Below are 144,179 nucleotides of genomic sequence, written 5' to 3'. Positions count from 1 at the left end.
TACAGTTAAGTTGAGAGAAAAAAATTAGTTTGGAAAACTTATAATAAGTAGCTGAAATCTAGGCCATACTTATCGATTCATTAATACCTTGGCCTGTAGAAAATCTAAGTCATATATAAATAATGTTCGAAGAATCAATTGAAAAATTAAAGAAAATATTAATCAAGTAAAACATACTAAATAGAGTTGTAAGAATTAGATGCATCCAATTGGTTAAAAATGGAAAGAAAATTACACCCATTACTATATACAACATTTCAGATTATAGTTTTAAAACAGAATGTAGAACGCAGTGAAAATTGCCAAATAAATAATTCATTAAGATTTGGAATCTCTTCTCTCTGAGCTGAATTGCTCCTCAAAGTCACTTAAAGTTCTGTCATTTAACCTTTAACTCAAATATGACTGGTGAACGAATGTCACTTTGTGCTAAATCTAATATCTGTGTCCATACACAGTAGAAAATCATATGGGAAAGCAATATCTGTTTTCTAAGGACTTCAGTTAAATAATATGCTTGAAAGTTCCCTTCGTTTTCATGTTTCATAGGATACGATCTATATATAAGCAAATTCAGGTCCGCTCTAAGTCGTGATTGATTTCAAATTAATACTATCATATGGCTTATGTGGTTAATTATCATAATTATTACCTTAATCCATGGTTAAAATTGAATTTAAGTGCGTATCTGGCTGAATATAGCATTGCCAAGTGTATTTTATTAAATTTCTAACAAATCATACCACAAGTGGAAAAACTGGCATGTTAGAAGACTCTACCTTCATCTAAAAATCCGTATATGAATGACTAAGTCACCAGTGATGTGTCTACATGTTCACATAAAATCAGGAATTAGGTTATAATGTGTGAGAGTACTTGAAAATGGTCATAAATAACTCAGTGAAGGCCTAAATATTATCATTACTAGCCTCTTGGCTCATTTGATGATCCTAAATACTCAAAACAACACTGTATTGATGGCATTGGGATCGTATCCTAACCTACTTTGTGTATCTGGGAATAATAACAGCAATTGAAAGCAGTACGTTTCAATATATATCTTAGAATGCATAATTTGCACGTACTATCATATCACAGAAGACTACTATGACCAACCTCTCAAATAAAAATAAATATCACCATCACAACTTAACATCCGCTTATATTATTACTTCATTCACCATTTACCATTCCAAATATCACGTAATATCCATATCAATGCATTACAAGCACCCACCTCATTAAATACGATGCATATGTGCCATACCCTTCACATATAAAAACATTATTCTTACCGTCATAGTGTCAAAGAAAAGTATAACATAATACAAAGCTGTGCTACTATATTTCGTCGCAAACATTCCCTAAATACGATCTCTTAACTTACTATTCCGATAAAGCCATCAGACATGTATATTGACACTCATATTACACTTTAACTCTTCACTGATAATGATTTAACATATCTATTACGTTCTCTCACACCACATTGATAATGTTGCGAACGGCGTTCACTGGTATATTACGCCTACATATGGGATTGACAGTAACATCAGATGAATACCTACATCCATGAAATAACACTTCGATATATTATACGCACGCACAATGTCACAAAACATATCAACACATAGCCAAAAATAAAGGTTTCTACTTACGAAAGACGACTCATAGGGGACTTAACTTTGCTTATTGGACCCTGTTTGCCATCTCGCTGTTGGTCATCGGGAATGGTCGGCCTCGCTCCATGGTTCTGCTTTAGATAATCGGGTCCATCTCGTCTTCTCAGCTGATTTTCAATCCTCCTGGGTCATCAACCTCATAAAGCGCCACCATAGTCGGAGTAGTCTTTGCCTTGGCCTTTTACATCATCACAGTGGTCTCTGGCACGTTTGGAACAGAATAATACAATGCATTAGTTAGTGTTGTCATCTTGCAATTAATCTTCGTTTTGTATTGCCTATGATATCAGAATAAACGTGCTCTGGGACGATTAGTCTCAATATAGTAGTTCTAATTGTGCTGTTATTGGTAAAATCTCTCTCGCTTGCCGAGCGAATGTGATTTCTCCGTGCTTATTAGAAATGCACTTGACAGCTGGTTGGACTCTGCTGTCTACGATATGCAGTATCAGACAAATATAAAACTTCTAAGTCCAGCCGTGACGTATTTGTTGTACCAGACTTGCTAACTCCCTTTGCTGGTCTTTAAATTTCGCGCCGTTATTCAATCCCTAAAGTTGACGTTGAGCGGGCTGCAGCGGATTTTATCCTCCTTCAATATGTGATCTTAAAATCTGATAAGCTGGCTTCTTTCTTTGCTCGACTCCGTCTCGCTTGCCGTAGTGCTGAATTGTGAAGAATATTCTAATGGAAGTCGCTTTTTTCTTAATAATTGGTTTAAATAATCCGCTTCTGTCATTCTTTTTTCACAGCCTTCTAAGTATGGTTCTTTCGGTGACTACCGGTTGAAAGGATTATCATTTCGGTTCGTACCGATGTTAGTTGCTTTCACATTGACCTTTTAATGGCTTGAACTCCATTTTTGTTCCTACTGATGCAAATATAGAACGGTGAAATGGCACATCGCTATGTGTGCAAATGAATGAAAATATTTGTAAAATTCTGAATGCTGGTTATGTATTCATGCCTATCAAGTTGTTGTAAACCGGCTACATTATAAAGGTAGACTGCCAAAAAATCCATAGGAATTGCTGGAACTAGACAAGTGGTGAGACAGGGGTAACGCAACATTCCATTTTCAACATAAACCACTGATTTTATTTTACACAAATCCCGTGCACTCGCCTGTAAGCAAAGCCTTCATTGTTACACACTTCAAAGACTCTATTCCTCTGCCGAATTTCCCTACATCATAGTAGGTACTTTGGTACGATTGTGTCATATATGTAGACCTGTCCCGGTTACACGGACAGATGCCTTGATTGAAGCCTACCCTGTGTGAAGGTACGTATTCAGTACGCAGTTCCGTCCTAGCAATGGCCGGAGCAAGTCGACAGGTTAAACTGAGCTCCGAGTGAAGTAAAACAGCCAAGTGTCAGAGTATCGTACCATTTAGTGACGTTTCAACCGCACCATGTAATTTTATTGTATGTTTGCCTGTTTTGAAGACGTCACGTTCCTAGCGATCTCTTGTATCAATTGTGAACTGTTACTCTTACACATAATATGTTGTTACTACTACGTAAACTTTCCCCTGTTCCGGTAGATGGCATCACATGCGTCTGCATATGTCAAAGCATTTCTTTTCTGCCCGTCTTTTCGGGTTATCTTTCTGGTTGATTGGGTGGAGGGTTTTCGATATGAGAATATGGATGCGATGGATTTCCAAGTCGCTTTTGTGGCGTATTAAATATATTTTAACAGATTCAAGGTATCTTTTTAATATTACCGGCCGTTCGAGAATGTTAATTGCCATACATGTGAGGTATTTATTTTTCTTTAATCATCTATTGGTCTGATAATTGCTTCATTCTATGCTCGCCCTGGTTGGATTAGAAAGGCTTCTATCATTACATGTGTCTCTAAATTATTTGTTCGTTAACTTTGCTTTTACAAGCTTCTTTCGGTCTTTTTCATTAGCGACCGGCTATGTTTATTTTGAAAACCGAAAGTGACACGGATTCATGTGTGTGTGTGTGTGTATGGGATTGTTTCCTGTGTGCTGTCCGAGACTTTAAACTCGTATCACTTCTTTAACACGCCGCTTGAGCTCATGTTGTATTATCGCTTGTTCTGTATATTTCCTTCCCTCCACTTTTGCATGATATGAATACAAGCTAACAACGCGATTGGCTGCTTTCTGTATGTTTTGGATGCAAACACTCCGTCTCCCTAAGATTCACTACTTTCTGGTCAGTATTGTCTCTTTGAGATGGCGAGCGGTTGTTTATTTAGTTATGTGCTGTGTCGATGACGTTCTTTTGCTGTGTGTCCCTTTTTTAACCTCAATGGTCTCTGTGTGGGTGATGGTGGTTATGACCCTTGGACCCGTGATGCCTTTTGTGTGTAATTTACTTATTTATTACTCGTTTCGCATTGCCGTCATTGGTTTTCTTGACGTATTCTAGTTTACTATGATTTTTTTTCTTGACGGGAAGCCTTTCTATGATATCTCTGCTTATTTGGCGTGCAACCTTGGTAATCCTTTTCCCTTTAATCGTTGTCTTAATTTTATTACCTTCCCTCTTCTATTTTCTGAAGCTTGTTTCTTGTATTCTGGGGGAAATGTTTTCTTTACGTGTGATTGTTGTGGGCGTTTTGTTTTCTCATTTCGACTACAAGGGAGAATGTTATGATAGAGTCCTAGTTCTCCTTTAACGCAAGGTTGCTTGGACCTGATATGCGTAAAAGAAATACTTTGAACCCAACTGAATTTACGTTCCTCATTTAATTTAGGTACATACCACTCCATTATACCTGAGTTTTCATCACGTCTTATATCAAGATAAGAGAGTGAGAGAAGGTGTGATAATCAGTGAATCCTATGTATTTTGATTATGAGCCACGCACAATTTATATAAACTATTAGATTATTCGGCCGGCCCAGTGGTGTAGGGGTAGCGTGCCTGCCTCTTATCCGGAGGCCCCGGATTCGATTCCAGGCCAGGTCAGGGATTTTTACCTGGACCTGAAGGCTGGTTCGAGGTCCAGTCTGCCTACGTGATTAGAACTGAGGAGCTATCTGACGGTGAGATAGCGGGCCCGGTCTAGAAAGCCAAGAATAACGGCCGAGAGGATTCGTCGTGTTGACCACACGACACCTCGTAATCTGCAGGCCTTCGGGCTGAGCAGCGGTCACTTGGTAGGCCAAGGCTCTCAAGGGCTGTAGTGCCATGGGGTTTGGTTTTATTAAATTATTTACCTCCTTGTTTTTCCTATGCAGCCGTTTGATCTTTCTCTCCTTAATACATTTATGTTTTTGTCCTTATTCCTGTTATACTTTATTTTTTCGTGTCTTTTACATGTGTGTCAAGTCCGGGTCCACTTCCTGGTAGTCTTTGCCACTTTTTACCAATTCCACTGTATTGGGTCTTCGTTGTGTTCTTGGTAGTAGTTCGCGTTTCAACACTTAAAGTACTTAACTAGTGAAAGTGCGCACAGTATCCGCAAGAAACACAATGCATCAAATCAGTAAGAATACTTCAAAGTAGTTACTTATTGTAAATTGTTTTCGCTGTTTCAATTTCTCGTAGTAGCGACAGTTACGCTCTTTCCGTTTCATTTCATTTATTCCTACATCATTCACTTTTCTGGTTTCCATTCTTCCTTTTGCACGTTTTTGCCGAGCATTACTCAAATCTGTCTTTTGCATGATTACATGTGTTATTCCATACAACTGATCACGATGTATTCGCAATGAGAGCTAACCTCCAACTGAGCGCACGAGTCAACACAGCGCCATCTTATAACAGAGTATGCGTGTGACGTCACATATTTTTTCCGTACATTGAATGACTACTTCACGAAGACTATGTTTCAGGTTGTCGGTTTTGTTTTCCATCCGGTAGTCTCCCATATTTCTGTCAATTGATACATGCATATGATATGCCTTCCAACTACGACATGACGCTCATGTTACACCATATTTCAAAACATTGGGATGGCTACACATAAATGAACGAAGGAATTTTCACCTAATGACACTTGTTTACCAAGTGCTCTCGACGAACACTCCTACTTAACTCTCTTCTAATTTTCGTTTCCTTTCCTCATTCCATGAAATTAATACCCGTTCTCGTTCCCTACTTGAAATTCCACTAAGTCGAATGAATTCCTACTGTACCGGGCGGTACACCTCCACTCCGCTAATTTAAAATGTGCTCCTGTGGAAACTCCTCTGCTGGAGGAAGTCTGAACTTTATTTACCCTATTAATTTTCTAGTTTCTCAGAAGATGTCACCACCGGGAAATTTTTGAGTTTGTGAACTGTGTCATTTTCGACGTACTTTTGTTTTACTTGAAGTAAGAAGTGTGAACTTTCTCTTCTAGAGGACACCACTGAAAAACTACAATAGTGCACCCTAGTGGGAAGAAAAAATAACTGTTCTTTGGAGAAAATTTTATTTCAAAAGTTTGTTCTTTGTTAAATTTCTTTCTGTTATTGTTTAAGTTGGCTGTATACCCCTCTCTTTCCCCTTGTTTTGCATTTGACCAATCCCGAATTTCTGGTATTAATTTCTGACCAATCATAGGTATCTTCCCCCAACTTGAATATGTTTCTATACCCTAGCCAATAAAAAGTTTGTGGGAGGGTGTTTTCTTTCCCCTAACACCTAGAACCTTCCGCGAGAGGATATAAACTGCTGATTTTTGGGTCTCCGGGCCACTTCTGTTCCATCTTTCAGTGTATTAAGTACATAGCAGGAGGCGGGAAGCGCCTCTTTCTCCGGCAGCGGTCAACAATAAGGTAATGGCCGATTAATAAATTCTTTCTTTGCTAGCTCAGCAGTTTAACTCTCGGGGCGGGTGCGAAGCGTTCCTCCATGTAACCTTTTCCTAAAATGTAACGATCTTTTCTTCTATTCTATTTTAAGCTGCATATTGGGATAGAGAGTGCTAACCCTCTCGAGCTCCCACTCACATTGTCTTGAGGTGAACTTATTTTCTTAACCTATTCTTCGATAATGTAAATCAAATTGCTCTTTTCTAAAGTCACCTCGGTAGTATGGGATTAGCCCTTGTATTAACGGCCTAGCGCCAAGTATGTCTTAATCTAGTGTATTAGGAGTGCAAGTTCGCCTCCTCTCAAATTGTTATTTTAGAGGTCATTCAATTAACATTCTTTTCGTTTAATAGACCTCAGTAGATTGGGTATTTTACCCCTGTTTATGTCCGTTGAGGACAGCTTGAAGGTGAAGTTTGGTGTGGCCTGGGAGAGGCTTAAATTTGAGAGCGAGTGGCTCTTTTGAAAATTGTATGTTGTATGCCTCGAGGAGGCTTTTCAGTGTAATTTGGAGCAAGGGCTCCTAGGTATGAATGGGGTTTTCTGCCCCTCTGTTAAAACTTGTGTTTGGGGTAAAACTGAGCTGATTGCCCAAGCATTGTGAACTCGGGGCGCGAAGCCCAAATTCTGTAAATATTGTAACTACCTTATTTGACTTCCTATTGTGTAACTGCCATGCTTGTTACTTATTTATTTTGAAAAGAAAATATAACCGTATTAAATTTTAAATTTACCTTACAGGCACTATAATTTCGTAGCTTGAGATCCATTCACACCCGCACCTTCTTTCACCTCTACCTACCACGGAAACCTCCGTAACAAGTGGTAGCAGAGCGTGGTTGAATGGGTCTCAATTTAGCCCCTTTTGACGGCTAAACATTGTTTGTTCCGAACTCTAACTATTTTCCCAGTTGCTGGAATTTTTTGAGTTTTTCAAAATTGTTCTGTCACCATGCCCGGCCCTCGCGATGTTCTCCATCTTAACTATTTGCGCAAGGAGGAGTTGATCTATGAATTAACTATCAGAAATATGCAATCTGGAGGCACGGTTGCAGTAGACACTAACAAGCTTAGAGAGTCCCTTGATTTGCCCATTTCCATCCCCAATTTGGGAGAGAAAGAAATTGATGACTCTCTTTCCACGATCGTCGAGAATATTACTGGGCTAGCTTCTGTAGTTAGTTTTTTTGATGAAAATGATCCGTCTCCTAATCAAATTAAGCGTGTGCAAGGCAGGCTATATCATTTTTCGAATAGGGTTAACGATCTGTTGTCTATAAAACTGAATGACGTTCAGAGGAAGGAAGCTAGTACGCTCCTGGAAAATATTTCCGAATTATCTAGTAAGGTCACTCAATTGTTAACTGGGGAAGTTCCTCCCAAATCTGATCAACCCACCATAGTGAATGCAGGTAGTGAGGAAGCGCCTCCCAAGGGAGAATTTAATAGGATAACCGTTGCTGCTCAAACTATCCCTGCCCCATTGGACAACGAATCTGAACGTCGTGCATCATTGAGTAACATCCGTTCTGAATTAACTTCCTTGCCATTGAAACCTTTACCTACTATGTCACCCGGGTTTAGCAGCTTGCCTCATCCTTTGGCAATGTTGCTCAGAGGTATTTCTAAATTTTCTGTTAATACCACCAGTGATGTAATTTCATTTTTAAGATTTCTAGTTGAATTTCAGGATCATGCCCTTGTGTTTTCTCTTTCTCCATGTCAAATTTTGCAAATTATCTATCCGTATGCTATTGGTATTCTCTCAGATAAAATCGTAAGAGCCATTGCCGAGCAATCATCTATAGAGGATTTCCATGCCCATTTGCTAGCTAATTTCATCCCAGCTAGGGCCAGGTCCTCCCTTATTCAGAAGTACTATTATCGTGTACAGCGCTTGGATGAAAACTTGGCTGATTTCATACAGGACATTAAGTTTTATACTAGGGTGTTTGCCCTTCATTTTCCTGAAGATCAGATTGTACAGGCTATTGTAGAGGGAATTTCACCTCCCTATAGGTCATATTTGTGTTTCGCGGCGTGCCCGCAAAGTTTCTCTGAACTTGAAGCATTGGCCGTCTCAGCGGAAGGAGTTAGATACGCCGATTCCTTGCGTGTCGCGAAAGAACCCCCGCCTTCTTTTAGTAACACTCGGCCTCCACCTCGCCGACCAGTCAATCCCCGTAAATGTTACGCTTGCGGGTCGCCTGACCATCTGCGCAACAAGTGTCCACTGATCAAGTCAAGTGGGACAAGGAATGGAGCCGGGTCATCACAAGGCTGTTTTAAGTGTGGGGCCTTCTCACATATCGCCAAGAATTGCCCAAACTCAAATAGCACCCCCTCCTGCTCAACTTCTGGTGCAAATTCCACCTATGCCAATAATAAAAAGTGACTAGTGCCTTCGGCTGAGTCGTATAATCCACCTTCCCGAGACTCAGCCCCGGGTAAACAGGTTGTAACTTCAGGGAACGAGCAATTTTCAAATTCATCTTTTGAAGGTCCCAAAGAGTGTCTTAGGATTGCGGCGGATACCCCCGCACCTGTTCCTTTTCTTAAGATTGAGTTAAATAACGAGCCTATAACAGCTCTCTTAGATTCAGGCAGTGTTTGTTCGATTATTTCGGCTGAATGGTATTCTAAATTGAAAACGGTTTGTAAACTTCCTGACTATGTCTCTTCTCCTGTTCAATACGTATCGGCTAATTCATCCCCATTAGAAATTCTAGGTTCCTTACTGGTCAAAATTCGTATTTTTAAGTTTACATGGAAAGTTAAATTGTTTGTGGCCAAGCAATTGTCTTGCCCCATTATATTATGAGCTGACTTTATTTCTCACACTGGTCTTGTGCTCGATCTCCAGTCTAGGTCGTGCACATTCAAATTTGCTTCTAATTGTAAAATCCCACTATTAAAGTGTACTTCTGTGTCATGTTCGTCTATTTCGCCTACCCAGGATGAGATGTTGTTAGACCTTAGACATCTACCTGAGGAGCAGGCTGATAGTATTCGCAAACTGTGTCAGTCGTTTCCCGAGGTGTTCTCTGATACTCTTGGTGTTACTGACCTTATTGAATACAAAATTGAGGTCACGGATTCGATTCCTGTCCTTTTTCCACCTTATAGGCAATCTCCACCTAAAATGAAGGCTCTGAAAGAAATTATCGATCAGATGTTGAAGGATGGTATTATTAGGCCCTCTAAGTCGGCGTATTCATCGCCTATTTTTCTAGTCCCGAAACCCCAAGGAGGCTTCAGGCCTGTCATTGATTAGAGGGCTCTCAATCGGAAGGTGGTGTTGCAATCTGTGCCCCTTCCTGACCTTCATTCTTGTTTTTCATGGTTTCGTAAGGCCAAGTTCTTCACCATCTTGGACTTGAATCAGGCCTATAATCAAATTCCCCTTGCCGAAGAGTCTAAACATCTTACAGCGTTTGCCACGGACTGGAATTTATATGAATACAACCGCGTACCTTTCGGGCTCCCCACGGGGGCAGCTGTGCTCACTAGGCTACTAGATAGGGTCTTCTCCGACATCAAATTCGAGTACTTATATCACTACTTAGATGATGTCGTCGTATTTTCAGAGACTTTTGAAGAACATCTAGATCATCTGCGAGAAGTTCTCGATCGCCTTCGTAAGGCTGGGTTAACTGTTAAGTTGTCCAAGGTTGCCTTTGCTAAGCCCTCTATGTCATTCCTAGGGCATATTGTGTCACCCGATGGTGTAGCAGTCGATCATTCTAGAACACAGGCCATCCGTGATTTTAAACCTCCCAAGGACATTAAAGGTATCGCCAGGTTCATTAGTATGGTGAATTTCTTCAGGAAGTTTATTCCTAACTTCGCTAATAGAGCGGCGCCCTTAAACCTTCTTCGTAGGAAAGGCATCAAATTCGAGTGGGGACCTTCTCAACAAGCCGCTTTTGAAGACCTTAAATTAGCTCTCTGTAATGCCCCTGTACTTGCTGTGCCTGATTTCTCGAAGAAATTCATCGTCCAAACCGACGCGTCGTCGTCGGCGGTAGCTGCAGTCCTTCTCCAAGAGACTGAACTAGGGAGGCGCCCCATCGCCTATGCATCTAGGACTCTCTCGGCTCAAGAAGCAAAGTACTCCATATATGAGCTTGAAGGTTTGGCAGTCTTATTCGCCTTAGAAAAGTTCCGTCTCTATCTGGAACACGTCAAATTCGACCTGGAGACAGATAATCAAGCCTTAAGCTGGGTCTTAGGTAGGCCGCGTCGTACTGGTCGTATAGCCCGCTGGGCCATCCGTATTTCTGCCTTCCAGTTTGATGTTAGACATATCAGAGGTATCGAAAATGTTGTTGCTGATGGACTCAGCCGTATGTTTTCTAACGACGTCGAGACCCACGAACCGGTCGACAGTTCATCACCTTCCGAGTCCATACTATCTGAGGTTAATGCCATCCTAACAGATGCTCCCATGCTCTTTAGGGATATCGAGAAATACCAACATGAAGATCCGACGCTGGCTCCGATAATGGAAACCCTTTCTTCTGGGGAACATGTTGTCCCTTATGTTCTGAGGAATGGTGTTCTATGTTGCCCTTCGAGGCATGATAAGATGATGAAAGTTGTTGTTCCAGCGGTTCTTGTACCTATGATCTTCAAGTATTATCATGAGACCCCATTAGGAGGGCATCTTGGTATCTTTAAAACTCCTGAAAAGATTCGTGAAATGTTCATTTGGAAAGGTATGGACGGTGAAATCCGTGAATTAGTAAAGGCTTGTAAATCCTGTTTGCTTAGTAAACCGACCATGTCCACCAAGGTAGGCCTCTTGTCTTCTCAGCAAGCGTCGCGCCCCATGGAACGCCTGTATATTGATTATGTAGGACCATTCCCCCAGTCAAAGGGTAATGCCAACAAGTTCATCCTTGTGTGTGTAGATGGTTTTACAAAATTTTCTTGGTTATTTCCGACTAAGCTGGCTACCGCTCAGTCTACCATTACTTGCTTAAATTCTATTTTTGCTTCTTTTGGTCCGTGCCAATATATTGTATCTGATAATGCTAAGGCTTTTACATCTAACTTATTTCGTAAATTCTGTTTTGACTTATCCATCTCTCATGTAACTACTTCTGCTTATTACCCTCAACCATCTCTGGCTGAACGGGTTAATCGTAATCTCAGGTCCGCACTTATTGCCTATCATCATGAAGATCATTCCAGGTGGGACACGTCCCTGCATTGGTTAGCTTTTGCTTTGAATTCGGCGGTTCATGAATCTCATAAGTTCACTCCAGCTTCCTTGATGTTCAAGTTTGTTCCCAACACGCCGCTCTCTAACCTTTGGTCTCTGAGTGACATTCTACCCGAGACAATAGATCCGGATAATATTAAAGATCTTTGGAAGAAGGCTAAAGCCAATCTTAAGGCATCTCATGAAAAGGTTAGGGAAAAGTATGATCGTGGACGGAGACCCACCCCTTTGAAGGTAGGTGACCAGGTTATGGTCAAGAATTTTGTTCCCGTGGGCAAGCTTGCCCCCAGATTTCATGGGCCATGCATCATTCTCGATTTTCTTACTCCGGTTACATTGTTAGTAAGCAATCCAGCCACCGAGAGGATATTTAGGTTTCACCTGTCCCAGGTGAAACCGGTGTAAATTTTGTGTCAACTTGCTTCATATAATTTGATAGGAATATGATGGTTATATATTTTTTTTTGAGTTCCACTCTTAAGGCATTCTGCTCCTTCTATTTTATTTTATATGTAAGCATTTCTTGTAAACCTCCACCGATTGTTAAACTGCCATCCTGTCCTTGTCACGGCCATTACCACGCTCCCGTCTCCTGCTCCACTACACACAGTGGCTGGCTTAGATGAAATGCCATGGATATCTGCACGCCGCTGGCCCCTCAATCTCTCTACATGCCTGTGCCCTCAAAAGAAACATGATGGTCCAACACAATTCTGCCGCCTAGCTTTAATGTTTCAGTGCCCCCGCAGCCGCGCGGCGCTGTGCCGCGGCTGGGTTCGAGGAAGGGCCCCCTCGGCCCCAGCGAGGACGACATGTGCACGGCGAGCCGGAGCTCTCCTCCCGGCCAAGGCTGATGTGCGGCGCACGACCGGCTACTTGCCCGCAGCCTGTATATGTTCACCGCGGGCGCGGCGTGTTTCAACACCTCTGCTCCCCTCATAGTGCGGGCGAGCGGTATCTCAGGGTACTTGAGGGGTCCGAGCGGCTTCCTTTGGACGCAAGCTGTAACGGCCGGTCTGGCCATCCAACTTAGCCTACATCAACTACATAGACATTCCTGTTCAACCTTAATACCGTTTCATGGGAATTCAACAGCAATATTTGGTGGACATTGCAAAATTTTTCTCCACTTTTAAGTATTAAAAGTTTATCCTCAGAATTCACTACTACAAACAGAAAGACTTTACTTCACTTGCAACAACAAAATTTTGAAACTGAAACAAACCAAATTAAGAAAATCTCATAAATGCTTCTGCAATCTATCTTCATATTCACATCATAACTTGGAACTTGTTTCAAACTGACTTCATGTGAAATCCCTGGAGGAACTTTTGGGGGGGGAGGTCTGTACCGGGCGGTACACCTCCACTCCGCTAATTTAAAATGTGCGCCTGTGGAAACTCCTCTGCTGGAGGAAGTCTGAACTTTATTTACCCTATTAATTTTCTAGTTTCTCAGAAGATGTCACCACCGGGAAATTTTTGAGTTTGTGAACTGTGTCATTTTCGACGTACTTTTGTTTTACTTGAAGTAAGAAGTGTGAACTTTCTCTTCTAGAGGACACCACTGAAAAACTACAATAGTGCACCCTAGTGGGAAGAAAAATAACTGTTCTTTGGAGAAAATTTTATTTCAAAAGTTTGTTCTTTGTTAAATTTCTTTCTGTTATTGTTTAAGTTGGCTGTATACCCCTCTCTTTCCCCTTGTTTTGCATTTGACCAATCCCGAATTTCTGGTATTAATTTCTGACCAATCATAGGTATCTTCCCCCAACTTGAATATGTTTCTATACCCTAGCCAATAAAAAGTTTGTGGGAGGGTGTTTTCTTTCCCCTAACACCTAGAACCTTCCGCGAGAGGATATAAACTGCTGATTTTTGGGTCTCCGGGCCACTTCTGTTCCATCTTTCAGTGTATTAAGTACATAGCAGGAGGCGGGAAGCGCCTCTTTCTCCGGCAGCGGTCAACAATAAGGTAATGGCCGATTAATAAATTCTTTCTTTGCTAGCTCAGCAGTTTAACTCTCGGGGCGGGTGCGAAGCGTTCCTCCATGTAACCTTTTCCTAAAATGTAACGATCTTTTCTTCTATTCTATTTTAAGCTGCATATTGGGATAAAGAGTGCTAACCCTCTCGAGCTCCCACTCACATTGTCTTGAGGTGAACTTATTTTCTTAACCTATTCTTCGATAATGTAAATCAAATTGCTCTTTTCTAAAGTCACCTCGGTAGTATGGGATTAGCCCTTGTATTAACGGCCTAGCGCCAAGTATGTCTTAATCTAGTGTATTAGGAGTGCAAGTTCGCCTCCTCTCAAATTGTTATTTTAGAGGTCATTTAATTAACATTCTTTTCGTTTAATAGACCTCAGTAGATTGGGTATTTTACCCCTGTTTATGTCCGTTGAGGACAGCTTGAAGGTGAAGTTTGGTGTGGCCTGGGAGAGGCTTAAATTTGAGAGCGAGTGGCTCTTTTGAAAATTGTATGTTGTATGCCTCGAGGAGGCTTTTCAGTGTAATTTGGAGCAAGGGCTCCTAGGTATGAATGGGGTTTTCTGCCCCTCTGTTAAAACTTGTGTTTGGGGTAAAACTGAGCTGATTGCCCAAGCATTGTGAACTCGGGGCGCGAAGCCCAAATTCTGTAAATATTGTAACTACCTTATTTGACTTCCTATTGTGTACCTGCCATGCTTGTTACTTATTTATTTTGAAAAGAAAATATAACCGTATTAAATTTTAAATTTACCTTACAGGCACTATAATTTCGTAGCTTGAGATCCATTCACACCCGCACCTTCTTTCACCTCTACCTACCGCTAAAACTCGGTAACACCTACAATCATTCCTTCTTAGTTACCGCATGGAGACTCTGGAATACACTCCCAATAGACATTCGGCACCTTAATTCCTCTCATAAATTCAAATCTGCCCGCAGAAAGGTTTTTTCTGGGAACATAAAATTGAGTTGTGTGTCATTGTGTGTATGTTGTGTGAATGGGTTTTCTTCATTTATTATTTTTATTATTATTATTATTATTATTATTATTATTATTATTATTATTATTATTATTATTATTGTCACATTAATTTCTATACTGATATGTAGACCTAACTTAGTGTTAGATCTGTCCGTAGTATTATTTCTTTTTAGAATTTCTTTTATGTTTACATTTTTAAATTTTGTTTATAGTGGTTAAGTGTAAGACAGGGCCGTGAGCCCTAAATTCGCCACAAATGTAAGTTAGGAATAAATAAATAAATAAATAAATAAATAAATAAATAAATAAATAAATAAATAAATAAATAAATAAATAAATAAATAAATAAATAAATAAATAAATAAATAAATAAACTCAATCGTAAATTAAATTCTGTTCGCATTATATGCGTTCTATCCTGACACTAAAAGCGTCTTAAAATTTTTCCATGTTCTCGATGTCGAAGAACGTCATTCTACGTTAAAACCACCTGCCTATCTCCCAAACACTCTGTACTGTATAGCAGAATAATAAAATTACAGTAACAGCCTATTGTTGAAAATAGCTTGACGCAAAATGTTTCTAACCTGCAAGCAAAACGGAAGGAGCCATTCCATCCCAGAGGAATTACTACACTAAATCGTATTACATGCTTTCCTCCGAGAATGTACACGTTGCGTTATTATAGTTCTCCACCTCCCGTAGAAGGACTATACGCAAAAACTGGAATAATTAATCATTACAAGTAACTAATCACATGTTTTAATCCGTATTGAAATCTGTTAATTACAATAACAAAGCTTTATTATAATCCACTAAATGTATTGAATAGGTGGATTATAATAAATCTTTGTTATTGTAAAGAATTGATCATATAAATACAGGCTAAAACTAAGTACCTCAAGCGATATTCACAAGTACCGATCATGAGCCAAAAAGAGCGAAGCAGTGTAGAAACAGTGTTTAGCAGATTTAGAGACAGCACATCAAATTTGGTGCCGATACCTCCAGGATATTACGAGTTCAACGCTGCACGAGAGAACAGAATAGGATCTTCACATCACGGTCACAGATGGTGAGCGACATAAATCTCCACATATACACGCATCTCTGAGGAGAAGAAAGGATCACCAATGCCAAACTAGCTACAACTTCAAACGCAACAGATAAGACGAAACAGAATTACACTATACGTAGTGTTAACGGTAGATTGGTCATTTTCTTCTGAATATTTAATGCATGAGAATATCGAAGAAATTACGATATTACGCTTAACAAGAAATATAACCCCACCTACGTCAAAATATTCGTAATGGCTTCCATACCAGAGAGAACTATGCATGTAGCACTCGAGAAGAACACTAGCGCCCTCTGTTGAACAAAGAATGTAACTAAGCTTTGATCTTGAACTTTTAATACGACATTTTCTCTGGCAACCATTCACTGACACAATAGTGTATGACGCTGAGCCGTGCAATCATTTCACATGTTTATTTTTTGCCAGAATATCTCAAGGAGTAGTAGTTCTCAGGGCAACGAAGAATTAATTTACCAATAGGAGACATCATGAAAGGCAGTACCGTATAGCGAATCAGCTCACGAAATTGAAATGTAGACGAGCGACTCTATGTTCGAACACTACGCGTTGTATGAACCAGATTCATTCGTTCAATCAATCCACGGACATAGATGAAACATAACATATCCACTAGCATCTAAAGGAAACGTTAGCGTCTTTAAATGCGTTAAATGACAGTATCCTAGATTTACTCGATGTTGCGGAGTACGAAGACGACGTGGCAGCCTGTGAAGAATATCTGGACAACTCCAAACGAGCGATTAGAAAGGCCACGGGCCTTATACAACAGAAAAGCGCGAGGAATGAGATCGACTCTACCACCACGTATCCGAGTGTCCTTGATCGACCCACGACTACAGCGGAAATAAAACTTCCTACCATTAAACTGCGGTCATTCTCAGGGAACGTAGAAGAATGGCCCTGATTCTGGGAGCAGTTCGAGACTTCCATTGACAAAAATTCGTCGGTGTCCGTCGTAAACAAACACGTGTTTCTCCGTGGTTACTTGGTCGGAGAACTGAGCCACACCCTCCCTAACTAAAGGACACACATAGTGAATCACGACCATCGTAGGGAAACAAAATTGCCGTGGATCCCCGATCAGGAAGGGCGAAAGACATAGCTCTGAGCTGAAAACGTTATTCTCCTTAAACAATTAAAGCTAACAACTAACACTATTACGAGTAAAAATCCGTATAAATGATAGATGAGAATTTATTGTAATGTAACGTAAATCAAAAGGATTAATTAGATGAAATAACCAGTAATAATAACAAGGTAATACATACATATTCGGCGTCAGCCCAAAATATAATCGTACCAAGGTCTCGTGACCTCATCTTTTCTTACGTGCATAGGGCACAGTTACTCTTGAGGTGATAGCATTTATTCCACCACTGACCTCGCTACTAAAAACTGCGAGCTGAATATCATTAACTCAATCTTTGTTCAATCTTTCCTTCGGCGAGGAATAGAAACGCAATTTCAAGCGTGGGAGTCATTTTCAAAATCCACTCTTTTTTTAACAATACCCCTCTCATATCGATTCCCACACACCAAGGAGCAGATAAAATAATAAAGTGATTAAATCAGAAAACTGCCGGACCAAGGAAATAATCCACGAGGGGCAAAGACAATGCTCCATGGAGCAATGAACGCAAAGCAAAACAATAACAGAAAACATGGACCTGCACACGGCCATGAAAGAAATAAACCAACATGGCGAGCTCCAGGTCGTAAACAACTAGGATGCACACCATACAAAATAAAGACTTCGCACCCAGGAGAAAAGAGGCGCGATAGGGAACAAATAGGCATAAATTCAACAGACCGATACGTCATATTGGCACTCAGCTCCTTCATCTACACAATCATTCAATCACGCGATCCTTTTGCCCCCAAAGGCAAATAATTCCGGCAGATTGGTGCGAGTAAATAAAATCAAGGCAACTCGTGGAGTGCAGTTCAACATTTCTTCAATAATGTCTCGCGTCAGTAGTAGATATATAGCCCACCTAGGGCAAATGACAGTAGGACGTTTGTGACCCCACGGTCAAGCGTAGATCCATCACCTACATACTGCGTACGGCTAGAATAGACCTGGCCGACACACACACCATACCCCCAAATAATGGCAAAATGTTTCATCGAGAAATTCATTTAAAATAATCAGAGACCAGATTTTGACGCACCACAATCACCTACACAACTCACACACATGCCATTCGCGCTTCGAGTACCGAGATGGACTTCTGTCGGCCATAATAAAAAGAAAGATAATACATCAAATAAATTTAAAACGTTACATTACCGTCAATATCATTCATCGAAGCATGCAAATGATGCAGCAGTTTTGCATAGTTTTAAACTTATAAAACCACCATAAGAAAAGCAAAAACGCCGCTCCTGTGTGTGTGTAACACATCTCTTCTTTTTCCAACATAAACAGCCCAACATTACTTCTAGGAGAAGATATTCAAAAGGTCTCGCCGAGAAAAGATCCTTCACGCTCGCGACAGAGGGAGCTGCGCTCTGTTGACAGAAGGTTGAAATACAATAACTATAGGAACAGCCAGATATCTACTCTTGGAGACATCGGTATAATCACATTAGAAACCATGCTAAATTAGCATGTTTCAGAACCAAGGCGTCTTGTAGACGGCATATCTATAAGGGCAGCCACGTATGAGCAAACTAAAAAATATATGAAAGCACTATATGGTGATAAGAACAAGATTATCCAGTCTCATCTCGATCACTTGGAAAATCTCGAAGTTTCAATTTCGGAGACCCCTGAAGTATTACGCACGACCTACATTGAATGCCATCGCCAGATACAAGCATTGAGAACACTAGGTGAAGATACCGACACATATGGTTGAATTTTAGCACCCAAACCATTACGAGCCTTTCAAGAGGACATCTGTCGCCGTTGGCTCGTCCACGCTAAAAGACTAGGCATATAAGAAGGTGACATTACCAGACTAATGGCGTTCCTTAATGAAGAAGTGGAAGAAGCTCTTAAAACGCTCAAAGGTTACGGGGTGACTTCCCATTAACGACGTCTTCAATATCCACAGCAGCCACTATTCACGTAAACACAAAACCAAACGAACTAAACAGGAATCAGACGCCGCGACCATACCCTTTCTGCGTGTACTGCGAAAACCGAGGTCAATGGGGTCAGGATTGTCAGAAGATGAAGGATCCCCAAGTGAGAGTCGAGAGACTGAAAGGCACAAACTGGTGCTTTATTTGCCTACGGCGTGGGCACAACAAGTCACAGTGTTTTAAGAAGGATAAGGCATTCTACAACAAATGTCGAGGGTCACACCATGTATCCAATTGTACCAAGGGCAGCAGTCAACACACTTCCGTGTGCAGGATAGGGGTCATCACGTCCGATTTCACACACCTGTGCAAAACGACCCGTGTATGGATCAAGGGGCTGACAGTGCGAAACAATCTAACTCGTTGCATCCTGGACGCAGAGAGTCAATCCGGCTTCATCCACAATTCTATGATGGATTCGCTGGAGCTGAATGTTACTGATCGCAAGGCACTCGAGATATGCACGTTTGAATCACCATCCACTATGTATGATATTAGACTGGAGGTTTATTTCGACATTATGGGCTACTCAACCAGAGCTGAAGTCTCGATTACCGCCTTTGAAAGTCACCGCTCTTACACTTTTCAACCAACTGCACCTCAAGACAAAACCGCGCTAACATAGCTAAGGAAAATGAAGTTGGCTGATCCGAGTGACGACCCTGACAAAGATATTCCGATCGAGGTGCTCATCAGTGCGGATTCATACTGAAAGGTAGTAGAAATGAAAGAACCTATCAGAGTGTCACTATCACTGGTTCTTCTTGCTACTATCTTCGGATACATCCTCAGCAGAAGTAGATCTGGCACTACGATCAACAAAATAATGGTCCATCATGTGTCACTCGCAACCGATCAGATAACTGATGAAAGTATGTGACGGTTCTGGGAATTGGAAACCATTGGAATTGAGGAAAACCAGCTGCGAAAATTATCCATTAAAGAAAACTTCATTTTGCAAGAGTTTCGAGACTCCTTCCGCATCGAACATGGTCGAAGGTCTGGATCATTACCTCGAAAGGGGGAAATTCCCTTTGCTGACAATCACACCACCTCTGAAAAACGATTCTTCCTGTTAGAGACTAAACTGTAGAGAAACAAGGACTTGAAACACATCTGTTACAACCACATATGTGACTACATAAGACAAGAGCACGTGGAAGTTGCACCCGAGGATGTCACTCCTAATAATGTTTACTATATGCCACACCACATTGTAAAGAAACAAAAGGGAGACATCACACAATACAGAACTGTCTTCGACGCGTCGTCACATGAAGTAGACCTGCCTTCACTGAACTATACACTGGAAATAGGTCCTAACTTGCTCGCCGAAATATTGGGAACCCTGCTACGTTTCAGGAGCCACCCGAAAGCTATCGCGTGTGATGGTCACCAAGCCTTTCCAGTTAGCGTTAGACGAAAACGACAAAGATCTCACGCATTCCTGTGGTATAGCACCGGGAACACAGGAGAAGATGAGTACAATTTCACTGACGAGGTCATAGCCTACCGTTTCAAAAGTTTGCCATTTTGACTTACTTCGAGCCCAATTCTTCTGTCCGCCACCCTTAGGGAACTGGCAACACTGCTTCAAGATAATTATCCATTTACTTCGGGACTTCTCGATAAATCAACATTTATGGACGACTTTACAACAAGACGACATCCCTGCGATGAAGTTATATCACGAACTCTCCGACCTTTTGATGGAGATCAAACTCCCACTCCGTAAGAGGGCTACCAGTTCATTTACCTTGAAGGAAGCCTGGCGCAACGAGGGGGTGGAAACGAGATCCGTAATGAGTGTGCTGGGTATCGATTGGGATACCTCTGAAGACATAATTTAGACCGACAAGGGGTAAATAGTAAGAGACCTGGTGGACAAACCAGGGACGAAGAGGAATATTCTACGTGCCACTGCCAAATTCTATGACCCTTTTGGACTCTTCGCACCTGTGCGGATCGTGTCAAAACTGATATTCCTAGACACGTGGCTCAGGGGCCTTTCTTGGGAGGAAGTTCTTCCATGAGATCTTGTACGTAACTGGTATTTGTGGACTTCCAAACTTCAGCATCTATCAACCATATCCGTTCCCAGGTGGGTGGGAATTACAGGACAAGGGCATGGACAAGAGCTGCTCGTCTTCTGAGATGCTTCGGAGAGAACATACGGCGCTGTGGTCTACACGATGTCAACGCCTAACGACTCTCCTGTCACAAAACTCGCCTGCATCAAAAATTGACTTGCGCCCGTGAAAAGATTACCAAGACTAGAGCTGCTAGCCGCACTTGCTGGTAAACGCCTGCTTCACTACTTCTGCCAAGTGACTGGCTGTGAAATCAAGAAGGCTCAGCTGTGGAGCGATTCTCCTGTTGCAGTTGGTTGGATTCGCAACGAACCGAATAAATGGAAGACGTTTGTCTGCAACCGGGTGACAGAAATTCATAATCACGGAAACCCCAGTCAATGGAGACGCTGTCCTGGAGATCAAAAGCCTGTAGATCACCACACTTGAGGAGTATACGCAGGTCAGCTAGCCTTCTTATAAACATGGTGACATGGTCATTGCTGACTCAGCAGAGGCAGAGGCGCATGGCCACGTGAACCAACGCCCACCTGTACGCAGTTGCCAGAAGCCAGGAGGACGCAAGAAGTTCTCACGATCACTATAGCGGAACCCCTACTGGATATCTCAAGGTACAGCTCATACCCGAAATTGCTACACGTCACAGCTTCGGTACTTCGTATCGTCAATATGTTGAGCAAGAAGGCAAAATACCCCATTGCGCTAACGGCTGAAGAGCTACGTGCGTCACGCACATACTTTATCAAAAGGGTTCAAGGGGAACGGCTCACTGTTGAGCTAGCTGCATTGCGAAATGGTGAACGATTTCCAGGCACTTCACAGATTGCTAGATTTAACCCATTTCTACATGAAGGTATCATCCGACTTGGTGGCAGATTACATCTCAAATTTGTCTCAAACTGAGAAACACTGAATAATTCTGGACGGCCGTCATCTGTTCATCGAGTTAATCATTCAAAAAACCCGCATCAAACTTCACCATTTACGAGTACGTATATTACTGGCAGATTTACGTGAAGAATTCAGGATTCCGCGAGCTCGACAAGTAACCAAGAAGATTCTGCACTCTTGTCTACCGTGCAAATTAGCGCACAACAGGAGACCAGAGGTGATTGAGGCGCCATTACCAGCAGATCGCGTACAGTTGTCACAACCCGTCTCTGTGATTGGTATCGACTTCGCTGGACCCCTGTATGTTAGATGTGGCAGTAATGTTAACAAATTGTAGATCATTCCTTTCAATTGCGCCACCACCCGTGCTATCCATCTCGTGCTACCTCTCACAACACAAGATATACCAAGCAAGAGTGTTGGCACGTCTTCAGAAAAGATACTAAATTAACATAAAATCAGAAATACATACCATAATCCAGAGAAAAGAACGTCGCCGATTGTGGAAGCACTGAACACAAGAGGTCTTGTGAATCAACTTAAATGAAGCTTAATTAATTAAACTTGGCTGAAATAATAATTCGTCAATAATTTTGAGAAGCAAACTTTAATTATCCAAATAATGAATAACTTCCGACCTTTTTAGATTAATTAAAAGAATAAAGAATATTGAACTTCTGCCGTCAACCACTTAAAAGAAAACGAAAAGACCACAGAAAAATAAATAATCGTAGGTTGAAGGTTAATTTAGATTAAATTAAATCGTTACAATCAGAAAATCTTAAGATTTCTGAGGAATTGAACAGTGAAGAACCTTCTAATGAAGTATCTCGGTTAAATAAATTGCCCCGCAAACAGTCATAAACCGCAGAAATCACCCAATTTCAATTATCGAAGCAATAATAATTCAAGAACATGCAATTAAAGTCAGAAGTAGAACAAACTACTCCAATATCACCCAAGGAGAGGTAACTCAGCTCAAATAAATAAATCAATCACAGCAGTAACACATCTGCGTGCAGTCAAGATCATTCCCCAAAATCAGATGACAGTCAGACCATTAATAATAATAATAATAATCAACTGACCTTCAAATGTCAGTTTCAACATTGCAAGGCAAAATGTCACGTGTGCATTCTATGACATCGAAGAAAAACAGATGACGACCACCGAAATCAAATGAGAACTTGAAAACCGAGTAACTCATTAGATAAGCCTTCCCTGAAAACACCTTTCTTTCTTATACTTGGCCAAGATCTCTTGATAATGTTTCAAATAATTAATATAATTATTATGACATTAAGGAAATGAAATTCAAGCGGCATAACTTATTCAGAGACTACTTACATGATAGGTTAGTTGAGAGCTCTTCAACGTAAATATACCTTTACAGATATGAAAATTAGAAATAACTGAATTAAAGGAAAAATGAATATCATCCATACATTAGATTTGAAACCCCGAGGGTATGAAAATAAGGTAGATTGGCTAAGACCCGATTCTCAATTCTTAAATTTTAAACAACCACGAAAGGTTCAAAATCAACTGTGGACCTTTTTATATATCCTTGCATTTAAAGGTGTCCACGTCCCATAGCGTGATTACACCACTCACCTTTTCGTAGCTTAACAGTACAGAAACGGTTAAGATTAACTTACAAGTCGGACGATAGCATAAATCAAAATTAATATCAAAAATAACTCAAATTCTTCAGGCCCAACGCCCAGATTGGGAAAACGTCACCCAGGATCTAGTCCCACGATCATTCTTCTTTCTTCTTACAATTTTATACAAGAAAACGCTCCAGAAGCAAGCGTCTTATTTCAATTCAGCCACAAGAATACCAAAATCCAAACAACTGCTGCTCAGATTTAATTGTCGACCTCATACTTCACTTGTCACGACCAGATAGCAGCACCGCTTAGTGAGCTCTCCACTCAAGTTCTGAGTTGACCGCTAGATGTCTCACCATTAGCCATTAAGGAAGATCATTCCTTCCAATATTTGTTTTCGTAGAGATGCAGACAAGCTCACGGCGCATAAATATAATGCAGAGTACTTGCACCCCACGGAGTAATAATTGTAATTCCATTACACTACCTACAGACATGTCCACAGATAGATTCTTGAGTGCTATGCAGAGATTTTTCAGCAGACGGGGTGTGCCGCACACCATATATTCTGACAACGCTCAGACCTTCCCCACCGCTCATAACGAGCTCATAGAACTCAATGAGACTGTGACAGACACCAAGGTGCACCACCACTGTGCTCACAATGGTATTCGTTGGAAGTTTATCGCACCGAGGGTAACTTGGTGGGGAGGATTTTGAGAGAGAAAGGTTGGCTCTGTAACAAGGTGTCTAAGAAAGGTAGTCGGCCGTTCTCAGCTGAACGAAGAAAGTCTCAATACAATATTGACAAGTGTTGAAACCACCCTCAATAGCAGGCCAATCACCCACGCCACAGACACCGGAGATCTCCTGACAGCATCCCAGTGTTTTGTTGGAAGAAGACTAACGTCCATCCCGGAAGGGAGAGAACCGAGTACGAGGAAAAGTCTCATAAAGGAATACGGATTGTAATGAAGATATTGGGACTTTTCACGACGCTGAAAAAAGGAGTATCTGCTTCAACTGAGAAGTCACCATGAGGTCAAAAATCAAAGACCAATACACATTTTCCCAAGATCGGAGACATCGTCCTTCTTCAAGAATACGTCAGACCCCGCCACGTGTCGAAGAGAGCGAGTATAGAAGAGATGCGCCCAGGGAGAGACAGACGTGCAAGAACGGTCGTTCTGCGACAGCCTGACAACACGCTCATTACTCGGCCAGTGCAGCTGGTCATCCCTTTGGAGATAGACCAGATGGGGAGGATGTCGCGGATTGACATTGGTTACGTCAACTATGACATATCTATGTATTCCTTGTATCTGTATATAGTTACCTTTCTTACTATATTAGGAGTGTGTGTGTTGATAATAATAACATGTAATATTGTGAACTCGACGATGAAGTCCTCTTATAATTCAGTAGTCTCACGATTTATATAACAGGAGAGGTGCTGGTAAACAAATTCTAATTGGTAGATTACGTGTTAAAAACTGGTTTCATTTCCAAACCTCTTCGCAATGCTCAAATGGAGTGAAGTTTATGACGTTGTACGTTGTGATTAGTTCCTCGGATGGAGATGTTAAGCCTTGATGTTATTCGGCTGGAGTTGGCTACGTGCCAACACCTGATTCCACCCTCTCCCTACATCACTAACATCATAATCACACATCCATACACGCAGGTTGTCAATGGGCGTCGAATAGAAAGTTCTCCACCAGGAGGAGTCAAATATGACCTCACACACTCCCGGCACTGAAGCCATACCGTAAATAAATTCATTGAGCAGAATGACTCCAGAGCCTGACTACAGCCTGTCGAGTGACAGCCGAGTGCCAACGTCACTGTCGTCTCACTGAGGTGGCAGAGGTTCGAGTCCAGACTAGTTCCAGAGTGACCTTTGAAGTGAATCTGCAGGTCACCTTGGTTACGATTCTACATAAAATTGGAGGTTCATGGGTATATCCCAATATCAGTATTCACGTAAAACTCTCGCTTGCTGGCATCCTTTTAGCTTCAGTCTACTTTCTAGATTGTCTGGCGTTAAATACTGTAGAATCCACGAACAAAACAAACATTCGTCAGCTCTGACAGGTGTGCCAACCTGTTCAAGAATTATACCAGCATGATAGTAATTCTCTCAAGGATACCTCTGTAACCAAAGTCCATCTGATAACGAATACAGAATTGGATTCTCACAGATATTTTAACTTCAACTCAACATGATTGTCTGAGTCATCCTTATCGATTGTAAGAGATTCTGTACCAAGGTCCATATTGACGATAACCGGACGGAAAACAATTATTGAATGAGTGGTTGCTTTAAGATAAGGTATTTTACAAATGATTTGGAATTTGCCTACAAATCCAGATAAAAATGATACCTCCAGTTGGTCTTTACAATCAACCAAGCACAGTGCAAAGATGTCTGGCGTGATATCGCCTTTAAATCCGTTTGCCAGTAGGTGCGTGATTTAGGATAATGTAGAGTAATCGTATTACTGTTTTAACTATTGAAATTAACTCCCATAAAATATACGGTTCAGGAAAGGCAGGTTAACTTTACACGCGATAAATAATTTAGTGCAAGACAACGGAGAAACTCTGAGACATTAAAGAGGCAGATAAAATCTCACATTTATAGGCTACAAAAAAAAGCTTTCGGCCTGCTTAATCCTCATACTCCTATTGATGAACTTCGACAAATGTTAGGAGAAGGAAGTTATCTAATAAATATACTGGAAAACAGGTTATTATAATCATTGTAAGAGACAATCTTCACTGCCTACTGTAGCATCAAGATGAGGGGTTTTTGCACAGGGTGACACGATAAGTCCGCTCAGATTACTGATTAATACAGACGTCTTGGAAATACTAAATGGATTGAAGGAAAAATCTCTGTACATGCCTGTGCAGATGAAAGGACGCTTGGTTTTTCCAATTTAGAAGACTTGATGAAATGTTGGATCTATTGGTACACTGAGAAAAATAATCCAGCTAAACATGGACAAAACGGTTCACATGATATCCAAAAGGGGTCGCAAAGTGTCCTATACAGATGTCCTATGAACAATACCACATAACATTTATTAATGTTTTCAACTAACTTGGAGTAACCTTGCAGACTTCCGGAAGCTCCTCCACGAAACATATAATAAAGAAGCAGTATCAATGAGTGACATGAAAATGCTACGAAAACTATCAATTGAGACGGCTATGAGGATCTTCTGCAAAATAAGTTCCTTATGGGATACAACTCATTTTTTCTTATCTCACCAAGAACAGCCGAAAATAAATTGAAAAACAATGGCAACTTTTCAGAAGAAAATTTTGTGTTTGTCGCGCTTCACCCCGCTAAGTTATGAATTAGCCAGGGAATCCTTTAATATAGAGAATAAGACAACAGATGCACCTACTGCAACCTTTGGTGGCATCGTAGTCCTAATTCTTATCAAGTTCCACGTTGGACCTATAATAATATAGGTATGACCATCGCGCTGTACTTCCTCTCACTTCACCTCATGTTGTAGTACTAATTTAATATGTTGTTGCCCGCGCTATATTTCCTCTTAAATGCTACAAATTAACTATACGAAATCGGGGATGGATATACAGATCAAGCGCGGTGGTTGCATGTCAATATTTAGTCAGTATCTCAGGGTAAAAACATCTATATATATTCAAAAATACTATCTACCTTGGCAAGTTCCGTTGAAGAGGGTGTATTTGTTCAATAAGTTACTCATTTTCTCCGGAATCCTATCGTAGAATCAATATGAGCTTCTAAATATCATGACTCCGAAATACCAGTCTATATATTATCTTATAACTAATCTTCCTATCTCTACCTTGGAAAATAAACGTTTAAATAATCTTAAAACTAATTTATTAGCATGCCAATACTATAAATAATAAAATAATATCAATCTCTGGTAATAGAGGAAAATAAACTCAAATATTACACATTATCATTCTTGACAAAACAAATTCTTGAATTAACACAATTAAAATTGGGTCGGTATCATTAATTCATTCGGGTATTAATTATTATTTTGCAGTGTGACCACATTTCATGATTTTATTTCATCATGGGGATAATTAGGATTTATTCTTTATTAAAGGAGGGAGTGGTCTTTCTTTCCTTTAGGTCTATTTGCAGCTTTCTTTGGGATTGGTTTGGAAATGCGTATTGACTTGTTTATGGCATGAGATAAGCAACTCCTTTCCAGCTATGGCTTCAAAATGCCATCTTAAGTAACTAAAAGAAATTAATCCTAACCATATTAATATAAATTCCAACATCCTTATATATTTAAAATATGTGCCAAAATAAAATAAAATTATCTTCATTTACGAGTGCCATATCCATGTTCATCAATCGTCATAACCTGCCAAAATCGTACAGATCAATTAAATATTATGTTCATTTCCAATTAAAATGATTCCTTCTACTGCCTACTAATTTTTACCATTTTCAGGTTAAAGCGTGCTCCAATACTGTATATCCACTATGTGAGACAAATATATTACTAGGCGACTATATCTCTTTCCCATATGCACTTCAAACACATGTTCATTACGATCAACCTGTCTCCATATTTCATTTAAGTTCGAGCAAATCGACCATCTAACCTCACTGCTATCCTTAATATTCAGGTATCTAAGCCTTAATTCCATTGCTTGCCTCATTTTCAATCACAACATAACCGTAGCTAAGCATAAATTCGCACCTATTTCATTCAATCATTTATTTACACAATACCTATTCAACATTTCAAAACTCCAACAACATATTATCATTCACGTTTCTAATTACTGCGATTCCTCCGCATACAATCAATATCTTTACTCAACTTCTTCATAATGACTATTACGTAGCAGTAAAACACTTCTTTTACCTCAATATCTATTCGTAACACCGCAAGCTGCTACTATTTATTCCAGTTCTTCGTAAATATGAACGATATTGGCCTAGTTAGTCGATCTGGTCATTGGGTAGCCTAGGTTTATTATTATTATACACTTCACTTTCATATCTTAGCCTCGCCTAGTTTGATATACGACGTTCTCTTAAGCATATAAGTAGTGATGGGACTATCGAATGAAAACTACCGAATTATTCGATAGTTGTCAACTACCGTTACAACCGATTGTTTCCGTTTGCATTCGGTTTTTCATTCGGATCGCAAATTCCAATTGTTTCCGCTAGTTAGCGCTGAAATCGCCACCTCTTTCGTCATGGAGTGGTCCGTCATTTATTATAAAAATGGCTGCGGTAGTTTTCAACATAAAAGTGTACGCGCCAATTCACTCCGCTTCTGTGTATTTCAAGACGAAAATCAACCAAATCTCTAATTAAAATAAAATGCAATTACCAGTATATAGGCCTACTTATATGATGGTTTATGAGTAAATTAATGAGCACTTACTTCAAGCAACACTGATAGCGCAACGGGTAAATCAACGAGCTGCAAACAGTCGGGATTCAGGTTCGAATCTTCCTCTTGGCGACTGTTTTTAACATAGGAGTATTGTTTTATCAAGGAGAATTATTACCGTTTTATACTTCGTTAGTGAGTTATGCAGCCGTTTAAAGGAATTATTTATTCCGTACAACTGGTAACCAGTTCATCCCTCATTATGACCGGCGCGCATGCGTCATTAGCAATCTTTCGGTGCTAAACAAGTCATCCAACACGGCTTTATGCCAACTTTCAAGGTATCGAATCGTAATCTATTTACCCTCCAGGGTCGGTTTTTCCCTCGGACTCAGCGAACGAACCCACCTCTACCGCTTCAAGGGCAGTGTCCTGGAGCTTCAGACTCTGGGTCGGGGGATACAACTGGGGAGGATGACCAATACCTCGCCCAGGCTACCTCACCTGCTATGCTAACAGGGGCTTTGTGGTAGGATGGGAAGATTGGAAGGGATTAGACAAGGAAGTGGGAAGGAAGCGGCCGTGGCCTTAACTTGGGTACCATCCCGGCATTTTCCTGGAGGAGAAGTGGTAAACCACGGAAAACCACTTCGAGGATGGCTGAGGTGGGAATCGAACCCACCTCTACTCAGTTGACCTCCCGAGGCTGAGTGGACCCCGTTCCAGCCCACGTACCACTTTTCAAATTTCGTGGCAGAGCCGGGAATCGAACCCGGGCCTCCGGGAGTGGCAGCTAATCACACTAACCAGTACATCACAGAGGCGGACAACTTTCAAAGTACAAGCTCAAATTTATCATTCCATAGGCAGTCTATTGCCAAATGCTCATCAAGATCCTGAATTTTTGCAGATTTACTTTGTTGGTGAAGATGAAAGAGAAGCACTAATCTGACTCAAAGTTATATAATGATAAATGCAATTTTAATATTGTGCACTTTATCAATATATAATCATGTTATAGTTTATATAAATACTTCCCATATAAGAACCATGAACCTCTAATGATTGAACATTAACCTTACATGAATGGAATTATTTTAAAATTATTACATCCACTATATTTGTTCCTAGTAAAATATGTTGTCTTTTCATTTAGTTTAGTTTGCTGTATTCATATTACTTTAATATGTGGTGTCGTTACAATAAGGACATAACCTTCGTCTGAAATTACCTAGCATTTGGTATGAACAGACGATCGTAAATTCATTAACTTGTGGTTAGGGCACAAAAATGCATTTTATATAAAATGAAGCATAATGACCACAATTACTTTAATCGGGACATTTTATCTTATTTTATAGAACAACGTATTTCAGTTTCCAATTACTTCACTCGAACATTGTGTAACGTTAGTTACTAGTCGTAGTGTCTATATTTCCGCTTATATTAACAAAACAAACATCTATACAAATCGGTAGTATAATACAACAATCCACATTTCGGTAGTTACTAGCAAATGACTTATTACTAGTTACTAGTACTACCGCAGTATAAAACGTATAGGCTATTACTACCGATTTCAAACCGAATGAAAACTATCGAATGTTTTCATTCGATAGTCAAGCCTCACAATCGGTAGTCTACCGATAGTTTAAAACATTCGATATTCCCATCACTACATATAAGTTCAAAAACATCATTATTCACTTCCCGATACTGCTCACATTAACCTCAGATCAACTTATGAGCACGGCAGTATATTACTACACATAAATAATACGTATCTGTGGTTATTTTCTCCGGCATGTGCCTTAGAATTCACATATTGGCACAAACAGGTTATATTTTTGGCACTTCAACATTCCTACAATTATACTACACTAAATGAAATACTTTTATAGTTAAATTTCTTAAAAATGCTACTTATCTCAAGCCATTTTATGTCCGATGTTGGTTTCTTCTTCCTCCACACGGCATCTCGGAACGTCTAGCTTTGTGCTGGATTACGTCATGCTGGATCTCTCTAAGTCGCCGGGCTTGAGCTTACGATGATCTGGTCAGCCTTCCTCCATCGCTTTACGGTAGCTCCATTTCGTGTCCAATTTCCATGCTACGAAAAGACATTGTTAATTTCACAGAATACATCTTAATTTTCCGTATATAAAGCTCTTCCAAGGACTTTGACTAATTGTATTTATATTTCTTATTCTCTATAGATAATGCTCAGAGTTTATTATATTTTTTATTAATTGGTTCTTTCTTGGTGAAATATATTGCCTGAATAATGTTCTTTGAATCTTATAGATGGATTATTCGTATTATGTGAGGAAATCTGGCCGCTTATTAAGTTAGTATAGGCCTTATTTACGAATGCCGTATTCCGACACCTCTTCTTCAGCACAGTACTTGAAATGTATTATACGTGCTTCCCTGCCGTTTTTGCGTATTTTTCAGTGTTTGTTACTGGATTCTTCCTTCGTACGGATTCTATTATGGTTGTATTGATTATGATAGCTGTTCTTCTGGTTAAGTAATCACAATTTACAGTTCGTTTCTGGTGTAATCTTTTCGCCAAAGTAGATAATAATAGAACGTTTTTTCAATTTTTTTACGTACAATGGTTCATTTCTCATAGAGTCTCCTTTCCTTCTCGCCAGGCAATGCCTCCTAATTGCGATCAACTTGTCATAAAAAGTTATTCCGTGCATTCTCAATGCTTGAAGCTGATCTGCGCCATTTTACTTCCGATCTATCTTCATGTCAACTGACGTCAATTGTAACGTAATGGTACACTACCATCCACAGCCGCCTACCAAGACCAGCTAACAGAGCTATAAGCTAAGAAGAAAGAAATACGGTCTGAATTCTATGCAACAGAAGCCATGCCAGACTGGGAAGAGCCAAACTACGAACTTCGACTATGGTAACTCGTTTCTCAGTGAATGGATTCCACTTTCGAATGTGTAAAATCAAAGCCTTTCAAGAAGGAGCCTTAGAGTTCATCTGTGAACTATGTGGACTGAAACGTGAACAATATCACGAGGAGTGGAGTATTAGGAAACACGAGTTTCTTTAGGACTTGTGTAGAGAATGACCTTTTCATTTTCATTATATATTTTCTGGATTAATAGCCATTAGCTGCATTAAATCTATTATTAAATAGTGATTATTTTGGTTACTTGTTTGATGTTGTACTTACACATTGAAGTTTATGGCCACGAAAGAATGGGAACGGGTTAGGATTGGAAAGGTAGCGGCCATAGAAACTTCTAAACGTCTATTAAATGAAACCCTTGTTAAGGAAATATAAATGATCTACGTCCAAGTTTTTCGTATAACATTACGATCTGATGAGTTACGCTGGACTACATACAAAATCTTCAAAGAAAGGTTTGCCCCGCTACTCTTCAGGTATAGTATTTAAAATAGTCCCAGTGTCCCAGCTGCATTAGGGTATCACACTTCGGGAATCCTGAGCAAGAGCTGTTATTGCAAGTACTTTAACAGAAATATACAACAAAACAGCATTACCTATTTCCGGATACTTATTTTGATTCATCCTGTTTCACTGGTGCAATATCGTCTCTACATTTCACATCATTGCATTATGATTAGTGTCACACTTAATGATAAAATGATTCATTGTAATTTTCATAGGATATTAGCTTGAACAGATTTGTTATTTCTCGTGCGTGCCTCCGTATGAACATTTCTGAGAAAGTAATCTGTGAAGATAACTGGCAAAGTTTGCATTATCTAAATCTTATCTTCCTGACAACTGGTTGTCGAGGAAGAGGGAAGATTAGTATCGTGGTTGTTTTGAAAGTGAAATAACAACCAAGCTTCGAACTGCAGTAGGATGTTGCCAGTAAGATCAAACACACAGTCGATTGATAATAGGGCTGCTTTTTAACATCTGACTAGCTATTTAAAAGACTCACTGACATAACAAAAAGATTTTATCACTGAATGTTTAGTGATTTCATACTTGTTTTTCCACATACTTGGCAGAACGATTTAGACTTGTGTCGTATCGTGACACCAGCTTTCCGATGGCTTCTATAAAGAAATCTGCCCCCATTGAGGTAATGCGCATCTGGACAGCCTCCTGTTCCACAAAGTCCACCAACAAGACACCTTAATGGTTCCAAAGAAGGGAATCCATTGTTTTCCTGTTGTTGTTCAGTGTAAGTTTAAACATTTTTGAATTGTTCTGAGTGCTCGTTATGGCTGGTGTCCCTCTCTTACAGTTAGCCATGCAATTAAAAGATATTAATACTCAAAGTAAATGTACAATTCTACTCTAAAATAAAAAATAACTAAGCGAAATTACAGATTTGGAAAAAATATAATGATGAAAGAGTACAACAGATCAACAAAAAAATTGAAGACAGTAAAAATTAAAAGAAATCCGAAGCATAAAATGAAAAAAGAAAGAGAAAAGGCATAATTAAAAAAGTAATATACAAAGGATGTTTCCCAAGCAGTAAAACTTCTGATGTCATGAACCATGTATACAAATTTTCTAAGTGACATGCCTGTGTATTTTGAAAAATGTACATGAGGCGTGTGATGAGTACAGAGAATAAAAATTGAAACGAATATTACAAGATTACAAGGACTGCTCTTTGGATTCTGGAGTATCATACATGAACAAAGTTTCGCCAGTAACAACAGAGTTTAAAAACACTTTCCTCTCACTACGGTAACGCGTGAGAAACATTATGGCTGGTGCCATTCGCTGAGTTGTGTGATCGTCAGTCATCGCTGTCGAGACCCATCATGAACAAAGTTTCCGGTGTTCTAAGTGTTGATTCAAAATTGCGTACAGAAATGTCTAGGGTTGCTGTTGCTGTAGAATGTTCACTGATCATAAACCTACACTTGTAACGGACAAACTTCAGGAGACTTTCCATACGCACATATCTTCACTGGCAGCAGACTTCTTTGCAGAGGCCATTGGAAAGTTGGTATCACGATACGACAAATGCCTGAATCGTTTGGGCGATTATTTGGATGTATAAGAATGAAACTACTAAACTTTTAGTGATAAAATTCATTTTGTTAAGTCAATGATCCTTCGTTATAGCCAATCATAGATTGAAAAATAGCAACTCCCTTACATCAAATTAGTTAAGGACAGACGGATACAGAATATTTTTAAAAGATGACAGGTCAATGCTTACAGAATATATTCCCGAACTCTCATGCCTGAAATACAATAATTATTGGATACATCAATGCAGAAATGGAGGTCTTGCGAGATCAATGAACCCCTTCATCAGTAAAGTATTTTTCCTATGAAGAATTTTGAAAACTTCCCTCATATATATCAGATTCAAGAACGTGTACGCTTACGTATTCGATCGGCGTGCTTCAATTCGTGTACCAGAAGGCAGTTAATATTCGCTGGGGTCAAGCGTTCAGTTCCTTTTTGGAAATATTTCCCTGAAATTTAATTATGTGACACGTAGTTCAGGATGGTAAAGAGTGACAGAGATTTCAAGAAAGTAAACAAAAAAGCATTCACCGCTCAGAATAATATGGGCTGATTGAAACAATTAATTGAGGTTGCTAGTGCATAGCTCGTGGGAATAAATCTGAACACACCCTCCAACCACAAATTCATTCTCAGTGCTCTTCATGGTGCTATTACTTCGCTAATTTGTTCCCTATTTTACCTTGTTTTCTTGAGTTTTAAAATTTCCATTACAAAGGTATACTTATTTTAATGGAACTAATTGACAACCTCCTCCATTACGTACCTTTGAAATTCGCTGTAAGCTATCTTTGATATGCCTGTTACGTTGATAACTTGAATATCACTAGGCGGCTTTCATATGCCTAAATTTTAACACCTTTTAAAGTGCATCAGTACTACATGTTCTCTACAAGGGTACTTTGCTTGACTAAACCTCAATGAGATTTCTGATTGCATTTTTAATATTAGTATTAGTATTAGTATTAGTATTAGTATTAGTATTAGTATTAGTATTAGTATTAGTATTAGTATTAGTATTAGTATTAGTATTAGTATTAGTATTAGTATTAGTATTAGTATAAGGATTAGGATTAGGATTAGTAAAATCTCGAACAGAAAATTCGTTTTTCAAAACGTACATAATACGTTTATACGCCATGCTCATTCACCGTATCACCTACATATTTCTCCTCATCCTGCTTCCCCTCCCACCCTGTTTTTACTCAATCTCACCCCTATCTCCCTCCCAGGCCCTACTTATTCTCCCACGCCTTCCTACCATTTCTCCTGTTCACCATCTTTCCCTTCCCCTCCCTCCTACCAGAGCACACGGTACGTACTGGTCTCGGTGTCTTACGACTCTCAGTGTCTTCCATAATGCACGACCACACACGCTGCCAGAGGTGAGTCTCATATTTATTTACTTAAAATCCTAGGGCAGGATTTCTTCCTTTCCAATTTTTGTAACTTCTCCCCATTTTCCTTTTTGCTTCAGGTCCCTCCTTGAACTGAGAATACCTTCTAGTACCCCGGGGCTGAAATGGTGTCTTTCCCGCCTGACTTCCACATGTTATAAAAAAACTGAAAACCCGCAGCAGACCAACTCCAACGATAGCTTTGTTAACGGGTATTTTCAGTTAGAGAAGACCTGTATTTCATCCTCAAAAATGGACGCAAAATATCCAATATTTTTAAAACTGTTAGCGGAAAGCAGAATATGGAATATTCATCTTCCTTTTACATTTCAAAATTTGTTACGTCATTTTAAGAAGGAACATTACACACATTTGAAAGACTGGTACTCACTTAGTGCATGGAAATGTATCTTGACTGGAGTTCCAAATACTCTTCATAACTTCTATTACATAAATCAATACTCGTTGAAATTTCTTCAAGAGGACTTTCAATCGGTATCATATAAGGCCATACTTATTTTAAAAGGGAATAATGTTATATTTTTAGTTAAATTTTGTAAGCTAATGTTATAAGAAATGTTTGCAGATCACGTTTTAATCGTGTCAATTTCAACTAATCATTTATAAGATTATTGTTCATTGATAGGTATTACGCATTGTTTTTTAACTTTAAATATGTTATTTTCTGCTTTTAACTTTTATGGCTGAAGACGACGCTGAACACACCGGTCCCATAAATGATTAAACGTTATAATGAACCTTATAGCATTGTTTTGTATTGAATAAGTGTACCCTACCATTTGTTCCCATTATATTCTCAGTTCAATACGGATTTAAAATGAAGTTTTTAAACTTGAATAATCTACCATATCACAACTATTTTATGAACCTGCACACATTGTGATGATATGCTTTTAAACGGGGAAAAAGTTTTCTGCTTTAGTCAGTGTTTAGTTGGATTAAAATGTGCACAGACTGCAATCGTTGAAGCATAGACTAAGTCACATGGGTGGTAAATATATGTTAGGAGTTAATGATTAAAGATCGTGTTCTTCCTTCTCACGGGGATCTCCTCTCTGCATGTTTTTTTTTAAATCGCCCTATTTCTGATCGTCATTAATTCGATTACGTTTTCTACCTCTTTTCTTGTTTTTTTTTAAATCCCCGATGGCTAGGAGGGAGCTGCATGTAAAGTCCTGCGCGTTGGCGGCTCGTAGAGCTAAGAACCCCCGCTTTCCTTGATGGTACACAGACTCTTTTTTGTCCACATTGGGATATCTTGAGCTTGTCGGATTCTCTTTGTCCCATGTCTCCTTCTTATTGTCATTTTTGGTAGACTTGGTCCTTTTAGATACCGAGTTATTTCAGAAAATCTCCAACATTTCTTATATATTTAAAAATATTCCAAGCAGGTACTGAAGTGTTCACATAAATGTTTTTGCTAAGTTTTGTTTCTTAATGAAAAGTCATATTTCTTTTCTGGAGTCATTTCACCCGAAATCTGAGAAGTAACTCCGTTTAAAGCAATTTCATGTTGCATATAAATCCATATTTCGGCCATTTTTATTGCTTTGGTCGTATTTTGCTTATTTTAATGATATAAGTTCATATAAAGACCATTAGAAAAGAGACCAGCCGGAAACTATAACATGAAGATCTGTACCGTTATTTCAAAATTATTTCCCAGCACTGTTCAGGCACTTGTCCCACTGCGACACAAGGTGGTAAATGTCCGTCTCGTAGAATTCCTGGGGCTGCGTTGTGAACCAGTTCCAAACGTAGGCTGCTTGAAGGCGTCGTCCAAGGTAAATCGTTTTCCTCTCAGAGCCTTCTTTACCTCATCTTAGATTTTTGGTTCGCGGCAAACCTGAATGCTTCCATTGGAGATTTTGACGCTTTGACGACTCGGGTTCGAAGTTATTACACCATGTCTCGTCTCCAGCGACCTCTCATGACAGGAACATTTCCCCTTCCTTGGCACAGCGCAGCAGATGTTTCAGAGAGAGGTCCATTCGACGTGCTTCCTGTGCTAGTTAAACAGTATGAGACACCCATTGGGCACACGTTTAGCGAAATTTCAATCTGTCTTTAATGATGGCGTGAACACATCCGATGTTCACCCATACCTCCGCGGCAATGGCTGCTATCGTAACTCGCCGATCTTGCATAATGATGGCATCCACTTGCTGGACAATGGCATCGGGAATGCGGTGTGGCATTCCAGATCGTGCATCATTGGCCAACGATATCCGTCCTTTCATGAATCGCTTGTGCCAGGCCTTGACTCTTGCAACGGACATCCAGTGGTCTCCGTACACTTGTCCATTCGTCAACGAATCTTCGTTCCTCACACTCCATCTGCTGTCAGGAAACGCTCGGCACCCCTTTGCTCTTGTTTTGAAGCCTTCCTTTCACTGTTGTCAGTGATGGGGTTCTTCCGCAGGCAACTGAATAACGATCCTTTCATCAGTTTTCAGTTTATAGTCTCCCCCTCATTTCTTTTCGAATTACCTTCATACTGTATTTTGAATGTTTTTGTTTAAATTGAGGCATCGTTTTTAACGAAGTACATCCTATATGCTCCGAGTTTCAAACACAGGATTTCAAAATACTGTAGTAGATGTATTTTTCTTTCTTTTCCCGAAACAGACACGTAGTAGGTTTAGAAGAGATGATTACGAAAAGAAAGAGGTGCTACACGAACATACGCCGACAAATACCAAAAGGTTGTTTAAAGGAAAACAAAATCAGAACTGCACCTCAAGGATATGATATGAATGAAAGTATAAAATTTTTATTTACCTGTTGTATCTCTGTGAGTTTGCATGGTTACATGTGTCTGGTGTATTATTGCTAATCACTCTTTTTTGGCACCTTGAATATTAGTAATACCCTAATTTATACACTGACTGACAGAGCAAATGCAACACCAAGAAGGAGGGGTCAGAACTTTATGCCAATTGCAAGGTAGACTGACGTCACTGAGGTATGCTCATGATGTGAAATGCGCCGCTGTGCTGCGCACGTAGCGAACGATAAATGGGACACGGCGTTGGCGAATGGCCCACTTCGTACCGTGATTTCTCAGCCGACAGTCATTGTAGAACGTGTTGTCGTGTGCCACAGGACACGTGTATAGCTAAGAATGCCAGGCCGCCGTCAACGGAGGCATTTCCAGCAGACAGACGACTTTACGAGGGGTATGGTGATCGGGCTGAGAAGGGCAGGTTGGTCACTTCGTCAAATCGCAGCCGATACCCATAGGGATGTGTCCACGGTGCAGCGCCTGTGGCGAAGATGGTTGGCGCAGGGACATGTGGCACGTGCGAGGGGTCCAGGCGCAGCCCGAGTGACGTCAGCACGCGAGGATCGGCGCATCCGCCACCAAGCGGTGGAAGCCCCGCACGCCACGTCAACCGCCATTCTTCAGCATGTGCAAGACACCCTGGCTGTTCCAATATCGACCAGAACAATTTCCCGTCGATTGGTTGAAGGAGGCCTGCACTCCCGGCGTCCGCTCAGAAGACTACCATTGACTCCACAGCATAGACGTGCACGCCTGGCATGGTGCCGGGCTAGAGCGACTTGGATGAGGGAATGGCGGAACGTCGTGTTCTCCGATGAGTCACGCTTCTGTTCTGTCAGTGATAGTCACCGCAGACGAGTGTGGCGTCGGCGTGGAGAAAGGTCAAATCCGGCAGTAACTGTGGAGCGCCCTACCGCTAGACAACGCGGCATCATGGTTTGGGGCGTTATTGCGTATGATTCCACGTCACCTCTAGTGCGTATTCAAGGCACGTTAAATGCCCACCGCTACGTGCAGCATGTGCTGCGGCCGGTGGCACTCCCGTACCTTCAGGGGCTGCCCAATGCTCTGTTTCAGCAAGATAATGCCCGCCCACACACTGCTCGCATCTCCCAACAAGCTCTACGAGCTGTACAGATGCTTCCGTGGCCAGCGTACTCTCCGGATCTCTCACCAATCGAACACGTGTGGGATCTCATTGGACGCCGTTTGCAAACTCTGCCCCAGCCTCGTACGGACGACCAACTGTGGCAAATGGTTGACAGAGAATGGAGAACCATCCCTCAGGACACCATCCGCACTCTTATTGACTCTGTACCTCGACGTGTTTCTGCGTGCATCACCGCTCGCGGTGGTCCTACATCCTACTGAGTCGATGCCGTGCGCATTGTGTAACCTGCATATCGGTTTGAAATAAACATCAATTATTCTTCCGTGCCGACTCTGTTTTTTCCCCAACTTTCATCCCTTTCGAACCACTCCTCCTTGGTGTTGCATTTGCTCTGTCAGTCAGTGTATAAATAATGTTGAAGGGGGTCCTCTGTCTGTAATTTCGTTTGTTTTGCAAATTTTTCAGATATTTATCCGTTTTAGGTAAACTCAAGACCGAATCGGTAGTTTTTACTTTTAGTGTCTGTGTGTCTGTGTGTCTGTTCCACCATCATGGTGAAGCGGATGAATAATTTTCGATCAAACGTCATATTTAGAGTATACTCATCCCGGGGAAGATTTTGATATGCATATGATTTAAAAATCTTTGAATACATGGGTGGTTTATAAGAAAACCAGAACAGCTTTCCTCCGTTTTCTCTTGTACGTTTGATGTTATGTAAAATTCGTGGACTGAATGTGAAACGTTTCTTCATTATAAACGACTTTTGTTATGTTCATAGTTTAGCTTACTCTTCAAATGACGGAGAAAAATACTATTTTCTGCGGTTATCATGCTCTGCATTTATTGACCAAAAGATCAACAACGAACCAACAGGTTACCATGGCAACGTTTCTGTTTGCCAGCAGGGAAGTGACGTATTGCCATATTTGTCATCATTCCTGTGAACTCGTGGTTGTTCCTTGGGTAGAAAGCAAGAGAGACGTCATAGGCCATTCTGCGGGTTATTGGCGGAATATCGTTGGGGGTTATAGCCGTCCTTGAACAACTTAACACCATAAGTCATCTTCTTATCTGTTTACCTAATAAGCCCCGCGTCTAAATTTCTCCTTTGTTACCGTTTCCTTATAGGCTATCCGTATCATATACCATCACAACTTATTGAGGGACATTTGTTTTTCCAATACATCCACTTGGTATTTACATATTTGTCCTATCCTTCTGTCGTCAGTTATAATCCTAATTGATATTAATTTTGACAATCTTAACTGTATTATTTTCTTCCTTAATTTACTGCGTATGTATTCGAGTGCTGATCCCGAAATCTGGACACTCTTTTCTTTGAGGAAAAGTTCAAAGCGATACAAATGTGTAACGTTTGGCCCCGGACTTACATTAGGAAATATAGCCTGCATTTTTAACGAAAATTCGTTATCTCTGTTGTGAATGGCAGTTGCCAACTGAGCCTGCCGTTATCCTCAAAACATCCCCTCTGCTTACCTTACTTCGGTAACAGCCTATGGCGTCCTCCCTGTTTAGTTTCCGGGATAGCGCTAAGAGGCACGCAATTTAATATAATCTTACTCACAGCCTTTACAATAATTTACGGACAAATCCGTATGCAATATAGAATACAGTAACGAAGCACGGGTACATTTGGTAGTATTTATAATAAAATTCTTCCGCGCTATTCTGCCGTAGTCCACTCCTCTCATTCGTTCCGCTAATATTTGCTATTCTCTAAAATGCTTAAGTAATACTTTTCCTTTTCTGTAGGTCATATTTAGTTAATTTTAGGATATATTTACTGGTACATTTTGTATTCCTTTAGGACACAGACTCCCGAGCCCTACTAGATTGCGCATACGTGGAACAAAAGACATCTCGCGGTCCCTCGTTGTACGGCTTTTACAGCACGCTCCAGTCTTCTACTGCTTACATTTTCCCGTCTGATCTTGACTTTCCTCTTTTCAAATAAGTTTTTAAAATATTTTGGTTCTCTTTCATATGTTTTGAAATTCCTGAAAAAAGTCTGGCGCACATATTTGGTGCCAACAGATTTTAACCGAAAGACCCAATTGTGGAAGGAAACAACAGATATAACCCAGGATCAAAAAATTCGATAATAATGATGATGAATTCTTTTTTTGCTAGGAGCTTTACGTCGCACCGACACAGATAGGTCTTATGGCGACGATGGGATAGGAAAGGCCTAGGAGTTGGAAGGAAGCGGCCGTGGCCTTAATTAAGGTACAGCCCCAGCATTTGCCTGGTGTGAAAATGGGAAACCACGGAAAACCATCTTCAGGGCTGCCGATAGTGGGATTCGAACCTACTATCTCCCGGATGCAAGCTCACAGCCGCGCGCCTCTACGCGCACGGCCAACTCGCCCGGTAATGATGATGAAATCCGTGCACAATAATGCGACGTATTCTATCTTAAGAAGAAGTAAAGGAAAACAAAGCCAAAGGTAAAGGTCGCTCTTCGAATAATGGTTAATGAATGATGCAAACGTCCTACCAAATTGCTACCACCTGCTCGTTGAAATGCCGTATCAGATAAGATAAAATGTGAACAATGGACATTTAGCCTAAATGCCAGAGTATATTAACCTTTCATCTTCAGAATGGCTGTAGTATCTCAGTGTAGACGGTGACATGGATATCTTCAAGTTATCGTGTATCTGCTGTTTGTTACTCCTTGTGGAGTTCTCGTCAGTGTACGGAGACATCCAAAAGGCCGTATCTACTGCCCACGCTGTGAGAAACTCTGCCGAGGTTTATAAACAGCTCCGTAAAGCAGTCGGGGCTCACAGAATATCCATCACAGATATATGTTATGGAACTAACTACGAAAGCTTGCCCCTTAGCGAGCCATGCAAGCAGCACGTCAATCTGTACCGCAAATCATACACGAGCGAAACGTGGGCGATGTCCAGTAAGTATAACACCTAACGCACATTTAAAACTAGAAGTGCCAGGGGTCGGTATGCTCCACAGCCCTGGCTGCTCTGTAGTGTCTGTGTTGTAAACGTAGTTACCAGCTCTTTTATGATGGTCATTGACATAATATTGCTGTGCTTTACTGAACTAGGGTTAGAGGATGAGGTCTGGGAACTTGCTGCTTTCATTCTAGCCTGCCTCGGTTTTCGTTTCGTCTTAATTTGGAACTCAAGTCTGTGTTATTCTCCTGTGTATACGGATGATATTCGGAACGCGCTACCAAGAGATAAAACATTACTTGCAGCAGTGAATAAAAACTTAATTTAAACTACATTACTTACCGAAATATATTTTTGATTCGATCTTCTTTTAACTTTTTCGTTTCGTTAAAAATGTTTCAAAAATGTAACCAGTCAGCATACTTTATTATTATTATTATTATTATTATTATTCTTTCTTGTTTTCGAATAGGTCTACTATGGACCACGTTAAGTATCATTCATTTACGGTTCTTCCTCTTTCGATCGGCCCAGTACTTCTTCATCCTTTCGGAGTGGGCTTCTTTACGTTCTCGTGACCAGTTGTTGCTGGTCCGTTTTTTTCTACTTTGATCTTTGAATCCCTTAATTTTGTTGATGATTTTATTATTATTATTATTATTATTATTATTATTATTATTATTATTATTATTATTATTATTATTATTATTATTATTATTATTATTATTATTATTATTATTATTATTATTATTATTATTATGTTCTTTGAATTGAGCCTCTATGGACTGCTTGTTAACAACCACTCTCATTTTCACTGTTTGTGTCTTGTTCGTCTGCCGGCTCTGACACCCTGCCAATATCTATTGAACCCGTAAATCAGCCCTTTCATCCACTATTCTGGTAAAAGGCCTCTCCGTGTTCTGGGTTCTGTCTCCATCATAAAACCCTGATAGCTCTTCACCATCCCTGAAACCAACCCTGTCATTTATTTCATCCTCCGTAATGCCCACCTCTCACAGATCTTTTTCACACTCTTTGAACCATCTCAACTTAGATGCCTTTGGTTTTAAAATATTCCAAATTTTCTTTGTGAGCCGGTCATTTTTCATACGGAAAACAGCAATCTTCTCTTTCTAATTGCTGTCGTCATCGGTTCCATCTTGCTCTATATTTCTTTATTGGATTTCAGTTGAACCTGTCCTTCAAACCATCTGTTACCTAAGATCTTCCGTAGTAGCCTGCGAAATATTATTATTATTATTATTATTATTATTATTATTATTATTATTATTATTATTATTATTATTATTATTATTATTATTATTATTATTATTATTATCCATATATAATCCAGAGTTGGTTTTTACCCCGGTTTCAGTGACAGCTCGTCCTCTGGTGTCTCAGGGACAGTGTCCTGGAAGTAATAAATTAGGTCTAGGATGAAACTGGGGTGCAGGACGAGTACCTCCCCCAGGCGGCCTCACCTACTGTGCTTAGCAGGGCCTTATGGCGGATGGGATTACTGGAAGGAATAGACAAGGTAGTGGGAAGGAAGCGATGTTCCATCGCAGCATTTGGCTGGAGAAGAAGTGGGAAACCAAGGAAAACCACTTCGAACGTGGCTGAGGAATTGACCTCCCCCACACCCCGCTCTTCTCAGTCGACCTACCGTTCCAGTCCTCGTAACACTTTTCATATTTCGTGGCAAGCCGGTAATTGAACCCGAACCTCTGGGAGTGGCAGCTAATCACACTAGCCACTACACCGCAGACGGGAAACTTTATAAGTATACTGACTTCAAATTCCGGTATTAATTTACAATGAAATAACGATAGCAATTATTATTGTTATCATCATCATCATTATTATCGCATCGTTGGTCTGCAGTCCTGAAAACAGATCAGATGCCATAAAACATTTCCACGTCATGCTGGTATTTTCATATTCTTCTTCTGTTCTTTGGCATTATCTTTAATTTATTATGGTCGAATAATGATTTGGACTTGACTCAGATTTACGACGGCATACCCTTCCTGACCCCAACCTTATGTGGATAGACGTATTCACTAGGCGTTTTTCCATGGTGGTTATTAGTGTATTGTGTTGTGTGTAGGTGAAGGTAAGTGTATTGAGACGAACAAAAAGTACCCAGTCCCAGAGCCAGAAAAGTTAAATGTACGTAGCTAAAATTCACGGCCCGACCGGAAATGAAACCCGGGGCTTCTGTTCATTCGGCCAACGAGCCAGACATGTGTTGCTTCCTTCATTGACATGAATGAGAATTTAAAATGGAGGTCCACCTACTCAATACCATTTTATGATATCAAATTGCTTATACATTTTTGACGTTTTCGAGCCCTTTGTGGGTCATATTCAGCCACAGACTAAAACTGCCAATATATTGTGCAATGTCCAACTAAACACAATCAAATAAATAATTTATAATAGTATGTAGATATTAAAAATTATTTTGCATGTTAAGCACTATATATTGTCAACCGACCGGAAATGAAACCCGGGGCTTCTGTTCATTCGGCCAACGAGCCAGACATGTGTTGCTTCCTTCATTGACATGAATGAGAATTTAAAATGGAGGTCCACCTACTCAATACCATTTTATGATATCAAATTGCTTATACATTTTTGACGTTTTCGAGCCCTTTGTGGGTCATATTCAGCCACAGACTAAAACTGCCAATATATTGTGCAATGTCCAACTAAACACAATCAAATAAATAATTTATAATAGTATGTAGATATTAAAAATTATTTTGCATGTTAAGCACTATATATTGTCAAGTTTAGTCCATGGCCAAAGATGACCCAATGTGTAAATAATTTGACATCATATTAAAAGATAATGAATATGTTCATGGCCGTGGACTAAACTTCATTTTAATTCCTTATTAATGCGAATGTTTGTCAACACGTATCACGATGATGATTATACCGTACGATTTCTTTATTGGTACATGATTATGTGCCCCTATCTAACTTGAAATGATTTTACAATCAATCAGTCACTACTGATATGCAAGTAGGGTAACCGCCCAGGTGGCATATTCCCTATCTACTGTTTTTCTAGCCTTTTATAAATAATGTTATTCCAATTCCTAACTCCCCCTTCTATAAACGAATATTTTACCCAATTGGACCTCTGGAATTCCGACTTCATCTTCACATTATGCTCTTTCCGGCTCTTAAAGGCACCTCTCAAACTTATTCGTCTACTAATGTCATTCCACGCCATCTCTCCAATGACAGCTCGTAACATGCCATTTAGTAGAGCAGCTCATCTCCTTTCTCCCAAGTCTTACCAGCCCAAACTTAGCAACGTTTTCAAACGCTACTTTTCTGCTGGAAATCATCCAGAACAAAACGAGTTGCCTTTATTTGAATTTTCTCCAGTTCTTGAATCAACTAATCCCGGTGAGGTTCCCATACACTGGAACAATACTCTAACTGGGTCTTATCAGAGACTTATATACCCTCCCCTTTACGTCCTTACTTCAACCCCTAAATACCATTATAACCATGTGTAGAGATCTGTACCCTTTACTTACAGTCCCATTTATGTGATAACTCCAATGAGCTCAACCTTCAAGAATCACGACCTTACCGTGGATACCAAAATGCGGCTTCTTAGGTGCTATGTGTTTCCAGTTCTCTTTTACGGTGTGGAAACATGGACCGTTACAAAAGCCACCATTGCTAGACTGGGAGCATTTGAACTCTGGCTATACAGAAGAATTTTGAGAATATCGTGTACGCAGAAAGTTAAAAACGTTGAGGTTCTACGCCGAGCTAACAAGAGACCAGAGCTGATCAACGCCATCAAGTGTCGTAAACTACAATATTTTGGAAACATTATGAGTAATCAGAAAGGATATGAGCTTCTTCAGCTTATCCTGCAAGGGAAAATAGAAGGAAAAAGATCTCCTGGGCGAAGAAGAATTTCCTGGCTCGACAACCTTCAAACCTGGTTCAACAAAACATCTGAAGAACTGTTCCGAATTTCAATGGATAAAGCCAGAATAGCCATGTTGATCGCCAACGTCCGAGGCGGACAGGCACGCTAAGAAGAAGAAGGTACTTACAATGTTCCCCCAAAGGAACTTTACCGGGCGAATTGGCCATGCGGTTAGAGGCGCGCGGCTGTGAGCTTGCATCCGGGAGATAGGGGGTTCGAATCCCACTGTCGGCAGCCCTGAAGATGGTTTTCCGTGGTTTCCCATCTTCACCCAAGGAAAATGATGGAGCTGTACCTTAATTAAGGCCACGGCTGCTTCCTTTCAACTCAAAGGCCTCTCCTATCCCATCGTCGCCATAAGAGCTATCTGTGTCGGTGCGACGTAAAGCCACTAGCAAGATAAAAGGAACTTTCACCCCATCAAGGCAGTAGTTAAAACTGAGAGGACTTTACCTATTTGTGGAACTCGCAACCCGACTTTTAACCATGTTTTTCATCATATCATTGCCTGCTATCCATCTAACAACATTATGGAGATTATTTTCCAGTATGCTCACAATCTTGTATCTTATTTTTTATTCTATACATAATAATATCATCCGCAAAAAGCCTTATGTCTGATTTCACTTCTTTACTCATATCAATTATTTATATATAAGAAAATATAAAGGTCCAATATAACTGCCTTGAGGAAATCCCCTATTAATTATTACAGGGTCAGATAAAGCTTCGCCTACTCTAATTTTTGGATTTATACTTTCTATAAATATACCTTTCCTTCAAAGAAGCCTTCTGCCACAGTCCTTATTAAACTGAAGGGGCGCATTGTGCGACCCCAACATGTGAGAATTTAGTTCTGTATAGTGCAGAGGTTCTTTCTTGTACTTTGGTTCACAATGTCTGGAACAAAAGTGCTTGAAATCTTACAACGAGATTGGGTTTTACATATATATTGAGGAATATTACGCCTCGCATCTGCTGGCCAAGAGAAAAAGCGAGTTGTTAGGGCGCCAGTTTGGCTAAAAGTAACCCTTGTGACCTTACGTGTCAGGAAGTAAAAGTATTTATGTTCTTCGGAGTGCCTTTAAACGGGAATTTTTTACGTTGAATGTTGCACTTTGAACTTTGTAAACAGGAAGCGCATATTTTAATTTTCTTTACTTTGTTTCAGTGTGCGACTCGTCCACTAGAATGCCAGAGGGAGTGCTTGGAGGGAACTTCCAGAATCTTGGAAATTTCGACGAATGTATTGACATTCGTGATATTAACTCTACAGAAGGATATTTCCACGGTCAACACTGTCTTGCATCGATTGCCATAGTGCCTAAATCGACGACTAAACACGTGAGTATTATGATGAGTGTTCAGCCCGAAGGCTGGTTTGATTCTCAACAGATCTGCCATCAACTGGGCGTACCTGAAGAGACACCGTAGGGAAATGAGGCGTGACGTTGTTTCCCATTGCTCCCCTTACTGAGCCAGATGTTGCTTTTAGATATTAGTCTGCCAAGCCCACTGAAATGTATGCACCAACCGACACTATGATCAACATAACAGGAACTGCAAGCATAAGGAATGTCATTACTAGCATCGCTCATACCTCAGTCACTTTAATATCGTCAAAGCTAAGGATAAGACTGAGACAGGTCAATGAAAGTAACAAATTTGTTCTAACCCATACCAGAAGACATACACTGACTGAGCAAATGTCATGAAATAGCGGAACACTGATGCGCAGGTGTGTTGTCTGAGCACCACACGCCCCCTCTGCCAGCGGCAGTTGTATAGGAGACCTTGTGAGCAGTGGCTGTGCATGTGACAGGTGTAACATGGATCGTCGTCGTGAGCTGACACCGTTCGAACGGGGTATGGTGGTCGGTGCCCGACGGATGGGAAGTGCTATTTCGGATGTGGTGCGGGAATTCGGCTTCATACGATCAACCGTGTCCAGGGTGTATCGTGAATGGTTGAATGCGGGTGTCACCGTTCACAACAGATGATCGACCGGCCGTCCAGCCACCCTCGATGACCGTGACCGGCGACATCTGAGACGGATTGTCAATAGTGACAGACGGGTAACCGTGCAACAAATGACGGCTCAATTTAACACAGGCCGTGCTAGACACGTCTCCCAGTGGACAATCCGTAGGAACATGGGTTCCATGGTGTATGGGAGCCGGCGCCGCACACGGGTTAACGCCACTGTTAACCCAACGTCATCGGGCACAACGACGTGCATTTGTCGCCAGTCACCAGGGATGGACACTGGAACAATGGCGTAACGTGATATGGTCGGACGAATCACGATTGCAACTGCACCATGCCGATGGGAAGCACCGTGTATGGCGCAGACAACATGAAGCGATGGATCCCGCCTGCCTCGAAGGTGTGGTCCAGGGCGCTGGTGTTTCTGTTATGGTCTGGGGTGCATTTTCCATGCATGGAATGGGCCCTCTAGTTGTTCTGGAAGGGACTTTGAATGGTACGCGATATGTTCAGCTGCTCGAAGACCATCTCCACCCATTTTTGGCCTTACAGCGCCCAGACGGTTCTGCGGTGCTTCAAGATGATAACGACCCGCCACATCGCTCCCAGGTCACCCGAAAATGGTTCCAGGAACATGCAGTGGAGGTCCAAGGACTACCTTGGCCACCCAGCAGCCCTGATATGAACACTATCGAGGATATCTGGGATGTCCTGGAACGCAGGCTCCATGCCATGGATCCTGCACCCACGAACAGACCAGCATTGGCGGCCGCTCTGCAAACGATTTGGTGTCCGCTGCGTCCAGAGGACAAGCAGGGACTTGTCGACTCACTTCTACGGCGTCTCACTGCAGTTCGCAGAGCCAGAGGAGGCCCCACACGCTATTAGTTGACTATCCCATATCATTTGCTAAGTCAGTGCAGTGCACTGTAAACACTAGGTCTGTATGCACTAGCGAGTGGAATGCATGGTTTAAGTGATTTGATAGAATCTGAGGATGTTCCTGTAGAACGAAACATGCCATTTTTTGTATAATAGTGTGTTTTTTACAGGTATGTCTTAACAAATTGTCTTATCTAGACCGCCGAAGTTTAATCCGTTGTCTCCAAATACTATTTCAGGACTATGGCCATACAGAAGCCAGTGGAAATTGTTGGGCATAGCATACTGTTGCGCGGAGAGGGTAGGGTAGGCGGCAGTGGGGGGGGGGGGAGGGGGTGCGACAGGTATGTTTAGAGTGTTAAAATTTATTTCAAAATATGTGTGTGTTTGACAGACTGGAAAGTATATCTTTCTTCTTAACAAGTTCAGTTCTTTCATTCAGAGTATGGAATTATTGTATTTCTCGGTGAAGCCTCGCATGTGGTGAGTCGTTTGTTTTATTTTAGAGCATCTGAGGACATGTTAGACCCGTAAGTTCTGTAGCTGTTTTCCTGGTACAACCCATGATGGCGAGGTACATGTACCACTGTGTGAGAGCGTTGCTTGTGACTGTAAGTGTAATTGTACCGGCTATCAATGGGAAGGAAGCGGCCGTGGACATGAGGAAGGACATCATCCCGGCATTTGGCTAGAGTTGAAGTGGAAAACCGAACCAAACTATTTCGAGTTCGGAGCTAGCAAACGTAACTATCCGCGCTGCAATGCTCTGAACTAAGCTGTTCGGTTAGATTTCGTGATTATGATTTCTGTATTTTAGGAGTAAAAAATCCTCCCTTAACAATAATAATATTAATAATTTTAATGGTTTTAATTCTGAGCACGTTCAAATACCACCAAAATGAGCCAGGCTGGGCTCAAAAGGCCAGCGTTCTATAGCCTGGCCTACTCACTCCAGCTCTTGTCGTAACATTAATCAGAAAAGAATAGGGGGATCTCTGACACTTCTAAGAATGTAGGTATCGGCTAAAAATGATAGAGACCTTGAAGGGTGTTAAAATGGAAGCGAGGAGCCGGATAGTAATTCCAGACTTCCTAGTTTCCCCTTTAGTCTCCACTTCCGACAGGTAGGAAATATCGTGGAAGTATTACGTCAGATCTTTCTGGACAAGGTGTTGGCATGCACAAGCACCTATTCCTCATTTGAAGGTTCAGGGGAAGACAGGTATGTCTACTTCCTTCAGAACTCAAGAAAATGAAGTTTTAATTTCAAGACGTTACTATATAAACAAATATCCTCCGTGGTTCAGGAGGCAGCACGCCGGACTCTCTCCACTGGATTCCATGGTTCAAATAACGGTAACTCCAGAGATTTGTGATTGGCAAAATGGAAACGGGATAGGTTTCCCTCAGGGTACTCCGGTTTTCGCGTCATTTTTCAGTCCAGCAACACTCTCCATTACCATTTCATCTTCCAGGCATTAATAATTGCCCCAGAGGAGTGCGACAGTCTTCGGCAGCCGGCGCAATCCCTATCCTCGTCACCAGATTCATTCTCCTCCTCTTGTGTTTTCAGATGTGAGGTAGAATGCTCCGTTCTCCTTCTTCAGTCATTTCTCCCTTACCCTGATTGGGTCACGGGTGCGGACTACTTCGCACACGTTTACTTCGTCTTGTTTTATGACCAGCTGTTCTTCCTGAAACCAAACGATAAATAAATAAATAAATAAATAAATAAATAAATAAATAAATAAATAAATAAATAAATAAATAAATAAATAAATAAATAAATAAATAAATAAATAAATAAATCTATCGATCGATCGATCGATCGATCGATCGATCAATCAATCAATCAATCAATCAATCAATCAATCAATCAATCAATCAATCAATCAATCAATCAATCAGTCACCATTGATCTGCATTTCGAGCAGTCACCCAGAGGGCAGATGTCCTATTGTTGCTTTCCTAGCCTTTTCTTAAAAATTGAAAAGGGTTTGGAAACTTGCTGAACATATCCTCTTCCTACGAATGAATATTCACCTATTTTTTGCTATTGAATTCCAACTTTATATTCATGTAGTGTTCTTTTCTAATTATAAATACACCACTCACGCTTATTCGTCTAATAGCACTTTCAACACGATATTATTTTAACATTTTTGGCAGTGAACTGGGTCTTTTTGCCTGATATTTAATAAATTATTACACAACAGCGAAACATAGTACATGCCTAATTTTTGGATCATGTAAAGGTGATAGCCATCCAAAACGAAGATGTTAGTCATGAAGTACATTCCTAATGTATTTTAATTATACTAGTGTTATGAAAAACATAAAAATGTACGAGGAAAATCGTTTACATTCATGTTCTACCAATCAGCCCCCTCTAACAATAATACGATTTATTTAATGTGGCTACTTAAGCTACAAACAAACACAATTTAGGAACAGTTTGTTTTGGTATAATATTCCTGAAAACATTGGGCTATGCACAGTCCATCCTTGCACTTCTTGCACCACCACCTACATTTTTTGCGGTACAGGTGAATCGTCCGCCTGCATCTCTTCGTCTAAACGAAAAAATAAGCCCAAATTTCTGCTGAGGTCATGTAATTCTATCGTTTGTATTCGGATTAAAATAATGAAGCTAAAAAACCTTGCAGTCGGAAGTGACGTAACAAATAAAACTCTTGCCCGAACTATCACTTGATATGTTATCTATCATCTGTTTCTGAACCCGCTTCCCTCGATGAAATATCCAAGATATCACTATCATTGAGTCGGCGTAAGAACATGTTTGTACAGTAACGCAGGTAACAGCGCGATATATTAGACGCGCTCAGCTTCCGGCACATCAAGTTCTTCTATAGAGGCCACGGCAAGGAGAAACTACTAGGTGTGATCTTTCCGATAACTGCTGCATACTAGAGTAGAACTCAGCCCGGAAGGCGGTTTGAAGGGGGTTGCGCAGTAACAATCGCGCGCTTTGTAGTATGATGTGTTTTCCGCTGAGCCAATAGAATCATTTCAGTAAGAGGTGCCTGTTTGTGCGGGTCACGAGTGAATGTTTAGAGTTTTATTTGTAAATGTCATAATCAACGAATTTAGGGAACTATTTGCATGTGTACGATAGATCCAGGAAGAGCAAAAAGACAAGTATACCGTCGGCAGGCGAGGGAAATAGTATTTAAAGTGTATTTGTATTTTGTAGGCACGCAGCAGCAGGCGTTCATAGGCGAAGAAGGTGAGGAACGCCATGTTCCCACGCTTCAAAAGAAAACAGCACTTGCGTGTGGTATCGGCATGCGAGCAATACAGAGGATAAAACAAGCTTCGGATATAAAAATAATGCGGTCTTCAGGTCGCCAGAGAAGAACCCTTAGAGGAAGAAGCCAGTGACGGTCCTGGATGATGTCAATAAAAATGTTCTGCGTACAACAATTTTTGATATGTATAAAAATGGCGAATATCCTACGGCATTGAAACTGGACCATCCATTTACCTTCCTTAATATCTCGAAAATTTTCCTCAACACATTCGCGGGGTTTGATGTTAAAAATTTAATTGGGCTTTTAGGAAACGTTTAAGCCCACGAAAAATATAATTCATCGCTTTGGAATTCAAGATATAACTCGATGAAAAAATGTTTACACATTCATGCTGTTATGAGTAGCCACATTGGCATCACCGCACCTCATACTTCTGTCTCTCTCTGCGCAACGAAACCACCGTCCGGGCTGCGTTCTACTCTAGTGGACACTAGATAAACTACTACCTCCAAGCAAGGGAGGGGGGAACCGTATGGGATACACGCAGCTGCCAATAAACACGCCCGAAATTTACGCCCGTATGGAGGAAAGCAGTGTGCCCGTATCCTGTACGGCCTTAGTGTTGAAAGAGTTAATGTAAATCCACGCCATCTCTCCACTGACAGACAAGAGTATACCACTTTATCGAACAGCACGTCTTGTTCCTCCGAAGTCTTCCCAGCCAAATCATACCAACATTTTCGTTTACGCTACATTTTTTCAGAAATCACCTAGAAAAAATTTTCTTTTGGATTTTTTCCAATTATCGAATTAAGTATTCCTGGTGATGCTCCCATACACTGGAACTATACTCTAGTTTGAGTCTTACAAGAAATTTACCGTATTCACGTGAATAATCCCAGCATTCTAATTTTAGGAAGGATCGTTTTGAAAAAACGAAATAAACTAAAATTCCTTCTATCGAAGGAGTAAAGTAGGCATTAACAGATATTTCATATCGCTCCGCGAGGTCTACGTGGTCTTCACGCAAATATGAACGTGTAAATTTACGGATATAAATGCTTTGCCTGAACATATTTCAGATGATACAAATACACTATCACTGCTATAAAATATGTTTGACATTAAAATTAGCAAGTAGGCCTAGGCATTTCATGAATCTGAACTTGCAATACACTCGATTCCCTGTTGATTGGAAGATTCGTTGTCCGTTGCATCACTAGAATCCTTTCCTAAATTACTTACAAATCCGTCGCACACCACGTCTAAAAGACTTTTCCCACGCGGTCTCTTTTTACTCGGACATTAACACGACCAGTGGTTGATAGTTCTTTTCGTGAAATGTAAATACTCGAAAGAGACACACCGGCGAACACAGATGTTAGTTCTGCGATACAGTAAAACCTCGTTAATTCGAAATCTTTGTGACGCAAAAGTCTGACTTCGAATTAGGTGATTTCGAATTAACTGCCAACTCATGCTTCAGAAATTCCAACCCTTACAGCGTCAAAAAATATTCAGGACCCGTCACTGCAAGCAACTAATATTGATTACAGTTTAAACCTGTCAAATGCCATGGAGAAATTGTTTCCAAAAGTATCCAACAAGGTGCATTTACAGTATTCAAATTATGCACTTGGGTAACTCAGAGGCAAACATGACCTCACGCAATGGAAAAAAAGAAACACAGTTCGAAGACAAGGACAAATTATGCTGGCTCCCCTGTGCAAATGCTTTATTGTTTGAATTACTGTACCGTTTGCACTTGTAGATGCCTTGTACTTGCATGGAAAGTACCCAGCGCCCTTAATACATCGTGACTTATCGAGCTTTTCTATGACGAGCGGAGGAAGTCTTTCACTTCCGTCTGCATAGCAACACAGCACAGTGACACATCTTCCTTTAAAAACGTCCGTTTTGGCTGGGCATAAAAAATGCAATTTCATTGGCATTGATAGTATTGTTCGGTGCGTACGAACGGATTATAGTTATGAGCACGCTTTTTCGCTAACTGTCGGCATCGCCAGTGTTCGCGGATTCTGCCTCTCCGAACACTACATGTTAAGTGATATTTTGGCGTTCTTTAAGACGCTGAATGCAAACTAATTACGATTTCGTTCTAACTTAACAACTATGAAACACACTATCGGCACACCGATGTGAAATAAAGTGTGGCAATTTACCCCTGCACGTTCCGAAAACGCATTCCATCGTGACAGGGAGAAATTTTGAATTTATTTATTTATTTATTTATTTATTTATTTATTTATAATGAGTCTATACAAAGATTCCACCCTTAGTAGACCCTGTGTAATGTCTACACATAAACATGCTCATCAACTCCACTTACTGAACAAAGACTTCAACAACAAGGAAACACAATAATTACACTGACAGAAAGTTGGATTAAATTAAATTAGATAAAATAAGCAATCTGAAAACCAATAGAAACATGAAAGTGAATAATTTTCACCACGGCAAGATGTTCCCTAGCCTGCCCCATTGGGGATCTGCACACCATAGTAATACGTCCCATATGAAGGGCAATGCCTTACTGATCCTCTTCTGGCTGGCACAGCAAGTCATAATACATTCCACTCCTGCATATTCACTCACGACCTGTTACAACTTGCTGATGAACCATAACGTTGTGTCATCTGCTGAGTCTGTGTCCTCTATTTTTTTACTGATTCCTCCTTGTGCTCTACTCTACTCACAGACCAAATTCCAACCACCTTACAGCCAGACTTCATTGTATTACTAAATTCAATAATTAATCACTCTCACACACCACCTAGTTAGCCCCTCATAAATAACAATGAAATTTCACCATTATATTGTTGCCCGTTATACAATTCACAAACAAATTCCACAACTTACCAAATTTAGCTTCATAACAGTAACACTAATTACTCTTATCCCAAACTCAACCACCTTTCATCCAACCTTCATTATAATAATTAATCACTCTTACACACCACCAATTCAACCTCCTACTCATAATCACTCTTACCTTCACTTATATTTCTGATATGCTTAACTATACTCCATTTACACCAATCCAAACTCCGTATTAAATTACAAATTAAATGACTTACTCTTAGCTCGCATACAGTTAATAAACACTCTCAACCAACTACCTAATTCAGCTTCTTAACAGTTACTCTGATCTCTCTAAGACCAACCTCCATTCACCTTACAGCCACCCTTTATTATATCACCCAGCTCAATAATGAATCACTCTTACACACCACCATATCTACCTCTTACAAATAACAATACACTTCCAACATTAATTTACCTCCTCTTGTACAATTAACAAACACACTCCACCACTTACCATATTTAACTCCTTCACAACAACTCTAATCACTCTAGGTACACTAAGGCCAATATCCCACCACTTTTCAGCCAACCTTCATTATAATAATTATTCATACTTCACTGTACACCTCTTAAACCACCTCTTAAGGCCCATACCATGAACACTTAATTCCGATATACTTGTCTATACACCACTTACACCACCTCTCAAGGCCTTTACCATACACACTTCACCACCCACCAAATTATACCCAATCTTTTTATTTACAGACCGATTCATCTTTCATTATTACCTAACCTATTTACTAATACTACTTGACATTTTACGTCTCGTTGAAACGCCTTCATCACTTTTACCTTTCTTACCACATAGTTCCTTTAAACTCATGCTTCTCCCTTTATTCATAGTTCCTCTTAGCTCTGCTTCTTCCCTCAAACACTTTTTTCACTGTGCGTGTGTCCACTAGCTTTTTCTTGTGATTTTCTCTTCCTCAGCACTTCACTGATTCCTACTGCAATCGTCTCTATGATCTCATTGTTCCTCTGTGCCCCTCTTGCCTGCCTTTCCTCCGATCTCGACGTTATGTTACGCTCTTTTGGCTGTTTCTTACTTCATTCTCCCCTGCCATCTTTCAATAACTACCCGATATTGTTCCACACCAATCATCTCGCTCGTCACACTCCGCTCCCCTCTTGCACTCACCGCTTACACTCCACTCCCGCTCTACCGGCACACTCGACCCAGCACTTCCGCATCCGATGCTTTCTTAGGCTGAAAAATATTATTTTTAAGATGTAAATGCAGTTTTAAATTAAAGTTCTGAATTTTCCGTTTAAATATCACATATGAGGGCAGTTTTCTTCCATCTGCGGTTACACGAAAAGTAATTTTATATCCAACATCGAAAACGCATCAAACTTAACGCAAATGAAGCCCGCACCTCAATTCCGTGCCTCTATCTTTTTTAAATATGCGGAGATTATTCGTGTAAATACGGTATATGCCCCCTCGGTTTCATCCATGTTAAAACTCCTAAATACCCTCCATCACCTTCTGCAGATATCAGCACCCTTTATTTACAATCCCGTTTATGTAATTACACCTATGAAGATATTTCCTTATATTAACACCTAATACTTAGGATGATACCCATAAGGAACATTCACCCCATCAACGCAGTAATTAACAATGAGAGAAATTTTCGCATTTGTGAAACTCACAACTTGACTTTTAACCACGTTTATCATCTGTTCATCTCACATTGCTGAGGTCTTCTAGCAGTTGCTCACAATATTGTAATTTATTTATTACTCTATACAGTATAAAATCGTCCGAAGAAACCTTATTCCTTATTGCAGTTTTTTACTCACATCATTTTTATATTAATAAGATAACATAAATGTCCAACAATACTGTCTAGGGGAATTCTCCACTTAACTTGGAGGAATATATTCATTATTGCGTGTTTCTGCGGTGTATTATGTTGGTAGTTTGTGAAGAGCCGTGTATTGAAGTAATCATTAAGAAACAGTCCCCATGATGCGAAAATCCCCGCCCCGTCTGGGAATCAAACCCGCGGTCCTCTAACTGAAGGCATCAATGCTGAAAATCCGGCCTAGAGCTTTTTATTTTTGTTCCAGTAACAAGAAGTATATTCAGGTCTGTGTAGTCGACAAGTCATATCTTTGCCCTAGTTCTAATACAACGTATCAATGCGATGATCTTCCTATCCATTGTTTTCCTTAAGACTGGTCGCGCCTGTCACCCAAATATGGATATTCATTCCATCAGAACAATTTTCGCTGAGTTTCCCTATGCTTAAGTGTAAAGTAAAATGAGTCCTAAATACATCATACTACAGGAATGCATAAATAAGTCATACAAACATACATTGCTACAGTACGGTACGACAAGGTTCATTTGCCTTTACACATTAGCATAGGAAAACGAACACAGTTAAAATAATTCTGATGGACTACATATCCATATGTGACTGGGAGTCATGAACAGTCGTAAGGAAAGTATTGGGTAGGAACAGATACGTGGTATTAGAACTAAGCCATCTCTCTCATCCCTACCTCAAAAGTAATCTGCCTGATAGGTCGTGATAATACATATGTAACACTCTCGCACTGTATTCACAACTAACAAAACCGTTTTTCCACCGTTTTTAAGAATTCCGTCGGATGAAACTGTTGATAAATAAACTCGAGTACTCCAGTGTCTTTAGTAACAAGCAAGTTCCTTTTACACATATTACTGGCTACTTGGATTTGATTAATCTCTCACTTTAACTTCACATGACATGATATAATTCCTTATTACAATAACATTCCGTCATTTTCTTCTACTGATTTGATGTCTTTCTCTATCTTTTCACGCCGGGCTGAGTGGCTCTGACGGTTGAGGCGCTGGGCTTCTGACTACAACTTGGCAGGTTCGAACCTAGCTCAGTCCGGTAGTATTTGAAGGTGCACAAATACGTCAGCCTCTTGTCGGTAGATTTACTGGCACGTAAAGGAACTCCCGTGGAACAAATATCTGGCAACCCGGCGACCCCGAAAACAGTAGAAGTAGTGGGGCGTAAAGCAAATAACATTATTATTAATTTTTCACACTTCTCATCTGTTAGCTTCGTTAAATCATTCTGATTGATTTTAATTCTATCTATTTATTTGGCTTTAACTTCCACTACTTTTATTCTCTTATAACATTCCTTGCTGTTTTCAACAATTTTATTGTTTACTTGCTGAATTTCCCTACTTTTATGGTCGAACGTCCTGTTTAATTAATCTATTTTACCATTAACAGCACCACTTAAACAATCACTTTTACTTTTTTTTTTTTTTGCTAGGGGCTTTACGTCGCACCAACACAGATAGGTCTTATGGCGACGATTGGATAGGAAAGGCCTAGGAGTTGGAAGGAAACGGCCGTGGCCTTAATTAAGGTACAGCCCCAGCATTTTCCTGGTGTGAAAATGGGAAACCACGGAAAACCATCTTCAGGGCTGCCGATAGTGGGATTCGAACCTACTATCTCCCGGATGCAAGCTCACAGCCGCGTGCCTCTACGCTCACGGCCAACTCGCCCGGTATCACTTTTACTAAACAGTTCAACACTCACTGAATTATCTCCTTACTCTGACTATCAATCTTAGTGGACAATTCCGTACTAACTGAATTTAATTCACTATTCATACTACATATTTCCTTACTTAAAGAACTCTTCATATATTTACTTTTACTGTTAATCTTACTGTTAACTGCATGTAAGTCAAGACTTTTTTTGAATTTTGAATTTGAATTTATTGATCATGATTTACATGCCACTGAGGCTGAAAAGCTTATAATACAATACAGATTTATGATCACAGTAACTACATTTTTATAATATTAAAGTATTAAACTAAACATGAAACATTAAAAAAAAATGAAAATACAGATACCAAATCCAGTAAGGTTAAGACATACTATATATAATAAATAAGAAAGTATATCATTAAGCCCTTCTGTTATATTGGACTACATGGATTTAAAGAATATAAAGCTAAGGCAGAGAAACAATTTTCTTCGAAATATACATATTTCTGATTGTTCGTCACAAGAATGCCTGATCTCAGCCTCTTGCGTACACCTCCAGAAAGATAGATGTTAAGAACTGCTTTAGTTGTGTACAGTTAGTGTTATTTGCTAAACGGTGAAGATTAAAGACGTTAAAGATACGTGATGCAGTGCAAACAAAGGATTTCTTAAATCTAGTGGTACGATGAAGGGGAATTTGAAGGGTGGTTTTTGTAAACCTATTATCTCTGTTATGTACCGACTCCATAGTTTTAAATGCATTATAAAGGTAGGATGGTGTCTTCAGTTTGAGAATTTTCTGCGTGGCAACCGCTACTGAGATTTCTCGACGGTCATGGAGAACTCAGATTATCGAACTTCTTGTTAACTGTATTTGTTTCAAATTGATAAACCCTGTGTTGTTGGTGGTAGCCGGCAGCTTTTGTTGATTCATAGAGATAGTGAAGGGTATTTATCCAAATGTATGTGTTGTAACTCTTGGTCATTGAGGTTACTACAAAAGGTAGTTATGTCCTCGCTTTTGTGCCCACTGTCTTTCTTAAATGTAGAATAATTGTGCAAATATGGATTCTTCCAGCAGTATTTTGTGTGTGTATACTTTGGTGTGTTGATAAATTTCTCATGCATGGAAAATAATCAGTGTGATATTATACATCTATTTCACTGAGAAAGAACACTGGGTTTTAGGGACACTTTCAGATACACAATCCTGCACTGTTAGTCTCTGCCTCGAAACTGGGCCATAAATTAAAGAAATTTGTCATATGATGTGAATACCAAGATCAGTACCTTAGCACACGAGTTGTATAAGTATTGTAGAATCAGTGTTATTGATGAACCTAGGTGCAGTTCCTACCTATTTAGTCGTTTTCAGAAGGTTAGGTAAAGCCTGAAGCACATGTACCAGTAAGCATTTCTAAGTACACGTTCTGGGGGAGAAAAGTATCATGCTCTATTTAAATTTGTAGGATCCATTTAGGTGAACTCTGGCGCCCATCATTTTATTAATTTATTTTATTTAAGTGAATAATTCAGTTATTTATTACTTTTATTTTAATATTCAAATAATACTATAAGGTGCCCAACTCAGAATTCTGATAATTCTGTTTCTAGGGCATGGCAAGATCCGGCTTCACATCGGCGGCGATGCCATTTAAGGTAGCCAAGTGCGTGCCATCTTCCTGCAACACTCATGACACAGCACTCATGGTGGAGAGAGACTATCAGCAATTTGCAATAATTCTGAATACGATGAATATGGAAATGAACTTTAATGTGATAGAGAGCGACTGCCACACTGCGGACCAACCTCACTTCGACACTCAAGACTGGGTTGCTGTGTAAGTACAAACATGGTATTAGAGTATTACCATCTTGGCTATGGAATGTTCCTGAACACTAGATTTGAGAGTCATGCTTTAATTGAAGTTCCCCACGGCACTTAACGCCCTTGAAAGGACTTTGGCATACCCAGCGACCGCTGCTCAGCCCGAAGGCCTGCAGATTTACGAGGGGCCGTGTGGTCAGAACGACGCATCCTTTCGGCCGTTATTCTGGACTTTCGAGATCGGGGCTACCAACTCACCGTCAGATAGCTCCTCAATTCTAATCATGTAGGCTGAGTTGACCTCGAACAGCTCTCAGGTCGAGAGAAAAATTCCTGACCTGGCCGGGAATCGAACCCGGGGCCTCCGGCCGAGAGGCACGTACGTTACCAATACACCACGGGGCCGGAATTGAAGTTCCAATCGTAAAAATATAAGGTATGAATTTTCACATTGTGATCTTACCTGATTTCCGAAATTTTAACATTTGAAACGGTATACAGTATGTATATGAACATGTGTAACAAGCCCGTCTGGTGGCCATGACTGTTAAGGCGCTGAAATCTAAACCGTCTGACACCGTGGTTGCCGGTTCGAGTTCAGTTGTCGAGAAAATGTTCACTATTAGAATGTTGTCCGGTAGGCTAAGGGAGATGGTGGTATATAATTCGAAACCTCTCTACAATGCTCATATGGAGTGAGGGCATATGACGCTGTGGATGGTGATTCGTCCGTAGTAGTAGTAGTAGTAGGGCTGGGCGGATTCTAAGCCACCTCGTCAGCACTCGAGGTCATTGACCCCGACCACGTTATATTGTTTGTAAACAAAGCCACGTGATTTTGACAGCTGTCAGGATGACAGTTGATATCTTGACAGGTCCTAACCTTACGGATAGAGACGTTAAGCCCTGAGCAGACCCCTTGGTGCTCTTTGACAGGAGCAAGCTATGTGCCGTACGTGGTTTCACCCTCTTCCCTCCCACTATCATATAGCACATCATTCATTTCATCCCATTAACTCCCCTGATAAGGTTGACGTCAGAAAGGGCATCCGGTCATAAAAACCCGCCACCCTGCCACGACAGACACATCTCACCTCATACCCGAGAAACGGGACACGCGTTGGACAAATAAACACATCTAAACACGTGAAACACTCATCGGAGGTTGATTTGTGCGAGTAAAGCAGGAAAAAGTAGTCCAGATACACGCGCTCGACCAGAAATTAGATTTAAATCGTTCTCAACAAGAGTGAGCCACCCACTACTGTGCACCAGTCTCAAAAAATTGGCACAAGTGGAACAGCAACCAGAATTTTCACGCACACTTTTCAGTGAAGCATTCAGAATAATTGCACTCAACAGCAATGAAATTATTACGAAGATTTTGTGTGGTAAATCTTGAAAACTTCGGCTGTAATATAGAGGCACTTCACACTACTCACTGTCTCTCGAAAAACTGGTGTCTCAATACTCTCTGTAAAGCCATTAAACCAGCCAGAATAGTCCTAAATATAATTATTGGTTTTGAACTTATTATTCACCAAACTTTAAAAATGCTCTCCTGTAAAGTTTACCAAACGTTCGACATAAACTTGTTATTCTGAGCCCTCGAAATGTATTGAGACACCAATTCTTCGAGAGACAATGAGTAGTGTGAAATTCCTCTATATTAAGCCGAATTTTTCGAAATTTACCACACAAAATCTTAGTTATAACATAATTTTTGTTGAGATCAATTATTCTGAATGCTTCAAGTTTACGAACCTGGGACATCAGAATGCCTTAATTTCATCCTCAACAGTGTCAAACAACTTTTCGCTATCTTTTTCCATGTGGGTCCGATAATTGTTCCATAGTGTGAATATTTGTTTCCCACGCAATGTCGGAAACGATGGATCAATAACCTTCAGGAATACAGACAACTTCCTTACGAATTACAAAAATGTTTGTCCCTCAGTTCTCCTGATATCCCTGTCGAGCCTGTAAAGTGATGATTAATTGGTTGGTCATCAATATTATTAACCCACTGAGCCATTGTTTTGGTTCCGCACACGCGGCTGTAGGTGCAATTTCACTATCACTTGTATCAGATGAAATATCACTTTTATTTCAAATCTCTTCTTCAATGTTATCATAATCGCCATCATTGTCGTTTGAATCTAAAACAATTTCAATTAACTCAGCAATAGCATTGCTGTCACTTGCTGGTACTACGCCCGGAGCCATGGCTTGGAGCATGACTGACACCTGATGAAAGGTTTGTGCTTTCAGAGGCTACAGTCAGACATTCATTAACCGTGAACTTCTTAGAAGGAGATCTGTAAACAAGTCACGTCCCTGATCTATCCGTAGAGATAAGTAAAAGGGAAACTCTTGGAGGAATTATCAAAATATAAGTCAGTACGTACGACTCGGAGTGTCGCGTGAATGTCTCGTCATTTGAGTTTAGGACCTGGCCAATTCTCGCGCTACGGTTGTAGTTTACTTACCACGAATCAGTGTTCCTGATCTGTAGATTATTTCCTTTTAATTGTATTTTCACAACCGTACCACTTTTATATGCTTCAGTAAAGACATTAATCACTATATTTTAATAGACGGCGGGGACATGCATCATTTTGGAATAGCGACGTGAAAGAGAACTTCAAGGCGCAAACATTGCATTTCTTAGAGGAATTGATTTTAACACAGTCCTTTGATTTTAGCAAAAGGATGTTATTTTCTTAATAACATCATAAGACATGAACAAGTAATTAAATAAATTTGAGTAACCCATATTAATTTAAGAATATATCTGAAATATTTCAGAAAAGTGCAAAAATGTTGTTTTCTTCTCAGCAGCGGGGATGTCTTCAATGAAGTGCTAGTATTTAGAAAGGGTTGACTCCATTGTTGAGTAAACGAAGTAAATCCTTCTTCTCCGCATCCGACACAATTTAACCTCTTTTAATATGTTGGAAAAATAGTGTTGGTCTCCCAAAAAATCAGCTATATTTTCTTTTTTTCGTGTGACATGAATTTCCTTAAATCTGGGATGGTTAAGATCACATTTGAATTGAATTTTGAATGGTCGACACTGTTCAAATCTCAGCCACTTGATCTTAAGCCAATTTGCCCTTTCATATTCGTTGTTTGTTTTCGTGTTAAGAATTATTTCGGGTGCAAGTTTTTGTAGATATTTAAAGTCAGAATACGTCAATTGCTTCACATTGTAAGGTGAAGAGATCCTAAGGGCCATTTGAATAAAAACACTCCATTCTCGTGTCGTGTACATATTTTGTGCTTCCTTGCACCCTCTATTGTTGCATGCATTAAATCTGCTTCTCGGTAGGAGTGCCCACATACCATAAATTGTAAGTCAATCACCTGTGAATTTTAACATTCGTTGACACCCTAAAGTAAAACTGCATATGTTAAATGATTTTGGCTTTGTTCACCACATGCACCAAAGAACTGGAAACATGTATGACATTTCCAGGAGAAATATAGTCTAGAAGAAGTCTCTAGTTGTGACGAACCGTTCCAACCATTTGTCTTGTCCCATATGTAGCATTTAAGGAATCATTTACTGTACGTAATTTAACGGAAATAGGGACATACAATATTTGGCACTAACAATGTGAAAGAGAACTTCTAGTCACAAATACTATATTTCTTAGAGGAATTGATTTCATAGCATTTCTAAAATTGATTACTAGTAAAGGATTCTTATTTCTCAATTTATTTATTTATTTAGGTAATGGTACTGGTTAAGCCGCTCACAAATTGAGTAATATTATGAAAGCAACAAATAATTCACAAAATATAATAAATCTAAAAAGTCAATGTAAAAAACTGGAAATCGAAAGAGATATGTACAATATAGAAAGAGAGAAACAAAAAGTAAGAAAATACAAAAACACAGAAATTTTGTAAGGTATAAGTAAATAAATAAACAAATGAAAAGTGAAAACTAAACTAGGATGTCCAGTGGTTGCAGCCATTGAATAGCCGTTGTTGAAGTTTTCATAATGTCGCCGATCGTTCCGCAGGAGGCTCTATGTGGGCATCAGGAAGTGATTTGTCGCATTGTCTGGAATTCTTCACTACAGTCATAGCTTAGAGAGGCTCGAAGACCCCAATAACGCATCACAGAACCACTTCTTCCATGCCCAGTGCGCACTCTGTTTAGTAGGACCCAAAATCTCAGGAGAGACAAAATCCAGGCGGGGGCTGCGTAGGGTCACAGATCGATCTCCATTTGTTAACAAAATCATACAGTCTGAACAAGTAATTTAAAAAATTGAATAATCAATATTCAGTTATGAAAATATCTCAGATCTTTCAAAAGCCCCTTTTTGATTTGTAGCAATCGAATATAGTAGAACTGAACGCTGATAGGTTTCTTCTGTCATACATTTTAGCATCACTTGAAAATGGTACAGACAACATCCCGGTAGATCCAAAGTTACTGTCCTCTCCGAAATGTATTTGTCTTCTATTTGTGAGCTTTAGTCTTCTGTTTTCATTTTCATGGACTCTAATTCACGTTATTTATAAATTCTCCAATCTATCTCTAGAAGCACTGTAGTTGTGGTTACAGCTTTAACACTGATCCTTCTTGGGTACGTGAAACAAAAGCTCTGGACCATAGCCCTTGAACATAGTCCTGTGTACAAATTCGGAAACAGATCTCATGTTTTTATTTGGACAGTATGTATCACAGAAAAACCTATACATCTTTTCCACATTCAGTTTAGGGGACAAGTGGAGTTTCTTCGAATCTTCACGGCAATAGTGTGATTCCGTTTTCGTTAAACCGTCTATGTGCACCTTGACATGGTATTAAATGCATTGGTTGCGAATATATTAATAATAATAATAATAATAATAATAATAATAATAATAATAATAATAATAATAATAATAATAATAATAATAATAAAATACCATGTAATATGGAAGCAACTTGGAATTTAGGGGTATCCGAGGTGGGTACAGAAACCACGCAAAGGTTGAATATAAATAATGATTTAACAGGGTGAATAACAATATGTACTGTATTTTATAACCAGCAAATACATGCATTTGAAAAAGCACCAAAAGACTTGAAAATAATATTAAAACGACGACCACATTAAAATTAACTGGAAGTGACGTAACGTTACTTTGAACCACCGCACACACAATTGCAATGAGAAAATAATCTGGACGGTGACATAAGAATAAAGTATACACATAATTGTTCTTGCAAGAGTCCACGTACCGAGCGCTAACATTTTAAAGAATAACAGAACCTTATTAACGAAAAGGGAGGGGAAAGCAAGTCGGGTGCGTTATGAGGGGGAAGCGACCTGCAAAGCAAACTCCCAGTTACGGAGAGAATAAACACAAAGTGCCGGGATTATCATACGCGTGTAGGTGAAGAAATTGGTTGTCAAAGTTCTCAAGCACATGTCATCGCCAGGCTCCAATATTATAGTTCATGAGCGGAAAGAAAATCTATCACACTCGCAGATGGTCCACTACTGATCGTAGAGTTGAAGAGTTCTAAACCAGGTAACGTTGGTCGGTAGATGCAGAGTGGGTCTCAGCCCTCAAGTGGCCACGGCTGGTCCGTGGTCCAACAGCTCTGCATTATGACCGGCCAACTGAGCAGGGGAAGCGTGGCCATGGCTCTAACGTAGCTCTACGCCTGTGCATTCGAGAAATGGGTCAGGGCTGGATCTCACGGCTGACCCCAGCCTTTGGCTGTCCTGAGATTGGTTTTCCTTGGTTTCCCTTTCTTCTCCACTAAGGCTAATGCCGGGACAGTTCCTAGTATAGGTCAAGGCCGCCAACACTCTCACCTTCTCCGAACATCTCCTTCACCGTAATAAATCTCCCGGCCTGAGAGACAGTGTCACCGTCAGAGGCCTGCCTCCCTCTTCAGGAGAGGGATATAGTAGTAGTAGTTAACGTTATAAAGTCCGAAGAGCAATGGTAGTTAAAGACCCAACACAAATACACAAATATGTAGTCCAAGCGAATAAGATGAAAATAAATGGCGTGTAGACACTTGTATGGTAGATGACTGCCGTCCACAGCACACCGCAGTCGAAACTGGAATAACTTACAAATGGAGTGGGATGCTGTATATAGATCGAGCTTGGAAGGCACTAGAAAGATTTGTATAATACGTTATTACGAAAAGGTGACGTAGAGCTGACGTTCGGATGACGTAGTGAGCAGCTTAATGCAGAAGTGATACGTTTATTGGGACTATAATATGGGATGATAGCGGCGGTGTGATGAGAGGGTAATTGAGCAGAATCTTCAGTTTGTTTGTTGCATTGTAACCTCTAAGCCTAAACCTCCGGTCTCTACTGATGATCAGAGTCTACAGCAATCACCCTCACATCTGAGCCGACTGTGTATGTTTCTCCATAGCCTACACAAAGAAGAAGGGTGGTTGCTGGTTGAACAACTCTTTCACTGCATTACTAACTGGTTGTTAGATCGTGAAACACTTAATCATAAAGGCCTCTTTCAACAGAACAAAGATGCGACAGCCAAAAGGGGAGATATCTTCGTTTTAAGGCTTGTTTACCATAAGACCCCAGCGAAAATAGCACCGACCGTCTCCTGTTGCGTTGACGACATATTTATGTGCGTTACCGTGGAACACAAGCGCACTTCGTAGGAGATTTCAGGGTCGAAACATTTGCATTGCACAAGACTCAAATTTTGGCACGTTGTCCTGGTTTGGACGTAACCTGTAAAGACGAATATTGCTTCAAATTTTTCCTTTCTTAGAGGTCGCATGTATAGGATTGACCACATGCTGAAATATTGCTACAATGTAGGCTGTAACCTCCTGGCTGTGTCAAAAATTATTATCAGTGTTGCCAGCTCTGTATATTGATGCTGTACAGGCCAACTAGCGTAAGCCACAAAAAGCAATTTTTTCAGGAGAGTTAAAAACAGTTTGCACCTCACTGCAGGCATTGATCTGTCTTAATAATTATTGTTGTTTATTTGCATTCTGCAATGTAACTAGGATTGTAGTCTACTGGGATATGTAGTTTGGGATCATAGCGTTTCTTGAGATTAATTATTTAGCGTGAGATTTGAGGGTTATGTCATTTAACTGGGACTAATACAAATTCAATGTTGGTTACAACAATGTAGATTGTGGATTGCACTAATTGGAATAAATAACACCAACAGCAGTAAGTTGTTTATTATGTGAAATAATGATCATTAATATAAGTAACCTATTATAAAACACACATTTCCTATCCTGAAGTATTCAAATAAATTACCCTCACCAAAGTAATACTCAACTTAACAACGAAAACTGAATTAGCATCGTACACCAATAACTATTTGTACACCGTATGACAAAAACTGTATTACTGATTTATGTAGTTAATTTCAGTGACAACTAAATGACGCACACTCATCAAAACAAAGACAGACACGTGGCTTGTTAGATCGAGAGAATTAGCTGTCGCAAGTACAGCGGCTTACACCAGTTGACGGGTACAACCTACTGTTACCTGTAGATTACGACTAGTTCGATACGCCAAGTGGCTTGCCATTTACTTTCTTCTTTTCTTCATTTTTTCATTGAAGGAAGCTGTTGAATGTTACGCCAACTTACCTCTACACCATCGTTATTTAATGTCAATTTTTTTTATAACACATTGTAGAAGCCTTTCCAGTAGTGTTCAACCTCCTTCTCTTGGTTGTTTTCAGTTGTGTCCTCATCTTCTTCGCAGTTATCGTTGTTCTCAGCACTGGATACGACATTGTAACCAGGGAGGCAGGTAGGTACAGTCCAATAGTCATTCAAAAATGTTCAGTAGTAAGAACTGTGAATTTCGCTTTTCACCCCGACGGAGCTGTAATTAGCTCCGAGGGGCGTCCCAAAAGTAAGTTTACACCATGCACCGTGTTATTCACTTAGCATATTATTTTATACTGTGATATCTGTATGGACATAGGCATTCTATATCTATGGAGTAATTTTTTCTCGTAAAATGGGTTGACTTGACCGTATAGACAATGTTTCAATGCTTTGAAACCTGCTGCTCCCAAGATGTTCTTTCAAAACAGGAAAGAGATGAACATCAGTTGGCACTATATCAGGGCTAGTATACATGGGATATTCCAAAATCTCCCACCAAGATTTGGTAAACTACACTGACGACTCATCACACTTTCGCCAAAGAATTCCATTAATTGTCGAAGAATTTCGGCAACTGGCATTTCCTACTTGGACCAGTGCTCCTGTCGACTCTTCACTTTTAATTAACTCTTGTTGCTAAGATTCTATTCCACAGTGCTACCAAACGATACGAAACTATCAAGTAAAATATAAGTAATGCATAGATTCAAGAACAAAACATCATTATAGACCTTTATGCCTTCCAGCGTTCAGTCTACAAACCTCTGTGAATTTACTAAATGCAACCACAATCCTCTATTTATGACTAGATCTGTGATCTACTTTATTTCTACACTTCTTATCTTTAAATTATTACAAACTGAGTCTAACCGTTGTCGTCTTGGTCTCCCTATACTTCTTTGATCCTGAATGTCAGAGTATGTTGTTCTCCTAGGTAACGTATCATCCTCCACTCTCCGCATATGACCCTACCACCGAAGCCTGTTTATGCGTAAAGCTTCATCATTTGAGTTTATCCCTAACCTACCCTTTATCTCCTCATTCCAACTACCACCCTACCATTGTTCCCACCTAATTGTACCGACGAACGTTCTCGAGATTTTCATGTCTATTTCTTCCAACTTATGAATCAGATATCCTGAGTCCACCCAGCTTTCACTCCCGTAAAGCAAAATAGGTCTGAAACCATACTTGTGTAAAGATAGTATCGTTCTTCCTTCGTACAGAATTCTGTTGATCGCAACTGCGAACTGACTGCATTAGCCTTACTGTATCCCGATTCCGTCTCCCTAACTCTACTACCAACCTGGGAGAACACACATCCTGAATACTTGAAATTATCTACCTGTCCCACTTTTTCATTCCCAACCTGACATTAATGTTTCTTAGGTTTCCTACCTTCTAACATCAATTTAATTTTGGAGAGGCTTATTTTCATATTGCACTCACTACACCAGTTTTCATCATCAAAGATATTGGACTGCAGTCTTTCGGCACAATCTGCTATTAAGATCAAGTCGTCAGTGTAGGCCAGGCTGTTTATCAAATCAAATCAAATCAAAATCTCTTTATTTGCAAATGAGGTGTCTACCTCGGTGCCAAATGGTACACTAAAATACATTATTGTCAAGCACGAAATTTTAAATTAACAGGAGACGAAGAAAATTTTTCTAGAATACAATATTATACAATTTACGCTAATAATTTTTTCTATTAAACACACACATCATCCTTAATAAATGTATATTGTTTACAAAATTCTACTTATAATATCTTACAAACATAGTCAACTCATATACAGTACGGTATGTGAAATTACGTCTAATAATACTATACAACTGGTATAAGATTAAAATTAACATTGAATTTATTTACATATTTATATTTTACCCATTTTGGAACCTAAGTAGCATAACGACCTGCTGCGTCTTAACCAGAGCCCCTTTTGCCACCACTTTTCAGAGTTCCTGAAGGGCCTTCACAGCTACCGTAGCGGTCCCAGGGCCCTCGAAGTCCCCACTGTACTTCACCCCTACAGGCAGTCCCCTACTTGGGCTGTCCAAACTCCTTAGACCAGGGGATGGAATTAATTTAATCACACACATTTATTATTTACAATATCCTCCACTGGTCGAATGCCCTCTAACATTTAATTTATTATCTCTGTTGTTGTTTATTCTCTTCTTGAATATCTGTACAGATTTTGGAAAAGGATCGAACACTACCCCTGGTAAACTGTTCCGCTCCTTCACGCCCTTCCCAATGAAAGGAAATTTACCCCAATCGCTTCTGCTAAAATTCCTTCTAATTCTGTACTTGTGGTCAGTTCTACCAATATAATTATTTTCCAACCGAAGCCTCTCACGGATATCTCCCCATGCTTCTTCTCCTGTATAGGCTCTATATAATCCTATAAGTCTACTTTTCTCCCTTCTCTTACTTAAAGTTTCCCACCCAAGTTCCTTTAACATTTCTGATACACTACTCTTTCTCCTGAAATCCCCTCTTACAAACCTTGCTGCTTTCCTCTGCACACCATCTAGTTCTTTTATTAGGTATTCTTGGTGAGGATCCCAAACACTGTTTGCATATTCCAATAATGGACGAACCATACTTAAGTAACTTTTTTCTTTTAATTCTTTGTTGCATCCTTTAAGTAGCCTCATTATGACATGTAACGATCTGTATGCTTTCCCAACAACGTCATCAACATGACCCTTCCAGTGCAAATTACTTTCAAATCTCACACCTAAGTATTTGCACTTGCCATCTTTAGGGATAATTACCTCATCCAAAGTATATTCAAATTCAGTTTTAAAGCTCCTGTTTGTAAATGTTGTAACAGTTGATTTGCCTCCATTAATCTTCATATTATTTTCTTCAACCCATTCTTGGATACTGTCAAGGTCCCTTTGTAATTCTGAACAATCCTCAATGTTATTTATTTCCCTGTAAACAATTATGTCATCTGCATACAATCTTATTTTCGATGTTATATTGTTCCCTAAGTCATTTGCGTATATTAAGAAAAGTAAGGGACCGATTATACTACCCTGTGCAATTCCCTTCCAGACTTTCTCTTCCTGTGATATATTATTTCCTACTTTGACTTTCTGAACCCTTGAATTTTGAAATGTTCTTGTCCAACGTATAACCCTTACGTCCAATCCTATTCCCTCCAATTTCTTTAATAATATTCCATGTTCCACTCTATCAAAGGCTTTGGAAAGATCTATGGCTATGCAATCTAACTGGCCTCCTGAATCTAACTGATCTGATATGTCCTGCTGAAATCCCACCAGTTGTGCCTCGCAAGAAAATTTCTCGTGTAACAAAATCAATTTGTCTTCTGCCCCATTCAGGTCGTTTTCCGAACAATTCGTGATTTAAAGTAATCATTTCTTGGTGATATCGTTGTATATTAACGTTTTAGCCGGGCTTCAAGAGTTCATAGTACATAATACCACTGTGGTCCCACCAGACACAAAGCAAACCAAAGCAAACCCCATGGCACTACAGCCCTTTGAAGGGCATTGGCCTACCAAGCGACCGCTGCCCAGCCCGAAGGCCTGCAGATTACGAGGTGTCTTGTGGTCAGCACGACGAATCCTCTCAGCCGCTATTCTTAGCTTTCGAGACTGGGGCCGCTATGTCATTTTCAGATAGCTCCTCAATTATAATCACGTAGGCTGAGTGGACCTCCAACCAGCCCTCAGGTCCAGGTAAAAATCCCTGACCTGGCCGGGAATCGAACCCTGGGCCTCCGGGTAAGAGACAGGCACGATACCCCTACACCACGGGGCTGGCTCCAGACACAAAACACCACGTTTAAACTGTTGAAAGCATGTCTCACTTGCTTTAATCGATGGATCGTGTTCACCATATGTTTCTACCAGCAAACGATGACTTTCCAAAATCTTTTCCTTTTGATGAAATAAGAAAAACAATGCGTGCCGCCAATGTTATTTTTTCAGGCACGAAACGTCGACATGATCACTGAACGATACAACACAGACGCTAGTGTCTGGCGGACTCAACGTATGTGTGTTGGTAGGTTAATATCAGACGAACAGACTAACGTTTGTGTTATATTCATGCGCTGCGTACTGTTCGTTGGTGACTTCTCTTAATGAAACCGGAATAGACTTATTCATACACCTGGTACAGGAAATCAGACTTTCATAAACGTCTTATTCCTCTTGAATAAGCACCTCTTCCCCATTTAGTACTGCATAAATTATGTAATAGAATGGAATGGAATAGAATATCTCATCCTCCAGATCTGGATCGCCGAAACTGAGGACAGACTATTCAGTTTATTAGCAACTAGGCATGTACCTATTACAGCCAAAACGAGCCTACCAACAAGCAAACAAACAAGTTATGAAAAATACGCTTTCGAGTACATATCAATGAACAGAAATACTAACATCATCAGCTGTACAATCCATGATTATATATAACGTGGAAGTTGATTGCTCATGCACTCCATAACGTTTACACTGATTGTATGCTTGTTCTGAAAACCTTAAAATGATAACTACTGATACACACATAAATCGGATATCTAACCCTCACCTTTGCTCGATCATTTCGGTGCTGATAACAGTCAAGTATGTCGGATATGTTCTACGTCACGATTATTAGTTATGTTTATTTACAGGAACTGTATAATCTAATAAAGGCGCACCTTACGGTGTCATTTAATGTTTCAGAAACACTCAGAAATGTTCACGTTTATAAGTAGTACTTAATGGTCCTTTGAATAGTTATATCCCGTTAAAAGGACAGTTTGGAGGTAAACATATATTTTTACCTAATTCATGGGCGTTCATGAAACTTTGTGGTCATGTTACAAAAGTAGGAATATCATGAAAATTTGTGTCAGATATAATTAATAGTTTTCAAAAAATGGAAATATTTTGAAACTTTTAATTCTAGATTTTTAAAAAATGTTCATTGAAGTGTTAATGGAAATTTGAAATTAGGTAGATAATAATTCTTTAAAAAGCACTGTGTATTGATTTTTCCGGTAAAATCATCCGTTATTGGGCATTATAAATTTTTTAGCTAACTCATTCCTGGTTGCCAGCCTTTCGCCCCAGTGTACACCGTTTATGCAAGGAGTTTGTGTAATTCTAATGTTCTAAAATTTTTAAATTAAAGATCCCTATTTCTGAAAAGATTACGCAATCAAACATTCCATGTATGTACTTCCTAATATAGCTATGATACATACACCTTGAAAATTTTGATACATTTTGCAGAATATAATGGGAGAAAACACGAATAATGGGAATAATATGTTAAATTGATGGGAAAATGGGAGCAAATCAGAAGTCACGCCCATTTCTAATGTGTTCGGACTGGCAAACAAGTATTATTTTTTGAATTGAACGAAATAACTTCGTGACAAGGAAGAAGAAACTAAATCATTTAAATTTCAGCCCTAAAATAAATTTTCGACAAAATAACCAAAATATCGATTTTTATCTCCAGACTGTCGCCTTAGACAAGGAATCACTGACTGGAAAGTCACATATAAACCATCCTCAGCATTTCCCCTGTGTTAAAATGGGATACCATGGAAAACCATCATCAGGGCTGCCGACAGTGGAGTTCGAATCCATTATCTTCAGGATCCAAGCTAACATCTGCTGACCTCTAACCGCACCGCCAACTCGTCCGGTGTTTTAATGTTTTAGCTTTTACATACTATTGAGATTAGACAGTGAGGACACATAGCGCGCACTATCTAGTGTAATTACGTACATGTGTGTAAGCGATTTTGAGGGTTAATTAATAAAAAGCGTTGAACGCTACTAGTTGCGTTCGTTTCATCCACCCCATACGCTATGATATATATGCATCAAATTCCTATTCTGTCTGTCATTCAAAGCGATACTGAGAAGACGAGACGGTTTCAACAGTTCAAATTTCTACCAGTTATAGGTTGTCACCTCCTCTTTACTAGAAAAATTCAATGTACCTTTTACGACCACTACGTTTTTTTTAAATAAGTTTCTTTCGGCGAAATTATTGTCTCATATTCGCCAGGATGAAGCACACAGCTATACCTACCGGCATGAGCTGGAACTACGTACACCTTGACTTGAGTTGTCTTCCGCAGTTATACAGGCAAAACGGGAACATTTGAGTGACTGCAACTGGTACCATATGTGTAGGTTACAGGAACAATGCATTGATGACTATCATACTTGAACTCTTTAGTGAACAATATTATATGTCAGTGAAGTGAATGAAACCCCATTTTCCATGATCGTATAAGAAAACACATTATTTGCATCGATAGATACTCGAACCGGATAACCATGTTGTTAGACCATATAGACCTCACGGCTTGACTATCATGGCTTATAGGTGGTTAATTAAATTACTTCGTAAATAAGTCACAAAATACTGCTCTAAAATCGCAGGCGAAAGCCCGCGCTTAACCTGCGAAACAATCTTTCCCCAGAGAGTTGCTTACTGTAAGGAGCAATTCCTCTCGTAATATTGGCAGCGAAACTACGTAAAACATTATAGAGACGACAAGTGGCATACCAGCACTAAAATGTGTGCAAGCGGGTTGCCTGAGCATCCCTAATATCAGCAATACAACTAGAACCACAACACCCCACTAAGTAATACATTAATTAAACACTCGTGTATCCAAGACTACCTTGTCACAGACACTGAAACAAAAAAATATCTTCGCCAAGTAATAATTCCCCCCCTTCATGCGACAAAGGATCTAAATAGATCAGCGGTTCGCCTTTCACTAACATTTGTTTTTACCAGCGCTCGAATTGAAACGATCAGTTTAGTTCTGATTGGCGGTCGCTTGCTATTGCCTCGTCCTGCGTTTTGTTGGCTTCTATACTAATGAAACAAACACAGTTCTAGCCGTTCAGGCAAGAAACTCAATGTTGGAAACATACCAGAGATATGAGCTTCGAATTTTAGGTATTTAAATATAATAAAGTATGAGATTAAATTATTTATTCCTAAAAATTACAATCCTTTTCTTAAACCGGTCGGTTAGATTAGCAGTTTGCCTTCTTCTCAGAACGTTAATGTGAGTCAATGCAGAGTTTCACTTAAGACCTTATAACTACATTCGGTGTGGATATTTTTCAAAAATCACAAAACGCGTGAGGGTATTGAACCAAGGATCACATTACAGAGCTAATTGTGTAAATAAGGTAATTAGGCTAGAATTTGAATAGAAGAGAAAACGAGTAATGAAACAAGCTATTTTTAGGATGTTTTTCCGGAACTGAATTTAGCCCGGAAGTGATTTTCGAAATTGGCTTTTGAGTTTGATAGAGCTATCCAAGACTTACAACTTGAAACCTTTCCTGGCCGTTTAGCTTTTCAACTTTTTGCACAATTGAGGTAATTCCTTAATTTTACATTTTTCTTAGTATCGTCGTCTGCTAATAAATACTTTCGACATTAAAATGCGGAGCAATTATATATCCCACGATAATCTATGCGTTTTCAATTGAACAGGGTTCAGTGGTCCACCAAGAAGGGAAGAGTATTTATGAGGCCACAGTAAATTTATTACTTGGAGTCAATCGAGGTTTGTGGTTTTTCCGTGGGTGCTCAAGGTGCCTTTCCAGAGCATTTTTAAAATATTATTGAGATATTCGGCTTGCCATACTGTCTTAGATATGAAATTGTAGTGACTATACTGAAGAAACCCTCACCATCTCAATGAAAATATTTGAGTACGATTTGTTACAGCTGTTATATTAAATTTACGTCACTGAATACACTGAGTTCTATAGGGCTACTTTCATTGGAAGACAGAGATGTATCATGAAAAATATAAGTGTCCAGACTCCTTATTATATTATTCCATGTAGTTGTTATTATTATACTTTAAAATGCCTACGACTTGAGCCATAAGTCCTATTTTACCGATTTGAGTTACATTTTTACAGAAGCCTTTTAATATTATGGAAGGTTTTCGTCCTCAGACGATCCTAGCGAAAGAGTATTCACGTTGAAATCGCAAGAATAACATCATTTTCCTTTGAATCTATATACAGGTACCTGTACGAAGTGTAAGTGGCGGAATGAGTGTGGAAAGGAATATAACGCTGAAAACGACGTTAAATGAACACAGCACCTGTTTGTAACGCACGATGGGAGTAATTTAACAAGACTATTTCCGAAGCTTTCACAAAAGTTTCGTTTGAACAACAAATTTTTTGTTTGTTTTTCCGTATTCGTGAAGATCATTTCCATGATCGAGTAGAATCTTGCCTTTTTTCAAATGTGAAATGTATATATTTTTAGACGATAACACCCGCTAAATCGGAAGTGGAATTTAAAATATATGGATTTGTTCTTGTGTTAACCAATTTGAGAAAAAGGAAAGAAGCGGTGGTCGCTATCAGATGACAACTAACTTAAGTTCTCTTCCCTCAACATGCTAGGTCCAGAAATATTTCAGTGCAAACATACAATTTATGGAATCCAATATTAAAGCTCATGTCCGTCTTGCTGACATTTTCTGTATGATTAATATTTTTCACCACTATTCACTAAAACTTGTTACGTGAAACTCTTAGTTTTTACTTTAACAATGAAACTACACGAATATACGAATTTAATTTATAAAATAGACGTACAGAAACGTAAGCCTGTCGAAATTACCATCTAAGAGGTAATTCGAAGTTCTAAATGGAATTTTAATACATGTTTTGAATAAAAGCTGTTTCCCAGGCTTTATATATAATTTTAATGGAATTACAACAGGTAATATGTTGTTTACTTACACACAACTGTATATTGAGTGTAGCTGTAGATTAGAGTTGTACTTTGACGTATATGGATCTCCGTACTCTGGAGAAAGCTGCATAAATTTCTCAAAAACACTGGAGTGAACAGATTTATGTCAAGTTTGAAGTTTGTCCTAGTGACTTATTCATTGTGAAAGGCAAGGTTTAATTTAGAGGAAAACTACTCCGTTTCAGAACGAATGGTATATCGCTGTGAACAGTTGCTAAATCTATTCTTGGAATAAAAAACATACTTCTGAATTACAATTTCTGCATGAACAATAAGTTTGCCCAGCTTCTCGTTCCTTTGAACGAAGCAACATTATTAAATTCATAGACATCATCGCATTTTGCTGAGTCAGTTGTAATGCACGTTATTTGTCAACCTATCCAACTATTCAGAACCTGTTCGTTGACGACCTTAACTTTTTGGAGAAAAAATCGGTACTTTGTAAAATATGTGCACTTATTGGGACGAAAACAACCTAGAAAAATTCCTACATATATATTGAAATCTTATTTTGATAAGTTCCGAATATAGCATTTGGCCTAGTTCTCAGTTTCCGTGTCTTTTAAGCCATTCACTGAAGTTAATTCTTAGTTTTGGACCATAAAGTAGGAAATTTAAGATTGACTGGACAACAGGTGCTCTGTGATATCAACGAATTACTGCCAAGCACTGTCAGAAGTCCGCATCAAGCAATATCACCTTTCTAACTGAATGTGATTTGTTGTTCATTTTAAATAGCTGGTCTACTGATAAAGGAGCGTACTGGAGAGCCGTGATTGTATCGTCCCATTTCTGAAGTTTATTTGCACTTCTTACAATGACAGGCTGCCTAAATCTGACAAAATATACCATAACACTTAAATATTGGGTGTATGTACAACCGTGAAGAGTTTTCTGTAGTTAACCCTTGTCATATGCAGTATTTGGATGGAGCCTTTCGTGTTCCAGGCGGCTAAATAACTTAACCTGCCTCATTTCGTCATTCTTATGTTCCACACTGAGAAATGTGAATTTTTTAAGACTATCGCTTTAGCTTCAGTTGTTTATCTCCGTAACTGAATATTTTATCTTCCCCACTTTTGCTGTTTTCGTCTTCCTCGCGGAATTTTAGTACTTTGGATTATCGGCTTATTTAAAATTTGTGGAGTTAACTTGGGAAATTCATAAAACCTTTGACGATCGAAGACTTTTTTCAACTAAGAAATGATGCATGCATGAGCGTAATGTTCTCCCAGCGGATTTCTGCTGAATAGGAAAGATGTGGCAAAAGCGATGGCATAAACTCCACAATCTGTCATGTTAGGATAATGATCTATACAGGAGGGACAGGAGTCGAGAACGCCTAAATATTAAATTCTTCTTCCTGGCAGAAACGAAGTAGGGTTTAAACAATCGTAAAGTTAATGTCGAAGCCATCATGATAAACACGTGTACAGTGCGTGAAATAATCAATGTTTTAATGTTTAAAACATTGTTTAGCAGGCCACGTAGGGGTTCCTATACTACGAAAATTGTAAAACTAATCAATTTCCTCAATTTTGGCGAAAGTTGAAGGACTGAAGGCCCGGAAAGATTTTAAATTGTGAAGGTTACACCCCGCCCCCGTGCCAGGGAAATTAACCACTGATGGTTAAAATTCCCGACCCTGCCGGAATTCGAACCCTGAACCTCCGTGACCAAAGGCCAGCACGCTAGCCATTCATATTTATCCATGGAGCCGGACATTATGGTGGAAGAAAATGTACACCCTGTCTGCTAATACCAAAGCACAAATATATTGGATATTTACACTAATTATTGCTGTTTGCTAATATGTAATGCGAAAACTTTACATCAGAAACAGTACTTAGGTCAGTCTTATGCCAATATATGACAATAATGTTATTACGTGCAACAAAATTACACTCTATCCTCGTCGCATGACAAGTATTTTATGGAGAAACAGCCATGCGTACGAAATACCATATCTACCGTTGAAACGAAGCATGCAAGACCAATATTATTTTGTTAAGATGGTATTCTTCAAATTCAGTGGAAGTCGTTCTATTTCATGCTTATCGATAGAAATAATGTGTTTTCATACAGCCGAATGGAAAAGAGATTTCATTCAGTTCATTGACATAATATTGTTCACTAAAGAGATCAAGAATGACAGTCATCAATGCGTTGTTCTTGTAACCCATATATGTTAGACCTTTAAGTCTCTCAAATGTTCCCGTTTGTCTACATAACTGAGGAAGGCAACAGAAATCAAATTGTACGTAATTTCAGCCCATGCCGATAGATAGCTGTGTGCGTCGTCGTGGCGAATATGAGACAATCACTTCACCAAATGAAACTTATTTTACTTTTAAAATGTACAAAAATCGTGATCGTAAAAGATTCATTCAATTATTCATGTAAGGAAGAGGTAACAACGTATAACTGGTACAAATTTCACCTGTTGAAATCTTCTAAGTATCGCAGAATAGAGATTTTATGTATGTATATTGCAGCATGTGGGGTGGATATAACAAACACAACAACCCGTAGCGTTTAAGGCTAAGGTTTATTAACTAGCACTAAAATCGGTTAGACACAGGCACGCAATGAAACTAGATAGCGCGCTCGATTTGTTCTCACCGTCCATTCGCATTAGTATTAAAAAGCAAAAAAGTTAAACATAACGTGTGTTGGCCGTGCTGTTAGAGGCGCGCAGCTGTGAGCTTGCATCCGGAAGGTAACAGATTCGAACCCCACTGCCAGCAGCCCTGAATATGCTTTTCCATGGTTTTCCATTTTCACGCCGGGCAAATGCTGGGGCCGTACATTAATTAAGGCCAAGGTAGCTTTATTCCCACTAGGCCTTTCCTATCGCATCGTCGCCGTAATACCTATCTTTGTCTGTGCGACGTAAAGCCATTTGTTAAAAAAGGAAACATCAACACTACGATCACTTCTATACCGATCAATTGGGCCCTACTGTTGTTCATGAATAAATTCTCTGAACAACTTCAGCAGACGCACAGTCCATAGTCCATACACGTACAACACATTCACACAAACCTGTGTGTGGTACAGAGTTCAGTCACAAACATGGCAATCTTCTTCCGTTATACCTCACCGCTCACGTGCACTATTTCGTCAGTTCCGTCGACACTCTAGCACGCTGATACTTGATTCACAGCAGAACACACATGTCACCGCGCTCTTACTCACAGAACTGAACCGTCACTGTAGCACTCTTCGATCTCAAACGCTGACTGAGCTTAACTGAAACACTAGAGCTACCCTTGCATGTCTTCACCTAACCCACCAACACCGTATACTGTGCTTATATGTGTCCCTCATGAAATAATGCTGAGTGGGATGTCTAAACTGATTTTCACAGGAGTATTATAGCCTGCAGATTATTTACTTCAGAATGCGAAGAGATAACAACCGGACGGGAACCCACATCACATGCAACCCGTTGCTTTACGATGCCTCCTTTACGAACGCTCAATAGGCTGGTATTTGTAAAGTAGCTCTACAGTTGCTGTAAACATACAGGCAATGCCTGGTGTGTTCAACAACGGCAAATGCACAAACATAGTTTTAATCTAGGGAGAATATGGTCGGAATGCAGCAGTTGCTCGCAGAGGATTTGTGCCGGAGTTTCCAAGGAGCCGCATCCTTCCATACACGTATTTCGTCGAAAATAGTTGCTATTGGGAGGTAATATACCATTCAAGGCACATACCACACGCACGGAACTTTTTGTCAGAGTGGAATTTCTGCACGTGTATAAATTAATGAGTTTATTTCTTTTTTTGCATCTTTGGCGTGTTTACAAATGCACTCTGTTACAGAAAGTGTGTCGTAAAATGACTGCTTTTTTCAAATCCTAAATACAGAAAATTGTAGTGATCCTTTGTAAACCAGCGATTAGGGATCACATTCTTCATTAGTGCGTGTGGGACAAACTAGTGCAAAATGTACGGGGATAGAGGGCTGACTCTTCCAAATACTTCGGAAGAGCAGAAGCCGCCAGAAATCACTGGATATGTAAAATTCTGGGACCGTCATTCTAGTTGTTTTTGATGCTGCCCGGGAGGCCTGAGAGGTGGCCACAAAGAGTGGACCAAGGGGGCTGGCCCTAATACTGTAGGTGACGTCCTTCGCGACAGGAATCCAGATTGGATCACTTTTCAGAAGGCCATACCGTATTAATTGGCGGACACACCACAATAGAGATGTTACTTTATTGTCCTTATAAGAGGAACTTCTACTTATCCAAAGAATTTACTAATAACGGATAAGATTAGCGACACTTCTTCTTCTTCTCCTTGTTTCGTAGAGGCCGTTTAAGGACCACGATATGCATTTATTGCTTTTTGGTTATGTTTTGATACATGACCAGTAATTGCGCATCCTCTGACTTTGCTGTTCCTTTTTCTTCTTTGTCCAGGTGGTAGTTGTCTACCTTCTTGTCGGTTTGTCTCGGAACGTCATTTGTTTAAACAACCCCCTGAGAGATGTTAGTCTTTTAAGTCTCTTTCCGTTACTCAAAGTTCCTTCAGACCTTTGCTTACTTCCATCAGCAACAGTGACGTGGACTTGTTCCTTTGACAGTAACCGCTAAGCTGTTTGGTCAGCCTGGCCGGATGCATGCTGTAGACTTGTTCATAAAAATGCTAGGCGCCTTTTCCTGACCACGTTCGAGAATTTTTCACAGTATTTGTAGAGCTCTTGGTTGGGTAGCCTTTGTATTAATTACCTTCCTTGACCGGTCCCAATATCTTCCTCAGTATTTTTCCTCTCCTGTGTTTCTAGCTTGTCCGTGAAACCGTTACTGTTGAATATTAGACATTCTGAAGCATATAAGACTTCATAACGTATGACTGTCTGGTAGTGTTTCATTATAGTGTTACGGGAGAGATCGTTATTATTGTAGGTGTTACTGGACCTGTTAACTCGAGGTGATAATGTTACTCCTGTGGAGAGATTAGGCTCCAGCCCTTCCTCCCCAGATATTTAAACCCGCTGGATTCCGTGATCCTCCCCTGCTCCTGATGCAGTGTACAAGGAGATTTGGATACTATTCATTCATTAATATCACATAACTATTTACACCTTGTTTACAATTATTATTAGGCGAATGAGATATAAACGGGAATTCGTTTCTACAATTTTATTGAATCCACCAACAAATACACAACAAGCAACTCATTTCTCTACAGAGTATGCTGAATTTGACACACACTTTTGTCACCGAATCAGCAGCTCTTTGTTCGCCTTCGTAACGTAACGGTTAGTGTTATTAGCTGCCGTCCTCGGGGGCCCGGGAAGAATCCTGGTACTGCCAGAAATTGAAGGATGGGAGAAGTGCTGCTATCTGGTTGAAATGGTACATGCAAATCACCTCCATTGGGAGCGTGCCTGAAAAAGAGCTTCACCCCGTCGGGATGAGGACACGAGTTTGTCCGGCCCCATGGCCAAATTGTTAGCGTGCTGGCTTTTGGTCACAGGGGCCCGGGTTCGATTCCGGGTAGGCTCGGGAATTTTAACCATAATTGGCTTATTCCCCCGAGCAGTGAACTGGGTGTATGTTCCGCCTTTATCATCATGTCATCCTCATCACTACGCGCAGGTTGCCTTCGGGAGTCAAATCAGAAGACCTGAACTATACCTCTCCGGAGGCATCACGCCATTATTATTATTATTATTATTATTATTATTATTATTATTATTATTATTATTATTATTATTATTATTATTATTATTATTAACAGCAGCATTTTGATGCCGACCTTGAAACAAGAAGTAGCGCACGCTCTCCTCTACCGCTGCATCGTCCAGAAATCCCTTTCCTCCCTGTTCTTCTTTCAGTGGTCCAAGCAAGTGGTAGACACAATGTGACACATCTGGACTGTAAGGAAGGTGTTCCACAGACGTCCAATGCATTTCTTCCGGTTCTCCTTGTGTTATAACGGCAGTGTGGCCTTGCATCTTCGTGCAGAAGAAGAACATCTCGGATTGGTTGCCGGAGACGTTTGTTGCGATATGCAGATTTTGTCTCGACCAAAAGACGGCAGTAATGGGCTTCATTTTTTCGTTCATGTAAGATAATCCACAAGCAAAATGTCCGCATAGTCCCAAAAAGAGTTGCAGGCACCTTTCCAGCAGGAAGACTTGTTTTGGCCTTGACTGGGCCAGCTCCACCTCGTTCTCGCCTCTCCAGACTTACTTATTCTGACTCTGGGGTGTAATGCTGAACCCAAGTTCCATCAGAAGACACAATGGGACGCAAAAGGTCGTATCCTTCCTCCTCGTAGCGATTCAGATGCCTCCGACAAACATCCTGGCGATTTTTTGTTTTGTTCCTGGGTGAGAAGACGAGCAAACCACAAAGGCCACAATTTCCGAAGGTCGAGTTCAGCATTGATGATGGCTTGAACACTTCGAAATCTTATTCCTATGAGCGAAACAATTTCAGAAATTGTATGCACCAATCTTCTTCAATCAGGTCACGCACATCACGCATGTTGTTTGCACTAATGCTTGTTGGCGGTCATGTATGGTGAGGCTCATTTTCCACTTTTTCATTTGCTTCCTAAAATATTGTGTGTTCCATTGATACACCTGGGTCACTGAAAGTGTTGAGTCCTCGAACTGTTCAAGGAACCTTCTCAAAATTGTCGAAGCTCACTGTATAATTCCAATTTCAATTTTCTTTTCTCGGTTTTATCTTAACGACGTGATGCGAACTGTACATGTTGTTAAAGAACCCCGAAGTAACTTGCTGCTCATTTAATAATCACTTTTCTATAAGTGTTGTCTGACATGGTGATGTTGTTACAGAGTCCCGAAGTAACCTGCTGATGGCCTTCTCCGTGTACGCTAACGGTAAGAAACTTCTGGCCATATCCAAGTCAGAGGACACTCTCCACTGCCTACACGGGATTCGATTCCTCAGCATTGCCTGGGTCGTGGTCGGTCACCGCTACATGGACGGAATATTAGCACCATCTCAGAACTTAGCGACGTATGTGCCAGATGTAAGTACTTTTAACATTACTTGTATCTAGAATAAGTACGCTTATGTAAGAACATTCAGAACTTGAAGAGGGTACAACACTTCCTGAAGATATTTCCATTAAGAAGGATGTTATGGGAAATGGGATTTTCTTCTTCTTCTTGATTCCGAATTTGGCTAACTGTGGACCACGTGAAACTTAATGCTTTCTGGCCAGTCTTCTTCTTTTCTCTTCCCAGAACTTCTTCATTCGTCCACTCCTTATTTTTCTCTGCTCCTCAGATATTTCAAATTTGGGCCTGTTTGTCCGCTGCTCTTCATGAAATTTGTGGTCATCTACACGAGTTCTGAACTTCTTTCTGTTAAAGATAAATTCTGGTGTTATTTTAATTTCTTCTGCGTCCTTCTTAACCTCCTCCACCCATTTCGTTGATCTCCTCAATCCAATTATATATTTAACTATTCTTTTAGTCAGGCGGTTGTCATACATAATAAAAGTATTGCAACCAAATGGTCATCATATATACACTTAGATAGTGATAATATGCATTCAATGCTTGCAAAACATGGTCAGTTATTTACACAATTGTGTCAAGCTTCCTTTTCTACAGACACATTCTGACGAGATGTCCGTAAAATTTCAGTCTTCGTTTTCGCATTGTGTCCGTGATCTTTTCGGAATACTTGCAGATATCCTCATTGCTCCTTTTCCTCCACGTACCATCCGTCGTTTTCTGAGGTCCAAGAATTTTCCTCAGAATTTCTCTTTCCTTCTTCTCAATTTCTTTAAGTTCCCTTTTTTTATTTAATTTTAGGCATTCTGAAATGTACAGTCCCTCTAGTTTTACAACAGCGTTGTAGTGTTTAATTTTGCCCGTTTATTGTACCTGTTCTGTGTTGGTCTGTTGGCCATTTCCAATTTTCTAGCTCTTTCCTTGTTTGCCTCCTTGCCTAGTCCATTGGGTTGGATCAGTTCTCCCAAATACTATATTATATACTTTACGCTCAACGATGCCGAAATATAAGTATTATATGCCATGAATCTTAATGAGGCTTATTATAGTTCAAGTTTCATTATGATACGGGTTCTCCACCAATCAGAGTTCAGATTTCCATTATGATACAGGTTCTCCACCAATCATAGTTCAGATTTTCATTATAATACAACTGTTTGACCAATTAGGTAAGGGTAGCAAAATCAATCATCTCGGCCTCATATATTAACATCAATGCACCTTCTACTTCCAATATTCCACAACCACACGGCTCATTCCCGCATATTCATTTCACCAACAGTAAACAATTTGTATTTGAAATAAAGCTAGGTTATGATAACCGTCTATCAAAGCTTTGAAAACATATGATATTGTGGACCGGGCTTGGCCGTGCGGTTAGGGGCGCGCGGCTGTGAGCTTGCATTCGGGAGATACTTGGTTCGAATCCCACTGTCGGCAGCCCTGAAGATGGTTTTCCGTGGTTACCCATTTTCACACCAGGAAAAATGCTGGGGTTGTACCTTAATTAAGTCCACGACCGCTTCCTGCCAACTACTAGGCCTTTCCTATCCCATCGTCGCCACATGACCTATCTGTGTCGGTGCGAAGTAAAGCCACTAGTAAGAAAGTGATATTGTGAAGGTCTCTGATCCAGTCACGGAAAATCAATAACCCAGCGCATGCGCTCTGTGCCTATTGAGTTAACTCAGCTGTCAAGCGACATCTCGACAGAAAAGAATGAATATTTAAAAAATACAGTTATATTTTTCGTCGAGCATAAACAGTCATATGCAACTCGCCTATAATGGTAATTAAGACACGCGTACGGAAGTTATAGAAGTCCCTTCGCTCGTTTTGTCAGTCTCGTGTCGGTATATTTACTGACACGTAAAAGAACTCCTGCGGGACTAAATTTCGGCACCTCGGCGTCTCCGAAAACCGTAAAAGAGTAGTTAGTGGGACGTAAAACAAATAACATTATTATTATTCCTTCGCTCGTTTTGTAAACTTACTTGTGTCTTAATTATTGCCATTATAGGCTTGTTGCGTAATGTACTATTATCAAATTCGATCAACTTGAAATATGTTTGTTAAATAGTTTAGATGTTGTTTCATTCTTGTAGTCGGTCCCTTGCAAGGCTTTCGGGTCCTTAACAGGATAGTACGCCTGTAATAAAATCCGAACTGATGTTAAGTACAGAGAAAGCTGACCAATCGGGCACCTGTGGGAACTGAACCTACAACATTCTGATTTCCCAAACGATGCATTTCCTATTGAGCTATGGTGACTTTGCCTGTTTGGTTCTATTTGTCAGTATCTGAGCTGAAGTGGCTATATGTACCGTTGATCCCTCCGTAACCCCGAAACACAACCAGGAGTAATCTGACTTCAAGTACTGTGACTCTTTACTTCACAAAAGCTGTATTTCGCAAAATAACCTTAGTATAAAATATCCTCCGTTCTCAATACCACCATCAATATCAGTTAAAACCTAGGTCTGTCGCTAAAGATGATCAGATATCACTTGACAACAGTCCTCGCCTCCAGGTTACGGCACATTACCGAAGGCAGCCCTCTCTGTTAATTACAAGAGACAGCACTTCTAACTTGTACTGTCAACAGACGAAACGTAAAGTTATATCATAGAATATATTCAGGAGGCACAGTTCATATAAATATTTTAAATAATTCTGGAGACGAATTAGAAAGTATCATTGGATTTTGGATCATTCTGTGCAGACCGCACGTGATAGCTACCACTTGTCAGGCGAGGTGTTAATGCATAATTATACATAGTTACCTTAAGTTTCATTACAGGAGGCACATTTTTAAGTACGAGGTTTAGGTCTATTTTACACGATCCACCCCTTTCCACGCCACTTCACTTATCAGACACTCTGTTTTGTTCTTGTTGTCCACTTCCTGCAACTTCTAGTCCCCACCACATCTTTTGCGTCTCAGTTTGACTTTGGAACATGGACGCGAACGTTATCCTTGGGATTTATATTCTTACAAAAAGAGGAATGGGGTAATAGAGGAGTACTAGGAGTAATTGGGTCACACTATTTAATTCATATAGCCTAGAACAAGGAGCTGATCATTTTCTTCTAGATGTACGCACCAGCGATCAAAAAAACTTTAATTAGCTTCGTATGTCTGGGAATTCGTTTGATGAACTGTTGCCAATCCTTGAAGCAAGTTTACAGCGTCAGGACACAAACATGAGAAAATTTATTCCATCGACATTTCGAGACAAAAATTTCAACTTGTGGCGCACACAATGTTGACCGTCTGAATGTACTACAGTAATCTGATTTAGTGAGCTACCAGTCGCCAAGCGTTGAAGAGACTTCAAGCCAGATGACAGTGGCCTGCTGTTGGCGAGAATTGAGGGAGGTGGCGACACCCGAAGTGTCTCGGCCTCCTTTCTAGACCTCTGGTGTAGTGGAGTGGAGTGGAGTGGAGTGGAGTGGAGTGGAGTGGAGTGGAGTGGAGTGGAGTGGAGTGGAGTGGAGTGGAGTGGAGTGGAGTGGAGTGGAGTGGAGTGGAGTGGAGTGGAGTGGAGTGGAGTGGAGTGGAGTGGAGTTGAAAGCAGTGGATCGTCTGAAAGGAGCTTAAAGCTAAAGAAACAATAGGAGAGTGACAAGTGCGTGAGTGAACAGTGGGAATATGACTTTGGAGCATTAAGCTCTTACTCCCAGAGCTATGTTTTGTATGTCTCTGTTCTGTACTGAAGGGTCCATGCGCAGATGTTATGAGTTTGAATATTTTTTGACGCATCATATGATGTCGATCGGAACCTTCACAATGAGCGTGGTTGCCTCACCTGCCGATGAATGTTTATAAACTGTCATATGTTGTGTGTTCTAACATGGACCCTGGGAAAGCAATAAAGGGGGAGGCTAAAAGCAACTGCGATGTGGTTTTGTAAACGGAAAGAAAAAGAACATTTTTCTCAGAGAAGTAAATGAAAAAAGAAGTTAATCTGTGAAATATAAAATATTCCGCCTCCGTGGTGTGGTGGTTAGTGCTATTAGCTGCCAAACGCGGAGGCCCAAGTTCCATTCCAGGCTTTGCCACAAAATTTGAAAAAAGGACTGTACGAGATCCACTCAGCCTCGGATGGTCAGCTGAACAGTGGGCGATTCGATTCCCTCCTCAGCCATCCCCGAAGTGGGCTTCCATAGTCTCCCAATCCTCCTCCAGATAAATGCTGGGATGGTACCTAACTTAAGGCCACGGCCACTTTATTCCCTCCTCCTTTTCTGTCCCTTCCAATCTTCTCAACACCCCTACAAGTACACTGCTCAGCATAACAGGTGAGACCGCCTGAGTGAGGTACTGGTCATCCTTCCGAGTTTTATCCCCAGACCCAAAGTCTCACCCTGCAGGACACTGCCCTTGAGGCGGAGGAGGTGGGATTCCTCGTTATTTCTGAGAGAAAAACCAACCCTGGAGAGTAAACTGATTATGAATTAAAGGAAGAAAGAAAGACAGAAATATAGAACAAGGAAGTGAAAATGTATGGTAGACAAGAGTTTTATTTATAACATCATGCCAAAAGAGGTACTTGGAAAGAAAGGAAGAGGGCAACTGAGACTTTCATACAGCAAAAACCTCATGATGCAACTAAACTTAGCTCCTGTTATGAACACGCTGCCAACTCACAGAAAAAATGCAGTTGGAAAGCATTGAGTCGGCTCCTAATATGTCCATATTGGTACTTCTGGATTTCCTTTTGTCACTAAGTGTAACTTAGGCTTTTATGTAGATTAGGTGTATAGTGGAGTGAATTTTTCTGTTTCAGTTAACATCAAAGTGGAAGTACCTGTTTGTCACCAGCGGTCATCTCTCTGTGGATACGTTCTTCCTTTTAAGTGGGCTGCTAGCTGCTTACGTTTTCTTCCGGCAGGTGCCCAAGACGAACTCCTTTAACCTTCCTCTGTATTATCTGCACAGATACATCAGGTGGGTGAGAAATTCAAAACTTCAAACGCTTAGTCCATTATAGTGAATCAGTTTTACTCGCTTTATCTATGCTAGAGGTTGTACAAACTGACAAGGTATCACTGAAATCAGTTTTGGATATGAAATTATATTTTAGGAACTAAATAAATATGAAGGAGCAGCCTCAAATAATATCAACAATATTAACGCTTGACTACAGTCGTTTGGTCCCTGGGATCGCACTGCATTTTGCACCCATAATTCAAGGAACACTATTTGCCTTGGAGATTTGCCCATCTCAGTAGCTTCCTCATTCTCAGTCTAATGTCGGTCAGTGTTTGAGGTGCTGTGTTATCTCTCGAATTGTTAAAGCGACGTTCGGAGGACCGCACGACTGTGAGTGTGTAAGTCAGTGACGGGCTGAGCATTTGTTTCCCGTTCATTGCGTGTAATTGTTTTCCGTATCTTCCGTATCTGTTAATGACAGAAAAGGCGACATGGAAATGGAAAAGTTTTAAGTAACAGCCTGATACCAAAAGTTGGTATTGAAATCGTAGATGATAAGAGCGCCGAATGCTTTACAAGCCGCCGTACAAAGCGCTGGTCCATGGTTGTGTCCTTCATACGAGTGTTATCAGCACATATACTGCTCACAAGTCCTTCAATTAAAGAACTGTACTTAGCTGAAAAACTCTCGTGAAACAACTGATTGAACCAGCACTGCGATGAAGAATGATGAATGAACGCTTTCCACGAGAGCTGTCTTCTTTTGTCAATCGAGTTGTAGGAGCTGAAGTACATCTCCATGAATATCTGGGCCAGGAGGACAAACTGCCGACAGATGCAAGGAAGATATATCAATTTTGTCCTTCAAAAAGGCATAAAAACCTAGCTACTTGTGTCGCAAATGCAAAGTTCCAATTTGTTTGAAAAGTTTTTAAAAAATATGTGTAGCAGTGCGTGTAATATGACACTGAATATGGTCAATTTGACTAGTGCAGATTATTGTGTGTAATTTATTATTGAGAATAATTAACAATTTTAACATCAGCGAGTCCTGTATAATATTAAATTACAATGTTCAAGTTTTCAAGGAGGAAACGCATTCAGTTATTATTTGTGTCCATGTGTACAAATTTTCATGCAAATTTTGAGTGTAACTTCAACAAATTAGTGAATCCAATGATACTGTACCGTAAAGACACGTGGGAAAATAAAATCAAGATGGTTGGGTACAGAGAGTGGCAAACTTACCTATCGTTCCTGTCTCCTCCCCACCTGGCTAGGTCATCGGCGAGCGCATGGAAGGTTCGGTGACTAGATCCAGTAAAAAAAGAGGATTTTAAAGATCTAACAAGACAGGAAACGTTGTTGTGTGAGTAAATGAGGAACGAGATTACATAAGCTAGATTTTATAAATGAAAGCATGAACTAAAATGAAAAGAAACCCAAATAACACAAATGCGTACAGTACATAAATACAAATTCAAGTCACTGGCCATGAGGTGGCAACAGAACTATTAATCTTTACGGAGTCCGTGTGACAGTTGCTTTAGTACTTTAATTAATTTGGTGCTAAGTTTGGACAGGTTTTTCACGAGAAACGCCTTGGCAACAACGTTCGAAACTTATGATGCTAGGAACTGAAATTCTTCGCAGATTTTATCAATTAAACCTAACATTAGTTCCCTCATATAAGGGTTGTAACTACACATATACCTGAATGCGAGACCCAAACAAGAGCACGTGGAATTTGTCACCGCCACAAAGAGGGCAGCACGGTCCTCTCTGGATTAAAGATGGCGGATGACAAAAGCACGTGAGTTTGTAAAGCACTTCGACTTTGCCGCCACCACATAGAGTGCAGCACGGCGCTCTCTTGATTAAAGATGGCGGATGACAGCTGTCAAAAAAGCACGTGGATTTGTTTACCGATTCAAATCTCGCGCTAGTGAGGTTAAGTTGGTACCACTAAGGTTTAGGTCTGTCAAGATGGCTGCACTGAGGTTTGCGATACGTTGTTGTCTGTAAAAAAGCACGTGGCTGTCAAAAACACGTGGATTTGTTTACCTATTCAAATCTCGCGCTAGTTAGGTTAAGTTGGTACTACTGAGGTTTAGGCCCGTCAAAATGGCAGCAGTGAGGTTAGCGATGCGTTGTTGTCTGTCAAAAAGCACGTGGCTGTCAAAAAGCACGTGGCTTTGTTTACAAATTCAAATCTCGCGCTAGTTAGGTTAAGTTGGTACCACTGAGGTTTAGGCCCGTCAAGATGGCAGCAGTGAGGTTAGTGACGCGTTGTTGTCGATGACATCTGTCAAAAAGCACGTGGCTTTGTTTACAAATTCAAATCTCGCGCCAACATTTAAATTTCCCGCCAAAATTCAAATTTCCCGCGGTAGGAGGAGGAGGCGGCAGAACCATCCAATTATACTACTCCTAGTACTCAACCTCACACGAACTTATGTTAGAAGTCAGACTTTTACGTCAAGGCAAAGATTCCGGCCTAGCTAGCCGAAATGTACATAGTAAATGCATCGTGTTCAACCGCACACGAACTTTATTAGACTGTCTGTCTTTACGTTTAGGCTAAAGTTGTGGCATAGCTAGCCATAATATACTTTGGGAATGCCCAGTACTTAACCGCAAACGAACGTGTGTTAGAAGTCTGCAACTTCCCGTTCTAGTTCAGGCTTTAGTTACACTCCTATCTCGAATTGCACACTGTTCACCTATTCATCTCCTGTGACGGAGGCTTTGTTCTATTGGTAAGTTCACGGCGCAGTCACCTGACGGACAGACACACACGCGACCGCACTGAAGAAAATGTTAGAATTGAATGAGCCCCTCCCCACACATCTCCCTCTATTTATTAGGACAGCCGGTGACGCCACACAAGGGACTTCACCCACGTACACACTTGAGTTCTTTGTGTAGCGAGTCGTTTGGTTCCCACGGTATTCGCGCGAATATTGTATAACGAGAAACAATGCTCAATAACATCTGAAGGCACATCATGTCATTCAGTAAATTATGAAAAGTATAACTGTGGTTTTAATTCCTCTGAAATCCTTCCAGGAGAGTAGATATGGCCCTGATTTCCAAACGTGTCAGGCCTGGTTCTTGCCGCTTTAATTCTTAGCAGGGTGGTAGATGTAGTTTCCTGAACAGCATCCGAGTATCGCCATCATTTATCTGCTATATTCTTTCTCGTTCACTTCCTACGCCACATCCGTCGCTGAGAGCCTTGCTCCCCAAAACACTCAGCTCGAATTCGCGCCTTTTGTGAATTGAAGACATGCCCGGAAAAACGGGTTAACCCTCAAAATTAAAATATTCGAGTTACGCGCTGCTATCTGTTGTCGGATACAAGAGCTATCTTTTGTGATATTCGGCTATCCTCCAGGGATCATATTAGCTTACATACAAAAGGCGAATGTTCTTGCGTTTCTGGATTTGATCTATCTTTAATGTCAAAAACGGGCTAACCCACTGCTGCAACTGACATCTTCGGTAAGCTTGCATGTTTTACTTTTATTATGTACCAGTAGTTAAAGCAGTCAGTTCCCATTACTGGAAATTTTGCAGTGGTTTACAATACAACCCAATCTTTTATTAAGTACTACATTCATTATTTACTTATTAAAAGTGGACAAAAGAGGACGTAACAGAAATCGTCCAAGTAAATGCAGCGATGAAAACCTGGCATTTGCTCGAGCTCACACCAACAGTTTTCCTGCTCAGTCCAATAATTATTTGGTACCCGGACATACATTTTACCATGTGATTTTTTTAGAATTTGTTTTACGTCACACCTACACATATAGGTCTTATGGTGACGATGGGATAGGAAAAGGCTAGGAGTGGGAAGGAAGTGCACATGGCGTTAATTAATTTACAGTCCCAGCGTTTGCCTGGTGTGAAAATGGGAAAACACAGAAAACCATCTTCAGGACTGCCGAGAATATGGTTCGAACACACCATCTCCCGGATGCAAGTTCACAGCTGCGTGCCCCTAACCGCACGGCCAACTTTCCCGGTTTTACCATGTGACCGGGACTTTGGTCTCATTGAGAAAAAAGAGGCAACTGTCTTATATTTATGTTCCTAATCAATTGATGGAGTTAGTTTAGAAAACTAGTTAAAAATCCTTTCAGTGTTGTCAGAATGACAACTGGTATGTTTATCACAGCAATATCTCTTCTCGATAAAGTCCAAACAAGAATAGTGAGAGAATCTTGTCAAAAGATTACTTGTTTGGAAGTAACTAAAAACCAACCGTTTAAGCTCTTTTTTTAAGTACAGCTATGGTGAAATTGAAAGTTATGAATCTGTGGATATTAGAAAAAAATTACCTTGTACACATTCACTTAGTTGTGAGACATTTCCCCTCAAATATCATGGTCCAAGAGCTATAAATCCTGCAAAACTGAAGGATTTACAGGAACTGATGGATATTCCTCCAGTTTATCATGAATACTAACAAAACCTTAAAACTTTTCCATAATCCGAGACTATTCCTGATGAACCATTTTTTTAATCATAGCACTGATTATTGTTCCATGACACCTTTAACCATAAATTTCCAGGAAAAGATGCTGTTATACTATTTGAGAAATGCAATAGACAAATTATAAAATGTTAAAAGGAGGGTAAATGAAAGATGTAATGATTACTTTCGAGATATTAAAAAAATATTTTTTCATTACCATTTGTGATAGGTGTGTAAAGGTTTGAAGTTTAATGTAAAGTATCTCTTTGTTTATTGATAATATCTTGTCTTGGGTGATAAGATATGATAAATTTTACTGTCTGCTTGAACTTTACTTTTACAAAAATGAAGGAAGATAATGTCTTATATTTCTTTCAGCCTCATTCACAAACCTCAAATTTTCTCCATTTTAAATACGTGTGGATTACCCTTTTATTTCCGGGCATGTCTTCAATTCAATACTCTGACGCTACGTTACTGCTGCGTTAAATGATATATGACAGCCCCGCAGGCTGTGGTGTAAGTTATAGATGGATGGCCTGACAGTGTTACCTAGCAACCGTGCAGTCTGTGATATTAGGTATGGATGGATGGCCAGAAAGTGTTACATAGCAACTGTGCAGGCTGTGGTGTTAGGTAAGGATGGATGACCTGACAATGTTACTTAGCAACTGTATGGATTATGATGTAAGGTAGGGACGGATGGCCAGACAATGATACCTAGCAACTGTGCAGGCTATGATGTAAGGTATAGAAGGATGGCCACACAGTGTTACTTAGCAATCGTGCAAGCTATGATGTAAGGTATGGCTGGATGGCCAGACAGTGTTACCTAGGAACTGTGCAGGTTGTGATGCAAGGTATTGAACTCTACCGTTCATGGCAAGAGAAACTGATCTTTAACCCTGTGTGGCCGTCCACCTATACCTTACATCATAGCCTGCACATTTCCTAGGTAACATTGTCTGGCCATGCATCTATACCTTACAATCATAACGGGCTGCACGGTTGCTTAGGTAACACTGTCTGGCCATCCATCCATACCTAACAACATGGCCTACACAGTTGCTAGGTAACAATGTCTGACTATCCACCCATACTTTGCAATTCCACTATTGCGGAAGTGAAATTCAGTCGAGTTGGAGTAAACGCGATTAACCACAACGAAATTAAACATAGTGAATAAGTTTATAGAATACTTTATGATGTTAATAGTAAGACGTGTTTAGGAAACTTATCTTCTTTCTGTCGTGAGTAATTGTCCTGCTGCATGGCAGGCTATGTAGACGCCATCTGGGATGTTGGTCCAGCTTGGTTAAGCTCCGGTTTATCCAGATAGCCTGCCTCCCATCTTTTAGAAAGCCATCGTTACCGGGTCTTGCCCAATTACAAAGATAAAATATAATTTTGAAATCAGCTGTTGCATGTTAATCATATAAAAGCCTTCTAATATACCGTATAATTATGTTTCTTTTAAGGTTTCTTTGCGTGATCTCTAACGACAGCAGAGCATGAACGAGCCATAAAATAATTCCAGAAGCGAAAGAAAGAATCCAAGTGATATGTTAATAGGTGACATATGTAGATGAAGCATATAGGTGTTACGTTGTCATAATAAGTTAGGGCAACACAAGATATGGAAACAACAGCAGAAGAAATGTTGATATGATGAAAGAAGATACTGGTCCAATGGTTTAAGAATATACGAGGATAATATTAACTGTGCATCAAGAGAGGTTGATATGTGAAGCGTTTAGAGTAATTAGAAGAGATATGATTTGAAATGAGTAATGAAGAAGGTGTAATGCTGTTATATGAAAGAAATGAAAAATGAACTGGATGGAGATATGTGCTACGATAAAATAAAAGATGGAAATAGAATATTTTAACTGAAAAATGTGATGATTGAAGCAAATTAGGATCATATATATTCATGACTGAATAACATTATATGTTGTCGAGAATCCATATAGTACGGTAATGGTGACGTATTTTAACCTTCGTGGAATATTATGGTAGGATTCATTCATCAAAGGATATTCATTCACTTAGACGTTAACTTAGGATTTCTTCTGAAGAGTTGCATTCTAACGCAGTAATTATCGCATACATGGGTTAATATGGATGATCATTGCTACTTTATATAGGAATATGGATCAGTTTAATATCACAAAATATCTTACTCAATAAAGGATCTGAATAACTCGTGAGAATGATTAATTCAGGTTGTATAGGGAAGTTAATTTTAGGCATGACTTTGAGTAATGCGGTAATTTTAATTGATAACGAACAGTTCTTTGTCAGTGAAAAAAAAAAAGAAACTTGTTGCCATTGATGCTTTCACTGCCCGTACTTATAGGCATGATACTGTATAGGCTTTTGGGCTTATGCCGTGTCAAGGAAATAATGATAATAATAATAATAATAATAATAATAATAATAATAATAATAATTTTATTGGCTTTTCGTCCCACTAACTACTCTTATGGTTTCGGAGACGCCGAGGTACTGGAATTTAGTCCGTCAGGAGTTCTTTTACGTGCCAGTCATGGCTGACGTACTTGAGCACCTTCACATACCACCGCGCTGAGCCAGGTTTGAACGTGCTAGCTGGGGTCACAAGGCCAGCGCCTCAACTATCTGAAACACTCATCCCGGCATTTTAAACAAAACAAATCTTGCATATTTAAAATTGTCAATATTTTCTAATATTACAGTTGCAGCTTCTCCTAATGGTGGATAGTTAACATGTTTTACTGCCCCATAAAATAATCATTATTCCCTTCACTGCTTTCAATTAAAAATTCCACCCCAGACCCCCCACCTCATGCTGAAAATTATGTGTGTGCATTGAAATACCAAAAATATTTTAGTATTTAAGAACTTCCCTTTGGTATTTCAGACTGACTCCTGCCTTCGCTATTATGATAATGCTAGCGGTCACTTTGTGGAGGTACACTGGTTCCGGTCCAGTCTGGGATACTCTGTACAACCCTGAAATATCTGCCTGTGAGGAGAAATGGTGGGCTAACTTGCTCTACGTTCAAAACTATGTGAAACTTCCTACACAGGTGAGTAGCCCTTGGCAAAAACACTAGTTAACTCATTACCACCCCAAAGTGAAAATCGAGAAATAGTATTAATTGTTCCATAGGTATAACTACCGTACACTTAGCCCCTGGTGCACGCGTTTTCACTTGGAAGCTAAAGAAATATTTACTCATTTTTTTAAGTGAAAGCTCACGTCTGCCACTGTGGTGTAGTGGTGAGTGTTATTAACTGCCATCCCCGGAGGCCCGGGATCGATTCCCGCCTCTGCTACGAAATTTTAAAAGTGGTACTAGTGTCGGAACGGGGTTCACTCAGCCGCTAGCGGTCAACTGCATAGAAAAGGGAGGGGGTTTGACTTCCACATCAGACTTCTTCTAAGATGTTTCTCCTCCAGGCAAATTGCGGGATGATACCGTGCCTAAACTAAAGCCACGACTGCTTCCTTCCCTCATTGTCTATCCCTTCCAATCTTCACATCCCCCACAAGGCCGATGTTCAGCGCAGCAGGTGAGACCGCCTTGTTGAGATACTAGTACTCCTCCCCTGTTGTATTCCCCCGATCAAAAGTCTCACGCTCCAGGACACTGCCCTTGAGGCGGTAGAGGCATCATCTCCCTTTTAATTTCGAAGAAAAAGCCAACCGTGGAGGGTAAGCGGATTAAGAAGGCTCACAAAATAAAAACACATTTACTAAAATATATTAAGTTTCATTTTCTTTGAAAATTGTAAAGACTTCTAAACAAACCTCGTGGTAATAATGACAACATATTATATGTGGGATAGAAATAAAAGTGTCATTTGAAAAACGCTAGCCTCGCATTTTTACTTACTTTATGCAGGCATATAAACTTCCGTAAATTCGTAAAAGTGACAGTGGTAAAACAAATAAAATAATAGAAGAACAATACTCCTTGAGGCCACTGCAGTGTTCCCCGCTTGCTTCTCTTGGTTTTAAATGGCAATAGTAACGCACTTCACGTGAAGTACCAAAGAGCACTATGAATAAGACACACAGTATTGACATCGTATGAGGTATGTGTGCTTGGGTGTGTTAATGTTAATGGTAAAAATAACATAACATTACTAGCTGTAGTACTCGGCGTTTCCCGGATAGGCTTTGAATATTTACATTTAAGATTTGTATTACCAGTTACTTATGTTTAAAAAGAATTTTTATAGAACTCCTGTTTGAGAAGTTGATTTTACTATTTATTATGTAGTTTTAGAGATACTGAGATGTGTTTGGTTTCAAGTTTTATATTATTTAATTTTCTAGCAAAACGTTGTTCTTGTGGAAGCGCGAATTAACTGGGAAATATTTTATCCCTTCAAAAATTTGAAAAGCGGCAACCATATGTATTTACCACTCGCGCCATACATATGATGTACAAGATATCAACTGCCATTGATATTGTCATCAATCAGACTTGCGACCCTCAAAAGCAGAGGATTCAGCGTTATCCTCGATAACCCGTCTCAGTGGAGACTGAGTGTGGACTTAAACAATCAATCAATAAATCAATCAATACTAATCTGCATTTAGAGCAGTCGCCCAGTTCGCAGATTCCCTATCTGTTGCTTGCCTAGCCTTTTCTTAAATGATTTCAAACAAATTGGAAATTTATTGAACATCTCCCTCGGTAAGTTATTCCAATCCCTAACTCCCCTTCCTATAAATGAATATTTGCCCCAATTTGTCTTCTTGAATTACAACTTTATCTTCATATTGGGATATTTCCTACTTTTAAAGACGCCACTCAAAACTTATTCGTCTACTAATGTCATTCCACGCCATCTCTCCGCTGACAGCTCGAAACATACCACTTAGTCGAGCAGCTCGTATTCTTTCTCCCAATTCTTCCCAACCCAAACATTGCAACATTTTTGTAACGCTACTCTTTTGTCGGAAATCACCCAGAACAAATCGAGCTGCATTTCTTTGGATTTTTTCCAGTTCTTGAATCAGTAATCCTGGTGAGGGTCCCATGCACTGGAACCATACTCTAGTTGGGGTCTTACCAGAGACTTATATGCCCTCTTCCTTACAGCCTTACTACAACCCCTAAACACCCTCATAACCATGTGCAGAGATCTGTACCCTTTATTTACAATCCCATTTATGTGATTACCCCAATGAAGATCTTTCATTATATTAACACCTAGATACTTACAATGATCCCCAAAAGGAACTTTCACCCCATCAACGCAGTAATTAAAACTGAGAGGACTTTTCCTATTTGTGAAACTCACAACCTGACTTTTAAACTCGTTTATCAACACACCATTGCCTGCTGTCCATCTCACAACATTATCGAGGTCACGTTGCAGTTGCTCACAATCCTGAAATTTATTTATTACCCTATACAGAATAACATCATCCTCAAAAACGCCTTACCTCAGATTCCACTTCTTTACTCGTGTCATTTATGTATATAAGAAAATATAAAGGTCCAATAATACTGTTGAGGAATTCCCCTCTTAATTATTACAGGGTCAGATAGAGCTTCACCTACTCTAATTCCCTAAGATCTACTTTCTAGAAATATAGCAACCCATTCAGTCACTCTTTTGTCTAGTCCAATTGCAATCACTCATTTTTTCCAGTAGTCTCCCATGATCAACCCTATCATATGCTTTAGACAGGTCAATCGCGATACGGAACTTTGACCTCCTGAAACCAAGATATCTGCTATATCGGACTGGAATCCTACACGTTGAGCTTCAGTGGAATAACCTTTCCTAAAAACGAACTGCCTTCTATCGAACCAGTTATTAATTTCGCTAACATGTCTAATATAATCAGAAAGAATGCATTCCCAAAGCTTACATGCAATGCATGTCAAACTTACTGGCCTGTAATTTTCAGCTTTATGTCTATCACCCTTTCCTTTATACACAGGGGCTACTGTAGCAACTCTCCATTCATATGGTATAGCTCCTTCAACCAAACAATAATCAAATAAGTACTTCATATACGGTACTATATCCCAATCCGTTGTCTTCAGTATATCCCCAGAAACTTGTCGATTCAGCCGTTTTTCTAGTTTCCAAATTGTTTATCTTATTGTAAATGTCATTGTTATAATATGTAAATTTTAATACTTGTTTAGCATTAGCCTCCTCCTTTATCTGGACATTATCCTTGTAACCAACAATCTTTACATAATGCTGATTGAATATTTCTGCCTTCTGAATATCCTCAGATACACACTCCCCTTGTTCATTAATTATTCCTGCAATGTTCTTCTTGTAACCTGTTTCTGTCTTAAAATACCTATACATACCCTTCCATTTTTCACTAAAATTAGTATGACTGCCAATTATGCTTGTCATCACGTTATCCTTAGCTGCCTTCTTTGCTAGATTCAATTTCCTAATAAGTTCCTTCAATTTCTCATTACTTCCACAGCCATTCCTAAATCTATATCTTTCCAATCTGCACCTCCTTCTTAGCCTCTTTATTTCTCTATTATAATAAGGTGGGGTTTTACCATTCCTTACCACCTTTAAATGTACAAACCTGTTTTCACAGTCCTCAACAATTGCTTTAAACCCATCCCAGAGTCTGTTTACATTTTTATTTACCGTTTTCTACCGATCATAGTTACTTTTTAGAAACTGCCTCATGCCTACTTTATCTGCCATATGGTACTGCCTAATTGTCCTACTTTTAATACCTGCCTTTCTATCACATTTATTTTGAACTACGATAAAAACAGCTTCATGATCACTAATACCATCCATTACTTCGGTTTCTCTATAGAGCTCATCTTGTTTAACCAGCATCACATCCAAAATATTCTTCCCTCTAGTTGATTCCATCACTTTCTGAATGCAGAACGTTACAATTCGACCCAGCGACACATAAACAATGGATTCGACATTAATATCGGTTATTTTCCATTATGATTACACATCATCACCTGCCTTTCCCCACAGTCCTTTTTTTTCAGATGGTAAGTCATGTGTGTACCAAGCTTCGTTGAGAGTTATTCTAGAACATAACTACAAACAGTACATCCATAATCTCGGTTATTTTTATATTCATTTTCACCCCTTCTCAACGTCCATACTGATTGCGCCAGCAGTGTCACTTAAACATCCAGAGTGTCACAGTTCAATTCAGCGACCTCGTAAACAACGTATTCGAGATAAATTAAAAAGTCATTTTCATTTATATTTATATTTCAGCCCCTCCCCTTAGAGGGCTAGGTGTGTTCAACCCCAACAGTATTATTTTCAGATAGTACGTTATATTTGTACCAAATTTGTTTGAGGGCTATGCTGGAAGAAACACACATACATCAGCGATTTCGGCCATTTTGGAGATTTCCTTTTACAGCCCTTCTCATCTCCATGTTGATGGGGCTGAATATGGACCTCAACGTCATACGGAGTGTCATTGTTCACATCAGCCACCCCGGAAGCTATGGACTATATAAAATTTGTCGTATTATTAATATTTCGCCGCACTTTCTGTATTTTCTATAATTTACTCCCTCCCCTAGGGTATCTAGGTATATCTTACCCCTATAGTAATTTCTTTCAGATAGTAAGTCATGTGTGGAAAAACCAAGTTTGGTTGAGATGTATACTACAACACACATACGTCCTTAAACTCGGTCACTTGGGACACTTCCTTTTCTTAACCCCGTCCCACCCCTACTCGCCGCCCAATCCCCGCCAACGATTGCGACTGAAATTTGTCGTAAACGGCATGCAAACTGTCACCGTTCGTTTCAGCCTCCCCGGAAGTTATGGATTACACACAAATGTCTGTCATTTTCGGCCATTTTTGAATTTCACCCTCCTACTCTAGGGCGCTAGGGGTCTCTTAGTCCCAAGGTATTTTTTCCAGATAGGAACTATGCTTGTATCAGTTTTGGCTCAGAGCTATGCTGGAACATACATACATACATGCATAGATACATACATGCATAGATACATACATACATACATACATACATGGACATATTATGTCCATTATCTCGCTCTCCGTAATTTCGGTGGGGTAGAGTGGTTAGCTCTGTGTCCAGCATCTTTACCCATGCGCATTTCCCGAAGTGGAAATCTCGTCTCTTAAATTTTTCGACTTCCTGACGAGGAATCGAGCCCATGTTCTTCCGGGTGAAACGAGTACGCTTTTGCCACCGCCTCGGCTAAGCAGGTCCTATCATTGCTATTGGCTAACGTAAAATGCATCTGGAGGCGGTAGCTACCCAGAGAAATTTGAAATTTTGTCCACAGTATAAGCTTTTAAATTCGGTCTTTCACCACTATCCCACGTAGAATGAGCTGCTATTCGTCCTGCCATGACAACTCTGGTTCCTGGACCCACCAGCCGGCAGAAACATGTGGTAAATTAGTTGAGCTTATGGTACAGAGACCCACCAGTCGGCAAGAAAAATCTGGTAAATTAGTAGAGCTTTTCACTACTAGACCACATAGAATGAGCTGCTATTCGTCCTGCGATGACAACACTGGTACAGAGACCCACCAGCCGGCAAGAAAAAAGTGGTAAAATTAGTTGAGTTTTTCACCACTAGCACTGTCGCCCTTGGCCATCCTCTGTCATGAGATAATTTTGTTTATGGCTGCGGCGCATACTGTCCGCGTGGTGAGAAAGAAGGGGATGAGGTCATTTAGTGATTATCTTATTTCGTAAGTAGACATTGGTAGCCTTGTGTACCACTCGATCACGTTGTCCACGGAAAGTGAACAAAGGACGGTCATTCCGTGCGTAGATGTTTGCGATCAAGTGGTGACCCGTGGTACTAATGTTACGTGGCACGGGATATAGTTTTAATATGGTAAAAATGCAAAAGCCACGCGCACAAATTGCATCTGACGCACGGAGTTTAGCATTAAAACAAGACCAGGCGCTCTGATGAGTCACTTCTTTTGCTTCAACTCGGACAGTAATAATTATGTTGGTCTCAGAGAGTGTGTTTACATTATTTCTGCTGATGCAGTTTTCAAGCAGATGGCGAGCCTAGAATTTGCAGGTGCAAAAGTAGTATCAAAATTTGCTTTTGAAAATGCGGTGACTACCGATGCCACCGCGAAAAAGAAACTACCTTCAGTTGTTCCGCACACGTGTGTTATGTTGGGAAATGGAACCGATAGAAACACAGTAATTGGAATATCTTATTGTGTCTTCTCCATATGAATTGCCCCAATTCTGTTGAAAAATGCCAATGGTTGTTGTACCATTCTTTTACGTATGAATTTGCACGCATTTTTTCATGTTTGTCTTAATTTGTTGGCCTCAGTACTCCTTCCCCAAATAAATTCAATTTCAAATCATTTCAATATTTTTGTTTTATGATCCTTTTGGTTCAAATACGGGAAAACGTGATCAATAAACAACCAACTGACGCTACTGATTTGCCGAACACGTACGACTTTTCAGTATTCGTTTCCTTCTCCAATCCTTATACCAATTTCAAAAATAATTTCTAAGTGGCAATTAAATAACAACTGGGAAATCTCTTGTTAAGAAGGAAGCCATATTTTCCAGTTTTGGCTTAGGTAAAAGTAGCTTAAAATCTTTCCAGCCTGTTAAAAACACAATTTCAATATAAATTATGACAGTATAACATGCCAGTAAAATATCCACTCCATTCAACAAAGAATCGCATGTTTCGTTCTAGAAGAACATCCTCAGATTGTATCAAATCACTTAAATGATGCGTATATACTGTATGTAGAGTATTGTTTACATTGCGTAAGCTTGTCAATGATTGAGAGTGTAGTGGTAATATGAACAAGTAGTACGAAGCGTAGTCGGAGTGTTTCATTAAGTTAATACGGAGACGGTTGACAGTCAGTATTTGTTAATACAGTCAAACCTCCCTCGGCAGATACCGTTGGTTCCATGGAAAAATGTCCCTTACAACAAGTCTGTAAAATAATTCATCGAACATTTCAAAGGCAAAGAAGATCTACCTTATTTTGAATATTATAAATACTTTCTAACTAAATATTTGCCTGGGAGATATTACAAGTGATTTTACAGCCTTTATATTAATTACAGCTTGGGGAAGTAATCATAAAGCTGGGTGTACAAATTTAGGACATATTTCTTTACCGCGATATTCTCAGCTTGACACACACATTCTTTATTCAATTAACCTCAACTTTCAGACATTTTTCGATTGCTCGTGCTTTTCCTTGTAACATTGGTCCACTCAATCACAGTTTCTTTGCTAGAACACATTTGAACCACTCATATTCCGCAATGTCCCTCCCACTCATGTTCACTTGCCGATTGAAATTCTACGGTATTTCTGTCTCAACATTCAGCACATTAAAGTCTTTTCCTTGTCAAGTTTAACTGAACTGACTTGACTTCGACCTTATCGGTTACAATCTAGGTTAGAAATAAAATGATTCAAGCAGGGTGGGAAAATCCCTTGTTAACTTGTCAGTAAATAGTCTGTCGCATATTCCCGGACAACTATATTTTTCAGAATGCACACTGATTTAGAAGAGGAGGCAACCCTACTGCAGCATTCCTATGTACGTATCATTGTTTTCCTTGGACTCAAATTTGTACAAAATTTCAAGAGGAATGTACATATGTTTTCAGAATTATGTTAAGAGAAAGGATGACAGAGCCCTGTGTATACGCAATCTCCTGGAACGTGTAAAATGTCCGTTTAAGATAAGTGGCCGACACACATCGCGATGTCCGCTGTACGGAATTCAATGTGTCCGCTTAAATGAGACTTATTTAACACGTGTCTTATATAAAAATAAAATCAGTTCCGTGAAAAAATGTCCGTATAAGGAGGTGTCCGCTTAATAAATGTGTCCGTTAGAGCAGGTTGGACTGTTTTGTACATTGCTACACTTCGAATTCCACTTCCTTTTTCCTTTAAATTAGAGCTGCTTGGGAATACGCTTGATCAAAGTTTTAGCTTTGATCTTTGCCCAGTACTGTCTAATCTCTCCCCGGTGTAGTTCCCTTCTTTCTTTCTTTCTTTCTTTCTTTCTTTCTTTCTTTCTTTCTTTCTTTCTTTCTTTCTCGTTCTTCAGACTAGGGATTGCCTTCTCTTCCTGTGTCTTTTTCCGAAACATCATAGACTGTCTTCAGAATATGTATCTCTGCCACGAGTACGGACTTTTTTTGCCACAGGTGGTTGGTCAGCCAGTTGGAAGGACATTCTGCCACATGACCATAGAATGCTACCTTCCTTGCCCTGGCTCGATCAGCGAATCTGTCCAACTGAGGGAAGAGCTCAGATTTCTTTGAAAATGGCTAGGATTGGGCAGGTAGTGGTGCAATCCCATCATTTTCTTGATATAAAAATGGGAAAAACAACAAAAAGTCATATTCACCGAATCCATAACTATTCACTGATGTTTGCGGAATGATGTAAAGGGAAATGATAACAAAGCCCTGTGTAAACCCAGTGTCCTGGAACGTGTAAAATGTCCGCTTAAGATAAGTGTGCGACACAATTTTACTCCAATATACAATTATTATATTTGTGTCCGACTGGCTAGCTGAATGTTCAATGTTTGGGCTTTCAGTTGAGAGAGTTTGGCATTCGATTCCCGGCCAAGTCAGGGATTTTAATTGAGTTTGATTAATTTCTCCGACTCGGGGAGTGGGCATTGTTGTTTGTCACTACATACTCTTCTCCAGACTCACCACTGCAAGAAAACGTAATAATGAACACTTTCTGCCACATACAGGGCAAAATAGGACCAATTCGACATGTGTGACAAAATTCGCACCAGAGACCCAACAGCAGCGGGCTAATCGGAAGAAGAACAAAACGAAAATAGGTAATTAATATTTATGGTAACAGTATTTAAGTACAGAAATAGATAACTGAAAAAGCCAATTCATACTCATACTTTATTGTTGAAAACATAAAGTAGGGTCACTAAATAACGAAAAACGTTAAATTAAGAAATACCCTCAATTGTGCCGAATGTCGAAGGGCTAAACGAGCCGAAATGGCTTCAAATTGTGAGTCTTGGATATCTCTATCAAAATAAAAATAAACGAATTTCCAAAATCATTTTCGGCATGAATGTAGATCCGGAAAAAACAGTTTAAAATGGCTTCTTTCTTTACTAGTTTGAATTCAAATCCGAGCCAAATTAACTTTTTTACATAATACCTTATATAATGTGTAATTTTGTTCAATACCCTCAGGCTTTTTGAATTTTTTTAAATGTCCACACCAAGTGCAGTTATAAGGGCTTAAGTGAAAAAGTGCATTGACACACTTCAGCTCTCGTAGTGGTAATAAAAATCAAGCTGCTAATCTAATCGACCAGATAACGATGATTAACAAAAGTACTGTAATTTTCAGGAATAAATAAAGAATATCGTCGTTGTCGGGACAAAACCTCCTATGTTATAATCGTTTTGCAGATATACTGTCCCGCAGCACATACATTATGAAGAGCGAGAATGCCTTGACAATATTCACACAATATTGCACCTTAGATGACAGAACCTTACCCGCCAAATTTCTAAGCGAAAATATTTCACATAGGAGGTTTTGTCCGGCAGCGACGATATATTCTCATACTTTATTATATTTTATTTACTTAAAATTCGTAGCTCAAATCCCTAGGATGTTTTCAACAGTGTGTTGCTTGCCTGAAGGGATATGTGGCTATTTTTAACACTGTCCTCATATCGCTCTTAACCAAGCAGGTCCTCAGAAGAAAGTTATTCTACGTCAGGAACTTCGTCTTTAATGTGTAAAAGATTCCGCGGTTCATATTTGTTCTTTGGAGTGGTCAAAGTCAAAATCTGCACTAAATGCATTTTATGCTCTTTGCTTTCCAGTGCTTGGGCCAGAGCTGGTTCCTGGCGGTGGACATGCAGCTGCATTGGTTGTCTCCTCTAGTACTGATCCCACTCTGGAAGTTCCCCAAATATGGATGGATTCTAATGGCAGGACTCATGGTGGGCGGTTTAGTGACAAATTTCGTCATCTCCCATGAACATGACTTCTCCGGTAGTTTCTTCAATGTTTTGCAGTAAGTATGACTCATACTGCATCTTAAATAAGAAATAACGATAAGATCCTGAGATATGTAATATTTATTTATTTATTTATTTATTTATTTATTTATTTATTTATTTATTTATTTATTTATTTATTTATTTATTTATTTATTTATTTATTTATTCATCGACGGGCTGATAGACTCAGGTGGCTGAAGCGCTGCTCTTCTGACGCCAACTTGATAAGTTCGATCCTGACTCAGTCAGGCGGTATTTGAAGGTGCTCAAATACGTCAGCCTCGTGTAGGTAGATTTAGAGGCACGTGACTAAATTCCGGCACTTGGGCGTTTCCGAAAACCGTAAAAGTAATTAGTGGTACGTAGAGCTAAAATTATTATTACTATTATTATTGTTATTTATTCATTTATTTATTAATTGACTTTCCAGTGGTAAACGTAAGGATCGCGGTCTCGGTTTACACTATAACATGTATTACACGTTAATAATATTAATAATAACAATGTTATTGGATTTACGTCTCAATAACTACTCTTATGGTTTCTGGAGACCCCGAGGTGCCGGAAATTATTCCCGCAGGAGTTATCTTACGTGTGAGTAAATCAAATACCATCGGACTGAGCCAGGATTGAACCTGCCAAGTTGGCGCCAGAATGCCAGCGCCTCAATCGTCTGAGCCACTCAGCGCGGGTACAAGATAATAAAAGAGTGAATATGAAGTCATTGGAAGTACTGCTGAAATAAAGACTTTGTTTTATTGCACCCTTATACGGGCACAACATATTTATTTTGGATGGGAAGCTGGCGGGCTGAGGAGTAAGATGCATGGCAAGAATGCAGTTCATTAGTAAATTATTGATGATGTAAAGGTTAAATCCCATGTGGGAGTGGAACCACGAATCAGGAGATAAAAGTGCATAAGAACGTTCGCCGCTCACCGATCGTTAGATTGAGCAAATAAGAATTAATTCAAAAGGCGTCAAGTCAGAACTTCTCCAATCGGAAACTCCCACGAGCTTCTTTCGTTTCGACAAAAGTAAGACTATGTAATTTCAGTGGATGTCGTCTTCTTCCGTATTCTTATTTTCTCACCTCACTCAACAGATTTCCTGTTTTTTTTTTTTTTTTTTTTTTTTTTTTTTTTCTTTTACAGTATGCCACTGAACCTTCTCCTTGACAGGATTCCGCTTCTTAATGTCTTCATGTGTGATTCGCAGTTTTTGCAGTTCGCCTTCCACCTTTGTGAACCAGGATCCCATGGTTTATTTTTGCCATAAATATATGATATAATAATAGTAAAATGAAAATAATAACAATGATAATAATAATAATAATAATAATAATAATAATAATAATAATGAGGGCGTCTAACGTCCGAAGGTGTCAGGTGCAGGTCTTTCGACTTGATGACGAATAGGAAACGTGAGCGTCTGTGAGGAATGGGCTTTGACTACGATGAATTATAATGCTGAATGCAACACACACACACACACACACACACACAGTCCTCCAGCCTTCAGAATTAACCAAGGCAAGTTAAAATTCGCGACCTGGTTGGGAATAGAACCCGGGATACCTAGGACTCGAGACCACCGCGCTAAAAGTTTAGTCATGAAGCTGAGCCTAAAATAGAGAGATGAAGATGAGGTTGCTTAAATATTCAAACCTTATTATTATTATTATTATTATTATTATTATTATTATTATTATTATTATTATTATTATTATTATTATTATTATTATTATTATTATTATTATTATTATTATTATTATTATTATTATTATTATTACTTTCCTCGTGATCATCATTTTCGACTTGAAAAATAAATACAATCTCACCAGATGCCGAAAATCTCAAACACTGTTAAAGCCTAGTTAGAAAACAATGAATTGTCCAGAGAATTAGCCGAAGATAACGTCTTATTCAGTACATTGGGAGGCTGAAATTTAATTGTAAATATTTTCGGAATGATTTTGTGTTTTGAATTTTAGTTCTATGGAAAGCAATTTATCTCGTTTCAGATCAACAACGGAACCTATGGCTTTTATGAAGTTGATGTACTGGCCGGTTTGGACAAGGTACATGGTCTACTTGGTGGGTGTTGCCTTAGGATACGTGCTCGTAGATATCAGGAATAAAGGACGCAAAATCCAGTTCACAAAGGTACATTAACTATAACTATAAATGTATCTTTTAAAATATTGTACCTGATTTTCAGGTAATTTCTTTGTTCTGTACTGATGTTACAGTATCTCATAACAGCCTGCTAAAGATATTATGTAAACGTAGGAAAATATCCTTACAGCGTTTCGATTAACTAACACGGCAGTTTGTAAAAAATAAGTTAACTCTAGATGAGACAGGATATTCTACAGCAGTTGATGAAAGAAATCACTGTTTAAGAGGAGAACGCAGTGTTGAAAACATCGTAGGAATATGAGCGCTGATGTGAGTCAATGTAGAGTTTCACTTCAGCCCTTATAATTACATTCGGTGTAGATGTTCTTCAAAAATCAAAATATGCTGAGGGTATTGAACCAAGTAACACATTACTGGAAGAATTATGTAAATAAGCTGATGTTGCTAGGATTTGAATCAGAAAGAAAACGAATAAAGAAACTATTTTAGTATGTTTTGTCCGAAACTGTATTTAGGCGTGAAGTGATTTTTCGATATATGTCCTTTAAGTTTGATAGATCTATCCTCTGTTGATAAACTTAACTATTATAAGTATTTTATTTCATCCTGTATTGACTTGTCTGAATATATTAAAGAAACTACTTAATATAGCAGGGGCTGCCTGGCCGAGGCGGTAAAGGCGTGCTCGGCTCGCCCGGAAGGATGTGGGTTCGAATCCCCGCCAGGATGTCGTAAAAATTTAAGAAACGGGATTCCCACTTCCGAAGCTGCATATGGCCCTTAGGTTCACTCAGCCTACACCAAAAATGAGTACCAGGTTAATTCCTGGGGGCAAAGGTGGCCGGGCGTAGAGGTAAACACTCTACCCCATCACGTGCCGCGGTTAGCAATGGTGGAAGCCTTTACCTTCCACTCCTCCAAGGGCCTTCATGGCCTGTACGGAGGTGTCTTTGTCTTTGTATTTAATATAGTATATTTAACCCATGACGTTTGTGCCCTAAGAATTTTAAGTATGAAAAATTACTACATTTCTGAACATTTCTTAATATCACGGGAGTGACACGTGGCAAGGAGGTAGCTACTTTCCGTCCCACGCTCTGAGATGTGACGTCATCCGCACGTGTCAGCAGTGGAAGGATACAGAAGAAGGTTTATGTCGAATAAATATAATTAAATGAAAGAATTATTGGTGAATGCAATATAATGATGGTCCTGTATTTATCTTTAAGACCATTGGTCTTTAGTAAGACGGATTTGAGTCTGTTAAGCCATTCCTGGGGATTATTTCAGAAGGGCGCATGTGTCTAGCGTCCCCACGCGAAGTGGACAGAAATGTAGTGCCTATCAAATGAGGTCATCTAACCGGTTAATTTAATGTGCATAAAATTTAAATGTTCAGGAACTACCGATAGTCATGTAGCAAGTACGTGGTTACATCCAAAACTCTTTTAAATCCGGTTCATTTAAGTCAGAAAGGTTACGCAAATTTCCTTGGCGGCAAAGAGAAAATGCCTGGAGAAGGGACGCCGTGTTAAATCCCCTGCATTTTGTATCGTAAGGCTGAAGACAGAGGGTTGAACTGCTGTAATGTTTGGGATGGAAAGTAGAACTAGAGAATCCGTGCCGGTATTAATTTGCGACGTGTACAATTATTGTAGGGCATTTTGAAGTATAATCTGTGTGCATTTTGTTGGTCAGAAATATTGTATTTGTTTAATTATGTCGGCGAGGTTAAAGGTTTCATTCTGAGAGGCCAGTCAAGCTAGACGAACGGATGTTTCATATCACAGCAGAGCGGAGGTCGTGTCTCAATGCCGTCAGCTGATAGGAGTTCGCAGCTAGAATAACGGAACGTGCAGAGTGTGTTACACATTGAAACGAAATTGCAGGGGATAACGTTAACTGTTGGATCTAGTTGAAATTTTCATCCGGGAATAACGTGCATGTTATTAGATACTGTAAAATTGTTTAATTGAGATTGTAATGTACATTTGAGACCACGAACTTAGAGTATAATGAGCGAGGTTAGCCAATTTGAGGGTTGTCCAAAATATAGAGCGATGGCAATGATGATTGTTTTCTTTGTGAGGGGCGCACAAAGCTTCACGGAAATGTTATGACAAGTAATCTGTTTACATTGTACGGCGATTTACTTATGGTTTTGTACTTAATTATCGGGGTTATCCAAGTAGTAATAATGGTTAGTATTAGATTAAATTAAAGTGTGATGTTACGAAACAGGATAAATACTGGAAATAAGTGATGTAAATGTTTCCAGCTACCGACGATATACATCCAACATGATTACAATGAATTACGTCAAGACGTTAATTAGGGACTTGTGAAAGAAACCATTCATCCGCGAAGATAGAATTTGTTGTTCATTAAGATTTCATTAAAACATTTAAATGTATGTAATTATTACATTCAGTGGAAAAGTATTTTGAAATAACTTTAAATCAAAGCGAATAACTGGGAGATGCATTCTGGAAATCTTAGTATGTTTTCTGGGAATATTTTTAAATGTTAACGATCAAGGGGACATATCCGAAGGTAATGGATTTTACTGCCACAAAGTATTGTGAGTGTTGTTGTTGTTGCATTATTTGACTTCGATTGATTGAGCAGTAAATGTGCTGGGGTTAGTTAAGTGGAAACTTTGGTCATCAACCGATGTAACTTAATTCTGTTTAGCCTTCAGCTTAGAAACTTAGATGGTCTTGGGGTCATCACCCTCAGTGACTAACAGTAGGGTCATATGCCGCCGTAGCATCATTTTCCTTGTGGTCATCATCCACAATGACTTTAAAGTAACTTAGAAATTTAGATGTCGGTCCATGACATAGTCGCAGGTCACATCGATTCAATTAAGGGTCCATGCCATATAACCACTGTGTGGCACACACCGATTGGACTGCCTTAATTATACCCAGAGTCCATAGTTCGTGTTGTGAGGACTGGACGATAAAGAATCACTATGATGGTACATGTAGTCTCACATGGAAGCCGAATCTAAGGATTTCCAGGCTTTCCTTTTTTAATTAATAATTGAGACGATGGTTTCTAATAAGGATACCCATCAGGCAGTTATGTCAGAGGCTCACACCAGTGTTCTGACCTTCTGTGTAAATGATTGTGGTGTCCAATGGACACGATTTGACTCCAATGATACCGATGATAAAATGATTAAATCTTCAGAGATTACTTGTATAAATAGGAATATTTTTAAACATACCTTTCATTTGAGTAGATAGATTAGAATTACTGAACCCTACCTTTACCTCAGCAAGTGATGAAGAACCCGATACGACCCAGGAGACAGATCTCATGAAATTTTGCTGATATGTAAGGAAGGTAGGTATCCTTCATAGTGGACCAAAAGGGTTCAATATGTTGGATCCTCCTTGTCAATACACTTTTAATGACTCTAAATTATGTATTCCATCATACATTGTTCAGAAACAATATGCATTCCTTTCATCAGTGAATCGCCGGTATAGACTTAGATGTGTCCAATACCGACAATTTGGAACCTTTCCGAGCCCTTCAACTTCCGGTACAATTGATCAAATTGTTTAATTTTACGTTTTTCCTAGTATACGGACCCCTACTGTGCCCTTATAAAATGTTTTCATCATTTATGGACAATGCCTGATGATATTTTCATTTTATATGAATATAAAATAGATCTGGCTTCCAATGAAGATATATCTCAACATATTTGACTCTAGCTGTGGAAAGTCTGCATTTATATTTATGAGTGGGCTTTAAAACGCTCTATAATATGAGTGTGGAACAGGCTTCCAAAAGGTTTGGAACATAACGAATGAATGCCCTCCACCGCATATCTTTGTTGTCGGGAGGACCTTGTCGAGTCCTCTTCACTGTTCGCATAGTAGCTGGAGAGTTTGAACGTGTGTTCTCCCTGTGAATATTAAGTCCACATGTTCTTTTTAAGTTATGTTACCTAAATATGTATCGTTGTTCCAAATCATATATACAAAAGTTGAATATGTAATATCTTCCCATCTTGCGAGCCCCATGTTAGGGGAAGCATGTCTGCCTGTTACACGGTAGGCCAAGTATGGATTTTTGCCTAGATCTGAAGAATGATTTGCAGCCTACTCAGTCTACTTCATTACAATTGACAAACTATCTGACGGTGAGTTGGCGGCCCCGGCCTAAAAAGTCAAAAATAACGGCCAAGAGGATTCCTCGCGCCGAACAAACGACACCTCGTAATCTGCAGGCCATCCTCACTCTTTGGAGCTGTTGCCCCATGAACTTTAAGTAATCCTTCATTTCTGGGTAACATTTAAGAAATGCAACTTCACTGGATATCTTCTTCCGTTACGGCCTCTGCAGGATCATGGGCAGCTTTTCCAGTTTTTGGGTTTTCTTTTTCTCCTCCCATAACATCTTCATCCTGTCTCTCCTTCTCTTCAGATGATATTTTCAGTATCCTCTTCTCTCCTTTCCATCCTGTTCCTGTACCTTTCTCTGTCATTGAGTTCAGGTATACTGGTTGGTGTATATTTATTTCTCGAGTTCACTGTCCCTTCCACCTTGATCCCTATCTCGGTCCAGACAACCCACCCAGTTCCCGTATTTCCTCTCGTCCTACCAGTTTTCGCCCTTACTCTTCTAGTCATTATCTCCACGTCCACCTTGATCACATGTCCATCAGCAAATCTTCGGATATCGTCCTCATGTTTCGCTACAGTTGGTCCCATGATCTTCGACCCCATCTTTCACCTCCTCCTTTTAGTCCCACTATCTTTCTCACAATGTTTCTCTCTTCCTTCTCCAGTTGCTCTGCCCCATAATGTCATCGTCTCGGCCGCGTACAGCACCGCGTTCCTCACTGTTGCCTTGTAGTGCCTGAACTTCGCGTCCTTGATATGTTTCTTTTACTGTATGACAATTATCTGTGGTGTTGGTCAGAACATGTTATACACAAAAATACTGTTTCGAGATATAACTTTTTTGTTTCCAAATTTAATTTAAAAGTCGAAAATCTGGTACATATATAAATGCAAATGAAAATATAATGCGTTGGCAGTTTTTTTTGTCATATTCATATGCTTATGCTTCTATATAGTTCCTAAATTTCATGACTTGAAAAGAAATGGTGTTATCATTGCATGACCAAATTATGTTTTCCATAATCAGAACATGATATCTGCATATTTATGTATTTTGTTACTATTAACTGACAGTAGTAAATCAATGTACAGTGGAATAAGCATTATCAATTTTGTATCAAATTACACATAGAATTCACTTTTAGAAGCGTACATGCTTCGTAACTAGTAATTATTGTACAGTTTGTCCATTTGAAAGAAAAACGAAATACTTGGTTTAAAAGAACTCTTTATCACTAGCACTACCACTATCAATCAAATAGGTAGTAACATCCTTTGAAGCACGAAGTTCCTGGTAGAATCTTTGTCACAGAGAATCAATAAGCTCTGACATAGACAGCATATTCCTTCTTCTGAACCTTCACCGGTTCCTCATAGGCAACACGCAAATGCATGTTTTCTTTTGATTGCTGTCCTATTCTATATATATTATAAATTCTTTAAGGCGCCTCATTCTAAAGTGAATAATTGAATTTTAATTTAAATTCTCCAAATTTCTTGGTGACATGTAGCCAGAAAATGTTACACCATGCAAATAGATTCTTTTCCTAGTAAAACGACATTTTATAAGGCTCGGAAATGAAAAGAAATCATTATTTTTCCTCTGAACCACTACTGATAAGTATGACCTGGAAATAATTATTTGTGGCACTTTCTTTTTAATTTCGGTTACTAACTTGTTCCTTTATAACCTGCCTGGTATTAGAAGAAGTAGATTAATTACCAATACTTTCTTATTGCTGTGGCTTTTAAGTACAGCATCTACCATTCTTTTACCACGAAATAAGTCGTTCGCTATAGATGTTAAAAGAACATATGCATCAGAGACAAGAAGTATTAACAAATGATTGATGGTATGATCTAAGGAATCTATGCTTTATGACTGAAAACAAGCAATGCCCAAATATGCAGTAACGTTTAATTTGATCCTATCACTCTAAGTCCCCGTGTTTATATTATGAAAGATGGACAGTGGTTTGGCCTATACATGATAAATGCTCTTGTCAGAAAAACTCGATTGGAACATTGACAGCGATCAGGTCTGCACCAAACGAGCGAGGATTGTTTATTTTATATAGCCACTGTTTTAGTACAAAAAAAGCCATTTTAGGGGGTTAGCATGTTCTGACAATACGCCATATATGTATTACTTACACTTTAACGTGTGTTTCAGGTGGTGACACTGCTCCTCTGGCTGATTGCAGCAGGTATCATGCTCTTTACTCTCTGCATAGTGCACGTCTTCCAGCAGCCTGATTATGAATTCGAACCCATCACCTCCGCACTGTATAACGCTTTCGACAGACCGCTCTGGGCGCTGGGTGTTGGTATGGTTGTCTTTCTCTGCGCCACAGGTCATGGAGGTGAGGTGTTTAACTTCAAGGATTTTCTGATATACTCTTCAATAGTGCCCGGATCCTTATGTAATTCCACATTCCATCCTCTACTTGTAGATAATCCAAGATTAAAAATGTTGACGAATTTTGGGTGTGATATGGTTATACCCGTGCTTCATTTTACATAGTTTGACATATTATGTGAAGAAAATCACATTCTTGTATATATCTAGATAATTATTAAAAAGGTGTCGGCTCGTTTAATTTTCAGACTATAGTAAAATAATTGGTGAATTTATCTCGGAGAGAATATGTTCCAATTGTTAAAGCTGACTTTAAAATTAATTTAAAATAGGGATATCTAACCATCTTTCCGATTACCTCAACTGCATTCGACAGCACTAGCTCAGAATCTGGGATGGCTAGGTACCTTTCATTGGTCACAGTTTTGAACAGACTCCATGCAGTCTTGAAACGAAATCTAGGTTATTCAATCTCCCTATCTATTTGTAAGATCATTTTTGATGAACAAGAAGAGCCTCGAAATATATTTCACGCGGCTGCTTTTCCCTAGTAAAATATGCACCAGTGACTTCCTTCTCAGCCTACAAGGGTTATATCGCACTAGCGCCAAAACATCAGAAGGAAAAATATGGAGAAGTACTTCGTCACACATTGAGCATCACGATAAAAATGTTGTCTTATTATTTGCGTTACTTAATAGTGGTTAAAAGATAGATTCTCTATTAACCTTATTTAGTAACATTTATTTGTTTCATTTTCAGGGCATAAAGACAACAGGAAATTAGCTAAAACAATACTCCAAAATTTGCAGGACATTACACTGTTATTTTTTGATATTTGAAGTATTTTGATTACGCCTTTAATTTGGAAATTGTCCCGCTCCATGGCTAAATGGTTAGCGTGCTGGCCTTTAGTCACAGGGGTCCGGGGTTTGATTCCCGGCAAAGTCGGCAATTTTAACCATAATTAGTTAATTCCTCTGGCACGGGGATTGGATGTATGTATGTGTCGTCTTCATTATCATTTCATCCACATCACGACGCGCAGGTCGCCTACGGGTATCAAATCAAAAGACCTGCACCAGGCGTTTCCAGAGGCCACACACCATTCTTATTCTTATTCTTACTCTTATTCTTATTCTTATTCTTATTCTTATTCTTATTCTTATTCTTATTCTTTTTCTTATTCTTATTCTTATTCTTATTCTTATTCTCATTCTCATTCTTATTCTTATTCTTGTTCTTATTCTTATTCTTATTTTATTCTTATTCTTATTCTTATTCTTATCCTTATTCTTATTCTTATTCTTATTCTTATTCTTATTCTTATTCTTATTCTTATTCTTATTCTTATTCTTATTCTTATTCTTATTCTTATTCTTATTCTTATTCTTATTCTGTCAAAATTAGAAAACATTAGACTATAATAAATTATCTAAAGCAATAACCATGACTTTGTCATAAAATATGGAGGTACGTATATTTAAAAAATGCAATCAATTATTCACTACTGATCTGCATTTAGGGCAGTCGCCCAGGTGGCAGATTCCCTATCTGTTGTTTTCCTAGAATTTTCATAAATGATTGCAAAGGATCTGGAAATTTACTGCAAATCTCCCTTGGTGAGTTATTGCAATCCCTAACTCCCTGTCTTTTAAACGAACATTTGCCCTAATTTGTCCTCTTGAATTCCAATTTTATCTTCATATTGTGGTCTTTCCTACTTTTAAAGACATCACTCAAACTTATTCGTCTACTGATGTCATTCCACGCCATCTCGCCAATGACAGCTCGGAACATACCTCCCAGTCGAGCAGCTCGTCTCCTTTCTCCCAAGTCTTCCGTATACAAACTTTGCAAAATTTTTGTAACGCCACTCATTTGTCGGAAATCACACAGAAAATTTGAGCTGATTTTCTTTGGATTTTTCCAGTTCTTGAATTAAGTAATCCAGGTAACCGTCCAATACACTGGAAGCATACTCTAGTTGGGTTCATACCAGAGACGTATGTGACCTGTCCTTTACATTCTTTTTCTTCTTCTATATGCCTTGCCCACTCTCTCGGACGTTGGCGATCAGTATGGACAGTATTATTATCTTCAACAAAACGGTAGATTTTTGCGACGGTTCGTATTACAGTCCAGTCTTGAATGTTCTTGAGACGTGACGGCTCTTTTTCTACCTACTCCTTGCTGTTTTCCTATTTTGCTCTTTAAAATGAGGTGTAATACTGCATATCTTTCACCACGTAACACAAGCCCCAAGTACGCAATTTTCCTGCATTTGATGTTAATCAGTAGTTTTCTTTTAGAGTTCGCTCTCTGTACATTCTTACTAGAACCCTTAAATACCCTCATAAACATGTGCACAGATCTGTATTTTATCCCGCTTATGTGATTATCCCAATGAAAATCTTTCCTAGGTACTTACAATGATCCCCTAAAGAAACTTTCACCCCATTAACGCAGTAATTAAAACTTGAGAGGACTTTTCCCTATTTGTGAAACTGAAAACCTGACTTTTAGCCCCATTTGATCATCATACCATTGCCTTCTGTCCATCTCACAACATTATCGTGGTCATTTTTCAGTTTCTCGCAATCTTGTAACTTATTTATTACTCTGTACAGAATAACATCATCTGCAAGCAGCCTTATCTCTGATTCCACTCATATATGTAAGAAAGCATAAAGTTCCTATAATATTGCATTGAAGAACTCTCATCTGATGTATTATAGGATCAGATAAATTTTCGCCTACTCTAATACTCTGAGTTCTATTTTCTAGAAATATAGCCACAAATTCAGTCACTCTTTGTCTAGTCCAATTGCATTAATTTTGCCAGTAATCTCCCATGATCTACCCCATCAAATGCCTTAGATAGGTCAATAGTCCATTTGACCTCAAGGGTATCTGCTATATCATGCTGGAATCCTACAAGTTGAGCTTCAGTGAAATAAACTTTCCTAAACCCAAACTCTCTTCTATCTAACCAGTTATTAATTTGTCTCATATTATAACCGTAAGTCATAATAAAAGGAATATACGAAAACTTTTGTAAATTTAGTGCAATAATACTCTAAAAAAGTTTGTGAATATTACATATTTAGCTACATATTTCACTGATATTGATTGCATTTTTATGTACATAACTAGCTTGTACCCTTGGCTTCACCCACGTTTATTAATTAAGCCGTTAGATGTTTTAAAATATTTATTTAAAAGCAAAATAACATTTTCTTTTTTTAACACACCTCATTTTACACAGGTAAATTAGATAAAGTGCAGTACTTTTATTTTTAATAGCTGTGCCTGCGACTTCGAACGCGTTGAAATTTATTTTTGACTTATAAAGCTTCCTTGTTAACGTCTGAAATAGTTTTTTGCTTTTTGTCTTTTCGTATAATGTCGTTGGAAAAGTTTATATGCAATGTTTGGTGTACGATTGCCTTGGGCTAAAACAACAACGCCAGTGGCATTCCTCGCTCGTGAACATGCGACATATAGCTTCCCATGGGTAAAGGAACCCTTAGAAAAATCTATGCCAGCTTTGCTCAACATTTGCCCTTGTGACTTGTTGATGGCCATGGCAAAGCTGATGTTGATATGAAATTGTAGACTTTAGAAATCAAATGGAAAATTTGACTGTATGATGGGAATCCATTGTATAAACATCGTCTCACCTTTTCCGCATCCGGATATTATACGACTTCCTATAACGTTTCTTTGCAATGACACAACTCGCGATCTAGTAAAACTGCAAAGTTTCGTTGGGCTTAAATTACGGAGTAGTATGATGGGCACACTAATCGTAAGTTCTATTTTCTGCGGGGATAGACCAGGCACAATTATACTGTTTAAAAATTATATTGGATTTGCACTTGAATATTATATAATAATCCTAGCTCTAGTTGTTACTAACAGCGCAGTACGTTCATAGTTCAAACACTATACCCAGTCTCCGCATGTTGCAGGCCGTGTACCTGCTCAAGTAAACACAATCCGTGTGAGGTTCGGTGGATCGTATCTCGTGGAAGTACAGCAGGAAAGAATTACCTGGCGTCTAAAATATTACAGATAAACTCATTCCATTTTAACGTGGCTCTCTTGGAAATCTAATGTATCTATATTAATTGATACACAGTAATGTGGTTTCCATGAATTCCTAGAAAAATCTTCATTCTTTATGTTGGTAACAATGAAATCACAAGTGAAGTAAAGAGATAAGAATTAAGTGGCCAATTTTACAAGTATTCTGAATGGATTACTTCGATCTCAGTTTCTATCATCTCATTTTTGGCAATAAAATACGTACCTTCATCTGACACATTATAGAGCCGATAATAGTAAATGTCTCAAAAATTCTCAGAGCAGTTCTGAAAAGTTACTGGTTCAAATCGGAATCAGATATTTCCCATGGCCTGAAATTGATAAATTTATACAGGATTTGTTCCCTTCGATAAATACTTAAAGCAAAAGAAGTCATAGTTAATATTAAAGCTGTAAAATTCACGTAACTATCGTAGCCACCCCAGTGGATCAACAATAGTGTGTCCGTCCCATAATCTGAACTTTACTGGTTCGAACTGGATTGAGGCTGTCAATATTTTAAGAGTGATTGATGATCTTGCCGCTTATTGTTTCCGGCATGCTGAAGTGCACCCTGTGTCGCGTGAAAAACTGTCATTAACTCTGGCAACTCTCCTTTAAGTAGACTTTCCTAGAAGGCATCACCTCAGCAGTATGAAACTCGGTAGCCGAGTCCTTAAAATTCATTGTTTAAAGATTTAATTCGAAACCTACGGACTACGTTTTACAACTGTTCACTTCCATGATCTTAAAACATTTTTCTGTACTCCCAAATTTGTCTTCGGTGACCTTCATTTATCTGTTCAGTCCACTTCTTGCCTGTTTTATATTTGGGCCCTTCCTAAAAACTACTCAGCCCTCCAGATTTCAGGCAATATGACATTTGTTCCTGTTTCGTTATGACCATTCATAGAGCGTGTTGAAACTTGTTCGTAGGTTTGATTACTTTCGCCTTCCTATTCTTCAAAAAGTATCTTCATGAACTCACTGTGTTGCCTTTTGGGACCTTATGACCGCTTTGCACCAGTCCTGCTGCTAGGTTTCACCATAAATTCCGTATAATCTCGAATACCTCCAGCGCTGCTTTTTCGAAAATATCACTTCCAAAATGGCTGCCTCTGTGGATCAGCGGTAGAGTGTCGGCCTCCGGATCCCAAGATAGCGGGTTCAAACCCGGCAGAGGTAGTCGGATTTTTGAAGGGCGGAAAAATGTCCATTCGACACTCCATGTCGTACGATGTCGGCATGTAAAATATCTCTGGTGACACATTTGGTGTTTACCCGACAAAATTCATTAAATCTCAGCCATAGACGCCCAAGGGAGTTTCGGTTTACTCGGTCTGCCACCTAGTGGGGGCCTAGAGTAAAACGGAACGTCGAAATTGACGAGCAGACAGCCAGATGGCGTCAAATTGAAATGTCTGCACAAGGTAGCTGTGCCCATACGATTATTATTATTATTATTATTATTATTATTATTATTATTATTATTATTATTATTACTTCCGAAATTGGGTGCGGGTGTTATTTAAAATTTTGGGAAATTTATCTTTCCGAATGCGCGTAAATCGGGCAGCAGCGCCGGCTGGGTGGACAGTTCACTCGTGGAAGACTGGGTAAAGACTGTCTGCCAACGTCGCCCTGGTGCATTATTCGGACAAAAGAGCTTGCTTGTTCTCAACAGCTACCGCGGCCACGCAACAGACGCTGTGAAGAAACATATCAAGGAAGGTAAAACCGACCTAGCAGTCATTCCGGGAGGGATGACGTCTATGCTATAACCGCTGGATGTCTGCGTGAATCGTCCATTTAAAGCAGCCTTGAAATAGCGCTATATAGAATGGATGGTGGCTGATAATCACACACTGACGCCAACTGGTCGCATTCAGCTCCAAGAAGTTCAGCTGCTGTGTTGATGGATTTTGCCGGCATGGAATCGTATCCCTGCAGACCTCATACGGAAGAGATTCAGGAAATGTAGCATTTCTAGTGCTATGGATGGCAGCCATGACGACATTTTCTGGGTAGGTGATGGTGATGAAAGTTCCGAAGTTGGTACTGATGATGATGATGTTGACTGAATTCATTGGATATCGTTCTGGAAATGTTTGTTTAGGTACCTATATTTGTATTTTCTTATCAGTTGATGTGTGTTAGTAAAGATTGTAAATAATTTTGACTTAACTTTTTTAAATTTTGTTCTTTCAAAATAAGGGTGCGGGTCTTATTCGGTTGCGGGTGGTATTTGAAATTATACGGTGTGTATTTATTTCTAAGGTCCTGAAAACTTCTATATCCCTCATGATGTCTTCCTTGAAGTTCAATTCATTCCTTTCTTCTCTTGTTTCCTCCAGCCAATTTATTATTGTGGGAAATAATTACACTAAATAATCATCTTGTGAGTCCAAAAATTGCCAAACGTGTCCTACGTACAGTATTGATGAAACTATCTGTGTGACCATAGAGCTCTCCAATCCCCCATTTGATTAAAATTGCATTTTTCTGCGCGGGTCCGTATATTTTCTTAAGAATTTTACGTTTTTGTTTTTCAATATCTGAAATTTTACAGTGACCTCCTAAAGTTAAGGTTTCTGATGCATAAAGAGCTTCCGGTAAGATAAATATTTTTTTAATGTTGCAGTTTAACATTACTGTAGTTTACTGTAGTAGTCCCGTATTAGTCTAAATGCCCTATGAAAGTTTGAGGCTCTTTCCGTAATGAAAAAGGCTATTTAATCCAGAAGGAAGAATTATTTTTCCAAGGTAATTGGAAAAATATTGTGAGATTGTCCCACACGCCATGCGACAATTATTATTATTATTATTATTATTATTATTATTATTATTATTATTATTATTATTATTATTATTATTATTATTATTATTATTATTATTATTATTATTATTACATACATATATCATCATTGCATATCGTTATGCCGTTCAGCGTTCAGTCTGAAAGCGCCTGTGAATTTACTAAACGTCGCCACAATCCAGTATTTGCACTAGTGCTGTGACCTCATTTACTTCTGTACCTCTTCTTTTAAATCGTTAGAAACTGAATCTAACCATCGTCGTCTTGGTCTCCCACTAATTCTTTTACTCTCCACAACAGAGTCCATTATTCTCCTAGGTAACCTATCTTACTTCATTCGCTTCACACGACCTCACGACCGAAGCCAGTTTATGCGTACAGCTTTATCTATCGAGTTTATTCCTAACTTAGCCTTTAACTTCTGATTCCGAGTACCCTCCTCGCATTGTTCCCACCTGTTTGTAACTGCAATCATTCTAGCTAACTTCATGTCTGTTACTTCTAACTTATGAATAAGATATCCTGAGTCATTGTTATTATTATTAGTTGACTCTGGAACAGTTAGCTTATAAGTTAAAATGAACTCTGAATTTGAACGTCCGAGGAGATGAAACCTAAATGTTGGAGATCGCATAAATTTGCCAATTTAAATCTTGACATGATCCAGAATTTCAGTTCCCCTTAATGGATCAATCAATATCCGAATACCTTCCTATGATCTCATTTCTCTTTTGTTGCAGGTATCATCAACTCGATATTGTCATGGGACTGGTTCCAAGTTCTGAGCAGGCTGTCATATTCTGTGTATTTGTTACACCCGTCCCTGCAGGTGACTCAGTACGCCTCTACACGTGTGCCTGTTCACCTGGATGATTTATACGTAGTAAGTTTATATTTTAGCAATATATATATAATCATTTTTATTATTACATTTTTGCTATTGGTTTAACGTCACATCCACATATTGAAGGATTTCGGCGACGTAAGGAGGGGAAAGAAGTGGCCGTGTCCTTAATTTTGGACCAGCCCCAGCGTTAGCCTGGTGCGAAAATGAGAAACCACGGTATAGACTATTCGGGGCTGCCAATTCTCTCTCTCTGTCAGAAATAATGCAATTATATAGTCGTGTTCTTCGGTCAGAATTCGTCCAGCTCCTTGGCTTAAGTTCAGAGGGACCGGGTTCGATTCATGGTCGAAACGGATTTCAATTGCGTCTGGTTAATTCATGTAACTCAGGAGCTGGGAATTTGTGTTCATTGACACAAAATATATCACACTACCAACAACCACAGAAACTCGCAGGCTGTACTGAAGGCACCCTTCACAATATGGTTGGTGTCGGAAAGGGAATCTAACCTTAAAACTCGGATTAAAAAACACATATTGCCCTCTCAAAGTAAATGAAATACAGAAGCAGACTAAGAAGAATTATGTACATATATCTGGTGAGGAAAAATCCGAGTCCTTGGCTGAAAGATCAGCGTACTTCCCTTCGTATCAAAGGGTCGCAAGTTCGATTCCAGGCCGGGTTGGGGATTTTAATCGCTTCCGATTAATTCTTTTGGCTCGGTGACTGGATTTTGGTGTCTGTCGCAACACTTTCCTCTTCACGTTCAGAAAGCACACCACGCAACACACCACTACAGAAAAACGCAATAGAAAGGACATCCTTCCATATAGCTTTGGCGTAGGAATGGCATCTGGCCTTAAAACTTTGCTATATCTACATGCGCGACGCAGTTAACACCCCCGATACTACAGATTTGCGAAAAGTGGTAGAAGAATCTGGTGAGGACAATGATCCGTTCGCATCGCCATTCAGTACGCCTGGAAGGTATGCAAAGCCACATAACAGCGTTGACGAATAATTTGCCGGCTTAACTCCTAGCCCCATTCCAGTTCACAGACACGTGTTATGCTGCTGTAGAGCGAGGTGTGTCCTTCCCAGGCTGAATTTTCCTGCTAGTGGATTACAATGCCGGCCCCGTGGTGTAGGGGTATCGTTCCTGCCTCTTACCAGGATTCGACTCCCGGCCAGGTCTGGGAGTTTTACCTGGACCTGAGGGCTGGTTCGAGGTCCACTCAGCCTACGTGATTAGAATTGAGGAGCTATATGACGGTGAGATAGCGGCCCCGGTCTACAAAGCCAAGAATAAGGCAGAGAGGATTCGTCGTGCTGACCACGCGATACCTCGTAATCTGCAAGCCTTCGGGCTGAGCAGCGGTCGCTTGGTAGGCCAAGGCCATTCAAGGGCTGTAGTGCCATGGGGTTTGGTTTGGTTTTCAGTGGATTACAATGCGACCGGACTCATGTCCCTACCAGATACATTATTTTAAAGGAAACACATAAAATCTATTTATTAGAACTCCAATTAGGTTCGTTCCCTCAAAAACAATTTGTCTCTCAACGAGTTTACCTGGAATTTCTCAGCTAACATTATCCCCTTGTCCCTATGTTAAACTACAGTCACCTTAATATTAAAATATTATTACCTAAATTAAAAACATAGATTATATGATCATGATTGCTTTCAAATGTTGTGCACTTGCTCTAACTTCACACATTGTCTTACAAATACTTTTATTGTTCTAGTTTCCTCACTTCTTCGGTGACCTGGTGCTCGCTCTGATATTCGCCATCCCTATGTCTCTAGTCTTCGAATCACCATTCATCGTCCTCGAGAAAGAGCTGCTAGGTAAGCGCATCATGATTTCTCATCATTTTCGTCAGTTACATTAGTACCTCAATCCATGTAATAAACTCCAAAAATGATCGGTTTTATTTTGAGAGTTTCGAGGTTACTGGAATAAATAAGGAATTTATATGATATGAGCGTAGTATCACTGAAATATGCACAACTTACTGTACATAGATATTCCGTATCAAAACTGGCCATAGAAAATATGACAGGCTTCTTCTCACTTCGAGAATTTGTATCCCTGAAAAGTAGCCAACTTAGTTCCAGGTCTGTTGGTAGAATGGTTATCAGGTTAGTCGCTAGTGTCCAAGATAGAGAGATTGTATCCCAGCCAAGATCGAAGAAATTTTAAAGTCGAGAAAATTCACAGATCACATTGTTTTCCCAAAACTCAAGTACTCGTATGCTTCCATAGAGCTCTCGGTCTTCTGGGCAAAACCCACGAACATACTACTTTGGCGTAGCAGGCGGAGAGGTGATACTCCCATGAGGCGCGTACCGGGTGGCGGATAGGGGGGGTCCTAACCGGATTGCCGGCGGACTTGAGGGAAATAAAATACCTCTCGCGGACCAAACAGACAGCCCCCCTGTGGGTGGGAGACGCACACGAAGACACGGTATCTCCTGGCTGTCGTAAGAGGCGACTAAAAGGGGTGACCAGCGGTTGATCAAATTATAACCATGCGACTACTTGTGATTTGTACCACCATGGGTCACTTTTACTTGCGGGTAGTACCAATATGTTAGGCACCAAATAGGTTTGTGATTAGTAACAATAGAGTACGGTGCCGGCTTCTACAGTTCCTGTGATTAGTACACCTGTATGAGCAATACCATGGAATGAGCTACACCATAGTTCTGCCTTGCCTGTGCTTAGTATCCACTCTGTGAGGAACACCCCGGGATAGTGTGGGTTCCTGGTTAGTCCACTTTTGTGAGGAACGTCATAGGTTTGCGTTGCCTGTAAATAGCGCCACAGTGTGCGAAACACCATAGGTCTGTCTCCTATGTGCGAATTTCATTACCTGTGAATAGTACCATACTGTGTGGAATGCCGCGAGTCTACGCTACTTTTGATTAGTACCGCAACGTGTCAAATACCATGGTTCTACTTGCCTAACAATAAGTACCATTATGAGAGGCCGATGACTTGGATTTTGGACCCCTTTTGGACTAAAAGCTTCATCGCTTCAGTATTATGCTATAGATGCAGTCCCTTGGTCAGTAATACTATTGTTTCACGTCAGTTTCTGCGAATGCGAGATATTGCGGGTTGGATCCATTGACTGTTTTAAATTCATATCCATCCATTCATCCTTGTCCTCACATTTTGAATCCTGGTCAGTGGAAGATGTTGGACTTTTAATATGTCATTCCATTTCGTCTCATTTCATTGCATTAGGGGCTGATGACCTCAATATTCGGCCCCTTTAAACAACAAGCATCATCATCATCATCATCATCTGGGCGAAACAAACCATAGCGCTACACCCCGTGGAACCTTGGATTATCAAACCACCACTGCTCAGCTCGAAGGCCTTCAGATTAGGAGGTGTCGTATGGTCAACACAACCGACCTTCTAGGCTGTTATTCTTGACTTTCTAGACCATGAGCGCTATCTCACCGCCAGATTCCTCAATAGGCTGAGTGTGCCTCAAACCAGTCTACAGATCCAGGCAAAAATCCAGATCTGGCCGGTAATCGAACCTGCGAGCTCTGTGTAAAAGGCAGGTACTCTACCACTACACCACGGGGCCGGCTCGAAATTCTTAACAAGAACAGATTATTAGAGTAGTGTGATCTGACAGGGAGAACTTAGCATCGATATTAATGCACAAAAGTCTTGCAGCCGATACCACGGTACTACTACTAGTGAAATGTTTTCATTCCTTCCCTGAAGGGGGAAGGCGGGCCTCTTAGACGGTAACGTCGTCTCTCATGCCAGGAGATTTGTAACGGTGAAGGAGATGCACGGAGAAGATAAGAGGGTTGAAGGCCGTGGCCCATACTAGGATCTGTCCTGGAATTCGCCTTAGTGCAAGAGTATGGAAAATCACGGAATCTGAAGAGAGCCGACGGTGGAGACCAACCTTGAGGTCCAGCCCTCTTACGTCTCTTAAATGCAGTGCGTAGATCATTGGTAGAGGCGTAGCCACCCCTCCTCTGATCGGTTGGCCGGTCAGAGTGCAGACCAGCCGTGACCACTTGTAGACCGGGACACACTCTGCATCATGAGACCACATCATGGCATTATCATTCGTTAATGAGAAACTGCTAATATCAGAAATTATTACTTCGGTGATCACGTTTATGGTTTCCTTACGTGACTCTTGGTATCGTAGTCGTAGCCACAGGATATCCAACCTTCAAATATCACGTCAAATTCGTTCCCCCAGATTCATTCGATTACTTATATATGCACAAATATTGTTCCAAACTTTTAAAATAATGTGTGATACCGAATAATAATGACCATATAGACTCACTCTGGGCAGTCTCGTCGTGGCACTAAACCCTACCAGATGGCAGATCAACTCGGATCTCTGTTGGGTAGTGAATTGAATTATGTCGGGTAAATATGAAATTTCTGAGCAGAGCGTAGTGGCAACGTGGACTTCCTTCCGCTCTGTTACTAATTAAAGGTCACCTCTTCTGTTATTGACTACACTTCATTAATGGGTATTTCCTAGATGCATTAATTTCGATAGCCTAAGTAATTCAAAGTCATATATTTAAGTCGAAACTGAAAACAAAAGTCTTTACTTTTAAATAAATCTTCAGTCTGACTAAATCTTCTGGCTTTGAACCCGTGATCCTGGGAATTGGAAGCCGACATTCTACCTCTCATACACAATGCATAATTGAAACAGTACTGTGATATTACTTTCCACGCTTTGTTTGTGTTGACCACTGTGTGCTAGTGTTCCATGACCTTGCCCTCCTTCGTCCTATCCCAGGCAGTAACCCTGAGTGCTCACTTGCTGAACTCACTCTGCATCCTCCGTTTATCACCGCCTGCTGAAGTCATGATGCTCTGGTGTTGCATCCTTTTCTTCACTTCCGTCTTCATTACCTAGCCCCTTGGGAAAATTCCCAAAATGTTTCGTTATGTTTTCTCTGTGAGGGACCAAGAAAGCTACAGGGACATTGTTTTGACTATGACGGGGATTGTCACACGCTCTGTCGCCTGCGCTGCGAGCCTGTCTCCCGCCAAGCACTTTGCCGTAATGCGGCAAACACTCACCCAGCACTGAGTCATTTAATATAGAAATATGTACTTTCTCAGTTCACAGCTGGTTCTGAGAATGTTTACCATTAACAGTTACACATTGCCGGCATCTCCTTACAAAAGAACAGTCTGAAATATCCCGGTGATCCCACACGAGATTGAAAACTTGCCATCTATCACGATTGAAAGGTTTACTCTATATGGGATGTTTTAAGCTAATTATGTTGTGAGACTGAGAGAAAATAATGATCTCATTTCAGGAGGGAAGAAGCCAGTCCCGAAGCCTCTGCCTGTAGCCAGCACTTCACATGCCTCCCAACTGTATTCAACCACGCCTGCAGAGAATTATCCTTCTGTATATACTCAAGAAGAAAATAAAACTCCTGAAGGTGTGCTGTGATTGACGAATACACCTCGGTCGTTAGAAGTGAGAAGTCTGAACTTCCTCCCATATTTCCATCACATTGGAAACACCGTAAGAGTAATTCCCGAAAGATATTCGCTCCAGAAGTCATCGGATATAATTTCCGGAGGATCACACGACTTCCTTACTGGGAGAAGTAACAGCAACCTCACACTCAGATGTGCCACATGATCTCACGCCGAGGATACTTTGATAGAGTGATTGTTTATATGCATTTATTCCCACGTTCACGACAATATAAACGATATCCGACGTTTTTGTAACATTCCGAAAGACAACTTGTTTTCCAAAGTCCCTTTGAGCTGTGCCGATGTACATACATGCCAGCTGTTGTCATGGCATACTCTAGCATCGATGGAATTTGACGTCCGACATCCAGGTTACTTCTGAGTGTGCTGAAATCCCTCAGCTGCACATTGGAATACCGCAATTGTTCCGATATCTGTCGTAACTTCAAGAATCATCACACAATTACATTTAATTTTCATGCAGCACTGAGCGCGCTAGGTGGAAGGGAGTTTCGGAACTTAAGATTTTCTTATTGTTTTCTTGATGGGGTTTTATCAGAAAATACCTCGTATTGGTACGGATTAGGAGAGGTATTTTACAATTTTGTAATAACATAATTCATCATAACAATGTGAATATGCAAATAACTGTCTCCTAATGATTTAATAAACCTGGCCTAGAGAACCTAAACATTTTGACAGAAAAATTCTTCGCATGACAATGAGATTTCAGCTCGTAGGAGGACATTATCCGCTGAAATGAAGCGAGAAATTGTACCAAAAAAAAGAGCATGACAAAAGGAATTCCTGTCTGCTCAAACCAGGATTAAGATCGATTGACGAAACTCATTGTTCAAGTACTGGAAAATGGATCAAATTTTTCGGTTAAGTAGTATGAGTAGGTGAAATAGACCTTCACACAGACTGAAAATTAACAAGTTCAAGGGCTTCCAAAAAGCAAAAAATTCGGAATATCAGAAGGGAAGAAGAAAGGAGACATACTGACAGAAAATGGATGCAGAGATAGTGGAATGCAATAAAGACGTCCAGTAAAGTTTTACTACTTGTTTAACATTGTCTATAATGGCTTTGAAGGAATGAAGGAATGAAAGAAATTTAATTATTTAAGAAATACACAAACTTATTGTACACTCCTTAAAATCTACTGCGGCCTCAAAATATCGCTCACATCACTGTTTATTTTAATAGTACTAAGAGTAAGAGTAAATTATTTAAGACTTAATTTGTTATTTTATTTAAAATTATCTAGTGGAAGTACTCCCTGATCTAAGGATTAAACGCGTTTTCCTTTAATGCTTTTTATCTTATAACGAAACGTATAGTTTCGCTGTTATATTTGATTTCATGACATTTTTGTACCATATTGCATACAATGTATAAATATCTGTTTATTGTGTATTAACGAATATTAAATTATTTTGACAATTATTTACTTCATTCTACTCCTTTCACCCTGAAATGAGTTCCTTCTTCAGTTAACAAAGGTGAGTAGAAACTTGAAACTTCACAACCTAGTACAACTAATTGCCATGCATATGAACTGTGCTGGTGGAGTTACTGAAATCTTATAAATTCCGCTCAAAGATATTTTCAAGTGTCCTGTACTATTTAGAAACTAACTTTTTCGGTACTAATATGTAATACCCACGTACTGTACATAAACTTGTAATTCTTTCTCCGTTGATTTAAAGTCAAATTTCCTTCTTTCTTTCAAAATCTGCTCACCCTCCAGGGTTGGTTTTCCCCTCGGACTCAGCGAGGGATCCCACCTTTACCGTCTCAAGGGCAGTCACCTGAAGAGTGAGACTTTGGGTCGGGAGATACAACTGAGAAGGACGACCAGTACTTTGCCCAAACCGCCTCACTTGCTATGCTGAAACGGGCCTTGTGGTGAGATGGGAATATTGGCAGGGATAGACAAGGAAGGGAAAAGGAAGCGGCCGTGGCCTTAAGTTAGGTACCATCCCGGCATTTGCCTGGAGGAGGAGTTGGAAGTCACGGAAAACAACTCCTGGATTGCCTGAGGTGGGAATCGAACCCCCTCTACTCAGTTGTCCCCCAGAGGTTGAGTGGGCACCGTTTCAGCCCTCGCACCACTTTCCAAATTTCGTGGCAAAGCCGGGAATCGAAACCGGGCTACCAGGGCTGGCAGCTAATCACACTAGCCACTACACCACTGATGCGGACGAAAGTCTAATTGTGTAATATAATTTCCGGACTGGGTAGTTCAGGTAGTAGAGCGCTGACCTTCTGAGCTCAAGTTGGCGTGTTCGATCTCGCCTCAATCCGGTGGTATTCGAAGGTGCTCAAATACGACATCCTCATATTTACTGGCACGTCATGTAAATCCACCTCTGTGTAGCTAGTGGGACGTAAATCAAATGTTATTGTAACGAAGCTTTGATGGAGAGCACAGGTGAGAGAAGTTGCGGGTATGAATTGGTGGATATACGAAAATGGAAAGATTGAATTAAAACTTTCAAATTGGCAGTTTTATTTCTTTTCTTAACCTTTCGCCTTTTTTTCTTTCTCTTCGAAACATTTTTTTGCATGTTGCTTTACGTCGCACCGACATAGATAAGTCTTATGGGGACGATGGGAGAGGAAAGGGCTAGAAGTGGGAAGGAATCGGCCGTGGCCTTAATTACGGTACAGCTCCAGCATTTGCCTGGTGTAAAAATGGAAAACCACGGAAAACCATCTTCAGGGCTGCCGACAGTGGGGTTTGAACCCACTATCTCACGAATACTGGACACTTAAGCGACTGCAGCTATCGAGCTTGGTCTTTTCAAATCTTAATACCTTCAGAAGTGATTAACATTGGTTACAGATATCTTATGCAGACTAAGATAAAATAACAATAGCAAATCTCAGAGTTTTGAACTTCCCTGTTTGAATTGTGATTCGTTTTCCAAATTCAGCTACATCTTTTGCGACCGCTTTTGTATCAGTATTGAAAAGGAGAGGGGACAAAACGCAACCGTGCTTCAGTCCCTTTCGCAATGCTTGTTATTTTTCATAGGCCTCACTTTTTATCACTGCAGACTGATTTTTGTACAGATATCATTTAGGCCCTAATCCTTCTTCCTCGGTAAATGCTCCTGATTTTCTTAAAATTGTGCAGTAGTGCGATTTTTGCGGTAGTTAGGACACTTGTCAGAACGTCCCTTCTTGGGAATAGGTATAACAACATTCTTGTTAAAATATCATGGCGCTTCTTCTGTATTATGTATCTAACGCACTAAATGAAACAACATTGCGATGCCGGTTTCTCTCATTGGAGTATTTCACAGTTTTAGCTGATTTGTTCCTCTTTAGGTCATTCAATGATCTGTCAAATTATGACCTCAAAATTAGGTCCCCTATCTCATGAGAATCAGCAGCCTCTTCTTGTTCCAGAAACGTATAGTGTACGTCTCTCCATTGATATCTCCATTTAATATGTTACTGCTATCTCGCTGCCTTATTTTATTCCCCTAAAATTGGTGTGCATTACTATATGAGGTCTTGAAACTCACACACCTGGTTTTCCTTTCTCCAAACGTGTCCTTGATGTTTCAATAAGCAGCTTCTACCATTTCTGCAACCATACAATATTCAACAATTTTTAACTTCTTTTCCAGCCATTCGCCTTAAGCTGCCCTGCACAAGCTATCTTCTTAATTCTTAAATCACCTGTGTTACAGTATTATCTCTCCTCCTCATTTGTTGCTGTACTTCCACACCTCGTCAATCTGGCCTAGTATCACCAGAGTTATCCGGTGATCCTTACTTGCTTATAACTTTCTTCCTTACTTTTATACAGGAGACCCAATGACCTTATTCTTCACAACTGCCTCATTTTCATCTATTGTGTACCTTTCAACCTATTTATTCAGTCTTTGAACAACATGTTTCTTGAAACAATCCCTCGCTTATTTTTTGTTTTCAACTTGTCTATGACCCATATCTTTGCATTCCCTTCTTCAATTACTTGCAACATCGCACGGCATTGCATGACCATCAAGTTGTTTTCAGGGTTCACCTTTGCTCCTGGGAAGCTAATGCAATTCCACATCTGGTTTCTGGATATCTTAATTACAATTACCCGCAGCGGATTCGCGCTACGTTTTACGTCCGCTGCAGCACAGCCCTAAAACGGAAACTTTTTGATCACGCCTGATAGAAAATTGAATAAGAAATCTAGCATAACAGAACTTTTACGCCTAGTGAATATGATTAAAACATACAGGAAAGACCGACATGACGACTCATTGTTGATGGAACGAAAATACCGAAAACTGGTTTTGAGTAAATTTTAATGTGTGCGGATATAGACTGTCCTTAATTTTAATAAGTGTATCTAGCCATAATCACTGTTGACAATGGTTTTATTTTTTTCTAATGATTATGACATCTCTAACCGTACCAGCGGAACGAACTGGAAGTTGCCGTCAAAATCATCTTGCCGTGTATTATGAAGATTGTTAACTCCAATTGAGTACATCATCTGATAATTATTTGTGGTCAAGTTCCAAATTAAATATTTCGGACCTTATCTTAAAATAATCACTCGTTGATAACAGCTATAAACGAATGATTATCGTAACAGTGGACTTTGGTATGGAATTCCTTAGGTTCATTTAGAATACAATGGAATACGGATGACGTAGAAAAACATATAGAAGTCCTTGAGATCTGAGTTCTCTATTCGTTATCATGTTGACTCTGCCCTATTATGACATATTTAAAGGCATTATTATCAGAATGATGGAAGAACGTGATTATTGATATCGTAATGTGGCCATGGGACTGCCCATTTTACGCAAAATCTTTACAACGGGGACGAGATTTTATTGAAAAGACGCACAAATTCACTGACCGGGACTTGAAGTGTACCGCAGTCACATTTATGAGAAGCCAGTGATGTTGACACTCGGCTATCACTTCCCGGACTGTATTTGTGCTTCCCGCTTTGTCTCGGTTTTTCCTTGTATAATAACTCAATATTTACAGCATGCGAAAAATGTGTATGCACACTGTGTCTACATTAAGAGCCTCCGTGGTAGAGGCGGCAATGCGTCGGCCTCACAACAATGGGTTTCGTGGTTCAAATACCGGTTACTCCACGTAAGACCAGAAATCTTCCTACGTATCAAACTAGGATGGCAAGCTTACGGAAGAAGTTCTTCAGTCTTCAAATCCAACATGCCAACCCACCTGAAGAAGATAGTCTTTGACCAGAGTGTCCTCGCTGTACTGATTTACGGTTGTGAAGCCTGGACATTGAGCGAGTTTGTTAAGCAAAAACTCAGAACAACCCAAAGAGCTATGGAACGGTTCATGCTAGGCTTCACCAAGAAAGACAGCAAGAGAGCAGATTACATCAGGTCAGTCACATTTTAGAAAGGATGTTTACCCTAAAATGGCAGTGGGAAGGCCATGTTGCTCGGAGAACTGATGATAGGTGGACAAAGCTTGTGCTTGAGTGGAGTCCGAAAGATCATCTGAGACCTAGGGGAAGATCACCGGACAGATGGGATAAAGACATCCGTAAGATTACTGGGATCAATTGGCAGAACATCGCTCAAGGCCGTCCCAGATGGAGAGACCTCATGAAAACCTACCTTGCTTCGGACTTAAAGAGGCCACATCGTAAAAACGATTGAATATGGCTGATAGTGACAGTGATAGTGATAGTGATGATTTTCTCCGGGTACTCCGGTTTTCCCTGTCATCTTCCACTCCAGCACCACTCTCGAAAATCATATCATTTCATTTCATCTCTCAGTCATTAATCATTGCCCCAGAGGTATTCAACAGGCCTCGGCAGCCAGCACAGTTCCTAACCTCGCCGCTAGATGGGGGCTTCATTCATTCCATTCCTGACCAGGTCGAATAACTGGAAACCGGCTGTGGATTTTTCACTGTACCCACGTTAGAAATATCGCTCCAGTCATTTAAGGCCATGTGATACATTTCCTTCTTCGCCTATACGTTTTACACCTTGGTTCGGCCGCGGGGTGGAACTGTATCGAATATGTGGATATGGCGCTCTTTTACGGACGAATGCCCTTCTATAGTCCCAATAATTTGTTAACGTCCTGCGCGGGAATCGGCCGTGCATGTGGGGAGAGGCAATAAAAAGGACCTGCCTCGTCTCCCACTCCTCTTCGTCTGCACATAGTGCTAATCACTGTACGCAGTGCCTCAACATAAGGTGTGAGTTAGCGAACCGGGAAGAGAGAGAGCACGCGCGAAGCAGACCTCCCACACTATCTACATGACGCACCCCGCCGATCACACAGAATGACGTTTACTAAGGCCGCGTGCACACCGAGCGCGCTTCGCATAGTGTGTCGCGTGTAGCGTGAAATGCTATGCATAGCGCAAGGCGTGCTTGCTGTTCACACCGAAAACTCTACGCCGTGCTCTCAGCTTAGTTTGGCGCGAGGCGTTTTAGGGTCGTCACAAACTAATGCTGTTATCCAAGTACACTAGAAGCAGTTTACTGATGGATAACAGTTACTTAAAATTAAAAACTAGAAAGAAGAATCGAAAGTGGATTCATGAATTTAATGAAGAACGAATTACTTTCGGAAAATTCCATCGTTTGTACAGAGATGCAAGACTTTGTCGCGATAAATTTTATGATTACTTAAGAATGACAAAAAATACCTTTGACCTTCCAAACCCTACAACTGAAATGTGGCGACAAGTAGCAGAGAAGTATTGGGAGAAATTCAATATTCCCAATTGTCCAGGAGCACCGTGCAGCAAACACGTGGAAATTAAATTTCCGGCTAAATCACGCTCTTTATATAATAATTATAAATAGTATTTTACAATACTGTTACAATTAGTATACACAATTTATCATCGTAACAAAAGTGACGTAAATGTGTGACAAATATTATATTTACTTCCAAACCCACTCCTAGCCTGCAGAGTGATATTCTTCATGTTACCACCCTCCATTTGCAAAATGATAGATTCTATGCACTTTGTCACAAAGTGTCCGGCTACATGGGTAAATGGTTACCGTACTGGCCTTTGGTCACAGGAGTCCCGGGTTCGATTCCCGGCAGAGTCGGGAATTGTAATCATAATTAGTAAATTCCATTGGCACAGGGGCTGGGTGTATATGTGTATTCATAATCATTTCATCTTCACCACGACGCAGGTCACCTACAGGTGTCAATTCAAAAGAGCTGCACCTGGCAAGTCAAACTTCTCCTCGGACACTTCCGACACTAAAATCCATACGCAATTTCATCCTGTCACAGTGTTAAGCCCAGTAAAGTGTGACAATAGAAGTAATATTACTGTATGTGTTTACTGTAGGAATGCGATAAAACTGTTGTAGATACGAAAGTCCACTTATTTTGCAAAACAGTTACATTTTTGTAGTTTTTGTGTCTTGGATTCCATATTTCTTCTCTTTGAAACACTGCATGAATAATTTCTTCTACCATAGCTTCAGAACCAGCTAGGTAACGCTAAGCAATTAACCAACACTGCGCGTTGTCCAGCGCTTCGCTTAGCTGTAAGATAGGCGTTCAGCACAGCAGAGCGCGGGCGGTGTGAACACCTGGCTTAGGAGCAAAGCACTGGTTATGGTTAGCGTGACGCTTAGCGTTGAGCAACACGCGACACACTATGCGAAGCGCGCTCGGTGTGCACGCGGCCTAAGAATTTGGACTACAGACGTTAACCCCATTTGGGTGTACATATTCATCATTAGGTGTTTCTGCAGTGGATGGTACTGTGCTCTCTCCATATGAATAGGCATGAATCGAGACAAAAGTAAGCATCCACTTCCTAGTGGAATTAACCAAAACCGAATAAATTCCCCTAAACTTATTTCATTAGGGATTACATGTTTTACGAAAGAGTTATAACGGATGAATGGAGAGTTCCTGTAGTAGCCTATGTGTAAAAAGCAAAGGGTGATAAACATAAAGCTGATCATTACAGGCCAGCCAGCTTGATATAACATATGTTGCATGAAACTTGTGGGAAAGTTACATTTCCCATGATATTGGGCACGATTTCGAAGGAGGTAGTTAAGGTCCACAAAAGTTTATTGCACTCAGCCTCAGACAGCAGGATTCCTAAGATATAGCAAATATTTTAAATTCACTAAATCAAATGTCCTCGAATGCTACTGATCTATCTAAAGCGTTTGACAAGGTAGATCATGGCAGACTACTGACAAAAAGTGGGACTATTGGACTAGGAAAATTATCAACTGAAAGGGTGGCTACATTTCTAGAAAACAGAACGTACAAAAGTACAGTAAGTAAAGCGTTCGCTGATCGTGTAATCAATAAGTGGGGAGATCCTCGAGGTAATATTATTCAACCTTTATGTTTTCTTGTATATAAATTATATGAGAAAATAGCTGGAATCAGAAATAAGGCTTTTTTCGGATAATGTTATACTGTACATATATGTATACACAAAGACTGTTATGCCTTTCAGCGTTCAGTCTGCAAGCTTCTGTGAACTTACTAAATGTCGCTACAGTCCTCCATTTGCAACTAGTGCTGTGGCCTCATTTAGTTCTATACCTCTTATCTTTAAATCGTTAGAAACTAAGTCTAACCATCGTCGTCTTGGTCTCCCTCTACTTCTCTTACACCCCATAACAGAGTCCATTATTCTCCTAGGTAACCTATCATCCTCCATTCGCCTCACATGATCCCACCATGGAAGCCAGTATATACGTACAGCTTCATCCACCGAGTTCATTCCTAAATTAGCCTTTATCTCCTCATTCGAAGTACCCTTCTGCCATTGTTCCCACCTGTTTCTACCAGCGATCGCTCTCGCAATTTCCATGTCTGTTACTTCTAACTTATGAATAAGACATCCTGAGTACACCCAGCTTTCGCTCCCGCAAAGCAAAGTTGGTCTGAAAACAGACCGATGTAAGGAGAGTTTCTTCTGGGATCTGACTTCCTCCTTACGGAATACTGTTGATCGCAATTGCAAGCTCACTGCATTAGCTTACCATATTACCATCCTGGGAGGACACACAACCTAAATACTTGAAATAATGACCTATTCTAGTTTTGTATTAGCAATATGACGCTCAGTTACGTTGAATTTCTTACCTACTGACATCAGTTTAGTCTTCGAAAGGCTAATTTTCATACCATACTCATTGCACCTATTTTCAAATTCCAAGATATTAGATTGCAGGCTGTCGGCACAGTCTGCCATTAAGACCAAGTCGTCAGCATAGGCCAAACTGCTTACTACATTTCCACCTAACTGAATCCCTCCCTACCATTTTATACCTTTCAGCAGATGATCCATGTAAACTACGAACAGCAAAGTTGAAAGATTACAGCCTTGTCTAACCCCTGTAAGTACCCTGAACTATGAAGTCATTCTACTATCAATTCTCACTGATGTACAATTGTCAACATAAATGCCTTTGATTGATTTTAATTATCTACCTTTAATTTTATACTCCCCCTCCGTATGGCGAACATTTTCTCCCTCGGTACCCTGTCGTATGCTTTCTCTAGATCTACGAAACATAAACGCAACTGCCTATTCCTCTCGTAGCTTTTTTTAATTACTTTTAGCACACTGAAAATCTGATCCTGACAGCCCGTCTGTGGTCTGAAACCACACTGGTTTTCATCCAACTCCCTCTCAACTACTGATCGCACCCTGCCTTCCAAGATGCCCGTGAATACTTTGCCTGCTATACTAATCAATGAGGTACCTCGATATTTCTTGCAATCTTCCTGTTCCCTTGCTTATAGATAGGTGCAATTACTGCCTTTGTCCAATCTGAAGGTACCTTACCAACACTCCTTGCTAATCTTACTACTCTATGATGTCATTTCATCCCTGCCTTCCGACTATACTTCACCATTTCAAGTCTTATTTCATCTATTCCTGCTGCCTTATGACAATGGAGTTTATTTACCATCCTTTCCACTTCCTCAAGCGTAATTTCACCATCATCATTTTTCTCCACCCGATGAGCTTGGCTGTTCACAACACCACCAGGAAGATTTCCTTTTACGTTGACAAGACGTTCAAAATATTCCCTCCACCTCTCCAGTGATTCCCTGGGATCTATTATGAGTTCACCTGAATTAATCAAAACACTGTTCATTTCCTTTTCCTCTCCCTTCCTGCCCAGAACAGTTTCCCTGCTGTTTGACCTAGCCTTTCTAGGTTATTACTAAAATCTTCCGACGACTTTTTTTTTTTTGGATTCAACACCTATTTGTTTCGCTCTGTTTCTTTCATCTACTTACAATTCCCTGTCTGCCTTGGTCCTTGTTTGGAGCCATTACTTATAAGCCTTCTTTTTACGTTTACAAGCGTCTCTCACTTCGTCATTCCACCAATATGTTCGCCTTTTCCCATCTTTACACACAGTTGTTCCTAGGCATTACCTTGCTGTTTCTACTACAACATCCCTGTATGCAACCCATTAACTTTCTGTAAGCTGAACCTGCTTACTGTCCACTGTTCGAAACTTCTCACTGATCATATCCATGTACTTCTGTCTAAGTTCCTTGTCCTGGAGATTTTCTACCCTTATTCGTTTGCAGACAGATATCACTTTCTCTACCCTAGGCCTATACTGCATATGCATACTGTATATGGTAATAAATTAATAAGTTAGAAGTTTGTGGCCTACTGCAATATTGTAAGGTGAACGGCAAACAGTGGCAGATTTTTTAATGTTTCATTTTGTGATTTACTTTTTCCTTTTTCTTTGGGTGCTGCTATCTTCTGCCTTTCTTTAATTTTCTCTCCTTACCTGAGTGTAAAGCATTTGAATTTCAGGCCACTTTACCTTTCGTGGCTTGGGACTCTCTCCCCCTTATTTTTGTACATGTATTTCGTGTTGATGTTTTATTACTGAATCGTTAACGCTCACATTGTCTGTGAGGTACGTGAATTCTTCTCATCGAACGTATTAGGAGAGAGCTAAATAGCCCACTCCAACCTCTCTCCTCGTTTTTAAGCTATCACGCATTGCTCTGCAACATTTCTATTTCCTTGTTATATCATTATTTTGAGACTTATTATCTGCCTTTTCAATTTGTTATTACCTTATATTCTGACCTTCATTGAAAAACTGATTTTCGGACCAAGTTTATTAAATTGCTCATTAAATGACCAAACCAAAAGAAAGAGTGATACTATTTAAAATCCTTGCTTATCTTTTTGAATCCTTTGCTCATTTTTCGTTAAGCACCGAGACTCTATCGCTTCCTAAACCTGCCTAGCTCTTAAAATAATAATAGTAACAGATAATAATAATAATAATAATAATAATAATAATAATAATAATAATAATAATAATAATAATAGTAGTAGTAATAATAATAGATATTTGAGTATTTCTGGAGAAAAAAGACCACCACAGCATGGATTAAGGAAACGAATAGGGATATGGAAAGGATAAGCATCTCGGAAGTCCAGCTGTTGGAAAGGAATACGTTTAGTAACACAGTGGAGAATTCGGAAGGTGTTCAAGCTGCAGGAAGAACTAAGAAGACCGGAAGAGCCTGGACAGATGAACAACGGAAGCAGGCCAGCGAACGCATGAATTAGTATTGGACACCGAGAAAATTACGCACGAAGAGAAATAAATGAATTTGTAGCGTGATCCTTAGTGGTCCATTCGCTTGAAGAAGAAAGTGATTACTGTAGGAACACCGCTGCAGACGGACCCAACCCCGGTTGAGAAAGGAGGAGGGTGAAACATGGTCAATGGTCTCAGAGGCGGATGATAAATTTCAATTCCCAACGGAAGAGAGAGCGAAATAACCTAGTCGGCTAAGCTAAGAGAAACAATCATTTTGGACTAACAATATGATAATATTTTTTAATGTTATTCCTACCGTTATATAACACAATTTTATATTCAGAATGGAAATGTCGCTAAGTGAGAGCACTACCCCAGGTGGTAAATTGAAAGAGAAATCCAACATTGCAGTACGCAATGCATCGGTCTGGTGAGTCACACCATTTGCGTGCAAGATGAGTCGGAGCGTACTGAAACACCTTCCAAATTTAAATTCAAGAAGAAATACCGCATCGGGATCATAAACGTCAACTCAGTCCTCCGAAGTGGAAAACAGAAAAAGTGGAACAGCTCCTGGACGACCAAGAAATCATGATTCTGGCTGTACAAGAATCTAGATTTCTAGATGACCACATCATGGATAGACAACGTTACAGAGTATTCAAAGGAAAGCTAGCAATAAAGATAACAGCTAACACCCCTCTGATTGGGATTGCCTTATACATAAAAAACCGTAGTAGATAATGTCACTTACTTATCATCAAAATCTGAAAGATTGCTCTATTGATAATTAAGTGTAAAAGCAAGAATTATGCCCTCATAAACTGCCGTGATCTATCAACAAACACAACAAGGAGAACTCACCGAAAGTTGATGACTTCTCGGACCTCTTGGAAACAGAAATCGTCCGGATACCTGTGAACCATGCCAAAATCCTTCTGGGAGTCATCGACTCACAAATAGGGAGATAAAGAAAATACAGAGACGTAGTAGGAGACTACCCAGCACACAGGAGGACAAACAAGAATGGAGGAAGGCTCCTTGGACTCTGCAAAACTTTCCAGTTGATTCTAACGTCAACTAACTTTCGGAAACCCCCAAGAAAAGAAAATATATTGGTATCTCCAAATCCTAAGCTAGGAGAATGCCGATTAGAGCATATAGCAATAACTAGTACAAAAACTAGGAAGGTGATGAATGTTACGGCGAAACTCCGGAGATAAAAATATAGTTTTACCTAATGCATGGAAGCTTTGTGCGAATGTCACCTATATAAATGTAGAGATATCACGAACATTTCCTTGATATCCAATTAATAGTTCACCAAAATAAATTTTTGCTTTTGAAATTTTTATTCAATTTTTAATGAAATTTAATTAACATGTTAAAGTAAATTCGAAATTAGGTAGATAATACTGCTCTTAAAAACACCACGTATCGATTTTTCTGTACATAATTTATATAAGAAGATACATAGTACTAAATTTTAGTACTTTTAAGTTTTTACTTAAAAATCCTTACGAATTGAAAACATACTGCAATCAAAAATTGCATACGCAGGTTTCTTGGTAGAGCTGTGATACATATACCATACAAATTTTATAACAATTGGCAGAATATTATGGGAGAAAATGGGATTTAAATGTAAAATTACAATTGGCAAACAAAGCATTATTACAGTGATAAATTGTTTGAATTCAGCGAAATAACTTCGTGACAAGAAAAAAGAAACTCAATCCCTTCAATTTCAGTCATTATATAAATTTACCAAATTGACCAAAATATCGATTTTTATCTCCGGAATGATGCCTTAAATTGATTAGAAATTGTAAATTTGACTCTGGTCACTATCTTTCCAAAATTAAAATACGTTTTCTTCCACCAAGACAAGAGAAAGATCCACCCAAAGGCAAATAATACAACACCAACAGAATGAGCATCAGAGAAGATATTGTAAATGGCTTCAGAGAAGAAATCCGCTCTCCTAGAACAAGGATCTGACAACATCTCAGTCAAGAGATAAATGAAACCGCTAAGAAAACATTCGGCCTGGAAAAGAGGAAACGAACAATCTGGCAGAAGTAAGAATGTGAGAGAACACTCGAAAAGAGAGGTCATACATGGATAAAATGGAAATGATTAAGAAATACGGGACACTTGGATCAATTCAGAAAACAAAGGAAAGAAACATCAGGGATATTCAGCAGTTCCAAATGACCATTTTAAAATTCAAAGTTAACGTACATAACCTCCAGTACAACCTCATTAAGAATAATACGAGAGATTTCCTCCAAACCTTTAAGGAACAGCTCGAAGGATAACAACTTCCAAGTATGAGCTTCAACAACGAACAAGGAAAAATAGGACTGAACAATCAAGAAAATTGCAATACATTAGCCAGATACTTCGAGAACCTCCTCATCTGCCCACCTCCAACAAACAAATTAGAACTTCTGGCTCCTGCTATGAACCCAGAAGATGAAATGCCACCAATAAAAAAGAAATAAAAGAAGCCCTAAAAATCTAAAGAACAACAATTCCAGAGAAGAAGACTCAATATTAGCAGAAATGTTGAAATGGGAAATCCGGAAATCCCGGATGACCTGCATCATATTTTCCAGCCAATATGGGAGACAGAAAAGCAACCAGACGAATGGAAAAAGGAAGTAGTTGATACTTTCGAATGGTTCTGCCATCACAACAATCACACGCTCCTGAACGGGGCCTGATCCCGTGGGTGACGTCACAGAGCGAGGCAGGCTGCTGGCTAAGAGCGCGCTCTTAACCTCAAATGACATAACACAGGCTACGTGTCTATGTTCAACTTCACAGACCCTGGTTTCAACCCCAGGCCTAAGGACGTTTACAGTAGAGACCCTAATTCGAAGCCTAAGACTACAAGCTTAACATAAGAGGCTCAAAGTTTAACACCAGGGCTAACCGCATAAGAGTGTAAGCTTGATCTAACAGACTTCAAGTTCGATACGCGGGCTAACTGCATAAATCTGCAGGCTTAACACTACGCTGAATACGCTTAACTTAACCTAACCTACCAGGAAAACCGCTTAAGAGTGTAAGCTTAACTTAACAGACTTCAAGTTCGATACTCGATACTCGGAATAACTGCATAAAAGTGCAGGTCTAACGTTACGCTGACCACGCTTAATCCAACATAATTCACAACCCGGCAAAAAGTGCAGGCTTAACCTTACGCTGACCAGGCGTTAACGAAACCAGTTGCGCTCCCATATACCCTGGCTAAGTGTGCAGGCTTACACTTACGCTGACTAGGTCTTAAGCAATCCGACCGCCCTTCCCTACACCAGTTTGGACATAACTGTTCACCCTAGCTAATTGTGCAGGCTTTACCTCAGGCGTTAACCTAACTGGTTGTCCTTCCCTACACTAGCTTAGCGGCTACACGTTCTACTAATAGGACTATGGAGATGGTGTAAGACATAATACATATGAAGACCTCGGGGGAATAACGATGAAGGTCCAATTTTTTTTCAATTTTTGGGTGTTGACGCCATTTTGTGCCACAAATCATGCAGTTCCTTTGTGTATATTCATCTGTGTGAATAATGCTAAGGGTCCGGTGATATTCACAGTTAAATATATTGTGGAAAATGGAAGACCGATGAGAGTCCTGGTATTTGAAGGAAAAATGATGATAGTCCATTCTACTCTGTTCTTAAGGAAGAATTATATTTCTCAGGAGTTTGTATTTCTGTTTATTTATTCTTAGTGTGGCATTGTTGGGTTTACATTAATGAACATTTCCGTTATTAATGCTGCAGTTTAGTAAAAGTAAGGTGTAAATCCAAAACCAAGTGCAGTGTTTCTGTGAAAATGGATCTAGATAACAGTCCAGAATTGAGCCAAAGTGCGAAGAAGAAAAGAAAGTATGGCCGAGTGGTTGATGGAGCAAAGAAACTAAGAACACAGATACATGAAATAGGACAGGACTCTAAGTGCACCAGATTCAAGTGTTTTGATAGATTGAATGAAGAAAAGAGGAATGATATCATTAAATATTTCAATAGTCTTCCTGATCGAGATGCACAAAGGTGGTATTTAAGTGGTTTGATCAAAATAAAGCTTGTACAAAGGAGACGCCCTAGGAAAGATCAAAGCGAACCCCACTTTCATGACCACTCATATTCTTACACAGTTACAACTAAAGAAAATGGCGTTGTGATGGAAGTGCCCGTTTGCTATGGAGCATTTTTGGATTTGGATGGAATAACTCCAAGAACATTACAAACCATTCGAGAGCAAATAAAAGAATGTGGTAAGGTGATACCAGACGGAAGGGGAAAGCACACAAATA

The 144,179-nt window shown here is 39.8% G+C and overlaps 1 protein-coding gene across 1 annotated transcript; it reads left to right on the top strand.

The window, feature by feature from the left end:
* Positions 1-41,787: 41,787 nt before the first annotated feature.
* LOC136865952 (nose resistant to fluoxetine protein 6) lies at positions 41,788-129,723 on the top strand. Its single transcript, XM_067142515.2, has 13 exons — positions 41,788-42,080; positions 47,226-47,398; positions 60,217-60,443; positions 68,150-68,220; positions 83,709-83,905; positions 88,688-88,848; positions 96,219-96,387; positions 106,185-106,378; positions 108,388-108,529; positions 114,824-115,013; positions 122,654-122,796; positions 124,507-124,609; positions 128,103-129,723. The coding sequence occupies exons 1-13, from the start codon at positions 41,801-41,803 to the stop codon at positions 128,240-128,242; spliced, it is 2,190 nt and encodes a 729-aa protein (XP_066998616.2). The 5' UTR covers positions 41,788-41,800; the 3' UTR covers positions 128,243-129,723.
* Positions 129,724-144,179: the final 14,456 nt, after the last annotated feature.

This window comes from Anabrus simplex, chromosome 3 (genome assembly GCF_040414725.1).
Source record: "Anabrus simplex isolate iqAnaSimp1 chromosome 3, ASM4041472v1, whole genome shotgun sequence".
Taxonomy (NCBI): Eukaryota; Metazoa; Arthropoda; class Insecta; order Orthoptera; family Tettigoniidae; genus Anabrus; species Anabrus simplex.
The sequence above is the reverse complement of the archived record's forward strand: the minus strand, read 5'-3'. Positions and strand labels throughout refer to the sequence as shown.

What these genes read in the sequence shown, in the direction of transcription:
- LOC136865952 (XM_067142515.2), top strand. Translation starts at nt 41,801, where the DNA reads ATGGATATCTTCAAGTTATCGTGTATCTGCTGTTTGTTACTCCTTGTG. An exon ending in CATTGTAACCAGGGAGGCAG is followed by an intron (nt 68,221 to 83,708) that starts GTAGGTACAGTC and finishes ATGTTGTTACAG; the next exon opens with AGTCCCGAAGTAACCTGCTG. An exon ending in GCAAAATCCAGTTCACAAAG is followed by an intron (nt 108,530 to 114,823) that starts GTACATTAACTA and finishes CGTGTGTTTCAG; the next exon opens with GTGGTGACACTGCTCCTCTG.